We start from the raw sequence: 144,179 nt of genomic DNA, 5'->3' as shown, positions 1-144,179 counted from the left end.
CTGGTTTTGGTAATGCTCATCTTATAGAATTAGTTTGGAAGCTTTCCTTCTACTTCAACTTTTTGGAAGAGTTTGAATAAGATAGGTATTAAATCATCTTTGAATGTTTGGTAGAACTCTCCAATGAAACTCTCTGGTTCTGGACTTTAGTTTGTTGGGAGGTTTTTGATTATTGATTCAGTCTCCTTGCTAGAAATCTGTCTATTCATATTTTTCTATTTCTTCATGATTCAGTCTTTGAAGATTATTTCTAGGAATTTATCTGTTTTTTCCTTAGGGGTCAACTTGTTGGTTTATAATTATTCATAGTATTTTCTAATCCTTTGTATTTCTGTGGTATTGGAAATACTAGTCCTCTTCATTTCAGATCTTATTTGAGCCCTCTTTTTTTTTTGCCCCTTGGTTAGTCTTGCTGATGGTGTATCAACCCTTTTTTTTTTTTTTTTATCTTTTTAAAGAATCAGCTCTTAGTTTCATTGTTCTTTTCTATTGTCTTTTTGGTCTCTATTTCATTTATTTCCACTATGATCTTTATTACCTTTCTTCTACTAACTTTGGCTTTTGTCTGTTCTCTTTTCTTATTCCTTCACATGTAAACTTAAGATGGTCTATGTAAGTTTCTTCTTGTTTCTTGAAGTAGTCCTGTAATGCTTTAAACTTCTCTTTTAGACCCACTTTTTTTTTTCCATTTGTTTCTAGGTACTTTCTGAATTTTCTTTTGATTTCTTTAATGGCCAATTGTTTGTTCAGTAGAATGTTTTTTAATCTCCACATTTTTGTGTGTTTCTGTTTCCCGTTTTCTTGTAATTGATTTCTAATTTCATAACATTGTGGTTGGCAAAGGTGCTTGATATGATTTCAGTCTTCTTGAATTTATTGAGACTTGTTTTGTGGCCTAATATGTAATCTATTCTGGAGAATGGTACATGTGAACTTGAAAAGAATGTGTATCCTGCTGTGTTTGGAATTATGTTCTATATATATTTATTAAGTCCATCTGGTCTAATGTGTTGATTAAAGCTGATGTAACCTTTATTGATTTTCTGTCTTGATGATTTATCCAGTAATGTAAATGGGATATTAAAGTCCCTCAAATTATTGCATTGCTGTCAGTTTCTTCCTTTAGTTACTTTAATATTTGCTTTATATTTCTGGTGTTCCTGTCTTGGATGCATATATGTTTATAGATGTTATATCTTGCACAATTGACCTCTTTATCATCATGTAATGCCCTTCTTTGTCTTTTAGTAGACACTTTGTTTTAAAGTCTGTTTTGTCTGCTATGAGTATAGAATAGTTGTCTTTTCAATTCTATTTGCATGAAATTTCCTTCTCCATTCCTTCACTTACAGTCTGTGTGTGTTCTTCTGAAGTGAGTCACTTGTAGACAGCATGTAGATGTGTCATTTTTTTTTAAGATTTATTTATTTATTTTAGATAGAGAGAAAGCACAAGTGGGAGGAGCAGAGTGAGAGGGAGAGAGAATCTCAAGCAGACTCTATGCTGAGTGCAGAGCCCAATGTGGGGCTCGATATCACAACCATGATATCACAACCTGAGCCTAAAACCAAATTGATGTTTAACCGAATGAGCCACCCAGGTGCCCCAAGTGTTATGTTTTCTTTTAAACATTCATCCACTCTGTGTCTTTTGAATGGAGAATTTAGTCTATTTACATTTAAATTATTTATTGTTAGGCATGTACCCTTTGCCATTTTGTTGATTTTTTTTTTTTTTTTTTTCTGGCTGTTTTTGTAGTTCCTCTGTTTTTTTTCTTCTATTTCTCTCCCCCTTTGTGGTTTAATGGTTCTCTTTAGTGTTATGTTTAGATTTCTTTCTTATTTTCTTTTGTATACTAATTATAATTTTTTGCTTTGTGGTTACATTGGGGTTCATATATAACATCCTATGTATATAAAGGTGGGTTTTAAGTTAATAAGAACATAAATTTGAACACTTTCCAAAATTTTACATTTTTACCTCATCCACATTTTATATATATATATATATATATTTAAAGATTTTATTTATTTATTTGACAGAGAGAGACACAGTGAGAGAGGGAACACAAGCACGGGGAGTATGAGAGGGGGAAGCAGGCTTCCCGGGGAGCAGGGAGCCCAATGCAGGGCTCAGTCCCAGGACCCTGGGATCACGACCTGAGCCGAAGGCAGGCATTTAACAACTGAGCCACCCAGGCGCCCCAACATTTTATATTTTTGATGTCACAATTTACATCTTTTTATTTTATGTATTTTTTTAACTAACCCTTGCAGTTTTAGTTAATTTTACTACTTTTATCTTTTAACCATTATACTTGTTTTATAAATGATTGATGCTCTATCTTTACTATATATCTACCTCTTTCAGTAAGATTTGTGTTTTTATATGTTTTCTGGTTATTAATTAGTACCATTTCTTTTTTTTTAAGATCTTATTTATTTATTTGTCAGAGAGAGAGAGAAAGAGAGCACAAGCAGGCCGAGCTGTAGGCAGAGGAAGAGGAAGAAGCATGCTTCCCACTGAGCAAGGAGCCCAATTTGGGACTCGATCCCAGGACCCTAGGATCTTGACCTGAGCCAAAGGCAGACATTTAACTAACTGAGCCACACAGGTGTCCCATAATTAGTACCATTTCTTTTCACCTAAGAAGTCCCTTGAATACTTCTTTTAGGCTGGCTTAGTGTTGATGAACTTTTTAAGCTTTGCTTATCTGGAAAACTTTTAATATTCCCTTCAATTTTGAATGATATCATTGCCAGGCAGAGAAATCTTAGTTGGAAGGTTTTCTTTTCTTTTCATCACTTTGAATATATCATGCCACCCACTTCTGGCATGCAAAGTTTCTGCTTAAAATCTGCTGATAGCCTTATGGGTTTCCCTAGTTTGTAACAATATTTTTCTCTTGCTGAATTTAAGACTTTTTTATCTTTTTATTTTATCTTTATTTTTAACTTTTGCCATTTTAATTATAATGTGTCTGGGAGCAGATCTCTTTGTGTTCATCTTATGGAACTCTCTGGGCTTCTTGGACTTAGATATGTGTTTCCTTCCCTCAATTAAGGAAGTTTTCAGTCATTATTTCTTCAAATAAGTATTTTGGCTGTTTCTCTTTATTCTTCTGGAAGTCCTATATTGTGAACGTTATTCCATTTGATGTTGCCCCAAAGGTCCCTTAAGGTACTTTCCCTTTTTTTTTTTTTTAGATAGAGAGAGAGAGAGAAGGAAAGAGATGGTGGGGGGGGGGGCAGAGAGAGGGAGAGAGAGAGAGAGGGAATCTTAGGCAGGCTTCACGCCCAGCACAGACCCTGACTCGGGGTTGGATCTCACAACCTTGGGATCATGACTTGAGCCAAAATCAAGAGTCAGACACTTAACTGACTGAGCCACCAGGAGCCCCAAGGTACCTTCACTTTTTAATTTTTTTTTCTTTTTGAGGCTTTTGGCGAGCTCCATTGTTTTGTCTTCCACCTTGCTGTTGTCCTGCTTCATTCAGTCTGTTGTTGAACCCCTTTAGTATATTTTTTCAGTGCATTTATTGTATACTTCAGTTCTCTAACTTCTGTTTGGTAATATCTTTTCTCTCTCCATTAAAGTTTTCATTATGTTCATCCATTTGTCTCCTGAGTTCAGTGAATAGATTTATGACCACTACTTTTAACTCTTTACCAGGAGTTAAATCTAAATCCTTTATCAGGATTACTATTTCTGCTCATTAAGGTTTTTTCCTGAAGTTGGGTCTTTTTTGTTTGTTTGTTTTGTTTGGAGCATATTTCCTTTGTTTCTTCATTTTGCCTAACTCTTTGTGTTTGTTTCTTTGTATTAGGAATCAGCTACTTCTCTCAGTCTTGAAGTAGTGGCCTTGTGTGAGAGAAACCTTTTGTAGCTAGGAAATACTATTCCCCCCCTCCTTGTCACCAGAGCCAGATGCTCAAAGGGTATCCCCTGTGTGAGTTCTACCTGCCTACTATGATGGGGCCACATCTGTGGTGCAAAGGTTGATGGAGCTCTCACTTGGACCAGCTGTAACATGTGGGTGGGTGGGGCTCTTGTTCAGTCTGGCTGTGACCCTCAGCTATGGTGCAGGAATGGGTGGGGCACTCAGTTGAGCATGCTTTCTGGTGCTAACAAGTTAGAGGGGGTGTTCCAAAATGGCACCAGCCAGATTAGCAAGTCTAAGGTTAGAAAAGGGTCTTATGTACTGTTCCTTCCAGTGTCTCTATACCTGGAGAGAGTCACAGCAGGTTCCTGCCTCTGTGGAAGACACTTTAGGGATACTTTTTTTTTTTTTTAAAGATTTTTTATTTATTTATTTGAGAGAGAGAGAATGAGAGAGAGCAAGCACATGAGAAGGGGGAGGGTCAGAGGGAGAAGCAGACTCCCTGCCGAGCAGGGAGCCCGATGAGGGACTCGATCCCGGGACTCCAGGATCATGACCTGAGCCGAAGGCAGTCGCTTAACCAACTGAGCCACCCAGGCGCCCCTGTGGAAGACACTTTAAAACTGGGTCTCCTTCATATATGGTTTAGGCACTTTTCAAAATGATATTTTTTCACTGTGTACAAGAGCAAGTGAGTCTTTGCATGAGCATTTTAAGCGCAGATTTTTCATTCTCTACAGTGCAGTGGTTTCTGGATGTAATTTCCATTGGTTTCAAAGCCAGCTGTTTTAGAGCTTGTGTTTCCTATACAGGGTCTAGGAGTCAGGGTACTGGATATGAAGCAGACTCTTCCCTTCTCAGGGAAAAGTTCTGTATGTTTGGGATTCCCTCCCAGTTGTGCATTGTCATGTCTCAGGTAGGGTTTTATTTTTGGTGAGAGTGTGTCTTTGCCTCTCCTACCCATTCTGATGCTTTTCTTTTATCTGTTGTGGAGGCTTTGTTCATTCAGTGTTCAGGTCTTTTTCAGGTCTTTTTTCAGAGGAAATTATTCCACATGTAGTTGTAAATTTATGTGTTCATGGGAGAAAGTGAGTTCAGAATCTTCCTATGCCTCCATGTTGAACATATTTCTGCCTTAAGCTTTTCTTTTTCTTTTTTTTAATCTGTCCCATATCAATTTAATTATTTGAACATCTAATGAGCCTAGATGGGAAGGAAAGGGGAAGAAAATTTTTTCTGACCCTTCAAATGATATTCTGAACTCAAAATTTATTGAAATATAACTTATGCAGAATATACCAATTTGAGTAAATTCCAGATGAAATACTATTTTGTTACTACATATATTATTAGCATATTTAAAAAAGTATTCTATTACACTTACTAAACATAAGTATTTCATTAAATTTTATTTTAAAATGGGCAACTGAAGTAGCAAATGAGTTTTTCCTCTGACATAGAGACAATAGTAATATAAAATTTACATTGATGGCCTTAAAACATGTTTGACAGTTAAGCATTTGGGTCTACAAGTATTATATGTGTGTATATTATTGTTTTCTGTAGTCTATATGTTTCCATAGTGAAATGGGTACAAAAATAAGGGAAATTAATTTTGAAAAGTAAAGAAGTCTTATTTGGTTAAACAATAATTTGTTGTTCTGAATTGAATCTGCATATTAACAGCTTTCATTATTATTGACATTCAGGCCATATGTACTATTCATTTCCAATTGCCTACAGACTTTTCTTAATCTAAAGAAAGTGCAAAACTAGTTTTGAAATTATGTATGCATCTAATTGCCTTGAAAACTATACAGGATTCTTTAGAATATAAGACGTGAATCATTAAAGGGTTTATTTTGCATCTTATGCATTCAAAAGGCTTGAAATTCATTTTCTAATGTTGCAAAATATACTAATATCTCATTAGAACTGCCATTCTTGATGAATGATTTTTCACTCACAACACTTTACTTGCACATGAGGTATAGAATACAGGAGGTGAGGCAAATTCCCCTTGGGTAAAACTTTTATCACATTAGGGAAGAAGACAGCATTTATATTTAAAAAACTAAATCAGAAGACTATATATACTTTAATAGATGGTATGTTAACTTAGCACCTTTTCTGGTATCAAATTTTACCTGAATTTTCTCCATATTGCTGTAAGCCTGGAAAAAAAAAAAAAAAAACTTACAAACTTGTACACAATAATTAACTTCTAAAATTCATACTAGTATATTGCATCATGAGCTAGAAGTCAGGATCATTTGTTATTATAATCTTGGAAGGACCAAATGGAGTATAAGGTACATAATATATGCCAAATAATTTTTGTTGTTGAAAGGGTGAATGCAAGCCATAAAAAACCCCCAAACTTCCTATATTAGTCATAGAATTAGTGGTTATTTGGAATATATGTAAAGAGTTTGTGACCCTAAATTCAAATTATTCCATTTAAGTTTTATCTTGGAAAATTCCAAACTAAGTGAAAATCAGAAATGGTTCTATCACTGGCTTCTTTAAGTAAATTCTATTTGGGATTGTTGAAATTTTACTTTATATATCTTTCTGTGTTTATAACGACAGTATCATTGTTCTATTTAATATACAAATAGTTTCTTTTTTTCATTTGTGGTTAAGTTAGAAAATAAGCAGAAACGGGGGCGCCTGGGTGGCTCAGTCGTTAAGCGGCTGCCTTCGGCTCAGGTCATGATCCCAGGGTCCTGGGATCGAGCCCCGCATCGGGCTCCCTGCTCAGCGGGAAGCCTGCTTCTCCCTCTCCCACTCCCCCTGCTTGTGTTCCTGCTCTCGCTGTCTCTGTCTCTGTCAAATAAATAAATAAAATCTTTAAAAAAGAAAATAAACAGAAACTAAATGATATGTTAATGTGCTTAAAATTAAAAAAAAATTTCAAATTCAGGCTTAGAAATTTAAGTTTGAAATACCAATATAGACAGAGTATAAGACTATCAGGATGGATATAGTCTTTCCAACTCTCCTTTAAAATTGCAATGCAAAAATAGGAAAAGATGACAATTGGAAATATGAGAGAAAATTAATATTGATGTCCAGCCCATGTAAGAAGGGTTTTTTATTTTCTGCAAACCCTGTGGAGTTGAGCTAAAAATTTCAGTCAATGGTAAGATGCTGGGTCTAATATCGGGGAGAGTCTTCATGCTTTTTTCTTCCCTGGGGCCTAAATGTGAGAAGATAGAGCATTGAACTAAACAGCTATAGTGATACATTGGATTGGGAAAGGATGGCCTTGCAAGAATGACATTTGCATGATGTAATGAAAGCCAATCAAGTTAATAACTTAGGTTTGGGCACAGACAGGAAGAATCGTGGGCATGGGGCAAGAATTTGAGGCAAATTCTTTGCACTCTTGTTCCCATTGCTGTTTTTCATTAACTTTCAGTCTGTACAAAAGAGAAAGGAATTTGGTACACAGAGTATGGGAAAAGAATATTGTTCACCTCACACACAAAGAATAGTTGGCAGAGTTTAATTTTAGGTATATATGTGCTCCTTAAAGGATAAATAATGAGAAAGAAAATAAAGTTGGCTTCATGGAAATACACTGCAGTCTGATAAAGAGGAAACTCTATCTTGAAAGTGAAAGGAAAGGTATACCTTTTAAAAATGATTTATTGTAGTAATATTTTAGCAATCTGTTTGGTATTTTAATAATATTCAATAAGGCTCAATGAAATAGTAGCACAGAGACATAAGAAAAGAACATATTTGCAATAAATAATAATAATAATAAAAGACTACAGATCTTGTAAGTACAGAAACTAGTTGAATCACAGACCTGTACCTCTGAAACAAATAATACATTATATGTTAAAAAAAAAAAAAGAAGATAGCAGTGCTCATCATGATAAGTATACTCTTTAATCCCCATCACCTATTTCACCCATCCCGCCCCCCAAAAATCCCATTACTTTAAAACAAGTATAACATTAACCAATATTTATTTACAATGTATTCTATTAGGCATGCTTAGGGCAAGGCCCAAGTCTTTGGGTTAACTTGTATATTCTCAGTACTTAGTATCTAGCATAACTTGCACATAATATGAGCTAAATAAATATATCTTTAGAAATAATAATTAAGGTCAGGTGAAGTTTTAATTTAAAGAAGTATTTAGATGACAGGACAATGGTTGACTTCAAGAACTGGATTATATAAGATTGTCAGATTAAATCCATTCATGCTTGGAGATAATAGTTTAGGAAACAAATTTCAGCAAATAGCCCCAGGTGACCACAGGAAAAAGGGCTCCCAGTTTTTACTCTGTGAGAAATTGTTCAGGGGATTGTCCATGGGCTTTGAATAACCAAATGAAGAAAATAATTGCAATGAGATACTGTTTTCAGAATAAGTGATATTAATTTGCTCACTTACTTAAAATGATGATGATGCCAAGATTGTTACATTTGGGGGAACATAGTAAGAAAGGAAGTTTTTCAACAAAAGAAAGAAAAAAATTTTAGATAATAACACCATAACGAACAAGGACTTCTGTTTTCTTTTGTTTTGTTTTTCCTTAAAATTAAAAACACAAAACTTGCATGCTCATAGAATATTTATCTAGTAATTTGGGGCTCAAGAGTTTTAACTCTCTGTAACTTGTCTTCTACTTATAGTCTTATTTTTCCTTTATTTGTTTATTTTTTGAAAGGACATGGCTTTCTATATAAGAATGATATCTGCCACCACCAAGTTATAAGGTCTTTGAATTGAGGTATTGCCTCATTTCTCTCTGTTAGGTTTTCAGGTAAATTTTAAAAGTACTATAGTCCTTGTTAAAACTCAGTATTATTTCAGAAGTCCTTTTCCTACCACTTCTCTTGACCTGTGTTTTGCATGTTACATTCCTATGACACTCCAGGCAAAAAAAAAAAAAAAAAAAAAAATCTTACTAACAGATTTGAATTTTTTATTGTATTTTTTCTGTCTCTGAAATTCATATAAAATTTGGTACATAATTTAAGAACAAAGTGAAGAACAATTCTTTCACATTTTACATTTTACTTCTTGCCAGTTTAGAAGGCATCTACTCCATGTCCAGCTATACCCATAAATAGATCATATGAAACAAGATAGATCAAACTTAAAAAACACAGTATAGAGTATTATAAAATACAGTAAAGCATAAGTAGTGGTTTGAAAAAAGTTTTATTTTTATATCTTGCTGTTATGCCACATAGTGTAATAGTAACTTCATAAAATTATTTTTTCCTTTTTTTATTTTATAACTTTATTGATATATAATTCACATGTCATATATTTCACCCTTTTAAAAGTATACATGCTGATTTTTTTGGTATAATGACAGATATGGGCAATCATCACCACGGTCAATTATAGAACATTTTCATCACCTCAAAAAAGCCCTGTATCTTTTAGTTTTCATGTCTAGTCCCTCACCCTCCCCAACCTTAAGTGACCACTAATCTGTTTCTATAGATTTGCCTATTCTGAATATTTCATATGAATGAAACTGTATAGTGTGTGATCTTTTGTGAGTGGCTTATTTCACTTAGCATGATGTTTGCAAGGTTCACGCATGAGGTAGCATGCTCAGTACTTCATTCCTTTTTATGGCTGAATAATATTTCATCCTATGGATACGTGACAATTGGTCTATCTGTTTATCCATTGATGGACATTTGGGCTGTTTCCACTATTTGGCTATTATGCATAGTGTTGCAATGAACATGTGAGTACAAGTACTTGTTTGCGCATATGCTTTCAATGTTTTGGGAATATACTTAAGAATGAAATTGCAGGGTCATATAGTAATTCTACGTTTAACTTTATGGGGAATCCCCCAACTGTTTTCGATAGCAGCTGAGCCATTTTACGTTCCAACTAACAATGTGCAAGGATTCCAACTTTTCTACATCCTCACCAATACTTGTTACTTTCTGTTGTTTTGCTTTGTTTTTCAGTTCTAGCCAACCTACTCATTGTGAACTGGTACTTCATTATGGTCTTGATTTGAATTTTCTAATGTGACTAATGATACTGAGGATCTTTTCATGTACTTGTTGGCCATTTGTATGTCTTCTCTGGAGAAATGTCTATTTTAAGTCCTTTGCCCATTCTTAATTGGGTATTTGTCTTTTTGTTTTTGAGTTATAAGAATTCTTTATATATTGTGAATACTAGACACTTATCAGATATATGTTTTGCAAATATTTTCTTCTCTTATGTAGGCTGTCTTTTCATTTTCTTGATTATGTCTTTAAACTTTCTAATAACCCTCTGAGTTAGGATTATACATATATTTGATGAGTGAACCCACTGAGTTTAGAGAGTTAAAATTATTCCCTAAAGATCTCTAACTAGAAAGTAATATGCTCAAAATTACAACCAAAATTTATTTAATTGCAAAGTGCATTAGTTTTCCTCTTAGATAAGCAAATGCAATAAATTTATTTTAGGCTATATTTTTCAGGATGTGCCAATTTCATAAGAATATTATATATATAACATACATATATTTGTTGCATGTCTAGTAGAGCCTGAAATGAAATAATTGATGCATAATATAATTCAATGTTTTTTACTTTTACTTAAATACTATATGAATTAAAATGAAGTAAATAAAATGGATGTTATTTAAATGAGAGATAAAAATTAAAGCATTTCTGAGAAGTGATAATTGCCAAGACTTCAAACTTTTTGATGCTATTAATTGGATTGCTGATTTTTCCATTAAAAATGATGGGAAATGCATATAATTATTATTAGTTTAGTAGTATTTCTTATATTGCTATTGCCTTATCTCATTAACCGAATGAACTCTATTAACCTAGCATATTTCATTCATCTACTGTTATAAAATAATTTACGGTTCTAAAAAATCTCATTGTTGATAGTCTTTAAAAGTATTGACTTCTAAATGGACACAAATGATGATAGCTAAGTTATTTATTTTTGAGTAAATGTTTTGGAACATTGATTGATGCAGTCCATAGTTAAATATTATTAAAAAATCAGCTGTTCAGAATAAACCATCCAATGTTATCACTTAAAAAGTAATTATTATATATCTGTATCTTAGATTTATTCTTTCCTTTACTAATTTCTTCAAATATATCTACATATTTATTTATTTATAAACATATATATATATATATATATATATGAATTACACTAAATTGATATAGAATATGCTCTTTGAGAGCATAACAAAGAGGAACCAGATCCAGATTTTAGAAAAGTGGGGTAAAGTGATTATTGAGTTGAGTTCTAAAGAATGGGTATATAGTATATTTGTTAAGAAAATAGTTATAGAAAGAGATCATTCCAGACAGAGGGAGCACATATATAAAGGAGATGATGTGTGAGCCAGAGGGAGGGAAGGAAAGTGAGGGTAGGGAAATACAGAGAAAGTGGGGCAGCTTCCCTGTGAGGCTGGAAAAGTAGATACTTCACAGATCAGAAGGGTTTTTAGGTCATGTAAACGGTTTTATTCTTTAATCAATGGGAAGTTCTTGAGGAGCATGTTATGGTTAGAGTAAATATTGACAAGATTCAGCTAGCTATAGTTTAAAGATTTTTTTTTTAAAGATTTTATTTATTTATTTGACAGAGAGAGAGAGACAGCGAGAGAGGGAACACAAGCAGGGGGAGTAGGAAAGGGAGAAGCAGGCTTCCTGGCCGAGCTGGGACCCCGATGTGGGACTCGATCCCGGGACTCCAGGATCATGACCTGAGCCGAAGGCAGTCGCCCAACTAACTGAGCCACCCAAGCGCCCCTAAAGATTTTTTATTTATTTATTTGACAGAGAGAGACACAGCAAGAGAGGGGACACAAGCAGGGGGAGTGGGAGAGGGAGAAGCAGGCTTCCCACGGAGCAGGGAGCCCGATGCGGGGCTCGATCCCAGGACTGTGTGACCATGACCTGAGCCAAAGGCAAACGCTTAATGACTGAGCCACCCAGGCGCCCCTCAGCTAGCTATAGTTTAAAGAATGGTTTATAAGGCAGCTACAATGACAGAGGGTGACAATTAGGGGGCTGATACAGTAAACAAGCTAAAGATGAAGGTGCTATTGATAAAGCTAAAGGGAGTAGAGATGGAGTAATGTGGGTAGATTTAAGAAATATTTAGGATATAAAAAAACTTGGTAATTAATTATGTATTTATACAAAAATAAGTACTTTGGAAAGTACTTTACAAGCTACCATAAGAAGTACAAAGAAGAAAACAGTACATGAGATTTGTTCTTAAAACAATGTGATAAATTTTGGATCATAAGACATTCACTTAAATATCAGTGTAATTATACGAAAAGCTGGTGGGGACATGAAAAAGTGCTTAACAACATCAGTCATTTACTTCTGATCTTGAGACACTTGGGTTCTGAAAGAAGAAATGTTCTACTTTTAATATGGCTCCAAAGGGAGGAATTATCACTGCGGGAAATATCCCGCTTAAGACACAGAGAGAGGGAACATTGGAAGAAGTATTTGAGGATTTAGTGTAGGTTCTTAATTATGGAATAAGCTTCTAGATTTTGCAGTGAAATACAGATGAAATGAAGAAAGACCATCAGAAGTAGAAAACAGTACTAAAATGAGAGTGTAGGATATGATTCATAATCTGAATGCTGTCCACATCTGATGTTAACAAGGAAACCAGCAACGTGGATTAAGTTCCATTAGTCACTTTGGTAAGGGTGTTCAAGGCCTTGAGCCCAACAGATCTCAGGGCACAGCTGTGTCTTGTAAGTAGGCCCAGATGTTTTGGTTTAAGTGCAGTTGATTTATTACTTTTGTTTAGTTGGTGTTAGGAGGGGAAGTGAAGTTCAGCAGTAACATGAACCACAGAGCAAGCAAGTTGGAGCCAAATGACCTGACAGTAGGATATTTTCAGTGATCTGAAGCACTTCCTTGCTGTGTATTATGTGGGAATGACCATTGATTGTGTCCCTCTGTTGTGTGACAGGAGCCTTGCCCATCTCCTTTCATTTTCACCTCTTCTTATTTCCAATGTAGAGAGTTTCTTGAGAATATTCCAGTAATTTTGGTTTATAAATTATGCCTTTGTGTTTCTCAAGCAATAACCCTATCAGGAGACTAACTCAGAGATTCCTTTAGGTTATTTCTTAAAGCAAAGACTGAGTTTTGTTGCTTTGTGACATTGTTCCATGTTGGACCATTAAATGGTGGCTTTTTCTTCCTTCTGGAACCAACTTTCTCAATCCAACTATTTAATATAATGCCACATTTTTCCCAAATGAAAAATAGAATTACTGAAATCATTCTTCTTTATAATCTGATTTTTGATAATTGAAATATGAAATAAAATCTATTAGTCATTTGTCAAAGGTAGAAATATTTTCATTGATTTTTTTTTGTGAGTTTAAAATATTTATATATTTAAAAAATATGTTAAGAGTAGAATGCAGAATTTATAAGACATGATACTTAATGTACGTTTTGTGCTTAAAATAGAATGCTTTTACTTCCCAATGCTATTATGGACATTTCAATGGGAAATTCTGTTGTGGGATTGTAGGAGGAATTATTACAAATACAACCTGGTGTCATTTGGAATAGTCTAGTTGGGTATTGGTTGATATTTTTCATTCAAATTTTCCTAAATGGTGTTTTAATGATTTTTCTCCTATGCCTCACCTCCCTGCTCCAGAATCTGCAAACACATCCAAAGGAAGTAAGGGTAAAGAAATGAAGAGGAAGATGGGCACCTGAGTGGCTCAGTCGTTAAGCATCTGCCTTCAGCTCAGGTCATGATCCCAGAGCCCCGGAATCGAGTCCCACATCAGGCTCCCTGCTCAGCAGGAAGCCTGCTTCTCCCTCTCCCACTCCCCCTGCTTGTGTTCCCTCTCTCGCTGTGTCTCTCTCTGTCAAATAAATAAATAAAATCTTAAAAAAAAAAAAAAGAAATGAAGAGGAAGATAGCAAACATATCGATAAGACAGAAGAACATAATGCATGCTGTAAGATAGCAAGTTCAAACAGATGTGATAAATTCATTCCATTTCCAGTGAAGATACTAAGAATGAGCTTCCACAAAATGTGCCACTTTGGCATATAGATTACTTTGAGCTGAAATTAATCAAGGCCCAAAAGACTCAGGAAGAGGTTTTTTTTTTTTTTTTTACCTCCCCCTTAACTACCTAAAAGAATTTAGATAACCTGGTCCAGAAGAGAACTATAACTACAAAGAATATGGTCTAGGTGTGGTGAGCTTGGGAGAAGGCCTTGAGATCAAATTCCTCTCAGTGTCTCATTGTCTTTGTATGACATGGAAAACATTTGTTTACCAAACATTTGCTCTTCCCATCTTTTTGTAAATTGTCTTCCTCCCCTTTGAAGTCTCACCCTTCCCCCCTCCCTTCTCCATAGCTAAGGATGGTATATAATCCTCAATTGCTTGACTGCCTGTGGGTCTCATATTCCTTTGGGGCTCCCATACATATATGATTATTATTTTTTTCTCCTGGTAAGCTGTCTTATATCAGTTTACCAGCCAATCTAGAGGGTACAGGAAAAGCTTTTCTTCCTCAACACTCAGCAGGCAAAAAACACCAAAGTGATGAAGGATAATTGGAAGAAAGGCAGGCAGGAACAAGGGGCCCCCCTGCCCTATGAGGGAAGCCACCCTTAAAAGGATTTTACACCACCCTGGAAGGAGCCCTCATCCCTTTCCCACATGATAGCTAGATTACAAAAACCTGATTGGATGACAGGTGCAGGGAGGGTTATTCAGATTAAAACAGACCTTCCAACAAGACCATAAAAACTCCAAGACTTAGAAACTCCAGTGGCAACCCTCTCAGGTCCCCTCCCACTTCAGGAGCTTTCTACTATCACTCAATAAACTTTGCTTTGCTATCCACCACTCTTCATCTGGTCTACCTCTTCATTATTCAAATTGGTGTGACCAAGAACCATGGGTGCTTAGGGAGAAGATATTCCGTAACATAAGGGCATCTTTAACTGGGTCATTCCAGTGCTTATAGAACCTAATTATGTTTGTATTCCACAAAACTTTCCAATATCTTACAGAATCCAATTTATAGTATGGCATGTTTAGGAAGAAGGACATATTTTCCATGCTGGAACTTTGCCTTCACTCGAGATTAGAGTCAACCTGTGTGGCCCTCCGTACAGTGATGCGAGATGATGCAGTGAGTGACTATTGGTTAATCTGGGGGCACTGACTTGTTTCTTAATTTGGTTCCTCATGTGGCCTTCTGAAATGTAGCTCCGTTTTTACTCACATCCTGCAGGTATTGTCCAAACAAAATATGTGTACTTTGATATCCCCTCATTTTAACCATAAGTTTCTTGCTTTTTGTGTCCTTCTGATGAATATCAGGTCACAACAAATTCCATGAGAGAGATAGGGAAATGTCTCCAGTCTTCTTGTGTCTATACACATAATACCACCGTTCTACTCTACAACTACAAACAATGACAGTCAGAGTCTTTTTATTAAACTTGGCTGACTTCCTGTACTTCACTCAGTGTCTGAGGCATGGGCTCTGTCCACTGTAGTTCCTTAAAAGTAAAAGTGGAATAAGCCTTCTCCGTAGGACCTATTTCCAGGAAGTAGGAGGAGGGTGCCATTAGCTTCATGCTTTAAGACAAAAACAAGAGGTGATAATGGGGTGGGTGGGGTTGGAGAAAAGAATGCTTCAGTTAATGTATCACCATATTATTGTATAAGGTCTTTATTTTTCTTCTGTATAAACTACATATGTAAATGCATAATTTCACAGCCTATTTTCTGAAAATGATTGATGTAGTAACTAGAAGTATTAATGAAATTCACCAGCACATTTTGAACAACATTTTGGAGCTAAGGGCAGCAGGATTTCACTTTCTTGGATAAACTCTTCAACGGCATTATGCTAATTCCTCTTGGCAAAAGACTTATTCTTGATTGGAAAAGAATATCCCAAGGGAAACAAGAATTTATGTGCCTATAGGTACCCAGCAGGAAATTACATGGAAGCAATTTGAGGGCTGGTCAGCATCTCAGAACACAGATTGGGCTGGAGAGTAGGATCAGAGAATAGAATGGTCACGATCTCTCTCCTCAGACTTCCCAGAGGACTTCAAGCCAAAGAAGACACTCCAGGGCCCCTCCGTGTTGAGAGCACAATTTTGTGTTACATCTGCTTAAGATGTTCAGTGATTTTAGCTCTCAGCATATGAATGCATGCCTGTGTTAAACTTCAGAATTTGTAGTGCTATCTATTTTCTTTCTTTTATTCTAGTTAGCATTTTATGCCCTAGTTTATTCTCTTCTTATTTGAATTCATTTAAATTTTTTTGCATGTTTATCTTTTCTCTTAATCTTTTAGTCCTTTTGTTTTTTACACTCTCACAGTTAATTGTTCTTAGTTGATTTATCTTTTCTTAACTCTTTTATAAGACTTTTATCTTATGTTTACTTTGTTCTTATATTACTTATTTACCTAGTTTCTTCTTATCATCTTTAGGCTTTGTTTTAATTATTTCCTTTTTATGTTATCTATTTTTCATTGTGGTTTTTAATTTTTTATTGTCTTTTCTCATTCTTATCTTTATTTTAGTTTATCTTAGTAAAACAAGCAGAAAGCACTAAAACATGAGGAGAGAAGTGAGCAGAGCCTCTCTCTGCTGTAAGCAAGGGAGATTTTTCTCTTTTCCCTTGTCTGTCTGGTTGTTCCTGTCTCTTCCAGGGAATGAGCATCTATCCGGAAACCTCCTATCTTGAAACCCTCATTTTAGAAAGTATTGGACAGTGGTGAAGGTCACAGTCTTGGGAATAAACAAAATTTGATTCACATTAGAACTGTGCTCCTGAGAATGTTACCTAGCATCTAGCATTTGAAACTTTCTGTGTTATATTGATAACAGTGACTTGAAATGATGTGTAGATTAATTCATGTGAAATATATTTACTAATTTCTAGTTTCCCTACTCCACTAATAAAAGAATTAGGAGATGATTAACACTTAATTGTGTTCCTAGAAGGGCAGCAATCACTGTTTCTACATTACCTTCTAAAAACCCAAATCTACTCTATTAGTCCTCTGATATTAATCTCTGTGTGTCATTTCTGTGCCAAATAGACTATCATGGTAGTTTCATTTGTTCATTAACCTTATTTTTCTTTTCTGATTCTTGTATCTTTTTCCTCACTTTGCCAAAAGAGAGACTTGTTCTTTAAACAAGGTCTGAGACTTTGAAATTCTGTTAAGATAGCCTAAAATAGCCAAACTGCTCCCATTAGGCTGATCATATTTGACTATCAAATAATCTGCTCCATAAACAAGGCACATTCTTCTATGAATCATGATCAGGTTTCTCACACAAGGCAGAATTCAGGATTTTAGATGTCACAATCAAATCTAACTCTTGTCTCCTTGTTCTTAGTCTCAGATATCGAATAGAATTTCTAACAGTCAGGTGACATACTTCCCACTAACTGCCCTCCAGGAGTTTGTCATTCTTCACAAGATTTTTAAACATTTATTTTAATATATTTTCCTCTTTGTCCTTTGACCTCCCAATATTTAAAGCAATTCAAAATAATCATTTCTGCATCAGTAGCACTATTTGTCACATCAACTCTTGTCATTTACAACCTACTATACATGACAACTTTTCAGGGATAGATGCTAGCACATTTTTGAGACCTTAGATTTAATTTTTTTTCTTTTGGAAAACAGTGTTCTGTAAGTATAATAGGAAAACATAGTTTTCCATTTTAATGAACTGAATTTTGGATAGAGATAGTACTAAAATGTTCTTTTCAATGACAGGAAATATACCTCTAGTTACCATCATGATGAATTAACTTTCTTGGATTATTTGTATATAAACATATTCCTTGTACTTAATATGTTCTTTTCAATTGGTTAAATGAAATAAGAATGAAATACAAAAAATAGCAAAAGCATTTCCAGACACAATTCTGCTTAATGAAGTTGAGCACTATAATTGCCCCAAATTTGAGCAACTTTAAATCTTTTTATTTATTTGGATCCTTTTGGAACTTTTTGGATATTTTACTGCAAGTTTGAAACCAAGATGGAATCAACCAAATGATTTTTTTTTGTTCAGTCTTGACTTATCTTAAGCTTTGTAGCCAGTGGATAAATAATACTTGGAAAAACCTCAATTGTAATGATACTTTACAGCAACTACTAACATTGTTTTTTAATATGGGAGCTTACAGTTGACTAAAAGTAAGATTAATTTAGCCTACTTTCAATTTTGCAAACATGACAAAAACAGATCAAATTCATTAGCATTTCAAAATCACTTACAGCATTATTTATATGTAGTAATTCAGACTTCAGTAATACCTGCATTTGAGAATGCAACTTGATTAAAAGATTGCTTTTATATCCACATTTAATTCCATATCAAAATTTGAAATGAGAAGGCACCATTCAGTAATACACAACGAATGAACATTAAGCTTTATTTGTTCATAAAATAATTTCTCTTTAGTATTTGCTTTGGGCTTCTTAGAAGGCTCATGTTGATTGTGTTGAAAATATTAATTTACAAATAATATCATGTCATTGTCTTTAGGCAGATCCTGACCATGGGACTAGTCAACAAAATTATTTCAATTTAAATGACAAAACTTTTTGGCTGCAATTTCAGAAATTTTGAGACACATAAATAAGGCAGCTGATTATTGTCTTCTTTTAAAAAAACACTTTACCTATTCTTGCCTTTTTGTGTAATATGTACAAAATTTTAATTTAATTATTATTTTTTAACACAACCATTTTATTTATTATATGTGTATAAACATAAAACTAGAGTGACTTTTTATGGTCAAGACTTCATGGTGCAACTCTAAAAGCCAAACCAATTTATATGTTAAATGCTAATGAACTTAGAAATGAAAAAATAGAAATAAGATAATTTATTTCACATGATTGAAAAAGTCATTTTCTTGTAAATAAATTGCTGCCAACTAGATGCTGAAATTACATGCCAGTAGCAAATCATGAAAGGGGCCATTGAAATGTCCAAAATATGCTTATACAGTTTTGAGATTATCATTCAGAAAAACCCACCAAATATGAAAATTTATATAAATTACCTATAGCTCCTAAGAAACAGCCATTGAATCTCAGACGTGTTTACTCTTTTTTTTTTAATTTTAATTTCAGTGTAGTTAATATACAGTGTTATATTAACCACAGGTGTACAATATAGTGATTTCAACAAGTCTGTACAGTACTCAGTGCTCATCATGATCAGTATAGTCTTTAATACCCACCATCTATTTCACCCATCCCCCCACCCGCCTCCCCTCTGGTAACCATCGGTTTGTGTTCTATAGTTAAGAGTCTGTTTTTTGCTTTGTCTCTCTTTTTTGGCTTTGTTTGTTTCCTTTCTAAAATTCCCCATATGAGTGAAATCACGTGGTATTTGTCTTTCTCTGACTGACTTATCTCACTTAGCGTAATACTCTCTTGATCCATCCACGTTGTTGCAAATGGTAAGATTATATTCTTTTTTTATGGCTGAGTAATATTCCAGTGTGTGTGTGTGTGTGTGTGTGTGTGTGTGTGTGTATGTGTGTGTGTGTGTGTTTATACCACCTCTTTTTTTAATCTATTCGTCTATCTGTGGACACTTGGGCTGCTTCCATAATTTGGCTGTTGTAAATAATGCTGCAATAAACATAGGAGTGCATATGCCTTTTCAAATTAGTGTCTTCGTATTCTTTGGATAAATACCTAGTAGGGGAATCCTGGATCATATGGTAGTTCTATTTTTAATTTTTTAAACTATTTTATTTTTATTTATTTGAGAGAGAGAGAGAGAGAGAGCAAGCATGAACCGTGGGAAGGGGCAGAAAGAGAGGAGAAGCAGACTCCCTGCTGAGCAGGGAACCCCACATGGGACTTGATCCCAGGACCCTGAGATCATGACCTGAGCCAAAGGCAAACACTAACTGACTGAGCCACCCAGGCGCCCCTATTTTTAATTTTTTGAGGAACCTCCTTATTGTTTTCCTCAGCGGCTACACCAGTTTGCATTCCCACCAATAGTGCAAGAGGTTCCTTTTTCTCCACATCCTTGCCAATACTTTTTGTTTCTTGTGGTTTAGATTTTAGCCATTCTTTTGTTGTTGTTGTTGTTAAGAGTAGAACTTCACTTTTTGTTTTATAATTTTTAAGTCCAGTAGAGTTAACATAAGTGTTATGTTAGTTTCAGGTGTACACTATAGTGATTCAACAATTCTATACATCACCCAGTGCTTATCACAACAAGTGCACTCCTTAATCCCCATCACCTAATTCACCCATTACCCCCCACCTCCCTCTGGTAACCATTAGTTTGTTCTTTTTTTTTTTTCTTTTTCCTTTTCTTTTTTTTTTTTATTATGTTATGTTAATCACCATACATTACATCATTAGTTTTTGATGTAGTGTTCCATGATTCATTGTTTGCGTATAACACCCAGGGCTCCATTCAGTTTGTTCTTAATAATTAAGGGTCTGTTCCTTGGTTTGTCTCTCTCTCTCTTGCTCTCTCTCTTTTTTTTTCCTTTGCCTGTTTGTTTTATTTCTTAAATTCCACATAAGAGTGAAATCATATGGTATTTGTCTTTCTCTAACTGACTTATTTCATTTAGGCTTTTACTCTCTAGCTCCATCCATGCTGTTGCAAATGGCAAGATTTCATTAATTTTTACCACTGAATAATATTCCATTGTATACATATAGTACATCTTTTTTATCCATTCATCTATCTCTGGACGCCTGGGTTGCTTCCATAATTTGGCTATTGTAAATAATGCTGTGATAAACAGGGGTGAGTGTATCCCTTTGAATTAGTGTCTTTGTATGTTAGGGGTGAATACCAGTAGCGCAATTACTGGATCATAGGGTAGTTCCATTTTTAATTTTTTTAAGGAAACTCCATACTGTTTACCACAGTGGCTGTATCAGTTTGCATTTCCACCAACGGTGCAAGAGGGTTCCTTTTTCTCCACATTTTTGCCAACAGTTATTTCTTGTGTTTTTGATTTTAGCCATTCTGACAGGTATGAGGTGATATCTCATGGAGGTTTTGATTTACATTTCCCTGATGATGACTGATGTTGAGCATCTTTTCATGTGTCTGTTAGCCATCTGGGTGTCTTCTTTGGAGAAATGTCTATTCATATCTTCTGCCCATTTTTAAATTGGATTTTTTTTTTGGTTGTTAAGTATTATAAGATCTTTATATAATTTGGATACCAACCCTTTATCAGATATGTCATCTGCAAATATCTTTTCCCATTCGGTAGATTTTCCTTTGGTTTTGTTGACTGTTTCCTTTGCTGTTGCAGAAGCTTTTTATTTCGATGTAGTCCCAATAGTTTATTTTTGCTTTTGTTTCCCTTGCCAAAGGAGACCTATCTAGAAAACTGCTGCTATCGCTGATGTCAAGAGAAATTACTGCCTGTGCTCTCTTCTAGGATTTTTATGGTGGATCTCACATTTAGTTCCTTACTCCATTTTGAGTTTATTTTTTGCATAGTGTAAGAAAGTGATCCAGTTTCTTTTGCATGCAGCTGTCCATTTTTCCCACCGTTTGTTGAACAGATTGTCTCTTTCTCATTCCATATTCTTGCCTCCTTTGTCGAAGATTAATTGACTATATAATTGTGGGGTTATTTCTGGGCTGTATAGTCTGTTCTTTTGATCTATAGTGTATTTTTGTGCCAGTACCCTGCTGTTTTGACTACTACAGCTTTATAGTGTACCTTGAAATCTGAGATTGTGATACCTCTAGTTTTGTCCTTCATTTTCAAGATCGCTTGGGCTCTTTTGTGGTTCCATGCAAATTTTAGGATTCAGTTCTGTGAAAACGCTGTCAGTATTTTCATAGGGATTGCATTAAATGTGCAGATTGCTTTGGGCACTATAAGCATTTTAACAATATTTGTTCTTCTGATCCCTGAACATGGAATATCTTTCCATTTGTTTGTGTCATCTTCACTTTCTTTCATCAGTGTTTTACACATTTCAGAGTACAGGTCTTTCACCTCCTTTAATTTTAATTATTTTTATATTTTTATTTTTATTTTAACTTTTTTTTAAGATTTAATTTATTTATTTGTCACAGAGAAAGAGAGAGAGAGCACAAGTAAGTGGAGTGTCAGGCAGAGGGAAAAACAGGCTCCACGCTGAGCAAGGAGCCCTATGAGGACTTGATCCCAGGATCTCAGGGATCATGACTGGAGTCAAAGGCAGACACTTGACTGACTGAGCCACCCAGGTATCCCTTTATTTTAACTTTTGATGAGGTCTCAATTATTTCCTCCTCTTGTATTTTTGGAAAGCTTGTGTAAGGTTGTTCACACTGTTACTAAAAAGAAAAAAAAAAATACTGTACTGCATCATTGTGAAGATTGTTGATTTTCTCCTCCCCCACCATAATTTCCTTGCATTTTGCATCAAGTAACATATGTCCCATTTTCCTTCAGTCCTGAGGCTTTTTTCTCTTCTATTTCTTTTTTCTTCTACTAACCCTTCTGACATTAGAAGCATAGAGTTTCTTATTTTGTTCTTGCTATTATTGTTGTTGTTATGGGGTCTGGTTCTATCAGATAAGACTAAATTTGCCTGTGAATGAATAGAAATTATTGTTTTAAACCAGTAAGTGATTTTATTACTTTCACTTTTATAAGGCTAAAGGTATTCAGACTGGGTATGGAATAGCAGCACTAAATTATTGGGAATGAGGACTTTTTTTTTTTTTTTTAATCTTTCCACTTAGCTGTTTGAACACATGGCTTTGACCTCATGTTTATTGTTTTATGGTGACTGTTTGGTTGTTTTAAGTATGGCATCAAATCTAAATTCTAGGTAAAACATAAGTTGAAGAAGACAATTTTATACCACATTAATTTCTTTGTTTAAAGAGCTTTATAAGTAATTTCTGTTTATATCTAATTGGCCCAAACTTCTTAAAACTTTTTAAAATGACCATTTCTAAGTATAATAGAATAAGGAAGTACAATTTCTTAAATCAGCACATTGATACCTGAAATAGAATCAGGTTTCTGTTAAGAAGGAAGGAGAAAAATGACTTTAGCATAGGCCACAGCGGGGCATTTTTTAGTCATTTGGCTCTTCTACATGCGTGATTTTCCTTGAAGTGCTTTAATAACCCTCTCCCCCAGAAATGAACAAATTTTGTTTCTTTTTGTTATTCCAAGATTAAATGGGCTACTCATTTGCATAAAACCTCTGCAAATATGTTCACCCTCGTTTGTTAAAAAACCAAAACAAAACACTAACATAAAAACAAAAACAATATAAAACATTATATTTGTAAGTTTTCACAATGAAACCACTCTTTAAAGAAAGTAAAAATAACTAATATGTAGTGGTCACAATATAATCTTCACTATACTTTCCTAAGAAGCAGATGTTTTCTAAAATTTTAACCCCCTTAGAGATTAAAAAGCATTTTAATTTAATACAGTAAAGAATTTATATATGCCTAAAACTGAAGACCAAACATACAAAAAGTAACCTCTAAAAAATAACACAAAATTCTATTGCTGAGAATCATGCTTCAAACCCAAATTAAACACAAAAGCCAGTACTTAAATTAGTAGTGTTCTAACATAGTGATATTTTAATTTTGTTAACACTTTGATAAAAAGAATATAAATTTTAAAATTTTCTAAATGTTCATTTCCTATGTTTCGAAAGAATAAATTTACACAAGCCAACCATATAATTAAGGTAACTACTATTCTTTAGAACAACCAAGAAACAAAAGCTATGAATAGTTGTTCAGAAAGTAAAAATATAGGGGTGCCTGGGTGGCTCAGTCGGTTAGGTGGCTGCCTCTGGCTCACGTCATGATTCCAGGGTCCTGGGATTGAGCCCCACTTTGGGCTTCCTGCTCAGCAGGGAGTCTGCTTCTCTCTGTCTCTCTGCCTGGCGCTCATCTATTTGTGCTTTCTCGCTATCTCTCTGTCAAATAAATAAATAAAATCTTTAAAAAAAAAACTGCTCTCATTTCAAATAAAAGAAGAAAAGAAAGAAAGTAGAAACATAAAAAACAAACTGCACATCCATAACAATATTTTAAAATGCAAATTATGTCTTTGGAATCATTAATAAAAGATATTTTAAATACCCCCTAGGTTTTAAAAAATCTCTTCAAGGAACTTCTGCTTTGATATCACATCATTTTTGAGTAAACATCACTATCCTGGGAGTTGTGGACACATTTTATTGGTAAAACAAAATATTTTTTCCACATTAACAACAGATATGTATTTGCCAACAATCTTTCTATTTCCTTTGCTGTATTCCTCATGTCATCTCCTCTGTGGCCAAGTAGAGTACTACATAGGAGATAAAACCTCTCTTGATTTCTGCATCAATTTACTCCAAATTTTAGAGAAATGACACATAATAGTTCAAAGTTACATTTTGTTAGAAGTTCCCTCTTGTAGTCATTTTGGGATTCAAGAGTGTTCCATTTTTGTGTCTCCAATATCCTCAGTGCCTTGGAGTGCTCTGAATATATCCAGCAAAAGAGAAAAGAGAAAGCATGGAGGATCCACAGCTATATATGATGAAATATTACTCAGCCATCAAAAAGATTAAAAACTTGCCATTTGCCAAGACATGGATGGAGCTAGAGAGTATTATGCTAAGCGAAATAAGTCAGTCAGAGAAAGACAAATATCATATGATTTCACTCATATGTGAAATATAAGAAAGAAAACAGATAAGCATATGGGAAGGGGAAAAAGGAGAGAGGGAAACAAGCCATAAGAGACCCCTAACAACAGAGAACACACTGAGGGTTATTGGAGGGAGGGAGGTGGGGGATGGGTTATATGGATGGTGGGTATTAAGAAGGACACTTGTTATGATGAGCACTGGGTGTTGTATATAAGTGATGAATCACTGAATTCTACTCCAGAAACCAATATTGCACTGTATGTTAACTACCTAAAATTTCAATTAAAAAATAACCTAATTAAGGAGTGATGTAGATCGCTTCCATTTCCATGTTGTAACCTGACACCGAATGGGAGAATAGATTTGGAAGTCAGCCATGTGTCCAAGGATTTTCTGGAGAAGAAACACTGCTTGTTATGATATCAAATGATTGTGAAGTGGCCTGGGGTGATAGCTCTGATGGTGGCCAGCAACAATAGTCAACTGTTGCAATCACAGTATCTGCTTCCTCAATCTTAAATGCCCTACTCATTTTTAAAAGTTTCTTTTTACGTAAATAAACGAATAAATGAGAAGGTTATATAATGTGACTTACATCAATATTGTGTCATAGAAACAACCTTGTTTCATAGTTTAAGCATGGATTTGGAGGGATTAGGTTTCTCGTAATTTTATAGCAAACGAGAGGAGCACAAAATATCAAATCTAGGTCCTATAATAAATACTGACTACTATATTTTATATTTGCAAAACTGACTAAAAAAGTGATATTTTCAAACACATGAAGACTATGAAATACTCCTTATCTTATCTTTAAGCTATTTATAAAAGTTTTCTTTTAAAGATTTTATTTATTTATTTGTCAGAGAGAAAGAGAGCGAGCTGCCGGTACAGGGAGAAGCAGGCTCTCACTGAGCAGGGAGCCCGACGCAGGGTTCGATCCCAGGCCACTGGGATCATGACCTCAGCTGAAGGCAGATGCTTAACTGACTGATCCACCCAGGCGTCCCATTATTTTTAAGCTATTTAAAGTAAAATATTTTAAGTTATTTTTACCAAATTTGATTTCTAGTTTAGATTATAATAAAATCACTTTTGTTAAACTATTCTGTTCCTGTTTTTTGTCACAGATTATTCTAAGAAATTGTCTTATTACATAATTGCTTTCTGATGATCACCCCTTAAAGACAACTAATGCACCAAAGTTGAGATCTTTTTAGGATTTCAAAGCCTTGAGTGAGATCATTATTCCAGGAGTTTGTTCCCAGTTTCATGGTGTTTAACCAGGGGAAATCAGAAAGGCAACATCTAGGGCTGAAAGTGCACCAAAAACCAAAAAAACAATTTGAAAAAAGCATCCAACCAAATGGGCCACACCGAAGGGAAATCCCAGGTATGACTGGATGGAATCACAAGATGAAAGAATCTGGGTTACTAGAGAAAGAAACTAGATTCCATAAAATGCTAGAATATAAAGACAGACATCATTTTATGAGTAAATTGAGGTGTCCCATATGAGAGAAAGGATGCAGTTGTGAGTCACAGGTCAGCTTGGAAAATTATTGAAATATATGTAAAAAATATTTTTGAGGATTATGACAAAACTACTATTTGAAAAGCAACTTTTAAATGAGTATTTTCTTTTAACTGAGTCCAGAAAATCACAAATTGCTTCTAAAATTGGTTCATCGAAGTGGAAGTCAAGGTGACAGACCACTCCTTTGACAATCCACAGTACTTTCTCTTCTGAAATATGTAAAACTTAAAATTTGAAAAAAAAAAACAGAAGTTTTAGTAGAGTTAAGTAGTGTCACCAAGGACATTTAAAGATGAGGAAATGGCTAAATTATTCCACCAGAATGGAATAAATTACTGTGCAACAATGGTTACAATAAATTCATTCTTTAGTAAATTGAAGAAGATTGATTATAACTAATAAGTTATCCTTTTCTTCAGGCATTAGATTTTTATCACCATAAAATACCATGACAATAAAATTTTATTTACTCATGCTTTTTTTTGTTTCATTAATTAAAATGTTAATTTTTAAGAAGAAAATATGAGATAAAATGAAAAGGAAATAGAAAATCCAGACCAGAGAATGGTGAACCACATTTATGTCCCTGAGGAAGGATATCATGATATATTTAAGTTGAGGCTTAAATTGGCCCAATTAAGCAGACAAGTCTTTAGGAATTAAAAATATATATCCCTTATTTCAAACTGTCTGAAATAAAGAGACGTTTGTTCTTTGGGTAGAGGGAGGAGTTTTCCCAACACAACATTTTAAAATAAATATATCCCTTGATTAAATGTATGTGTACTGTGCAGTGTGCAATGTCCTCAACATTTTTAAAGAAAAAAAATATAAGAACCAGAAGTAGAAATTTAATTCCACCAATGTATTATTGTGGCAATTGTGAGATGTAAGGGTGGGTGGAGAGTATATGAGAAGTTGAAGGACTATGCTTCCTAGGTTTTTCATTTATGAAACATCTCATAAAATTTAAATCATTTTTGTAAGTGTCTAAATAACAGTAATTATCTAAATTGTTATTCCTAAGTATAAAGATTATAAATAGACTACATTTTAAAATGCTATTGTACCATTTTAAATGGTTATGGGCTATAATGTTTATGGATTTATTAATAGGGCTCTAATTTGAATATGTGCCAAATAATTATTTGTTCTAGATGTACAATTTGTTTTATTTGGTACAAAGTAGATCTAGAAAGAATTAGACTTGGTAAATGCTATCAGTATTTGACCTTCTTTTTTTTTTAAATTTTTTTTTAAAGATTTTATTTATTTATTTGAGAGAGAGAATGAGATAGAGCATGAGAGGGGGGAGGGGCAGAGGGAGAAGCAGACTCCCCGCTGAGCAGGGAGCCCAGTATGGGACTCGATCCCAGGACTCCAGGATCATGACCTGAGCCGAAGGCAGTCGCTTAACCAACTGAGCCACCCAGACGCCCAGTATTTGACCTTCTTATGATGAGTCAAAATAATGTCATATTAAATAGCTATGTAGTCTGTTATATAAGAAATACAAAGTATACAGAATTCCAAAAGTCTCAGGAATCTGTGAAAGTAGATGAACATACCTTACTGGTTTTCAGCATTCAAGTTCTAACATCCAACAAAACACTTAAAATTCGTAAGTGGTATTGTGCATGCTTGTCAGGAATTCTGCTTTCCTTTTTCCACGGATGAAGTAGCTTTTCTAAGCACATCATAAATTACAGCCAATGGACTCTTTTTAAATATCTCTTAGACCCACTACAGTATTTAAAATGCTTAGGGGCGCCTGGGTGGCTCAGTCAGTTAAGTGTTTGCCTTCAGCTCGGGTCATGATCCCAGAGTTCTGGGATGGAGTCCGGCTTCGGGCTCCCTGCTCAGCGGGGAGTCTGCTTTTTCCCCCTCTCTCTCTCCCTCTGCCCCTCCTCCCTGCTCATGTTCTCTTTCTCTCTCAAATAAATAAATAAATAAAATCTTAAAAAAGTAAATAAAATGTTTAATAGTACTTCTCTTATTCCAACACATTTTTCTCTTTATTTGTCTTAAATGACAACTCTATCTCCTTATTCTCCTTATTTCCCTTAAACTACTTTTTCTTTACTATTGTCTGTCTGTCTTCTTTTGCCTACTCCTCTCTCCTCCCCCAGATGCATTCCAAATTTCTGTTTTTGGCCTTGTTCCTTCTTTTTCACAAATTATTCATAGTGGCTCTTCAGGTGACCCTTCTTACATATTATAAAGATCCTTCCACGCCCTACAGGTCCCTAAAATGATCTGGCACTTGCCTTCCCCTCTGGTCTCATTCCTACTTCTATGCTTTCCTTCACTCCTTATGAATGCTCAGGCTGCTATGGCTTCCTTCTCTTCCTTGAACGTGCTAATATTATTCCTATTTTAAAATCTTTGAATTAGTGTCCCCTGTCCAGATTTCACTGCCTCCAGAAATTGCTAGAACCATAGTATTTCAATTATCAAAGCTTTTTAATATAATAATTAAATATGTAATAGGACCAGTCTCTTATGATTACTCTTCTTTTCCACAGAATCTGGGCTAATGTCATTATTTATTTACCATAAGGGTATAGAGTCAGCTTGTCTAGTCACAAGCAATAACACTTAGGAAAAATTTTATCAATTATTTTCATTAGGTTCATGTAAACGTTATGGATTAATAGAGTAATCCAGAAGGAAGTGACATCTTTATGATGTTGAGAGATCTTTCTATTGGTTCAGGTTGCTTGGCACCTGTGTGTGTATGAGTGTGTATCTTCCTCAGTGGTATTTTAACATTTTCTCTCTATATATCTCATATATTTCTAAAGCAATTTCTAGTTTATTTATATTTTCTTGTTATGGTGGTTATTGCTGTTGTAATTTTTTTGTTATATAATTTGATTGGCTTTATGAAAAATATTGGTTCTTGTTTGCATGGAATTCTTTTAAAGTTGTGCTGCTCTCTAAAATAGCACTCTTACCAATGAGCTTAGTTGGTCTAACTTATTTTGGTATTTTTTCCCATGATGTTGTTTGGCTAGTTCCGGTACTCACTTTCCTTTCAGAGTTTTTCAGCTCTCCAGTTTGCATTTGGCTCTAACATGTAATGTATCATAATAAACTAAATGAAAATGTTTAGCATACATATCTAAGCAAAGTTAAGCTTTCCTACTATGTGTCTACTTTAAATTGTCTGTGGTCCCCTCACCACAGCAAACCCTTTCTGAATTCCAGGTCTTGTCCACAAATGTGCTTCTCCTTTTTTAGTCACTCTGTCTCTGTTAATAATGCACAGTACACCTGCTCAGCCCAGCTTGATAACTCTGATCTACATCCTAACTATCCCTGTAGGTTGGCCACAAATTCTATTGATTCAGTCTGTAAAGTATCTCCAAATTCTATCTTTTCTCGTATAAACCACTGCCTCTCAGAATAAAGACTTCATTTTCTTATTCTTTAACTATTTGGTTACCTAACTGATACTCCCCATCATGTCCCCAGAGTTTTCTTCCTCAAATGTTTCTCCCAACTATCAGCAGAAGCTCTTTCTAACATACAAGTTAATCATATAAATCCCTCTCTACATTTCTTCAATTACTCTCTGTCAATTCCAGATAGAAAAAAATCCAGTCCTACTAGAATGGTATAATGTTCTTCATGCCCAAATATGTATTTACCTATATTTATAGTTTCAACAGATGCCATCCCTTGCATAGCTCCTGCTTGCAATATGTATTCACTCTTCCATCCCCATTCAGTATTACCGTTCCACACTTTTAAGCCTTTGCATATATTCTCTTGGCTAGGATATTGGAATGTGAAATGACCTTAAAGATTGAAGACCCTGGATTTAATTCCTAATTTTTAACTTGTACAAATTTTAGTAATATAAGGATAATAGCACCTTTCTTTCAGCCTTATCATATATGAAATTGCAATTAAAGATCACCGTGTATTTACTAGCTCATAATAGTAGTTTTTATGTCTGTATTTTTCTTCCTTTTTTTTATATGATAAACCCCAGTTTTCTTTGTAGAATGAAGTAAATATTGTCTATTAAATGAAGAAACTTTTCGTTCTCCCACCTACAACCCACTCCTTTGACACAGTTATTCCATACTAAGTGCTTCTATATCATTTGGTCAGATCATACAGCATCTATTTCTCAGAGTTATAATTATTTTATTACGTATTTGTCTCTCTCTAGGTTGTGACTTCTCTAAATAACATGATTTTTTAAAATTTGTTTTCTTTCTTTATCATTTATTATAATGTCTGACAATTTAAAAAGGCACTCAACTGTATGATTTTTTTTTCCTGAAAAAAATCACATATTAAGAAAACTAAGTATGTATTTTTATTTGCTCTATAATCTTCAAGTTATCGGCAAATTGAGATTACTGTTAGTGGTGTTTACTTACATATTTAAATGGCTTTTGCTTGCTGACATTTGATAAATCATTTATTGACAATTATTCAAAAATAAAGAAACTGTTGAATAATTCATTTTGCCCTATTCACCTCTCAAAAGCTAATTACCTAATTTCCATGACCTTTGTGTGTTTTTCTATTTGATTTCATAATCAATTCAACAAATGCTTAGTGAGTGGCCACTATGTGTGAGGTAGTGTGGTTATTTAGTTTAAATTAATTTTTTAGCTTACATTAATTGTATCTTCAACCTTCGATATGATGGCAGCAAAAAAGGAAGTCCTTGTGCCATGTTATTACACAGGTTCAATCCAACACATATTTAGTAAGCACCCACAGTCTGGCAGCAAATATGCCAAATGATGGAAATAAAATAGTTGAAAGTAACTTTTTCTTTGCCCTTGCAAAAATTATAGTGTTTTATGGAACCTGCTTTTTAAAATTTACTTAAGTATTTTTAAAAATATTCAGTTATAAGTCATGCCTTGTTATTTCACCTAATTTTTAATGCTAAACCTTAGTTCACTTTAAAATTATTTTATAATTATAATAGTTTGTGAATTATTTCAAAAGAATAAAAAAGAATAATAACTAGAATTTACTTAGCACTTACCACATGCCAACTATACTCTATGCATTTTGATGCATTATCACATTTAAGTCTCAAAACAACTCTTATTAGATAATACTGCTATTGACTCTCCTCATTTTCATGACAAGAATAACTTGTGCTTAAAGAAGTTTGGTAACTTGCCCAACATTTTAAAGATGTATTTGGGAGAATAAGGACTCAAACTAGTTCTGTGTGATCCCAGAGCCTGGGTATCACCACACTGAACAGCCTCAAGGAAACATCTTGTGTTAATTATTTGTTACATAATAATGCTGGGTAACAACCACAAAACTTCAGTGGCAAAAAATGATCAACATTTACTTTTGTTCACCAGTCTGTGGATCAGCTGACAGGTTCTGCTGATCTGAGTTGATCTCCACAGGGCTTCCTCATGCACCTTAGCTTGCTAGCTGGCTGCCAGTGTGCTTATTTGCATGTTGGGAGCCTCCGTTGGGACAACTGGCTTGGATCAGCTCTCATCTATGTGTGTCACTTGCCAAGGAATGAGGGCAAGCACATCAACATGGGGAAATCAGAAGACAAAGAAAGAGAGTGGACACATGCAATGGTTCTTGTAGCCTTTGCTTGGAATTGGCATGGCTTCTCTTCTACCACATTACTTTGGCAAAATCAAGTGTCAAGTCCAGATGGGATTCAAAGGTCAGGAAAGTAAACTCTACCACATTATAGGAAGAGCTGCAAAGTTACACTGCAAAGGGCATGAGAATAAGGAAGGATCAAGCATTGGAGTTATTTTATAATCAATTACCACAGTCCACCTTCCAACCAGAATATTCACATCCCTCCCATCTGTAAAATACACTGAACCCCTCAAAAGCACCAACTTCTCATTGTACCACATCATCACATTCAAAGTTCATAGAGATCTCATGATCTACATTAGGTCTGGAGGTTAATGCTTGGATGCAGCTCCTCTTAATCTGAAGAGCTGTGAACTAAAGAGACAAATTTTCTTCTCCTTTGAACTCCCAGCGTATAATAATGACACACAGTCAGATTACCTGTTAGAAAACACACAGATCCTCACATTTGAAAAGAAGGGGGCACCTGGGTGGCTCAGTCTATTAAGTGTCCAACTCTTGATTTCGACTCAGGTCATGTGAGATCCAGCCCTGCGTCAGGCTCCACACATGCTCTTGCTTGGAGGGGAGTCTGCCTCTCTCTCTCTACCTCTCCCTCTGCCCCTCCCCCCGCTTGCATGCATGCATCTCTCTCTTTCTCAAAAAAGAGCATGGAATGTATGTCCTTTGTGCTACTTTTACTTTCCTAGCCCGATGATTACTCTTTAAAGATGGGATCACGGTGATTTTTTTGTATTTTGAACAATCTCAGTCCTTTTTAGACTAGAATACTGGAACTTTTGCCAAATGCGATACTCTATCTAACAGAATTCACCAAAAGTAAAATACAGCACTCTTACCAAGGCAGGTCTTTCTACTTCTGCTGGTCAATCCATGAGTAGAAATGCAATGGACATGTCAGCCTTCTATGAGGCAAAAAATCTCGAGAATCCTTTATCCATTTGAAAATGTCCACTAGGCAATGTGTTAATTATCTCAGAGGCCTTTCAAAGGGAATCACAACCAAACGCTTGATCTGGTCTTTACCCTGAAGCCATTGTATATTTTGACAATCTTTTCATGATTTAAGACCCTGGATATGCTAAGTAGTTTTCTAACCTAGCATGTTCTGGTCCCTTTTAAAATTCTGCTTGTCAACATTAGGACAGGTGTTTTTTTTTTAGCTCATATTTCTTGTAGTAACTCATGTACAAGAAGAACCAATGTCCCTTTCATCATTCTGACTGGAAATCTCACAACTCAAGGGGTGGGTTTGACTAAGTTTAATGTAGCAATTCTTTCTTTTTTTTTTAATTTTATTTTTTAAATTTTTAAAAAAGTTTTTATTTAAATTCCAGTTAGGTAACATACAGTATAATATTAGTTTTAGGTGTACAATATAGTTAGTCAAAACTTCCATACATACCTAGTGCTCATCTCAACAAGTACACTCCCTAATCCCCATCACCTATATTACAATTATTTCTTGTGTTGCCTCTAAATTATTAATCATGTTAATGTATGTCTTTCCCACTCTCAGCTTATTAGAAAATGCTCCTATGTCTTCTTTTAGTATTTTTATGGTCTTATTTTTGGCACTAAAATATTTGACCAGTTTGGTACATTTTTTATTGGATGATATGATATATGGAGCCATCTTTTTTTTTTTTTTAAGATTTTATTTATTTATTTGATGGAGACAGAGATAGTGAGAGCAGGAACACAAGCAAGGGGAGTGGGAGAGGGAGAAGCAGGCTTCCCCCTGAGCAGGGAACCCGATGTGGGACTCGATCCCAGGACCCTGGGATCATGACCTGAGTCGAAGGCAGGTGCTTAACGGCAGAGCCATGCAGGTGCCCTGGAACCATCTTTTTATTTTATTATTTTTCATGGCTATGGTTGTTAGAACACTGTTTTGTGAATAGTCTCATTTATTTTCTCCCTGATTTGAGATAGCTCCATAACAGCAACTAAGAGCTCATACCAAGTCAGTTTATTTCTGGACTTTCTCTTAAATTCTATTCATTGTCTTTCTGTGCATGTTTTGTAGTATATTGCTTTAATGCTGACATTTTATGATATGTTTTCTATCTGTCAGAGCTAGTGTCTATTCTTTGCATTCCTTCATTAGAGTTTTCTCTTTTATACTTGCTTGCTCATTTTTCCATGTGAATTTTGTAAAAACTCCCCTAATTTTATTACTTACTTAATTAATTAATTATTATTTTTAAAAACTTCCCTAATTAAAAAAAATGTTATTTCATTAATTAATTCACTTGGAGAGAATTGAAATCATTTTAATATTTAAGAATGTGATGTAATTTTGTATTGTGAGAGCATTATTTGTTTCCTTTAATAGTTTCTTAAATTTTTCTTCATATAGATTTGAGTTATATCCTACTTAATATAACTCATAGTAATATTTAATTTTCATTGTTATTGTAAATAGTTTCCTTTACCTAGTTAGAATTTTAAATTGTAATTGATTGACTAAGGCACACTGGCTATTTTTGTTTATAAATGTGCTTGCTTGAAACATTACTGATTGTCATATTTAGGATTGATGTCAATTGATGCTCTTGCATTTTATTGATATACAGTCATTGAATTTGCAGGCATAGATCATTTATTTTCCCTGTTTCTTCTACTCTTTGTACTTCATCAAATTTACTTATATTTTTCATTGTTTTGATTGGGACTCAAGTATAAGACTTAACCTATTAAGAGGGAAATTGAGGTGATAGATCTGTTTTACCATCTTAAGAAAATATTCTTGTTTTCATTTTTCTTGAATTTTTATTTTCAAAAAATGTTCAGTTAGTCAAATAGTTTTTATTATCTATGAAGAAATTCTATGATGTTTTTCTTGGAGTACTGATTTGATAAATTATATCTATCAATTTAACAATATTGAAACATCCTTGAGTTCCTGGAATAAACCCTACTAGGTTATGTTGCATTTATATATATTTAAAGATTTTATTTATTTATTTGACACAAAGAGAGAGAGAGCACACAAGCAGGGGGAGTGGCAGGCAGAGGGAGAGGGAGAAGCAAGCTCCCCACTGAGCAGGGAACCTGATGTGGGACTCCATCCCAGGACCCTGGGATCATGACCTGAGCCAAAGGCAGACGCTTAACCGACTGAGCCACCTAGGTGCCCACATTTATATTTTTTAAATATGTTGCTAAAATCAGTTTATATTTTATTTTAGATCAACATTCATAAGTAATATTTTTGTGATTATATTTTCTGTAAAATTACTGTTATATGTTAGTATTAATATGTACTCAATTCATAATATGAATCTGGAAGCTTTTCTTTTTGTGTACCCTAGAAATAGTTTCATAGCATTTCAATTACCTGTGTTTTAGAGATTTACTAAAATTACCCCAGAAAAATCTCTGATCCCCTAAGGCTTGATTCAGTTTAGTTCATTTAGTTTTTGTTATTATTACATTGTTTTGGGGGCAACATTCTCCATGGAAATTATTTTATGGACTTTATTTTCTTTTCAGGCCAGTTTGGGAAATCATATTTTCCTAGCAATTATGTATCTTAAGCCGGTTTTCAAATTTATTTGTATATTTTAAAGCAAATCTATTTCATTTGATTCTTACAATTTCTTGTTTCTATGACCATTTACTGTTATTTCTTTTTTTTAAGACTTATCATTTATTCTCCATTGTTACATTATTAACTTATCCATTAGTCTTTTTTCTTGACAATATTCTTGCAAGCACTGAATGAAATGATAATGATCAAAAATGTCCTTGGTTTGGTATAATACTGCTTAAAGAGAACTATAAAATATGGCATATGCTATCAGCAGATTTTTTAAAAATTTGTTTCTTGAGGATAATCAGTTCTTTTTCAAAAATAGAAAATATTTTAAAGATTCTAAAACAATTTTAGATTTACAGTAAAATTGTGAATATAGTACGGAGTTGTCATACACACTACATCCAGTCTCCTGTATTATTAACATCTTACATCAGTACGGTACATTTGATACAATCAGTGAGACATCACTGATTCATTATTTTTAACTAAAATCCATGCATTATTCAGATTTCTTTCATTTTCTTCTCTTATTTTTTTTTCCTTTTAAGTTTTTATTTAAATTCCAGTTAGTTAACATAACAGTGTAATCTTAGTTTCAGGTGTACAATATGTGATTCACCACTTCCATACAACACCTGGTGCTCATCGCAAGTACACTCCTAAACCCCATCACTTATTTCACCCATCGCCTCACTCACCTCCCCTCTGGTAAGAGTCTGTTTCTTGGTTTGCCTCCATCCCTCCTTCTCTCTCTCTTTTTAATTTAAATTCAATTTAGTTAACATATAGTGTAATATTGGTTTCAGGGGTAGAATTTAGTGATTCTCACTTACGTTTAACACCCAGTGCTCCTCCCAACAAGTGCTCTCTTTAATGCCCATCTCCCATTTAGCCCCTTCCCCTCCAGCAACCCTCAATTTGTTCTCTATGTTTAGGAGTCTTAAGATTTGCCTCCCTTTCTGCTTTTGTCTTATTTTATTTTTCCTTCCCTTTACCTCAGTTCATCTAATTTGCTTCTTAAATTCCACATATGGGTGAAATCATATGATACTGGTCTTTCTCTGACTGACGTATTTCCCTTAGCATAATACACTCTAGTTCCATCCACATTGCTGTAAATCATGTGATTTCATTCTTTTTGATTGCCAAGTAGTACTCCATTGTGTATATAAACCACATCTTTATCCATTCATCAGTCAATGGATACTTGGGACTTGGTCTGTTTGAATAATTTGGTTATTTCTTGTTTTATATGTTCCCACTTCTTTCCTTTTTTTTTACCTGATTAAATGAGTTAAGAGTTTTTCTGGTTGGTTGATATTTGTTAAAGAACAAACTTTGACATTTGAACATTAGTTAAAATATTCTGTGTTCCAACTCATTGATTTACATTTGGTATGTTTCTATGAATGTCTATAATGATTATTTCTATGTTATACTGTATAAAGATATGCATAACAGTTTTCAGTGAAGTCATAGTTGTTAACATCATGAAGCACTCTTTTCTTACATAGTGGACATTAGCCTGAATTCTACCTTATTTGATATTAAGGTCCCAATCCTGCATCATACACATTTGCTCAGTATATTATTTTTAGCATTATGAATAATTTTTTTTATGTGTCTCTTCTATGAGGCATAGGTTTGTGTTTGCTTAGATCCAAAGTAAAGCTGGTTTTTTTTTTTTTTTTTTAAGATTTTATGTATTTATATGCCAGTGAGAGAGACAGCACAAGCAGGGGGAGCTGCAAGCAGAGGGAGAAGCAGGCTCCCCGCTGAGCAAGGAGCCAATGTAGGACCCTGGGATCATGACCTGAGCTGAAGGCAGATGCTTAACCTACTGAGCCACCCAGGTGTCCCTATTTTTTTTTTTTTTTAAAGATTTTATTTATTTGACAGAGACACACAGAGAGAGGGAACACAAGCAGGGGGAGTGGGAGAGGGAGAAGCCGGCTTCCCCCCGAGCAGGGAGCTCGATGTGGGGCTCGATCCCAGGACCCTGGGACCATGACCTGAGCTGAAGGCAGACGCTTAACGACTGAGCCACCCAGGCGCCCCCCTATTTTTTTTTTAAATGGTTCATTTTAGGGGCACATGTGTGGCTCGGTTGGCTAAGCATCTGACTCTTGGTTTTGGCTCAGGTCATGAAAAAGGGGTCATGGGATCAAGCCCTCCTTCCAGCTCCATGCTCAGTGGGAAGCTTGCCTGAGATTCTCTCCCTCTCCCTCTGACCCTCCCCCTACTCACATGTTCATGCTCTCTCACTCTCCCTCAAATAAATAAATAAATAAAATCTTTTTTTTAATAAATAAAATCTTTAAACAATAAAAAAAAGGTGAGTTCACTCTATTAACCTTAATTGATATTGCATTATTGTTATGACGTTTTGTCATAATTTGGTTGTATTTTCTGTTAACATGTTTTAAGTCTTTCACTATACAATCTGTTTTCTTTGTTTTTATATGTAGTTCTGATATTTGGGTATTTGTATTTTTATTCTGCTAGTAATTATTATTATTGAAGCTTTATATATATTGTTTTAGACATTTTCTATTAGTTTCTTATTAATAAATGAAAAAATTAGCAAGTCTTCATCTTCCTTCTCCATCTTCTCCATTTTCACTTGATAATTTTTCTTACTATACCTTTGTATAGCTTCTAATAAAAAATGGGTATTCTGTATATGTGTTTGGCCTTGCCTTCCATACTTCACTGAACCAAAATGTTTAATACAAGCTTCTGCTCCCACTCTTACTGAAGTTACTTAATTTTTGCATTATTATATGTAGCACGATTACTAAAAACAATAAGTATAATTTTTCTTTCTAGGGACAGCCCCTTCCTTTCAGAAAGGATACCTTTGCTGGTCTTGTCTAGTATCTCAGGTTCTTCCCTGCCTGCCTCTCTGCATCTAGTGAATTAAATCTGTTTGTCTGATTCCATTAAGTGGAATATGTGTGTGGTGATTTCAGAATAAGGAATGGAAAATGATTCTTTCCAGAGGTCTCCAATATTTCTGGGAAGTAGGCAAGGGGAGTTCTTTCATCCTATTTTTACAATGAAGGATCAGAAAACAATATCTGGTTGGTCAGGATTTTACAGCCATCACACTGAAGAGTTAAGACTAGAAATGCTTTTTCTGTACAGCCAAAGAAGTTGTCCCGAAAAGTATTTCAGTTAAATAAGATTACCTTTCAGCTATGCCTTTATAAGCTCATTTTTTTATTATTAATAACAAAATGAGTATTTGCAATAGCAAATAATTATCAATAATGTGATGTCTAGCTATGTTGTGATCTAACTCTCTAATACTGACTGGTTTTCTTGATTGCATTGTCTAAAACTTGTGTACATCTCCAGTTTTTCCCTTCCTTCAGTAGTTCAAAGAAAACCAAAGCTCTCCTTAGTCACATTGCACATATATTCAATCGATGACATCTTAAACACATGTTTGTAATAATGAGTTAATAGTATACCACAAAGTACCTGGAATATGAAATCTTCTTCCCCATTTTGAGCCACTATGATTATCTTCCAGATGTTTGCTGAAAGAGATGTAACAAAAAAGGAAAGGGGCATGTTCAGAACTGTGGTGTAGTTTTTTTTTTTTTTTTGTATAGTGATGCTTTAAATAGTTCTAGATGTAATGATAACCTTCTGATGGGGTTAGCAAAATAAATCTCAAATAGAAGACACATAGGGAATGCAGAATTCAAGCAGGCAGGACATCTAAAAAGAAAAAAGTTTCTGTGCTTTGAGAAACTCATATTTCAACTTCACAGTTGATAAGTGTTAATCTGTTCAGAGGAATGACTCCAGAGCCAAACAGGTCAGAGATGGGCACATTCTATGCTTATGTGCCATATGTCTTCTCCATGTGTTTCTGTTTTGACATATTAGAAAAAAATGAAAAATATAAACACTTAACTTTCTCAAAATTTTTTCTCTTAGAATGAAATCACACATATGAGATTTTTCTGAAGACTGGAATAGAACCATTGACATTTGACTCTGAATCACTGAACTGACTGCATTAAGGCACCTGAGAATTCACACAATGAATTCCTGGAATGAAATTAACAAGGGATTGAATTTGAGTAGCATTATGTATTTTTTTAAAAAATCAAAGAAATGGTGTTCTTTTGACGGAGGCTGATTAATAACTTTGTGGGTTCATATTTTCACATAAATTATTTAATTTGTGTCTAAAATTCCTATATTGTCCATTATCCTAAGTTGCAGATCACTGACTTAAAATTAGAATGTGACATTTTAAATAACGTCCCAAAAATGTTAGAGTAAGTAAACTAATATGTCTTTATTAGTCCTTGAGAATCAATTTCAAAAGCCTTTAGATTCTGATGAAAATTATGCAAATTCCAGCATACTATCATCCTTATAGTTTATGTTAATTTGACATTAATGTTAGCTGCCTATCTCACTAACAATAATCCATCTGAACTAGCAGGCTGGAATACCAATTACCGAAATGAGTGGAGCTCATCCTTGAAGTTTCTTTTCTCTGTTGCAAGTAGACATATGTCAGCACACAGGGAATAGCACAGATGTATCAAAGTCTTTCAAGTAACCAGGCATCTTTGTGTAATGGAGCAGGCTGTGGTTGACATACTAAATCTTAAAAAGAAAAAGAAGTCACTTTGTATTGAGAACAAAAAGAGCTGAAAAAGAGAAAAATTGATGTGAAGATATTCTTATATATTTAGAATCATTATTAGAGAATGTTGACCAAATAGATTTCACAGTTGATTAGTGTGCATTTTATTGAATTTGTGAAGAATTCAAGATACTAATTGATTTTTTTTAAATTAGTTTTATTTTTTCTCCCTCTTGATTCTGGGTGCTGAGGATAAATTACTTCAATATGACTTATAATGAAAGTAAAAGTTTCAAGAAAGGGAAAACGGCTTTTGCCATTCAAAATACATTGTTATTTGTCTTCAAAGGAAGAGTTAGCTGGAATCTATGAATTTTTGTGCATCTCTTTCTTATAGTAATGGTATTTTTTTTTTTTAATGCTAGACCTAAGTTGAATGGGAACTCCTTGAATAATTCCCCCAACTTTTCTTCATGTATTGTGGGAAATACAAATACAAATGATTCAAAGACTATGTGCCAAGTGTCAAATCTCTCAGTAATTATTGTGCTACTTATTTTATGATAGTTATGATAGCTAAAAGGTTACTTACACATATTATCCATTATGTAGTTACACATTGCACTGAATCATTAGATAAGCTTTTATGTGTGTGTATATGTACATTTTCCTTGTTTTTTCCAAATAGATTATAGAGTTCTTAAGATTTAAAACAAGGTTTAATTCTTTTTATACCTTTCACAGTGCTTAAGGAAATAAAAATTCAAGTATTTTCTATACTAATTGTATCACAATTATATAAGTTGATGGGGAATAATTAAATACCCCCCAAAGTACAGTAACATGTTATTGACAATTATCACAAATGTATATGGGGAATAGATGATGAAAGAAAGAGAAGAAAGAGTAAAATTACAATTTAGAGTAGATAGCTCAAGTGTTCGGACTAGAAAATTGATCTTGATATGATAGAAGTTTAAAGAATAGCTACCAGTTGAAACAGATCTATCAAAATGGTAAAAAGAATCTTAGAGTAAGGAATAAACTTGCCACCTCAGATATTTTATTCTCCACTGATTGAGTTTTATGAAGATGCACAGTGATTGCACAAGAATGGGGATAATCTAAAATTTATTTTGTGAAACATTTTGACTAGATTGGAGACAATCATAGTGAACATGCACATACATTTTACCTAGTTAAGCAACTATTTACAATTGTCAAATTGGTTATTTATTTATTTATTGCTGAAGCATTTCAACATAATTAGAGAAAACATAATTTATCCTTAAATATTTCAGTATGCATTACTAAAATTAAGGATATTTTCCTCTGTAACAATGCCATTTGCACAGTAACAAAATTAATAATAATTTTCTATATCATCTAATAGTCTACCTATATCCAAATTTCATAATGGAGATTTTAGCGCTATTGCATTTTGATGTGCAGTATGGAAATGTCTGTTCAATCATTTTTTTCCCATTTATGAGGAGAGCAAGCATGTGTTTCTGATGGATAGTGTTTTCTTAAAGAACTCTATTTTCTGTATTACAACTTGAAAGTTACCAAGAGGGTAAATCTTAAATTTTCTCACCACAAAAAAGAGATGGTAATTGTGTGACATGATGGAGGTGTTGGAGGTGTTAGGTAATACTATGGCGGTAATTATATTGCTATATATATAATATTGTGTGTGTATATATATATTATATACATATGAAAGTGTCAAATCAACAGATTGTACACCTTAAACTTACATCATGTTATATGTCAATTGTATCTCAATAAAGCTGGGGGGAAAGAAAGCTCACTTGGCAGAGAGGGTTGAAAGGCCTTCAGATGAAGCCAGTGATGAGTGCATTCATTCAGTCAGAAAGTGATGTCAGAAATCAGGCTGTAGCTTCTGCTGCCCAGTTCTGGGACTTTCAACGTGGTCAGGTGCTGATATTTACTTCCCTTATAAATTTGCAAGGTGGCAAAAAATTGAGTTTCTTTTCCAGAGGGTAAGTCCAAGCTACCTCTCCATAAGATAATGGGAGATGAGAGACTTGGTACAACTTACCCTTACTGGGCTTCTGCCTGTAAGCTTCCTCGATATATCTGCTTTGACCATGCATCTTCTGTCTTTTAATATTTACATGACTCGAGAGTTTAATATCAATAAGAGTAGAAACAGGAAGGGGAATTGTAAAGAATAACACACCACTTGTTATTTAAGGTATTTCCAGGGGTATATAATAGCAATTGTAGGAGTGGGAAAGCTATCGCTATTCCTATGGTCTTTGAGAATAAAACAGATTTGTGTATTTTCCGATTTTAAAATTGCTTTCAAATGACAGTACAAGAAAAACAGACAAGTACTAAGATCATTTCCAGATATACTAGAGATATTCAAAGTGGCATTGAAGTATTATTTAACATTAAAAAATTACAAAAGGAACATGTAGGTGTTAATGCTAATTATTGTTAAGATAATTGCTCTTCATGTTTCCCTTGGAAAACAAAAAAGCTAAAAGAGAACTATTTGTCTTGTTCTCCCTGAGTAAATGTAAATATCTTAAAGAGATGCTCAGATACAAATCTTTTTTTTTTTTTTTTTTTTTTTTAAGATATTATTGATTCATTTGACAGAGAGAGAGAGAGCACACACAAGCACGGGGAGCTGCAGGCAGAGGGAGAAGCAGACTCCCCGCCAAGCAGGGAGCCCGATGTGGGACTCCATCCCAGGACCCTGGGATCATGACCTGAGCCAAAGGCAGATGCTTAACTGATTGAGTCACCCAGGCTTTTTTTTTAATTTTAAAACCTCCCACTTTTTTTAAAATTTTATTTATTTATTCATTTGACAGAGAGAGAGAGATCAGATACAAATCTAATGAACACATCCTTTGCTCTTTGTATAAGCTAATGACATACTCCAATTTCCAGAAAAGGATGGGGAAAGGAAAGGATATGAACATCAATCTTCTATATAACATTATTTAAATGGTATCCCTTCAAGGAGAGGAAGAAGAAAAAGTTGGAAACTGTCCCAAGATATTTTGGTTGTCCCATCTGAGTTATTCTAAGATTACATTTGCCCCTTCCTGTCTGTGGTATAATGACACATACATTAGGGGAGCATGACAGTATATATAAATCATCCATATATAATCAATCCCAGAATTACAATGCAACTTTTTTTCTATATTGTTCTAATTTTTACCCTCTGGTTATTTAGTTCTCACCACCTCCCCTCACACATACTGTTCTTTCTTCTCTGTTCATTATGCACCAAGAATGATCCCAGAACAGAGCCTAGTATTGTAAGACCTTCTTGAATAATTCTCACATCCATCCAGTCCAGCAGCCCAAGGTTTAAGGCTGCACACTGCTTTTCTGGATTCATGAGCTACAGTCTGTGAATGTATGTATCATTTTTTCTCCCCCATACTTTTGTATTCTCCTCTGTGAGTTTTATAAAAGTGTGTGCAATCTGATAAATATGGGGGTGTTTACACCCTTCAGTCCTGATATAAAATTTGGGTATTTAGTATGTATAATATATTTTTATCCATCCAATATATTTTTGATATATACTTATACCCTATTTAGTTCCAGGAATAAATGGAAAGAGTTTTTAAAGAATCAGAATGACAAAACAAGATAAAACAAGTTAAAAATAAAAAAAAAAAAAAACAATTCAATGAGTTTTATACTCATGATTGGGTACTTTTTTTTTTTTAAGTAGGCTCCATGCCCAGTGTAGAGCAATGGGGGCTTGAACTAAAGACCCTGAGATCAAAACCTTAGCCGAGATAAAGATTCAGATGCTTAACTGTGATTAAGCACCCTGGGATTTTTGTATTTCTATAAGTGCTATGATTTAATAAGTTTTATATGTATATAAAATAAGGGAGAAAAGTAAGCTAATTAAATTTAACAAAAACTGGAAGTATATGTGATTTGGGGAGGAGAAATTGCACATGAAAATATATTCAGTAGGTCTCCCTGTGTTGCAGATGGCATATTCCTATATAGTGGATATTACTATAAATATTTATTGCCTTGACATGGTGGGTGTTGTTGTGTAATTGCCCAGAAGATCTCTTCAGGACTATGGTAAGCAGAATTCTAAGATTGCCTCACGATCTCCATCCCTTGGTATTATGTCCATTGATATGGTCATGAATATATTATATTAGATGGAAAAGAGATTTTGTAGGTGTAATCAACATTACTAATCAGTTGACTTGATACATGGAGATTATCTGGATGGGCCTAACCTAATTATATGAGCCCTTTGAAAGCAGGTATTTTTCCCTGGCTGACTGCAGAAGCCAGAGTCAGAGGGGTTCTCTGTGGGAAGGATTTGATGCAACAATATTGGCTTGAAAATGGATACAGCCAAGAGGCAAAGGATGTGAACAGGTTCTGGGAATGGAGCATGAGCCCTAGAAAACAAGGAAACAAGGATCTTAGTCCTATATCCACAAAGAACTGAATTCTTCCAACAACCTGAAAGTGCTTGCAAGTGGATTCTTCTCTAGAGCCTCCAAATAAAAACCCATTTGACCTTAATTTCAGCTTTTTGAGATTCTGAGCAGAGAATCTGGCTGAGCCTGCCTTCACTTCTGACATACAGAATTGTGAGATAATAAATAGGTTGTTTTAAGCCACTAAGTTTGTGGTGATTTGTTAGATAACAAAAGAAAAATATAAGGACCAGCACAGTCAATTGTTCAGCTTTTGGTTACTGATGGCTCAAAGATGATAGACTGAATGTTTACGTTCCTCTAAAATTCTTATGTTGAAATGGACTTTGGGAAGTAATAGGATTAGATGAGGACATGAGAATAGAGCCCTTGTAAATGGGATTAATACACTTATAAGAGTCATGAGAGAGCATACTTTTCCTCTCTGCTCTAGAAGTCAGCAGTCTGCAACCCATAAGAGGGTCCTCACCATGATATCAGACTTCCAGCCTCCAGAACTGGAGCAATAAATTTCTGTTCTTTATAAGCTACCCAGTCTATAAAACTTTGTTATAGCAGCCCAAACTGACTAAGACATACTGCATAGAAATTACCTTTGTCAGCAGGGGCTGACTTGACCATGGTATGCCCCTCCTTGGGGGGTTACCCACATCCAGTGTTTGGTTGACGTAGGGTACAAAGGTGCAGCCCTTGTATCATGTTAGTCAACTCTGAAGGACCATCCTGGCTTCAAAGCTTCCTATGAGATTTGACTAAGATGTCTATGGCACTGCATCACAGATCAAATTCTATTTCTGCCAAATCCTTCCTTTCTTCCCCATTTAGAGTTGCTTGTGAGGCCACTTCTCAATCATTTCCTCCACCCAGATAGTCTGGTCAGACTCTGTTTCCAAGGAACACAGTCTAAGACATCTCATGTTAGGTAGAGAGAAAAATGAAGATTATATTTTTTCAACCTATTTTATTTTATGTCAGGTGTATGATAGAGATCATACACACACACATGCCCAAACACATATACACTTTTTCTAAATTCTGAAAGCAAGTCATGTTTCTAAGTATGGTGAGTGTTTCAGAGAAAGCTAAATATTCTCTGTAGCATTTCACACCTTCCTTCTTTTGGAAATAGAACCCCTGTGTGTTAGCAGAGTACATGGCCATCCAGATATAGTTTACATTTCCCTGCCTCCCATGCAGCTGGATGCAGTCATGTGGGTAATTTGTCGACAAAGGAATATGAGCAGAAGTGATGTATGTTATTAACATGCCACATGCCTGAAAGGAAATTGCTTATTCTCCATTTACTTTCTTTGCCCCTTCTATGGTGCAAATGGTGATGGATGGAAAAACTCGGAAGTTATGCATAAAGGGTAGCTGTGCCAATCTGGACCACTCATATTGAGACTGATACTTGAGAAAATAATAAGTTTTCATTATATTAAAGCCACTTTATTTTGGGGTCTCTTGATAGCAAGATTCCCCGAACTTTTTGCAAAGCTATAGAATTATTTGTAGAAAATATTTGTGTCCCTTCTGCTTTATTTATAGGGGTCTTAATGAATAGAATTCTTCCAAGTATGTCATTTGAATGGACATAATTCCTACTACACTGAAGAAGTACTCTGAAAGTAAGACCCTGGAATTTACCAAGTCAATATTTTCTACTTATCTATAAAAATTTCAGTATTTCTCTGTAAATTAAACATGTGCAAGAAATAAGAGATCTGCTAGTGTAAATATATTGCAACACACAATGAGGCATGTCTACAGGATGATGGCACCTTCTTGTTATCCTAATGTGAGTGTAACTTAGACTTCTTTCCATTCCCACGTGTTATGTTAAGACTATAATTGTGGAGGCAAGGCCTGCCTTGAAATGTTTGTGGAGAGAGGAGATTTCATTGGAAGGTGGAGCCTGGTAATAATGGTAGGTTTGACCTAACCATCAAGAAAGGGTGTCAGAAGCTTTGAGTGATAATTAGCAGTTTCATGCAATTCTGAAACATTTTGTAAACCGCATATTTACTATATTTTTGCTTTTTTTCCCCTGTAGTAGAATCATTTGTGGTTTGATTTGATGTTGTTTTTGAATTCCATTTGTGTGTTTGTGTGTATGTGTGTGTGTGAGAATGTGTTTATAGTGAGGATCAGGAAAATTGATAATCCTGTTTTACTCCACAACTAGAACTTATACTATAGGAGTTCCCAGAAAAGGAACAAAGTCAGCATCATTACAAAGGAAGATAGTGAATCAATGGAAATCCTAAACAAATGAAAAGTTTAAAATTAGCAGTTAATTTAAAATTTGATCATATAGCCAGCCTAGGAAGGTATAATGATTCTGGGGATATAGATGGTAGTTCACTTCCTTTATATCTAGGTAGTATTAAATATGACTTTACTGCAGATTTTTCTGGTTATTACTTGTTCCAAGTGATCCTTTGGGAATTCAGTAGTAAATAAAAGATTGGGTTATAGTTTTTCTTAGTGTGATAATGATAGTCTCATCTCATTTGAAGCGTCCAGAAGAGATTCTCATATTGTAAGAAAACCATCTTGGCTCCCCAAGTGGGTCGAGTGGAGAATGTGAGAAGAGAGAGCAAAGATAACATTCATCACCAAACCAATCCTAGGTAACAAAACTGGACAAGAGCCTAAATGATCATCAAATTCATTTAATATATAATATGTATTTAATACCTAATATTAATATTAAATATTGAATATCTAATTTACTTAATATCCCACTTTTTTCCTTTCTTTTCCTCTTGAAAAAAGTAAGACCCTAAGTACAATATGATGAAAGAGCAGCATTTTATTTCATTCTTGCCTCGATTGCTGAGAAGAATTGTTCCCATTTATTGAGAGACTTCTACAGGTTTTGTTTCAGATGAGATCATTTGTTTCAGATTGAAATGATTTGATGGCTGATTAAAACTTTAGCATAGAGAAATTGCTGAAGTTTACACAACTGAAATGTGCCAGAGATGAGTTTTAAATCCAGATCTGCCAGACTCTATTGCTTTTCCTTTTATTTGTTTCCACAATATATTGCCTCATAAATATTTGCTGTTTGGGTAATTGATTAATTATAGCCAGTATTATATGACACATGAAGACTGAATTGGACGAAGTATTCCATCCTGCTCTCTGGGAAAATTCCATTATGCTCTTTAAATTTGAGCTTTATGTTAGGTAGTGTTTCTTAGATATTAAAATAGCGACTTTGAAGGTTATCTATTACAATAAATCACAGCAAACTGATTAAAAATTAGCAACGTATATGATAGGACAAGAGTCTCCATCCCTGCACCCGCTCTGACAAAGTCATTTAGTTATAAAAGAATTAATTATGGAAGTTGTTCATGAAAAGTCAGTTTCATCCAAAATAAAATATGGGAAAATGATTGAAACAGTTCTATGTGGTTATAAATATTCTCACTCAGCTCTAATCCATAATTATTAAAAAAAAACTCAAAAGGCTTTAATTTTTAAAAAGAAAGCTGAGAATTCCAGCTCTCCTGCTAGCAGAGTGGTACCTGGTTGATAAGTAAGCTGAGATTTTCAGTATCTAAAATTTCACATCTCACATTACACTCCTCCCTGCCTTTACATCAAGTTCAGACAACTTTTATTTTTAAAATATCCTCTACTTTTCCCCTCCTACAGCTATTCTCACATTTCAGCCCACTCCTTATCTCACTCTCTCTGCTTTATGAAAGTGTATTTCTTTTCATTGTGTTTTTCCACTGTTAGAAGTGAGCATTCTCACTTCATTAACTCATTTTCACTGCTACTACATTTACATGTTTGCCCTTGATAACTACTTTTTCCATAAGCCTTCTCTCAAACATCTGAGTTATTGTGACATTTTGGACGAATCCCAAACATTAGGAAACTGTAAGTTTCAAAGACACCCTAAATTGACTTAATATTAAACTTCATTTGTAAAATGGATATGATAATATGATCTTAATAACAATGTTTAGTGAGTCAGTAATTATAAACTGTGTGATCACTGTTTATTAGACTCATCGTAATTTGCTTATGTAAAATGGAGGTTAAATCATTAACCTTGGTGCTTACCTCAAGATTGTAAATGGACTTGCTTAGGTTGTGAAGAGAATCAAATGAGATAATGTAGATGAAAGTTATTTTTAAATTGTATGGTTTTGTGTGTACAGTACTTAGAATATAATCAAGTTTTCTGAATGATAAATGGCCCTCTAAATAACACAGAGTGCGAAGGAGAAAGCTAATGCCAATCCCAGGATAGCTGCAAATTTGCTTCTTTGTTCTGAGTATTCTGCCCTTTTTTCTTTTTTCTTTTTCTTCTCTTTTCCTTTCTTTTTTTTAACCTCCAAAGACTTCCTTTCCCATTCAGTCTCATGGAACTCTCTTACTCCATTTCCCAGTATGATCTTACTACTTTGTAGGTGGTCAAAAGATCCCTGCCTTGGGGCACCTGGGTAGTGCAGTCTGTTAAGTGTCCAACTCTTGGTTTTGGCTTAAGTTGTGATCTCAGGGTGTTGAGATCCAGCCCTGCATAGGGCTCTGCACTCAGTGAGGAGTCTGCTTATAACTCTCTCTCCCTCTCCTTCTGCCCCTTCTCAAATAAATAAATAAATCTTAAAAAAAAACAAACAAACAAAAAACACAAAGAAACAAAAGATTCCTGCCTTAGTGAACTAGTTCTATCTTCTTTCCTGCAGTTTACCTGGACTTTAATATATATAAATAAATGTATTCATATCTAACTGTAAGGTTATGAATGTTCATCATTTACATTTTACTAATTAACTAATGACCTAATCATGATTTTATATTGTGATCTTTTAAGTTTACTTTTTGATCACAAAATATTTTTGTTTGCTGATCTTTAAGTCAGATAACATTCAGAAGGTGCTTTGCCTAGACCCATTAAATCATACCAGTTTGTTATGTTTTTTACTCAAACCCAGCTTTCTCATGAGTGTCCAACTTATGATAGAGCACCAATGTAATTTTTTTGAATGGGGATATACCTATTTTTAAAAATGTAACAACATGTATTTTATAAGAGATATATTCTAAGGTGAGAATGTGTAAAAGCTCATACATAAAAAAAACATTAAAAAAATTCATCTTAACTATATGAATTGGCATTTTGGTAACAAATTTTAACATTTTTATGAGACTGTCACTTAAGTCTCTTTACTTCTTTCCTTGAAATTGAAATTAGGATGGTGACATATCAATTTAAACTTCATGTAAATGTTTGTATTTTATTTTGTACTATCTTGTTTTGGAATTAAATTCACCTAATGTTTGCACAGTATGTTTTAACTGGCTTTGGACAGTACTGCAGATAGCTGAATTGTTTTCCTTCTCTGACTTTGAGTTGGTCTCTGATCTTGAGTTGGGTCACGGTACTCTAATTCGGCTAAGGGTAACTTCACATTCTACCAACTAAGCTGAATAGTCTTTAGCTTAGTATAAATAGGTTACACGAACTAACATCACAGTTCTTTTAGGAGTTCATATGATTTATTCATGCAATTAAGATTTCTATAACCTTTTATTTATAAAGGATTGTACTAGATAATGATAAAAAAATAGGCTGTGTAATATTTATCTCTCTCTCTCATATTTATTGTAGTGCCTGACATTCAATAAATGCTGAAGTGGTTGAAATACATTTAAATATATGAAACATCAAGTAAATAAAATATTAATTATTAAAATGTACTTCAACTTCTCATAATATTTTGAGCATGTAGACTAGAAGAAATTTGTATAAAACAATTGCAATGCAGGGAGATCACTGTAATAAGTGAATATGTAAATGGTAATAAGGGTGCTGACTAAATCAAGGTAACAATTTGGAATTGAGGAATGGATCCTAATATGAATTTCAGTTGCAGATAAAAGAGGCCCAAATTTATCAGTGTTTTACATGAGAAAGATTTTTATTTCTGATTCATATACTAAAAGTCTGGAAACAGCCTAGGGATAGTATGTTGGTTGTGTCTTCCTCAGAGCCCCAGGCTCATTCCAACTCTTCATTGCAAGGCACAGTACTTGCCTTCATCCTGGATAATTGATAGAATACCAGTCATCTTATTCTTATTAGGGACATCATACTGATGTTCCAGCCATCAAAAAGGTGTAAGGGTCAGGAAAAGAGGAGCAAGGGGCATGCATCAATCATTTTTAAAGAAAGGTTACCTGAAGCTTCTGTGTGGTACTTTTACTTACATTTCATTGCTCCAAACTTCATCTACTAGCTACATAATTTCAAAGATGTCTGGTAGGAAATACAATATCTATGCTGAGCAAGCATGTGTCTTCCTGCTTAAAAAAAAAAAAAAGAAGTCACAGTTTTACTAAAAGATGTAACTTCTGACCTGAATTTTGGTAGTATGAGCTTGAGAAGTCCCTTGTTGGGATGGTACATGTTACAATAGAGATAGAATATGGCATTCACAGAGGTAGAGAGGTCAGATGAAGCATGCTGTGCCACATCACATTAACTTCCATACTATTGATTTGGACTTTTATCTTAGTTAAATTTTGGAATTACAGATGGATTTTGAAACGGAGTTACATCATCAGGTTGTTTTTTTTTTTTTTTTTTTTTTAAAGATTTTATTTATTTATTTGAGACAGAGAGAATGAGAGAGAGAGAGAGCACATGAGAGGGGGGAGGGTCAGAGGGAGAAGCAGGGTCCCTGCCGAGCAGGGAGCCCGATGCGGGACTCGATCCAGGGACTCCAGGATCATGACCTGAGCCGAAGGCAGTCGCTTAACCAGCTGAGCCACCCAGGCGCCCCATCAGGTTGTTAAGAGACAAGTATTAGACACAGAATGGTGTGTTGGGATGAAGAAACTGTCACTCTGATACTATAGTATAATTCAGTTTTAAAAAATATTGCCTCCTTAGAGGTCCCATCTTGAAATAGAGTGACACTGTGGGTTAGTGCTTGAATATGTGAATTTGGAGGAATGGGGGACACAAACATTTTATGTACTTTTCTGTATTTTTGTTATAATTTAATACAGTTAACTCTATTAAATGGATAATCATTTCTCAGACCTGTAGAAAGAAAGATATAATCTTTAGAGTAAATACAGACACACATGCACAGCACCAAATCCTAGGTAGAATGAAGTGTAAAAATCGTGAAGCAAGCACATTCTACCACTGAATTTTTTTAACATTAAGGATAAAGAGAAAATTTAAAAAAATTATATAAAAACAAAGATCTTTAACCCATAGTTTTCCTTTAGATTTCTCTGTGGCATTTTATGCAAGGCAGCAATGATGCAGTGTCTTCATGGTGCGGTAGGAAATAACTGTCAACGTAGAATTCTATACCCAAACTATCATTCAACAGTGAGAGTGAAAGAAAGGTATTTTTAAACATAAGGGTTTACCATAAATAGTCTATCAATCACTTTGTAAGAACTATTCATATATTTACTCCAGCATGAGCAAATACATACTCAGAAGGCAATAGTGGCACTTAAGAAGTAATAGTGAATAATGGACTTATTATAAACATTAGTAATTATAAATAGCTGATATTTTAACTTTTTAAAATTTAATAACAAGCTCAAAAATTCCAGAAGACAGCAACATGATAAGTAATGGTGTAGAAGGTGAAATTAGATGAAAGTAAAAATATGCTAAGTTTTTTTGTTTTTTGTTTTTGTTTTTGTTTGTTTATTTGCTCTTGTTTGGGAGGGAGATATTATTAATGATTAATATTAAACTTTGTCAGAAAAATATACAGATTAGTAACTAAGAATATAAATGGAATGTAAAGCTTTAAAAATGGTGAAATAAAAATGGAACAAAGAAAAAAAATATTGCCAGTGATACTTAGGAGAACAAAATCTGAAAACCATGAAGATATGTTTATAAGGTCAAATAGAAAGGATTTGATGAGAGATTGGATGTGGGACTGAAAAGGGAGAAATGTCAAACATGAGTTAGGATTTTCTAACTTCAGTACTCAGTTGAAAAAGCTGATATCAGAAAGGAAGTACAATATGAAAAGTAGGTTTCATGCAATAAATATAACAATTTTGGACTTTTTTAAGTATGAAATTGTCAGTTTAAGAGAAATAAACTGATGATAATAATTAGGTAAATATGAAGAGTTAAAATAGTCCAATAATATATTTCATTTATATTTAGAAAATTAGATAAAATTCCTCTTCTGTGTGACAAGTGTAAACGTTTTATGGAAATAAGCGGTATATGGAGTATGAGGTATATGATAATATTTAAAATGAAATAACATGTATTCTAAATAAATTAAGATGTATTTTATTTAACATTATTTAATATCTTAAATAGTAAAAGGAGAAAGATCATAATTATGGTATTACATAACTGTAATGGTGAATATACTCATTTACCTGAAACATAGCAATTACAAACACTGGAGTAGGTTAAGACTGGATCCCTCAGGGCACTAATGTTTAAGAAAAGGAACATTGAAACCCTCTCTGTGAACCATTACTTCTTAATTATGTACTTTTCTCAAGATCAAATATATAAACTGAAGAGAACCTTGTAAATGGAGTTGAGGGAAAATGCTGGGAAATATAGTACCCTATGAATGAGCTTATAAACAAGAAATAAAAAGACCAAACATAAACTATCAAATAAAAGTTAATGCAAATATTATTTTAATCAAGATGTAGTAAATCATATGAACAAATTCTAGAACAGATGTTATTTAAACCACTACTTTAAGAAACTGTTTAATTAGAAGGAGATAATATGGGTTCCTGTGAACATATAAACTGTAGCAATATTCCCATGATATTAGTTTGTTTTTTATTAAACTTAATAAAATGTGAGATATAATGAGTAAGGGGGAAACCTTGTAACATCTATTAAAATTGGAAGTTTCATAGACTAGAAACTTTTAAGTTTTCCAAGATGAAGCAGATGGACTGGGGAGAGGGGCTATAGGGACAGAATTCAGTACATGTGTGGGGGATTTCACACTTGCCATCCACTGTGAACTTTTCAGTTAACTACCTTCATCAACTTTGTGGCAATTTCTTTTGATTTTCAATGTTTCATGTGTTCTCCTTTTGAAAACTGTTGGCATTTGCTGGTGTGTAGTGGTGCCTTTTCTGTCTCCTTTGATAATAACTTGGAAAAGTGTGTTAATTTTAGTGGCCTTGGCAAGTGCAGGTTCTAGGGAGCTAATTTATGGGGCAAATAATAGTTGTAACATTGGTGAAAGGTATACTGGAACAGCTTACATACATCAGTATATCATTTTCTATTCTTAAAAAAAAAAAAAGGAACAACCTGATAAAACAAAAAAACCTACCCATACACAAAACTTGTCATCTTATTTCCTATTGATGAATTAGGATTCATCCCAATATTTGCTAAGCCTCTTCTAGCTTTTACAAAAATTAGTGTTGTTATAAAAACTAATAATATTTTTTAATCTATGCATTAAAGATTTCATAGATTTTTACCATAAAGACTTTATGTCTATTTATCTTTTGGAGTAATTGATAATATTTTCAAGATTTTCTCCACAGCATTAGCTCAATCTTCTACTCTTCTTTTTTTAAAGATTTTTATTTATTTATTTATTTGACAGAGAGAGACTGTGAGAGAGGGAACACAAGCAGGGGGAGTGGGAGAGGGAGAAGCAGGCTTCCCGCGGAGCAAGGAGCCCGATGCGGGGCTTGATCCCAGGACCCTGGGACCATGACCTGAGCTGAAGGCAGACGCTTAACCGACTGAGCCACCCAGGCGCCCCTACTCTTCTTTTTTTAATTTTTATTTATTTTTTTATTTTAGAGAGAGAGAGAGAGCACGCATGCCTGTGGATGCAAGTGGGAGGAGGGGCAGAGGAAGAGGGAGAGGGAGAGAGAGAATCTCAAGCAAACTCCCCACTGAGCACAAAGCCCAACGCAGGGCTCAATCTCATGACCCTGAGATCATGACCTGAGCCAAAATCTTGAGTCGGTCACTTAACCAACTGAGCCACCCAGGCACCTTCTAATCCTCTTTATTTTGTTAATTCACACATTTTTAGTAAGACATCCATTTTATTCAGATATTCAGTTTAATTTATTCTATTTCTCCATCTGAGTTCAACAGATGCTTAGGAGATTATATTATTTCCTTCCTGGGGTTTTGAAAAAAAATGCTTAAATTATTTATAAAATATCAAAAATACTCAGTTTTGTTGATTTTTTTTCCTATGATTTGAAAAGCTTACATCCTAGGTTTAATATATTACTAATGACATACACACACACACACACACACACACACACACAAAGAGTAAAATTATAGCCATGGATTTATCCCTGGGCAAAATATTATTTAATGATTATTTAGATCTAATTCTTAATTATGCAATTTCCTAGCTTTAATTTTTTTTTGTTTTGGTACCATGTGTTCCCCATTCTTAAAATCTTTAGTTTGGATTATTCTCCCCATTCAGCTTGGTTACTTTTACAAGTAATTGTTTTCAAAGGACTATATGATCAGTATATATTATCAGAGTTTTAAGTCTGAAAATGACCATCTAATTGAACAGTAGTTGGGCTGATGAAAGATTTCTAGGACTATGTCCTTTTCTATTTCCTTTTTTTTTTTTTTAAAGATCTTATTTATTTATTTGACAGAGAGAGACAGCAAGAAAGTGGACACAAGAAGGGGGAGTAGGAGAGGGAGAAGCAGGCTTCCCACCCAGCAGAGAGCCCAATGCAGGGCTGAATCCCAGGACCCTGGGACCATGACCTGAGCCAAAGGCAGATGCCCAAGGATTGAGCCACCCAAGCGCCCCTGTCCTTTTCTATTTCAGACATATACATATGTCTTTTAGAACTTAGTTGCATAGATAAGTGTAATTTTTATTCCATTTTCTGGTAAAAATGATCTGTTAGAAGCTTGTAGAATTTTAAAATTTAACTTTGAAATAAAACTTTTGATCTGAGTTTATTTTGGTGTGAATTTTCACCCATAAATTCTTTCTGAAACTCACTGGTCCCATTTTAATATGCATATTCAAGTCTCTTCCTTAATTGAGTGAAAGTTTCTACCGTTATTTCTTGGATTATTTTTTCTGCCCCCATCAGCATTGTGGTGTTATTCTGGAGTTCTGATTTTATTTACACTAAATTGCCTAGAAGTGTTCTGACTTTCATCATTTTTTTTCATAGTACCTATCCTTTTTCAATGTCTTCTTTGGAATTCTTTGACTTATTTTTCCCAAATAAGCTATTTAAATGTTTATTTCAGTGTCTTTAATATTTGGAGTATTTATTCTAAACTAGATATAAAATAAATAGTCCAATAGTCCAAAATAAGTCCAAATAAGTCCAAAATAAGGACTAAATTTTTGAGCATTTTCATATCTTTTGTAACTATTTTTCCTAAGTGCTCATTATGTTATCTTCCCAGCTCCATCAAGGTAAAATGTTGAGCGAGCTGTAGTTGCCTTCATTCATAGGATTACAGGGAATGGTAAGGGGGAGTGTGTGAGAGAAGACATCTCTTTTTTCTTTCCTTTTAAGCTGCCCTAAGAAAATTCTTCACATTAGGCTAGGGCATATTCTCACCATGCTTGTATCTACAACCTTTACTGCTGGAAGTCTTCATTGTACCAAATGTATGGATTGGATTATTCTCAAATGTACAATGATATTACAAATTTTTTTTTCTAATTAGATTTCTGGGTGACTTTAGCAAGAAATGAAGTGTTCAAGTATGTTTTTAGGGTTTTTGTTTCCAGACAAAAGAAAATGTTGCAGTATTAATTCTACCTAAGGTATTTTATGTACTTTTTTCCCATGTAATAACTGGAATACCCTGCTCTGGGCAAGCTCTTCCTGTATCCCTTTTGTTTGGGATATCCTATGAAGATGAGATGAATGCCTACTCAAAATTTGGTTTGAATGGTGAGACTGATGACAACACACACACTAAGAAGACATAATAAGGTTTATCACTTACACAGTGGTGCTTCTCTGGGTATGTAGGGAAGGCCTCCAAGCTGGTCTGAAAATGGTTTGAAAGAGCAAGAAAAAGAAAGTAGATTGCAGTTTCTATTACAGTTAAAGTGTGGGACTGGTTTGAGAATTTTCACACTTCATGAATTTAAAGGAGGCAGAGACTTCTGTGCTTTGCATCTTCTACCAGTGCCAAAGTAGGGTGCACCTAGTTTTTCTTGCCCTGATGTGAAGCAAAAGCAAAGACGGAGGGAGGCCCTTTAAAAACTATCAGGAAATATCAAGATATTAGGTCAGGTGACTTATTTCACCCTTCTCGTGACTGTTTCTATTATCCTTTAACAGTGCATCTTTCACAAAATACTGTTACTATTTGCCCCTAACTCTGTATATTCTAGGATCCTTGAAAGAAGAGGCTCTGCCTTGTTTACTCTTATAAACCTAGGGCCTATCACAGTCCTCCAAAACTGACCTTACTGGAAAAAAAATATGAAACATTAAGTATACATTTAATACTTTGGCTGAATTACCTTTTGCTAAAACAATAGTTGGCCAATACATGAGAATTTTACTGTACTCCTTATTTAAATTCTAATTAATTGATTTATCTTAATATTCTTAGACACTTTATGAATTGACAATGAAATAATGTTTTGGGGAGCATTATGTAGTTGGGTCAAACTGACTTTCCAGGAAGGCAGATTTTGTGAGGTTTTTATAGGTGTTATTAAACAAGTGGCTTTTTTTCCCCCTCCCTCCCTTCCTTTCTTCCTTCCTTTTTTCCTTTACTAAGACATTTATTTATTTGTTGTAGGCATTTTGAGAGTGATATTTTGATAATACAGTACATAGTAATAATAATAATAACATATTATTATTATAATTTACATAATAATTTCTTGTACCCCCCAAATTCCATCCATTATGTGTTATAGCAAACTAAATAGAGAGACAGTATGTGATAACAATAACAATACAAAGTCTTACGGTCAGACAGCCTTGGGGTTAAATACTGGCTATACCACACATAGCCACATGTATCTGGGTAAGTAGGCCATGTTGTAATCTGTCACACCAAATAACACTGTCTTATATTATACATAAAACAACAAATATTGTGCATGGCAAGGCATTTAGCAAAATGCAGTAAGTTTTGAAAAGAAGTATAAATTTAAGGTATATAAATTTAGATGTATAGCTATTATCTTATTTCCTTGGTATTTTTTTATTCTTAGTATTTTTGAAATGAAAGAGGCTCTGGGTATCATCTACAAATCCAAGTCTTTTCTTTAAGCTCCTAGAAAATACACATTTCTGTGCCCTGTGGTCAAGTGATTTCTATAATGATAATAAGGGATAAGGCCAAGAATCTGTATTTTTGTGAAGCTTTTCAAGCAATGCTGAAGCAGAGCTGGATTTTGGGAACCACTGATCTGTACCATATGTTCATTTTATATCTAAGGACCCATGGACCAGGAAAGCTATTTTCTTAGTGTTATAGAGCTAATTTGTGACTGAGCTCATCATTGCCAGTTCAGGTCTTTGTTCATGGTGACACTTCTATACATAGCACTTAGGCATAAGAGCCAGGATGCTTCATGAATTTAATGAAGTATGCCTGTAGATAAGCCTTTCCTAAGAAAGCCATGACCACTCTGTGGAAGCTGGGTATTGATCATACATAGCCAAGGATGAGTCCTTGTTGCAAGAATGATGTGTTTGGGGTCTGGGTATCAGAGCCCTGTGGCCATTAAGGCTTTTACCTATTTTTCAGACTAGCCAGTTTTTGAAAAAAAATGATATTTAGGGAAAGGAAATGGATTGTTGTCTAGGATTCATCATTTAGAAATATAACTGCCACATGCTTAATCTTAAAGTCAAGATCATACTGAGAAAAGCAAATTGAATGTAGATCTTTGAAATATAGAGCAGTTATTGATTGTTAGTATTTTATTTTGGAGACATCTTGATGCATTTTTTGATGAGTGCAAAATAGTATCACTATTTTTTAAGCTTTATAATTTAATGGATGATCATCTTAGTCGAATCTTCACTCTTAGAATTGACCTTACTCTTTTAAGATCGCTGAGTGCTTTGGCTGAAAATTACTACTACACATTAGGAATCTTATTTTCTCGCACCTTCCCTTGATGTTAGAGCCCACAGTTCTTAGAGGCTTCTCAATACTGATTTTGCTGAACAATGACAGATCTCTCACTTAAAACTGAAGCAAAACTCCAATGGAAAAATTAAGGAATTAGAAGCCTAGAAATATGATGACTAAGACATGAAATGGTGTAGATTTAATTTTCCTATCAGTGCTTTCACCAGAACGTTATATAGTAGTTTTCTTAAGATACAGAGATAATGTTGGCAGTTAAAATTGCTGTTTCAAATTTGAAATAAGCATACCATTTTCAGAACAAAAATGGGACAACTAAATCTATACCATAGAATGAAATAAGTGTTCACTGAAGTCAAAGATATTTTTAATCCAATTTGGGTGGTGACCTTTTGATAGAATAGCACATAACATACATATTATCTCCAGAAAGTAAGACACAGTTTCCACAAATTCTAGGGTAACTCATGTTCCTTTATTTTATTTATTTATTTATTTATTTTAAAGATTTTATTTATTTATTTGAGAGAGAGAATGAGAGACAGAGAGCATGAGAGGGAGGGGGGTCAGAGGGAGAAGCAGACTCCCTGCTGAGCAGGGAGCCCGATGCGGGACTCGATCCCGGGACTCCAGGATCATGACCTGAGCCGAAGGCAGTCGCTTAACCAACTGAACCACCCAGGCGCCCCTGTTCCTTTATAAACCTTTGGAGGAGAAACCTTCATGGCAGATTATTTATTTATTATTAATATAATATATATAAATATGTTAAATATTTAATAGCCTGTCCACCATTCAGTACAAAACTGTGAAGACTACCGTTTGTACTGAAGGCTTCCATTTTTTTTTCTTATTATTTTCATATTAAGTAGTAGGACATTTTTTTTTTAACTTTGAGATTTTTATAGAAGCTATGTAAATGGTCCTATGTTAATAGATATTGTTAATACTTAACGGCTACATAATGCTTTTATCTGCAGATAAGGGATCTTTGAGTGTTACAATCTCCATTTATATAGAAACAAAAGAGAATTCTGAGACAAAAAAAAAGTGTAGTTACTACAAAGCTTTCTGAGCATGTTAACTAGCAATATACTAGAATTGGAATGGTTGGAATGAAAATTGTCTACTTTTGTCAAGAGCCTGTTTTTATATGCAGCATTGCCCAATCTGATCCTAGGAGAATGTGAAGCTTGTCATGCTGTGCCTTGTTGGTGTTCCTTTTATTTTAGTTTGATTTCATTCTTCTCTTTTACTTCTCCTTTTTCAGGCACACTGTATCTGCAGTCATTTTAATTATTTTTTCTTAAGTAGCCCCCCTAACCCATTATTAGAGTATTAGAGCCCACTTTCCAAAAAGGGTAGGTGAGAAATATTTTTATCTATTATTTACTGACCAAACAAACAAACAAAAATCCACATATTTTACTTGTAGCATGGTCCTATGGATGTTAATGGTTATATCTCAGGTTTAAACAGTTTCAAGTATTGAAACAATTTCAAGCACAGAAACTGGATACTTTTGAACAGAAACCTCTTTCCTTCATCTCTGAATTATCTTTATCTTTCTGTTGAGAGCAACATTGATAAAAAGACTGTCCTTAGAAGTCAATCCAGAGACTATATTTTCTTTATTTCTCTCCATTACATTGAAATAGTTGCCCTGTTATGTGTACTGTTGCCTATATTATTATTTTTTTAGGTACAGTGTGATTTAAGACAAAAGATAGATGGGAAGACAGTTTCTTGAGTTACTATTTTTATTGTGTCCTCACTGTTGTAGGAGACTTACAAAATGGAGAGTTATTTTCACTTCTGCAATCTTTACAGTTCTGATTTGGGGCTCACTTTCTTTGGCAGCCTTTATCCCTTCCTATCAGGTAGCAGGGGGAAAATGACATTTTCAAAGACACTTCAGCAGCACTCTATCCTACCAAGACTATGTTGGGTTTAGAAGATAAAGTCACTAGAGGGAAAAGGCAAAAAGGGTTGTTAAGGAGGGAGGTATAGAGGCCTAATTGAAGATGACGGGGAGAGCTTCCTGAGACTGGGAAGTCAAAGGGTCTTAAGATTATTTTCCTTGTTTGTGTCCTTGTGTGTTTAAGAGTAACAAACTGGTGTCCAGCTTCTCCTGATGTGGTTACATGTTGTAGAATGTCTGCCTGTGAGAGCCAGAGAAGTAAGTGAGAAAATCCATGGTGGAATCTCCCCTTGGGCCCCAGAGGGAAAAGGACTCTACTAAACTACATACTACGAAGGAGAAGGGGCAACAGAATGGCAGCCATAATGCAGCAGGTTTTGGGTCTACCTCTAGATTTTGGCAATACATAAACCCTCCAAATTTCTGTCTGACCCTAGGAGGGGGAAGGAGACCCTAAACACAAAAGAAATGGAACTTTCACCACTAGCAAATTGTGGCCAAACTGAAAACTTGAATCAGGAAAAAGAATAGGCAGTTTATTTTTGCACAAGAGTTGTTTGGGGAAAAATTGTAATTATTAAAAACACAGGCATTTTAAAATTAAGGTATATTATAAACTCAAACTTACAGCTCTGAGAAAGAATGGCTTATCGAAATTATTTATTTAATTGTAAACATATAATTTATTTCAGCATAGTTGTTTGCTCTTAATTTACCTTTCATATTCTGGAGATTAATCATTTGTTACAACAAATTTATTTTTAAGATATGCAACTGAGATATTCTTTTGAGTTAAGCAATAACAAGAACTCCATCTACATAAAAATTGTTTTTTGTTTTTGTTTTTGTTTTTAAGTAGGCTCCACACCCAACATGGGGCTTGACCTCACAACTCTGATACCAAAAGTTGCTAGGTGTCCCCATCTGCATAAAAATCAATAGCATTTTTGGACTTCTGTAATAAGAATATTTACAGTAACCAGGGGCGCCTGGGTGGCTCAGTCGTTAAGCGTCTGCCTTCGGCTCAGGTCATGATCCCAGGGTCCTGGGATCGAGCCCCGCATCGGGCTCCCTGCTCAGCAGGAAGCCTGCTTCTCCCTCTCCCACTCCCCCTGCTTGTGATCCTGCTCTCACTGTGTCTCTCTCTGTCAAATAAATAAATAAAATCTTTAAAAAAAAAAAAGAATATTTACAGTAACCAAACCCATGATGTTCTTAGTTTTGCTGGAGAAAATCCAGGTTTCCAAAACAAATGATAAATAAATTATTTATTTGTTATTACTAATTTTTTGCTAATACCTGAAAACTTTTGAATGAAATAGAAGTATCATTTTATTTTATATTTAGAAATAAATTGAAAATGTTATATACCATATATGTGTATATGTATAAATGGTACTTTAACTTAATCCACACAATCTGAAAATCAGAGTCATTTTAACCTTGAGAACACATTTATTTTTTATTTATTTTATTTTATTTTATTATGTTATGTTAAGCACCATACATTATATCATTAGTTTTTGATGTAGTGTTCCATGATTCATTATTTCCATATAACACACACTGCTCCATTCAGTACGTGCCCTCTTTAATACTCATCACCAGGCTAACCCATCCCCCCCCAACCCCCTCCCCTCTAGAACCCTCAGTTTGTTTCTCAGAGTTCATAGTCTCTCATGGTTCATCTCCCCCTCCGATTCCCCCCCCCTTCATTTTTCCCTTCCTACTATCTTTTTTTTTAAACATATAATGTATTATTTGTTTCACAGGTACAGGTCTGTGATTCAACAGTCTTACACAATTCACAGCACTCACCATAGCACATACTATCCCCAATGTCTAGCACATGGGCCCCACCCTGGGCTTGATCTCAAACCCGGAGATCATGACCTGAGTAGAAATCAAGAGTCAGATGCTTAACCATCTGAGCCACCCATGTGCCCCTGATAGATATCTTCTAAGGTAAACTAATAAATAATTATATTTTCATATTAAATTTAGCTTTTTCTCCCCATCTTTTTTCTTCCCCATTTAAATGTGTTCTCAAATTTCTGGAATTTGAGAAACAGAGGAAGAGAGAGTTCAAATAACTGGCCAAAGATCACACAACTGGTAAAGGGTAGATCGGGAATTCAAACTCAGGCAACCTTTTTCAGAGCATATACTCCTGAGCACCATGCCACAGGGCCCTGCTAACTTAGAAATTGCTTACCTTTAATCAGGGCTCATTATGTACCCAGCATTTTGCTGTGCCATTTAAATCATCACACCATTTACTACTTAAACTGCAGCTATGGGATGAAACCATTATTATTCATATTTCAGATATTAGACAGATTTAAAGATAGTAAGTAATTTGTCTAAGTAAATAGGAAAATAAATGTGGATGAGGAATGTGAACTCAATTCTTTCTCAGAATCTGAAGGGCTTAACGTGTCTGCCAAAGTGTTATCCCACAGAAATGTGCACATAATATTTTAATCACTGTTTTATTGCCAAAGACTTTGAGTAATAATTTCTGTACTTCTAACTCATTTTAATGGCCTGAATGATTGAATATATGTTTTGTAACTAGTGAAAAATAACATCCTTAACATTAAGAATCTTTAAATATGTGATGAGTCTTTAAAATGTTTGTATTAATTGACCTAGTTGTTTTGAATTGGAAACCTGAATCTAATCACATAAGTGCTTTTATATATAAAGGCTATTCATTGAATAAATACATAGCAGTAAAAGCAAAAATTAATAACAACTTAAATACTAAGCAATAGAGAGAGTTGAGTAAACGGTAGTATTTATTCTTGGTAGAAAATCATGCATTCATTAAAATATTTCCTAAGAGTAGGCAGTAACATAGGAAACACTTATGGAAATATATTCAAAATAAAAATTTGGATATAAACTTGTTCATATGGTAATGGTAAAATTATATTTAGTGATTTGCTCTCTCTTTTTTTACTCTTGTGATTTTTTTTCTTTTCAAGCATTTTTGTGGGAAATAGAAAAAGATCTGAGGAAACGAGATCTTATGGTCATAGCATAAGTTAGAATGAAGTTATTCCTTTCATAGTGCTTAAGAAATGATCTGCAATTAGAATAATGTACTTTGTCTGGCTTATATGGTGTTTAAAGACTAATTTCCAAGGATATACCATTAAAGGTCATTTAGTAAAGGTGGTCACAGGGGAATCAGCAGAAAGCAGTGCTGTTATTTAGGTTAGAAAGGGATTGGCTAAAAACAGGATGAATAAAGTATTTAACTACAAACATCAGTGCTGAAGTTCATTTTTTTCTGCTGGTGTAGAAAAAGCAGAATAAACCTACTTTGATTGCTTTAATTTGATTAATTTGAACATTCCCACTGATACACGAGGCCCCAATCCATTTGCTTTTGGATTTGGTATGTTAGCTTCCCATGGAGAGTATGATACCAGGCTATAAACTAAGAATGTGTGAGAGCATGTAAGGCAAGCCAAGCCCAGATGTCATTCTAATGGATAAATGGAATCTGGACCATAGGTGTAAGTTTCCAGATCTAGGACTGGTTATCTGCATACAGAGTTTTCAGTTTAACTTGCTTTCAGGACACACAATCCTGTTTGTAGTGTTTAGAATAAGCAATCAATCCTAGGTAGCCTGTATAAGAAGTGTGAAGGATTTAGGGGAACCTTCAAACATGGGAGATTAGAACCAGGTTGACCTGAGGCCAAATCCTGGGTACGCTATTTATTAGCTGTTTATGCTTGAGCAATGTACTAAACTACACTAAGTTCCAGTTGTCTCAATAAAATTGACTTAATCATAAAGCCTGGCTCATGAGGTTGCTAGAAGGATAAATTAGGGGTGGACTTTCTGCATAGTGTTCCACATGCAGTATATTATCACCATTGCCATTGGTAGGAGTAATGTTGCATCCCAAACACCATGAGCAATAGATGAGTGCTAAGCAATGACTCCACACATTTACTAGATATAGAGAAAAGTTTGGGTAATCTCCAGAGTAGGTAACTTCTGTTTTGAAAGACTGTAGCTGGGAGTAGGAAAACTAGAGTGCAGAATGAAGAATTAAGGGCATTCTGGAAGAATCAGAAAAAAATAGGGCTATATCATACCTCGAATCTTCTGTTAAAGTGACAGCTTACACCACATAGGGAAAAAAAAAAAAAGTAAAATATCAACTTGCAATTAAGATTCTCTACCTGGAAGGTGAATGATATGAGGAACTGTTGTAGGCTGTAACAAACACCAAGGAAACTTAGAGGAGAAATTTAATCAGAAGGAAATTATGGACTATAAAGTTCAGATTTGGAGATGAAGGAGAAGAAGCAAGTTGTAGTTTTATTTTTGAATGTAATAGAGAATAAATTGGAAATTAAAGAAAAGAAAGTATATCAGCAGTTGGAGATAAAAATTTAAGAAACAAAAGGAGTTGAAAAGATAACACCTATAAAAACACATACCAGAGGCCTCTGAATTGACTTCTTCTTTGATGTACTGTTAAGTTTCTGCTAATATACTTGTAGATATTTCCCATTTACAATTGCACCAAAAAAAATAAAATACCTAAGAATAAACTTAACCAAGGAAGTAAGGGACCTGTACTCTGAATACTATAAAACACTGATGAAAGAAATTGAAGATGACACAAATAGAAAGATATTCTATGCTCATGGACTGGGAGAACAAATATTATTAAAATGTCCATACTACCCAAAGCAGTCTACAGATTTAATGCAATCCCTATCAAAATACCAGCAGCATTTTTCCACAGAACTAGAACAAATAATCTTAAAATTTGTGTGGAACCACAAAAGACCTCAAACAGCCAAAGCAATCTTGAAAAAGAAGAACAAAACTGGAGGTATCACCATACCAGATTTTAAAATATACTATAAACCTGTAGTAATCAAAAGAGTATGGTACTGGCACAAGAATAGACACATAGTCAATGCAACAGAATAGAGAGCCCAGAAATAAACCCATACTTATATAGTCAATTAATCTTTAATAAAAGAGGCAAGAATATACAACGGAATAAGACAGTCTCTTCAACAAATGGTGTTGGGAAAACTGGAGAGCTACATGCAAAAGAATGAAACTGGACCACTTTCTTACACCATACACAAAAATAAACTCAAAATAGATTAAATACGTGAATGTGGGATCTGAAATGAGAGAAAAAGAAGACAAAAGAAGAAGAAAAAGAAGAAGAAGAAGGAGAAGAAGAAGAAGAAGAAGAAGAAGAAGAAGAAGAAGAAGAAGAAGAAGAAGGGGAAACCTATTTGACATCATCCCTAGAAACATTTTTCTAGATATGTCTCCTTTGGCAAGGGAAGCAAAAGCAAAATTAAACTATTGGAACTACACCAAAATAAAAAGCTTTTGCACAGTGAAGGAAACCATCAACAAAACAGATAACCTACTGAATGGGAAAACATACTTGCAAATGATATATCCAATAAAAGGTTACTATTCAAAATATATAAAGAACTTAAACACCTCAACACCAAAAGAACAAATAATCCAATTAAAAAATGGGCGGAGTACCTAAACAGACATTTTTTTTTTCCAAAGAAGATATACAGATGGCAACAGACACATGAAAAGATGCTCAACATCACTAATCATCAGGTAAATGAAAATCAAAACCACAGTGAGACATCATCTCAGAGGTGTCAGAATGGCTGAAATCAAAAACAGAAGAAAAAAGCGTTGTCAAGGATGTGGAGAAAAAGGAACCTCATGCACTGATGGTGGGAATGCAAACTGGTATAGCCACTGTGGAAAACAGGATGGAGGTTCCTCCAAAAATTAAAAATAGAATTACCATATGATCCAGTAATTCCACTATTGGACATTTATCAAAAGAATATGAAAACACTAATTCAAAAAGATATACGCACCCCCATGTTTATTGCAGCATTATTTGCAATAGCCAAATTATGGAAGCATTCCAAGTGTCCACCCATAGATGAATGGATAAAGAAGATGTAGGGTGTGTATACACACACGCATGCATATATACATAATGGAATATTACTCAGCCCTAAAAAATGAAATTTTTCCTTTTGCACCAACATGGATGGGATCTGGGGGTATAATGTTAAGTGAAATAAGTCAGTCAGAGAAAGACAAATTCCCTATGATTTAACTTGTATGTGGAATTTAAGAAACAAAACAAAGAAAAAAGAGACAAAACCCAGACTCTTAAATATAGAAAATAAATTGGTGGTTGTCAGCGTGGATGGTGGGTGGGGGATGAGTGAAATAGGTGAAAAGGATTAAGAGAACATTTATTGTGATGAGCACTGAGTAATGTATAGAATTGTTCATTGTATTATACACCTGAAACTAATGTAACATTGTATGTTAATTATACTTGAATAAAAACATGTAAAATGATAAGTAAAAGGTTTCCTCTTTTACACAAATGTTTTTTTCACCTAACTGAATTAAGCAAACATTAGTCAAAAATCGTTGAGAGTGGCTTATTTGAGAAATCAATGATTAATTTAAACAAATAGATTGTTTAAGTGGAAATTGAACTTTCATTGTATAAAACTTGGTGGGGGGAGGATTTTAATGGTTTCAATTGATTACTAGGCTCTCTAAACACTTGTAGGAAACTACTCTTCCCTCTCCTTTTTTGACCCAACAATGCTCCCAGCTCAGAAAGTGTTGGCTTTTTCTTTGCAACATTTTAGTGCATTCATGAGTCTCAGAAGGCTGAACTCTAGCCCATCAAATTATAAGTATTCTTTAGCCATTGCTAATCTATGCTTCATGTTACCTGTTAGACATAGGGCTTCCCAAAGAAGCTTGCAAAACTCTGAGCTACCACCTGAGAGGACAGTGCTTCCCTTTACCACCCACACTTCCACCCCAACCCCAAACACGTGTTCTTAGGTTGACTTTAGTGGTACAGGTGGGCATCCTTTCTTCATGCACGACAGTTGCGTCTGAGTTCTCCTTATATCATGTCTGCCCTATATCTTGCCTCCCTTTGACAGCATTTTATTTTTTTGTGGTATTAGGATGAATTATGGCTTCAGGTGATATCAGTCTGATTTATTATTATAAAATTGATTGTCAAAATTTTGCCTAATGATTTTACTAACTGTTGAAGATCATTACCTAGACCTATTATTTCTTTGTATTGTAAGAGCTTTAATAACAGTAACAAAGTTAGCCTACTTACTAGTACTGTTATGATGAAAGTTTTTTATTGGATCTTAAAGCAAATAAAAGAGATGGTCCTCAAGAGAAGTATACTATAATTCTGGTAGCCCAAAATATGTCATAATGAATTATTACTATCCCTGTTTCAATTATGATAAAGGTTTTTGGTAAACTTTTGACATTTTTGAAGGCCTGGGTCTCAATAACTTCATTACAGGGCAATTGGAATTATTAGTCCTCTGTAAGAGCTTTGTCTCTCACAGTATACAGTTTCAACCTCCAAATCCATATTGCCATTTTGCAGATTATTTTTAGAAGACATATTTTACTTCCCTTGAATACTCACAGGCAGACCTCTAACAGCACTACTAAGGGACCACATCCAGTTTTTCCCAAGGACCCATGGAAGGGTACTAATGTGATCAGATCATATCTTTGAATACTGCAGAAACTAAAGGGTGATTTCTCATACAAATACAACCTTAACAAAAGTGTGATTCTTGACATCATGTTTAAAAAAAAAACAAAAACAAATCTCCATATATATCCTTTGATAAATACAGACTAATACATATCTGCTGCAGAGATTTAATTTTGTAGTTTGCCATTTCAATATTTGTGTTATCCCACAATGGGAAAAAGGGGTTTAAGTTACCTTAGAATAAAATATAAAAATTGCCTCAGCAGTAAACATTGTCTGAAATCAAATGATCTTCTCTTGGTAGAATATGGACTATATCATCTTTAAAAATGTCACATTTAGAGGTCCCAGGAAGAAGAAGTATTTGGAATACTGCTTTCACATTGTCATGACTAAAAAGTTCAGGGCAGTTTTGCAAATATTTACTCAGTAACTTCTATGTGAAAAAAAAAAAGAAAAAAGGAAAAAGGAAAGTATGAATGACACAGATTGTGATTCTATTCGTAATAAATAAAACCACTTTGTGCCCTGTTACAAATTTAAACATCCACTAAGAACAAGCAGTAAAAGAAAAGCATAAAACTGTCTGAAGATAAGTGGTGGCATTGTTTAAAAAAGAGCACTGTAGCAACCTAGGAAGGTATCGATCATTTCTAACGGGTTGGAAGGAGAGGGACAATTGATTCTCAACTCTGATGAATTGTACACGACCAACTCTGGCCTGCAACCCCAGCATTACAAGATCTCATTGTTCAGTGGCATTTGAGTACCTATTTTTAGATCAATTATTGGTTCGTTAAAAACAAAACAAAACAAAACAAAAAACCTATAGCCTAGCCAAACAGAATACTTTTTTAGAACCTCTGCACTAAACTTTTAGACATATGTGAGAGCTACTTCATATTCTTCAATACACCAGTTTCCCCACAATGACATTAGTGAAGAAAGGAAGCAAATGCTTATTATTAACTATTCCTTAAATAGTTGTATTACATATAATTTCTTGTCTAGGAAGTGAAAATAAACAGTATCTCTGACCATCCCGTCCACCCCCATGTAATCATGATGAGGTCTTTAGCACATTTTTACTTCTGTCCTTCCTCAGCCCATTTTGGGTTTAGTTAAGATTATGTGGAATTTTACTTTCCAATTTAATTGACATTGCTGTGGATATTTGCCTTTTATATTTCAAAAAATAATTTTACAACAGCATTGAATTTCAGAACACAGTATCAAAACTCTGTTGCAACTAAGTTGTGTTTTATTTCTCGCCATTCTTTCCCGAATACCACGACTTCCCCTTTATATGTCCCTGCCTTAAAAAAGTATACACAGGCCGTTCCTTTTTCTAAAAGGAGAAAAATACTAATAACTTGAATTACTGAAAATACAGCGAGCTCCAACAATCCTACGCTTTCATTAGGGTTACTGGTTGAAAAGGTGATGCAAATCCACAGCTCACATAGTGTCACTGTGTTAGCAGTTAGAACTGGTAGTTTCAGTTCTGTGTCTAGAGCTGATGTGCTTAGGTCTTTTTCTCACCATTTGCCTAATTTAGGCCAACAATGGAAGGTATTGAGAAATAGTGCCAACTGCTAGACTTGTACTCACTTTTGATTTTGAGTTTGAATTTCCTCTCTGAAGAGTTGCAGCTTTCCACATGAAAAACAAACCTGTGAAAGGACTGGAGGATTAAACATCCATTCCCTTCCCTGCTTTGCAATGAATATAAACGGACTCTGTTTCGGTCTATGCACCTACTCATTTTCTACTTTAGAGCAGCTTTTATGCTGAGAAAATGTCTGAAGAACTTCTATCTCCGGGGAAGAAAAGTGTGTTATATGTCAAAGTTTCAATTGTCAAAAGACTATAATATTTTTAAAGGGTGGGAATCAAGGTCAAATCAAAAGGCTAAGTCTCTTTACTTCCCTGCATATATTGTTTCCATTCCCCTTCTCTCTATTATAATCAAGTCTATTTGTTAAAAGGTTATGCAAAATAAATTAGGCTTTTAGAGCACTGACAGCTCAGCCATAGAGAAATTCATTCCTCTATTTTTTTTGTACTTTATACGTGAACACCTGCTACACTTTTAATGAGCTTTAAATTATACTTTACACCCATGTAACAAGAATGGATATTGCTCTTTAGTTATAATCAAAGAAAATATCGGGATGACTTGTTGCTAAGAGCAACAGCTTGTCAAAAAATGATACTTCCTCCAGTAACAATATAGATAGATAGGTCCAGGCTGATAGATGGAAAATATGATTTACACTACATTGAGAGTTATCAATCTTTTAAATTTTCTTGTCTTCTGTGATTTAAGAGGAATTTGTCATTGCTCTGTGACTATGCCTAGATTATTTTCTTTTGTTCTTATCTTTGTTCTTTCAGTCTCTTTACTTCTTATAGGGCAAAAGGTAAAAATGAAAATTTTCCTTTATGCTTTTATTCTCTCTGACTCATTAAAATAGATAACTTCAAATAAGATTCCAAGAGCCGCTTGAAACACCAAAATATAATGATACATATTTATTTTTTGGATTTTATTTCCCCCTATAATTTGATTTACTTTAAAATATTTAACCCTACTGAAATGACCTTTAGTCATTGTCAGACTTCCTTCTTAAGCAGTTTAATAATGACAGAAGAGGAAGCATTTGAAAATAAACAATAGTAATTTGGCTATATACCATCTTCACATAAGAGGTCTTAGACTTCCTGGCCAACCAGATTTAGTTCTTTTCTACAATGGTGTCAATTTAATGTTATCTACAGAGAAGTGAGGTGGTTGAGTGGAAGAGAGGACTATTGTGGAAGTAGATAAGATATAATGTAGTGGAAGTAGAAAAGGGGCCATGACAGAGAGACATCCTGGCTGTGAAGGTTTGTATGCAATGTCCCAGTCAGGTGCTGAGAGAGGCAGGATAATGCAATGTAAGTGTGGCAGCTAGGGGGAGTCTGTACATGAATACCATGTATTCTGTGTTGAGATGAATGCTTACCTGTTCCTTGCCTTTATGTTAAATCATATGGTAAAGATGTGGGCATAACAGACTGTTTCCTCGCTGCTTACATTTAGATTTTTGTTTTGTAAGTTTTTTCCTCTATACTGAGAAGTAAGGCTGGCCTGAATGTGACCACTCTGTTATTTAAAATGCCTTTTTTATTTTTATTTATTTATTTTTAAAGATTTTACTTATTTATTTGCCAGAGAGAGAGAGAGAGGGAGGGAGCACAAGCAGGGGGAGTGGCAGGCAGAGGGAGAAGGAGAAGCAGGCTCCCAACTGAGCAGGGAGCCCGATGCGGAACTTGATCCCAGGGCCCTGGGAACATGACCTGAGCTGAAGGCAGACGCTTAACTGACTGAGTCACCCAGGCACCCCTAAAATGCCTTTTTTAATATGGAGTTGAAGTATAGTAAAAAAAAAAAAAAAGAAAGAAAGGAAAGATGTGGGGAAAACAACAGAATGGAATAGGAGAATAGTACAAAAGTTAGTGAGGACAGATGAAGAAAAGGAGAAACTAAAGAAACAAGATAGAAATATTTTAGCATATTTTCTCATTGTATAATCCCCTTAAGATTTGGAAACAATGCACTTCTTAATTGGAAAAATAGTCAACATAATAGATGCCTGTAAGTTCAGCTTTCAGGTTTTTTTTTTTTCATTTTTATAAAAATGCTTTTTAAGTTTTTGAACTAAAATGAATAAAAATTAGATAAATAACCTTTCTTTCTTCATGGGTTTCCTAAAATAATTTACCTTTGCCTGTATGAGCACGCATTACTGTACTCTTCTTTTCAAAAGGAGAAAGTTAAATGTCTCATTAAAAAGCGGAAGAAGAAGTGTACTTTTCCTCTTATCACCAGTAACAAAAAACTTCAAAAAATGTTTGGTTCCAAAGCTCCTCGATATGCAAACTATCTACTTATACTAATTATTCAAGCCTTGAGAGACTGAAAACTAAAGATAGAATTCTCGTGAGAAAAAACAAACTCTGTACATTACATATGAGCTTTCCTAAAATTCACTGCTTCCATTCAGAGTAGCTTCTGAAAGAATATCATGTCTGATATTTTAATTTAGCTAATAACAATGATAACTGTTTATAATAAAACTGTGACGATAATGGTATATTTACAGAGATATTTGTTCATTTAAATGGCCTAAATGATATCATTAAGTATGCAAAAAATGTCCTTCAAACCTCCTTGCTCATTTTCTGAAACGGACAGAATGGAATACAACATGCTAAAACTAGTATTTGATTTTTCATGTGATTTCGAAGAAGCACAGAAATAAAATGTGTTAAATCTGGTGAACATGCTCTGCTATGTTCTATAAGATAGTCTCCAGTTCAGGGAGGGTTTTTATTTTATTTTATTTTATTTTTATTTTTTATCTTACCTTGCTTTTTCCACTACATCTGTCTGCATGTTTACCAAATGGTATTCAGTTTCACCAAAATGCTAAAGCTGAAGTTCAAAAAGAACCCTGTATCAAGTGTCCACTTAGGTTTCGTTGTGTCTATAGACAACTTAAAATAACACATCATTTGATAACTTTAGATAAGGTTTAGAGACATTTGTCTTGACTTATATTACAGCATAGTAATGTTAGACTCATTCAGTTATTTAATTGAATCCTCACTATGTACAAACTAAAAAAATAACTTTTTAAAAAATTTTAAAGTGTAGGTTTTGGTAGTTATCAAGCAATTACACCTGGAAGACAACTATGTTTGATATAATTAGGATGATCTCCTTATATGAAATGCATGAGATCCTCATTTGTTCAAAAATTGTATTGAACACTGAACATTGGGTATGACCATGCATCTCTGTTACATGAGGGCCTTAGAAGTGAGGGTAAAGGTATATGGCGACTGGAAAGGAAGAGGCCATCCTTTGGGATTTTTGGAACTTCCTGTAAAAATTGTAGAATCACAGGATTAAGCAGACTTAGTAGATGTGAAAGATTCAAAATGAGGGAAGAGAATGGCCAGTTCTGACTACTCTACCTCAGCTGAGAGAAGACTGCCTTAACCTTGCCTGAGATAAACACGTATGTTGAATTAATAAATGAAGAATGAGAGATTAAAAAGAGCAAGTGCCCTTTATTCTATCTATTTTTTTCTGCTAATTCTAAACTGTACGGGCCTGTTTAAGCTATACTATAAAGTTTTCATGTTTCTCAGCTATTTTTGCAAGTGCTGATTATGTGCTAACTCCGGTCTTTCTCAATCACATAGACTAATTGCAGTCTCAATATTAGAGAAACAAACCTCCAACAACAGCTTCCCTCTTCTATCCCATCCTCTCATTCCCCATTCACACCTTGACTAGTAGCATACACAGTCTCATAAAATAATGATTTTGAAGCTTCAGGCCAGTATCCCTATAGTTATCTTATCCTATTAATAGGTACAAATGAAATTTTCCTAGGTGATGAGGCTGGATGGAGTTGCAGAACAAGAGGGATAGGACCACCCTGTATTGTTTTATGATGGATCACTTGGAATTCCACTCTTACACCTAATTGTAGTCTGGACTAATGAATCCGGAGTAGAGATCATTTTTGTTCAACAAATGGACCCTCTACAGAAATACCAGGGAAGGTACCCCCAAAATGAATATAGTGATTTGTAAGGCAAAATGAAAAAAGTGAAGAAAAATTGGAGACTTTTCTTGAAGTGTTCAACTTTTTGGATGTTTCTCCTTAACAGGAGGATATCCTGTTACTGACACAATTTTACTTATTCTTCAGTTACCTGAAACCTTTTCTTTTTTAAAGATTTATTTATTTATTTATTTGTTTGAAAGAGAGAGTAAATGAGAGAGAGAGAGAGAGAACCAGTGGTGGGAAGAGAAGAGGTTTAGGGAGAAGCAGACTCCATGCTGAGCAGGGAGCCCCACCTGGGGCTTGATCCCAGGACCCTGGGATCATGACCTGAGCCAAAGGCAGATGTTTAACCGACTGAGCCACCCAGGCACACATGCTTGTGTGGTTTTGAAAATTAAAGAGATCAGGTCAACAAATGGAATTACTATCCCTCTGTCAGCTTATCCCTGTGCCATGTGGTATTTTGGCATGTGAACAGATTCACATTATTTTCTTTTATCCCAGAGTTGTCACCTTGCTCTCACATTACTTTCTCATTTCTTAACATATTCGGCCACTAAATAGAGACTTCCATGTTCTTTGTGTTCAGAAGAAGAGGGAAAACTAGAGGTCTTTTCCTGAATTTTGGACTTTGAGGGTATAGAGCCTCTGGGAGAAACATAAAGTTCTCATCTCCTCAGAAATCAGATTCAGTGGGGCACCTGGGTGGCTCAGTCGTTAAGCGTCTGCCTTCAGCTCAGGTCGTGATCCCAGGGTCCTGGGATCGAGCCCCGCATTGGGCTCCCTGCTTGCTGGGAAGCCTGCTTCTCCCTCTCCCACTCCCCACTGCTTGTGTTCCCTCTCTCGCTGTGTCTCTCTCTGTCAAATAAATAAATAAAATCTTAAAAAAAAAAAAAAGAAATCAGATTCAGGAGCATGGGCAAGGTTTCTCACTTATAAGACCTCCTTATGTGGGGGATTTGAGAGTCAGAGAGGAAGAGGAAAGAGCTAAGATGCTGGGGGCAACCCAGTCTGGAGCCCTTGAACCCTGACTTCAGATGCATCATCATAGGAAAGAGAGAGGATTACAAAAATCCCACACAGATTTTAGGAAATCTAAATTCAGAAAGTCCTTTAACCCTTTTCTTGGTACGTTTCAAGGAAGACATGGTTGAGGATGTGTTTAGCTGACGGGCTTGAGGACCCCTGGGAGGTACTCTATTCCCTGTAAGACAGAGAGCAGCAGAACAATCCTAATGGCTCCCAGAACAGCCTGGAAGTGGTGAAGTGAAGCACTATAGATAGCTCCATGAATTTCTCATTCCTTCATCATTTTGGATGGAAAAGCAGTAGAATGATCATATGCTTCAAGAGGACAAAACAATTTGGCTTAATGAGCATCAACCTCAGAGGCAAAACAATGACTATTGTTAGGCAAAAATAACAACTGTGTGCCCACCTTAACAGATTGCAGATTGCCACCAGAAGCAAAAACATCTCATCAGACACCAAGGTGTACTGTTAATGACTCAGATGACAACTCCTAATCCCTTCAGGGAAATACTGGTCCTATTGGAATGGGGCAAACCTTAAACTGTCTGAAATTAATTTACCTTCACCTTGTGGAATAGATGCTCATACTAGAAAACCAGTTGGGATTATAGAACATATAAAGTTATCTTTTTTTGTACTCTTGAGTTTTGTGATTAAATTCAGACTCGGAATTTACAACTGTACGGAGTCAGCCACATGTTCCCCAAGATAACACAGAGGTGAGGTGAGTCCTTGGAGGAGTGGATATAACTGAGAAGCTGGGAGGCATAGGAGAAGTTGTGGCTGAACAGTTCATAGAGACTTTGCAATAGACCCTAACTGCTGATAGATCCTAACTTCCAATGTGTTCTAGAGAAAAAGAGAATATCTAAGGATCTGCTTTTAAACCTTTAAGATGGTGGGCGGTGGCAAGGGTAAATACTTATAAATAACACTATTTTCCTTTAAAAGGACACAGTTTTAATGTGTTATAGTTAAAGGGATCATATATGTAAAGTTCGTATATTAGTTGCCTGCTGTGATGCTTAATTTTATGTGTAAACTTAATTGGGCAAAGGGATACCCAGATAGCTGGTAAAACTTTATTTCTGGGTGTGTCTATGAGGGCATTTCTGCATGAGATTGGCATTTAATTTAGTAGGTTGACGAAAATCTGCCTTCACTAATGTGGGGGGACATCATCCAATCCTTACGGGCCCATGTAGAACAAAGAGTAAGGAAGGGTGAATTCCCTCTCTTTTGAGTGGGGACGTCCATCTTCTCTTGCCCTTGGACACTAAGCTCCTGGTTCTTGAGGTTTTGGACTCTGGGACTTACTCCAATGGCCCCCTGGTTCTCAGGTCTTTGGACTTCTAATTATTCCATTGGCTCCCCTGGTTCTCCAGCTTATAGAAGGTAGATTGTGGGACTTCTTGGCCTCCATATCTACATGAGCCTTTTCCTATAATAAATCATATATATATATATATATGAAGTACATACTGTTGGTTCTGTTTCTCTGGAGAATCCCCGACTATTGCACCTGCGTATAAGTGGGTATACACATTCTTTTAGTTTCCTTTGTATTTTCTTTTAGAGATGGAGCTAGAGTCAAGCAGTAAGGTTTGTGTTTTTGTTTTCTTTTGGTAGTGGGAAGGAAAATGAGAAAAGGCAATTGAGGGATCAATAAGTCAACCTAAGAATTTTAATTTTAAAATACCAACTTTAAAAAATAGCTAGAAAGCCAAAATCCATTAAAGAAAACTAACCAAATGTGTACAAAATGCACATATACTTTATTTTACATATTTCTATTTTTATGTAAGAGAATGTATTTTTCTAATCATTCTCATTTGCCTGATCATTGAGCTGTTCATTCATTTTAAACTGTTCTGCATTTCCCTCTGCAAGAAATTCTGAGTGGGTAATTTTGATTAGTAGCTCTTTCTGCATACACATCTTTTTGTTCTTATTTTCAACTGTTATAGTTTTACTTTTTATTTTAATATGGCTCCTCACTTTATGACTTGTGATTTAGACTAATATCTCTGATGTGAGTCATTAATGCAGAGATTTTTATCATTTTACATTGACAAAAGTATGAAAATACATTCATTTATTCCTTTAATAAGAAATGTCATACCATAGGGATTTAATAAGTAATTATACATGAGAAAATGAAGGTATGTCAAGGTCTTTGTTAAGTAAAAGCAACAAGTCATGTCATTTTTATCTTTGTGAAGAAATAGGTCTTCCTGGAGGCAATGGTTTAAGAAACATCTAGAAAAGAAGGTTTTAAGGAAAGTGATGGGTAAAACGAATAGTTTCTCGCATGCGGTATGGATCCACCATAGCACCCTGGTAATCTTACTGATCTCTGCATTGACCATGTAGTGATGACTCAACCACAGTCTGAACCACGTGTTGGTAGAATGTGCTGTGATACTCCCTGGAACATGGTAAAAGAGGAAGGCTTTTGAAGAGACAGGTTTTCATCTACTTCCTTAGTTCCACCAGGCCTAAAACTTTCTGTGTCACCCTCATTTGAGTATAGCTGCAGACTATAAAACTGCTTGACTGTGGTTTAGAGTTGGTTCCCTAAAGATAGAGCACCCCACACTCATGTTACCTATCATCTGGCTCCTTAAATTTGGTGTGGTGTTGTAAAACTAGGGCTGTAAGGTGCTGACATCACTGGCCATGGTTTTGTTGTCTGAAAGTAATAAACTTGTCGACTCCATTTGGGCTCACTGTCTCTGTTTCAGATGAATCTTGGTAAGAACTGCAGGCCACCCAGCAGCTGCCAACAGGCTATTGCTTAGGGATTCATTAACTGCTCAACTGGCATGGAGATTGTAATTAATTATATCCTACTATCCTGTGTAGATTATAGGATGCTTCACCATTGCTTGACTTATGCTACCTTTAGGTATTTTCATATATTTCCTTCTTTTTGTATATATTTTTTCCCTTTCTTCAAGCATATGATGTTTCATTTTACTGGATGGGTGGAGGCTTTTTGTTTCTCTCCTTTCCACGTATGTACATATATACACTCATGGATATTAACCAAAATGGTATATACAGTATAACCACAAATGTTAAAAAAAAAAAAATTCCCTGGAATAAAAGGAGAAACAAAAAATATTTTTGTTGTTGTTTATTTGGTAGTGGTGGTGGATGTTCTCTGCAATTTTTCCTCCATCCTCTTCTATTATTCTAAATATGTTTTACCCTTCAGTTTATAGTACAAAATGATCAGCTATTCTTTGCCTTCTCTTTCTAATACGTAAACTCATTCAATTCTGAAGCTAGTCGCTGCACATTTACTCTTGACCTCATCTTTGTTTTCTGCCTCTAAGTAAAATTTGACTTCTAAAGTCTTACATCATCTTTTATTTTTAATATTTCCTTTTCTCCTAGGCCTTTTTGTACATCATATAATCATCATCAGGGTCATTTATCATTAACAAATAAATTCAAAAGAAAAAAAAACACCTTAATCAAACTGGAAAATCACTGAGCTTGTATCCAATGCCTGTCTTTTCCTTAATTACCAAACTTCTTGAAGAGTAAGAAGTAGCCTATACTCATTGCTCCCACATATTTATTTCCCACTCATTTCTCAGCGCACTGGAATCTGGTATGTACTCCATGCACTCCATGGAAATAGTAAGGTCACAAATGACTAATCACAAATTTCTCAACTTTCTTAATACATGGTTTTGCATATACTGTATATAACACTAACAACACAGAATTATTCTAGATTTTTCTCTAATTAATGTCTACCGTTTCTAACTATGCTCTTTTAGGTTCTTCTCCTATGACTTTCTCTAAATACAGAACTTTTCAATTTCTTTACTTAAATTTCTTTTTTTTTACCATGTCTCTTCCTTGAAGGTCTCTAGTTTCCTACCTTTAATAATTACATTTATGTGTTTGATTATCAGATATGTATTTATGGCCCATATATTCCCCTAAGCTACATTTCTAGGTATAGATAGGGGATTTTTATGGATTTCTTAGTAGCCCCTTAAAATTAATATACCCCAAAACTGCTCAGTATCTTCAGTGATCATATGTTCCTGTTATGCATTCCTTATCTCCACAATAAATATTTCTATTTTTCCAATCCTTTTAGAACTATCATTCAAGCCTTTTCTACTCTCAGTGACCCAACTATTTTCCCCTATCCATTTGACAAGTCTTCTTTATTTTATTTTCCCAGTGTCCGTTGAAGCAATCTCATCTATTCATTCCTGTTATTGTCCTAATTTAGGCCCTCATTACAACTCTTAAAATAGAGCCTTTATCAACCAGCTTATGGCCAATATACCTTCCTCACATAAGTCTCATGCGCTTCTATGTCAGATATGCTTGTTTGTATGCACACAACCATCACTTTCCTCTCCACTGGGAAAGCCCCAGTATTGCTTTGGCATTCACCACCTTTTGTCCCTAGGAACAGTGAGTCTCTGTAGTCTGTTGGAGTTCATCACAGTCGGTATAAGTTGGTCATATTTGGTTTATTTCCCTTGGTGTGACTGTTTTTGTCATGGCCTGTGACTCATTCCAAGAAATTGCACATGATGGGAAATCTTCTGTAGACTTCTGGGAAAGGTTTTACTTATGGATTAAAAGAGATTCAAGGTTGGAAATGCTCCTGTTTTTAACAGGGTGTCGGTTTTCTGCATGTGAAGCTTAGAACTGTTGCAATTATCAACCATGAAAGTAGATGTCACCAGCACGTGGGGATGAAGAGGCAGATTGATGGAAAGTCTCTGGTCTTTAATGAAATGACTGAGTAATTGAATTTGCCAACCCTCTAACCACAGTATCTCTAGTAACTTCTAGCAAACCATGTACATTTAATGCCCTTTTAGCTTAGTAAGTTGGTTTACGTTTGGCTGTTATTTAGAGCCTAAAGTATATCTGTTGCAACTCAAGTCACTTCACTTTTTTGCTTTACTTGTTCTCTATTCCTTCCAGAATAAATTGGATCACACTTAGCATTGTATTTAAGGACCTGTATGAACTTGTGACAACATACTTCTTCAAAAATACTCTTCACAACTTTTATGTTCCATCCAAAATGATCCTTTAATTCATTGCTCTTAAACATGTTTTAGAATCTTTCTCTCCTTTGCCTTGCTAAATTTTACCTCCCACTTGTAAGAGCTTCCCTTACACTCAAACCTAATTTTTCTATTGAAATCATTATGATCATCTAAGGTTGAGTTCAAAAACACAGTATTCATGAAGTCACCCTATTTTACTGGTTGGAATTTGAAATCTCTTCATCTGTTGGGTATTTATGTCAGGTGAAATTTTATTCTAGTGCCTGTCACAATCTCTTCTATCACATAAGACATGGTGTATTATGTCCTTTTTTGTCCTTGTAGTTTCAATTATACTTAGCAATGTATCTACCTATACAAAGCTGTTAGTCCACAGTAGGCTCTGTACCTGAAACAGGGCAAATTAAAAAATAAAACAAAACCTGAAACCCTTCGCCCAGAGAAGAGGAAAGGACACTTGCTGAAATTTAATCCTACTTTGGGACACAGGGATTGTGATTTGGGGATTTATCTCAGAGAAATTTTATACTGTGTTCTAGAACACATTTACACATTGCAGCATTGTTTGTAATGTGAAAAAATTAAAATGACCTATGTGTCCTTCTATAAAATGAAAAAAAAATAAACTTTATTTAATTCATACAATTAAATGTTAAACAGCTACTAAAATAAATGAACTAAACCGGTATATGTCAACATGGTTAGATCTTAAAAACTTAATACTGGATAAGTAGAGAAAATTGTATAATATATAATATGATTCAGAAGTTTTAATATTAAGATAATAACTGATATCAGGAAGGAAACTTGGAACAAACATCTTGACTTCAAGGAAAGGACTTCACAACAATAAACTGAAAGATGTGAGTCTTTTTTTAGGACCGCAAAGTAAAAAGATACCTCTTATTAGTTAATATTTGTGAGATGTAATGTGCCCAAAACAGGAAAAATGTGCATTTCTTTCCCAACTCTCTTAGTGTGACTGAGATTATCTGCATTTCCACGCATCATGATTGTCTTCCCTGAGAAATAATTTTTTTCTCCCTATTCAGGACAATTGTCCTGCCTGTGTTCCAGGTATTATTCACCCCATTGTCTAGAGAACTTTACACCCACAGTTATTTATTTATTCTCCTCATTTTAACTTCCACTTAGTATACTTTCTTTGCTGTTTATAGTTTATAAACATGTTTCTCTTTCTCTTTCACTCTCTCTTCTTTTCTCTTTCCTTTTCACAAAGTTATTTTAAGGAAGTGCTATATATATATACATATGTATATATATATATATATATATAGTGTTCATTGTGTAAATTATTATTTACTTCCCTGTTCACAGCTGTATTCTATTTTCTAACACTCATCTGTATATTTTAGCATCACCCAAGAAATCCTATTCACCAAATCCAGTAAACACTCTTTGGTTATTATTTTTTCTTAATTCTAACTGACCACTCTCTTATAAACAAAATCCTGTTTTCATTTGCCTTTCCTTTTTAGATAAGCATTTTAGTTAAGAATAATTTTCCTTTTCTATCTATATCTATTATCTATCTATCTTCATATTATTTGCCAAACCAATTGAAAGTAAATTATAGATATCATGATATGTGACCCCTAAATAATTCAGCATACATTTTCAAAAACAGGGCTGCTCTTCTTCATAACCATAATAATATAATCAAACTCAATCAATTAAACTTCAATAAAATAATGTTACATGACATAATTTATATGATTCATATTCAGATTTTCACAATAATGTCCTTTATAACTCTTAGTTACGGTTGTTTTGTTAATCTAGGATAAACACAATTATGCATTACATTTAGTTGTCAAGTCCCCTTAGACTCCTTAATTTTTTTTTTAAGTAAGCTCTACGCCCAATATAGGGCTTTAATTCATGGCCCTGAGATCAAGAGTAGCATGCTCTACGGACTGAGCCAGCCAGGAACCCCTACACCCCTAATTTAAAATGTTCTTTGGGATGCATGGATAGCTTAGTTGGTTGAGCATCTGACTCTTGGTATTGGCTCAGGTCATGATTTCAGGATCCTGAGGCCGAGTGCTGTGTTGAGCCCTGTACTCAGTGAGGAATCTGCTTGAGATTCTCTCTCTCCCTTTCCCTCTGCTCCTCTCGCCTGTTCATACTCTTTCTCTAAAATAAATACATAAATCTTATAAATAAATAAATAAATAAATAAATAAATAAATAAATAAATAAAATGTTCCTCTCACTTTTGGGGGGGTATAATTATGGCAGTATAAATTTTTAAGGTCTAGACCAATTTTTTAAATTAGAAAAACTTTATTTTAGAATAATTTTAGATTTACAGAAAAGTGAAAATCATCCAGTTTGCTTATATCACTCCTTTTTTCTAGTTTTTAACACCTTACATTATCATTGTGCATTTTACAAAACTGAGGAATCAACATTGATGCATTATATTATCTAAAATCCTGCCTTATTTGAGTTTCTTTAATTTTCCAATTAATGTCTTCTTTCTGTTTTGGGAGCTCATTCAGGGTACTACATTGCATTTATCTGTCCTGTCTCTCAGATCTCCTCTGGTCTAGGTCAATTTCTGATTTTTTCTTGTTTTTCATTGTTTTGAGAGTCTTGAGGAGTACTGAGTAAATATCCTGTAGCATGTCCCCAATTTGGGTTGCCTTTTATTTGTATTTTCTTTTTAGATTAGGTAATGATTTCTCTGACATTGGCCATAGCAACATTTTTCTAGGTATGTCTCCTGAGGCAAGGGAAACAAAGGCAAAAATAAACTATTGGGACTATATCAAAATAAAAACTTCTGCACAACGAAGGAAATAGTCACCAAAACTAAAAGACAAAATGCTGAATGGGAGAATATATTTGCACATGACATACCCAGTAAAGAGTTAGTGTCCAAACTATATAAAAAAACTTAACACCTACACCAACTCAACACCAAAAAACACAAATAATCCAATTAAAAATGGGTAGAAGACATGAACAGACATTTTTCCAAAGAAGACATACAGATGGCCAACAGACACATGAAAAGATGCTCAACATCACTCATCATTATCAGGGAAATGGCAATCAAAACTACAATGAGCTATCACTTCACACCTGTCCAGAATGACTAAAATCAAAACCAGAAGAAACAAGTGTTGGCAAGGATGTGGGGAAAAAAGGAACCATCTTGCATTGGTGGGAATGCAAACTGGTGCAGCCACTGTGAAAAATCGTATAGAAATTCCTCAAAAAGTTAAAAATACAACTATCCTATGATCCAGTAATGCAGTACTGGGTATTGACTCAAAGAATACAAAAACACTAATTTGAAAGGATTTATGCACTCCTATATTTATTGCATCATTATTTATAATAGCCAAACTGTGGAAGCAGTCCATGTCCATAAGTAGATAAATAAAGAAGAGGTGGAATATATTTATATATATGGATATTATGGAATTTATATATATAGATATTATGGATTTATATATATGTATGGATATAATGGAATATTATTCAGCCACAAAAAGAATGAAATCTTGCTATTTGCAACAACATGGATGATCTAGAAAGTATAGTGCTTAGGGAAATAAGTCAGTCAGAGAAAGACAAATATCATATGATTTCACTCATATGTGGAATTTAAGAAACAAAACAAAGTAAAACAAACAAACAAAAAAACAGACTCTTAACTATAGAGAACAAATTGATGGTTATCAGAGGTGAGGTGGGTGGGGGCATGGGTGAAATAAATGATGGGAATTAAAGAGTACACCTACCAAAATGGGTACTGAGTAATGTATAGAATTGTTGAGCTACTATGTTGTACACATGAAACTAATATAACACTGTATGTTAACTATATTGGAATTAAAATTGAAAAATTTAATAAAATTTAAATAAATAAATAAACAAATAGGCTAAAGTAATGGGTTTTTTGAAAGAATACCACAGAGGTGAAGTGTCTTTCTCATTGTATCTATCACATGGTACCATGTAAATTCACTGATGAAGTTAACATTCACCATTTGGTTAAGGTGGTATTTGCCAGGTTCCTTCATTGTAACATTTCCTTTCTTACTCTATTTTTGGAAGCAATTCACTAAGTCTAGACCATAGTGATGTGGTTCTAGCTTTGGCCACTGGGAGGTCTTTCAGCATGCCCATAGTATTTCTGATAGTCATTCTTTTTGATTTACGCCTTGCCTTTTTCTCTAAATCTCTAAAGCATCTCAGGATAGAAATTCAGTACATTCAGACCCTTGACTTTCAGTATGTTATATAAACAGGAAGAATACTTTTCAATTCAATATTTAAATTTTTGTAAATCTACTTTCCATCATTTGATTATCTCCAACAAATTAATTTGACATATGAGGCATTATTAAAATATATTTACTATGGTGAACATTAGAACTCATAGAATATAAAAAATAAGCTATCAAGCCATCTGTTAGAGAAATCTTGATACTTGAAAGGACTTTCCTTTCGTTGACACTTGTACTTCTCTCCCACCTCTCATATGCTGTTCTATATATGACAGCTGTCATGGGTGATTAGATTTCTTACCTGCAAAATCTAAATTCTGCATGCTTAATGTATCATTTTATCTAAAATAATATATAGTCATGGAAAGGGTAACTATATTTATACATGGATATATTTGTATATTGGCAACTTTTATTCCACTATAGTGCAGAGGAAGCCTCAATATGTCAGTTGCATTTGACAGAGGACTTACTGATTACTTTAATTTTTCAAAAGGGGCATGAATATTTTTACACACTTTTGTCTAATTTTAAATTATCTACTCAGTGTTAAGAGGCATTTTTTTTAAAGGTTGATTTTCAAGAAAGAATTTGTTTAATAGCATGGCTATTGATTGAAATTTAGCAAAGGACACATTCACAAAAACAAGATCAAGTCTACCCCCATACTTTACCTGCTTTTGTGTATAGCATTCAACTATTACATGTGAAGAATAGAGATGTAAAGTGGTATAGTGGGACGGTATGAAGTTTACAGTTCTAGCTCTGCTACTTAATATTTCTCATCTGTATAAAATAGAGAAAACAGTAATCTCTTAACAAGATTATTCTAACAATCAAATAAATTTAAATTAATACTCAGTAGTTTTATTTAGTAGTCTGTGGAGTAGTGGTAAGTCATATAACTTTTTTTATAAAATACATGCACTTCTTTCCTCTAAAAATTAAACAAGTTATGGAAAATTTAATGAGTATTTTGTAACTATCCCGGATGACAAGTCAAACCATATGTGATCATTCATTGAACAACATCCTCCCAGACAAAAATGCCTTTTGCTTGGTGATTAGGCTCATCCTAGCCTTGAACCCATTTGTCTCTTGCCACCTCCTTGTCTCCCTTCTCAAAGGATTTAGAACTTGTCCTCTCGATGTTGTATTTAGGGAAAGAACCAGGGGAGGTTAAGGAGGAATACAAAATGCTACAGGAGGTTTACAACCATATTCATTTCCTAATTCTTCTACAGTAAATAACGTATTTCCAGCAGGGGAGATTGAAGCTTCTCGGAATACTGAGGCTCAGTTTATGCTGTTACTTTGTTACTTCTTTTCCCATTTAAGGCTTACCTTGAAATCCATTTTTCCTTTGATATTGCCTCTGGAAAATGATAGGGAGACAAATGGAGCTCATAATGAACTCATGTTCTGTAATCTCAAATCGTTACATGTCAACCCTTTTGTTTTTCCTATTGTTCCATGCTTGTAAGTTGCATCTTTGGAAGTGACATGAATTTCATCAGAATTAATGGAATATAAATATGTAAGAAGTTATCTCTCAATGAATTTGATCATCTCGGTGTCTTGAACGGATCAGTATTGTTTCCATGGGTGTATGAAATTACCAAGGACTATTTTAAACAGTGTGAAAATGCAAAACCATCGTAATAACACCCACTGTTGCCCACACACATTTGGTATATTATTTCCTGGACCTTATGAATATGTATACATTTTTTGCATATCATATGTCTATTCTACTTAAAATACTTTTCAGGTTATTGAAGAATTTCAAATATTATATAAAATGTCAATGGTTATGAAATTTACTACCAGGGAAATGATTTAGGCACTGTGGCAAATATGTACGTACCCAACCCCAAATAAAAGGAAATGTTCTTAGTTATTTGACTTGTAATAACTAAATACATAGTTACACTTAAAAAATGGATCCTGAGTATGATAAGGGTAATCTGTATAAGTAAAATATGCAATATCAACATGTTTCCTTTGCTTTATGATATACAAAATTGAATGATACTTTGCATGTTTTCTTATAAAACCTAAAATATCATTAAACACATAAAAAATTAGTTTAAAAAACCCAAAAAACAGAAATCAGTTCTACACTCAGTATATTAGAATGCAGTTCAAACAACCATAGGTTTTAAAAATAATAAATCAAAATATATACCATCCATTTTATTCATACTGTATATTAAGCATAAATTTCACATTTTACAGAAAAGATGACAATTGTTACACTGATTGTATATCCCAGATGTTTTATTTTATTTTTTTTAAACGATTTTATTTCTTTATTAGAGAGAGAGAGAGCGCATGAGCAGGGGGAGCAGCAGAGGGAGAGGGAGAAGCAGACTCCCCGCTGAGCAGGGAGCCCGATGCGGGGCTCGATCCCAGGACCCTGGGATCATGACCTGAGCCGAAGGCAGACACTTAACCGACTGAGCCACTCAGGTGCCCCTCCAAGATGTTTTAAAGACTGATACCCGTTTTAAATTATTTTCCTCAGTATACCAATAAAGAACATCAATAGTCATTATAAGCCTATAGATTTTGTGTCTGATTTTGCAAACTTGGTTTTTTAAAAATTGAAACTAAGGAAAGAAGAGATTCATACCTATTTACACCTTTCAGTATTATATACTTTAAATTTATACTAGTATGTGGTTACATAAGAAAGTTTTGTTATAATTTCTCCTTTAGATGACATTATTATTTTACTGGGAGACTAAGACTTAAATTCATAAAATAATCTGTAAATGTGATAAAGATTGGAGTCTAGAGTATGATTCATCAGCAGATAATCTAAGAAGTTTAGGGAGAAAGTGATCAATGTAGTCTTGTGCTTTGGGTGGGAAAATAAGACTGGCCAAGATTGAAAGGGTGTCATTATTAGGCAGCAAACCGAGATGAGATAAAATCAAGGAGATGCCCCACATTAAATATGGCCTGAAATAATAGATTGGGATAGTGACACATTTGAATATTAAACCTATCAACTTGAGCAAAAAGACTAAAGACTAATTAGATACAAAAATTAACCTCACATCTGACTTTTCTAAGAAGCTCAATTTATTTTAGGAATGAGGTCTAAAATGAGTTCCAACGTTTAAAAAGCTTTAAAGACCATATTAGTATAAACCTATAGAAAATATTTTCCCAGTTCTTATAACTTCTAATGTTTTTCTGTTTTTATTGCAAGCATTATAACTATTCTAAAACTGTTTCCAAAATACAGTTCTTGAAAAATAGACTTCTTATACCTGAGCTTTAAATTTATTGATTTATTTGTAAATCAAAGGAAAATGCTTTGAATACTTGTAAAGCAAATATTATCTTCTTCCACTATTGGAGATCGTAGAAGTTTATTTATTTCAGCAGTAAATTAGCAACTTTTGAGATCTCTGGAGTCTATGTATAGTAAAGCTACTTTAAATAATTTCTTTTTGAACAATTACCTGGTTTAAGTTGTACTCTCTATTGACTCCATAATAAATTGCTGATTCATGCTTATAGAATATTCACCACTTGTAACAAATGGTTAATTTCTAATGCCATAAATCAGTTGTTTATTTCTAAAACACTTAATGCCAAAATTACTTATTTTATAATAAAATTTATGGAAATTATGTAAAGTGATACAGTATAAGAAGAGCATACACTAGTTATTTTTATGAAAAATAAGTTATTTGTAAAGATTTGATGAAAGTAAGTCACGAAAAAATTGTTCTCTAATTTTTTTAAAAACAAAAAGGTATCAAAGTATGCTAATGTCTGTGGGGGCCAGGGGAAGGCCTCACCAATATGGGCCACTTTGGTATGAACATTACAATAAGTTACAAGCAGTCAAACCCCAGCAGATTTAAGAAAAGCTCTTTACATCCTCCTCAACTTCCTGCTTGTACCAGGAATAGAGCTATTAACAGAGATTGCTCTCCACCTAAGGAGCTTATCTGGATAACAGGACAACCTGTTTTCCAAATCATTTCCTCTTACCTTCCTGCTAATGGTCTTTCTTCCCTTTGTATTCTCAGATTTCTACCCCTTTCCTCCGCTCATATAAGCATTGTGTTACCTCACTGTCTTTGGAATTTCCATGTCTATGTGGATTCCCCATATGTATGTTATTAAGTTTGATTTTCTCCTGTTACTCTGTCTCATGTCTCATGAATTTTAGTCCAGCTAGAAGGATCTTGAAGCTCAGAGGAAATCTTTCCATCCCGACATATTGAAAATAATTCTGAAGAGAGTGTCTCTCCACTGTCTGGGTTTAAGTTCTCTCACTTTACTTGAAAGAAGCCATAATTGGAAAACATATTTTTGCGATACATGTCAGAAATAAAAAGAACTCCATACTTTAGATATTTATTTAAAGAAAAGACTGTAAGTCATATGGTGACAACTGGATAGCTCTTTGATAAAAGATAAATTAGGTTCTTTTTTCCTTCCCACTTCAGGATAAATTCCAAATTGATTAGAGAATAAAATGTAAAAAAAAAAAGGAACTATATATGTGCTTAAAATGATTGTTGTGAAGTTTTCAGTGGTTGGAAATTTGGAGAAAAACACGATAAGCTAAGCCCAAACTAAGCAAACTGAGAAATGATATTTCTAATATGACAAAGAATTCATATCCACATCTACCAAGAGCTCTCAAATTTCAAGAAACAAAAATCAATAACCTGTAGCATAACAAGTAAATGATGTAAACTAGAAAAAATGACCTTAAACATGTGAAAAGTTGTTCACCCTCACTTCTAATAAAAGAAAGATAAATCAACATTTTTATTTCATCAGATTGTCAAAATTCTAAGAGCATAACAAGATATTTTGTTAACAAAGTTGTAGAGAAATGGGTAGTCTAGGATATTCTGGTGAGGTTGGCAAAAAAAAAAAAAAAAGGCATTACAGGTCTGGAGGAATAGCTGGCAACATCAACAGAACTGCACATTCAACTAACCCTCTGATCCCACCTCTAGGAATCTATCACTAACGTGCATCAGCAAAAGTATGATATGACTTATATTCATTGTGGTATTCTTTTTAATAGCAAATAGTTGAAAGCAACTTATTGTTCTTCAATAGGGAACTGAATGATTAAATCTGTATACTGTGTATAATGCAAAGAGATACACTGTAGCCATAAGAAACAATGAATATAATCTTTATACAGTGATATAATGCGATTTCTATGATATATTTATGTGTGGAAAAGACACAACATGAGTAATGTATATATATTTTTTCAATTATCTATATGGGGAGGAAGAGTCAAATGGAGGAGACATGAGATATTTACCTAAATATCTTATTATATAATTTCTAATCTGCAACCTTTTAATATTCTTACAAAATCAAAAAAATAAAATAAAATTGAGTCAGAAAGTTAAAAGTTCCTAAATATAAAAACTAATGAAACTAACTATATGTCAAGGTTGATTTATAATATATTCTTCTGTTCAGGTTAGTTTAGAACATATTATATAGTTTTCTGTTCAAACTTAGAGAACTATATTTGAAGGAAAAATTGAAGTGCAAATAATTCTTAAAACTTCATTCAGTCTTATTGTTTTATAGCAATACTGGTGTTATTACATTGAAACTAATTTGTTTATAATTAGATAAAACAAGAGAGTAATAAAATTGACTTTATTTTGGAACCAAAATTTTCAGTGTAAGAGAAAATAAACATAAGTTTAAAATAAAGCAGGTCAGATAAAAATCCTGTGGTAGTAAATTTGAATTGGAAATACATTATGAATGCATAAATTTGTTTTGTTTCTTTTTTTAAGATTTTATTTACGTATTTATTTTAGAGAGAGAGAGAGAGAGAGTTTGAGTGGGGGTGGAGTGGGGAGAGGACCAGAGTTGGGGAGGGAGAGGGAGGAGGGGAAGGCATCTGTAGCAGACTTCGCACTAAGCATGGAACCCATCGCAGGGCTTGATCTCACAACCCTGAGATTGACCTGAGCCAAAACCAAGAGTTGGACACTTAACTGACTGAGCCACCCATGTGCCCCAAATTCGTTTTGTTTCTAAAATACATTTTTCCTTGCTCTGTCTCTTGAAAAGGCCAAGAAGCAACGGCAACTGAGTGGCATCCAGATTGTGACTTCTCTAAATATCTTCCACCAATAAAAAGAGTAGCAATAGCTACAGAAAGAAACATGGAATATTGGCTGAAACATCTTATTGTACCAAAAAACAAGGATGCCATCAAAGAAAAAAGTTACATCAAAAGAAAACAGAGGTAAAAATGAGATAATTTGAGCACTGTAAAGAAAACATTTTTTATGAAAAATGTTAAATATCTAGCAGTATATTTATATAAATCTTCAGTTCAACTAACCAAAAGAGGAACTTAAGGCGCTAGTCAACTGACCTTCAATCCAGGCCTCACCACCATTACCACCACCAAACCCAGACCATTACAGCCAGGCTATGCCCTGCATAGTGATGGTCAGGTACCTTACCAAAACAAGGGTCACTTCCAAAACAAATGTCTGGGAAACAGAGCTGGAGAAAGATGCAATTATCTTTTCTCTTTTCTTTCTGACTTAATTTATGTGGTTTACATGGGTCTTCCTACATTTCTACTATATGGTTTCCTTTATCAGTGCATTTGATTATTAACTCACTCATTTATTGCTTTAGTTACTTCTCTTTGCAAAGTCAACAACAGTTATATGTATGACCGATAATTTAATATTGAGGAAGTAACTATCAGTAACAATAGTTAAACATATACAGCATTTACTATGTGCACTAGTTCAAAGCCTATAACTTTAATTCTCAAAGAAAGTCTATAAGATAAATGTTAGTAAATGTTGTTGTGACTTCCATTTTCACATGAGAAAAATTAGGTTAGAAGACCTGGCCAGATTAGAATCAATGGCCAAGCTAGGAGATAAACCCAGACAGTGGGGTGAGGAGTCCATGTTCAGGACCAGTATTAATAGCATATTTTTGTAGTTTCCTGATTGCCCTCAGCATTCTTTTGGAAGATAATTATTTTAATCTTTCCCATATATGCTTCTATTTAGCTCAATGAATATTGAAAAAAATCCCTTTCATGTAACTGTTTATCTCATAAAAATCGAAAGACCGTGCATAAAAAGAATTAATGCACATTTATGCACACTTTGTAATCTTAAATTGTAATGGCTTGTTACTCTTAAAATCTACTGCTCTTTTTTAAGGGAACTTTTGATGGTGCTTATAAACTCTTTTTAGTCAATTTAAGATTACATGTGCTTAAAATGATGGTGGTCTCCCTATAAAGAGAAGTTTTCAGGTGATATTAATTAATGGATTCTTATTTTTTCCCCAGTTCTCCATTTTAAAGCAAAGCATTATTTTAATACATGCAGCTAGTAGATATTGCCTCCTTTATGATACAATTTAACAATATGTAACATTCACAAAATTTACAGAGCATAAGATTAGCTTTCTCTTGCTATCATTTGAAAGTTTTCTAATTTATTCTTTTTATTAAATCTTCAAAAAAGTTAAAAATTAAAAATGTGAAATTTGAAAATTAACTTGTACTAAAGACAACTTTAAATTCTTTGCAAAGGAGAGTGGAGTATTAGCACATACTTTGAAGTGAATTAAGCAGTCTTAAGCAAAACCATTACACAAATATTTATAGAACAATCTTAACAATTAGGTGAAGTTAAAGAGCACTGTAAACAATGCTGAGTAAATTTTTGTCATTGTGGTCCAATGTGTTATTTTAAACGAACTATCAGTGGAAAAAAATCTTTTGGAAAAATTGTCTTTTCTTTTTTAGTTCCTGTGGCAGAAAGCACTTTTAAGTAACTTCTACTTAAAATGGCATATTTGTGATAATTTATTTAAGTAAAAACATATGGAGTAATCAATTTTAGAATGTGTCTTACAGCAACGTATTTCCTTACAAAGATATTTCACAAGAGACTTTATATATATAATTTGATTTTATAGTAGGAAGGAGGTGACATATTTCTCTTTATATTTCTGAATCTATGTAATAATAATGAAATACACCTTGGATTTATGTTGTATTTTGACAAATGTAATTTATGCTAGCAAATATTATTTTCAATTTTATAAATTATAAGCAGGAAATGATATTATCTAAAAATGCTCATTTTCCATATTCAGTGGGTGCACACACATACACTCAGATAAACATGGGGCTACTTGAACACATAAATTTAATTACCTATCATTATTACTACAATAATCTATCTAACACTAAATTCCCATATGTCATGCATATTTACCCCAGAAGGAAAGTGTTGCTCTTTCTAATTTGTGACATTTTTAATATATCTGATTAAAACTTGCCTCCTTTGAATTATAAACAAGTTTTAATAATAACCTTATGATTAGTGAATGACTTTTCATAACTCTAAATGGGAATGAAAAAGGATGTAGATGTCAAGTACATTAGAATATGACCTCTAGCTAATTAAATTAAATTAAATTATCTAACATTTTTCAGCAAATTTACCAAGAACTTTCATATATTTTATTTGCTATGACAGTTAAAGAGGTCTTGTGAGATTACTGTTACTGTTCTCAACTCCATTTTACAGATGGGAAAATTGAATTTCAGAGAGTAAATGAGTCATCCAAGGTCATATAGTAATAACTGGGATTCATACTAAGTTCAGCTTCCATATCTAGTTTCTGTCTTGTCCTACCATAGTTATTCATTATAAGTAAATATTTTATTACTGGAAAATATAAGCTTAATCATTTGTAGATAGCACTATAAGTTTGACACCTCTCTGTCAAATTTAGATATGGTGCTTGTTGATAAGAAATTTCACTGTGTTGATGTAAAAGTTGGGTATTCATCCTTTCTGATGGCTGAGTAATATTCCATTGTATGTATGGACCATATCTTCTTTATCCATTCGTCTGTTGAAGGGCATCTCAGCTCTTTCCACAGTTTGGCTATTGCGGACATTGCTGCTGTGAACACTGGGGTGCATATGGCCCTTCTTTTCACAGAACATTAGGAGAAGGAAAGGAAAAATGAAGGGGGTGGGAATCAGGGAGAGATGAACCATGAGAGACTATGGACTCTGAGAAACAAACTGAGGGTTTTAGAGGGGAGGGGGGTGGGGGGATGGGTTAGCCCAATGATGGGTATTAAGGAGGGCACGTACTGCATGGAGCACTGGGTGTTATATGAAAACAATGAATCGTGGAACACTACATCAAAAACTAATGATGTATTGTATGGTGACTAACATAACATAATAAAATAAAATAAAAAAAAATATTTTATGAAACATTTTATGAAAATTATTACAATAAAAAGAAAGGCAGGGACGCCTGGGTGGCTCAGTCGTTAGGCGTCTGCCTTCGGCTCAGGTCATGATCCCAGGGTTCTGGGATCGAGCCCCACATCGGGCTCCCTGCTCTGCGGGAAGCCTGCTTCTCTCTCTCCCACTCCCCCTGCTTGTGTTCCCTCTCTCGCTGTGTCTCTCTCTGTCAAATAAATAAATAAAATCTTATAAAAAAAAAAAAAAAAAGAAAGGCATATATTTAACTCATTATAGTGAACACTGATATTTTTATTTATTCAATTATATTTTATTATTTCCATTATTGATGTAAAAATTACAAATAAGTCAAACGGTATAGAAAACATGCAAAAGCAAACAACATCATCCCATATATTCACTTTTGAATCATAGTTAGACTACTTCTCTATAGAAACAATGATTTTTAAATGTCTACATTTGGTCCTCTTGTGTGTTCTTTTTTGTTGTTGTTTGTTTTTATAATACTAAGTAATTGTTTTTGCTAGCATTTCTTGAAATATAAACATTAACCATTTTTTTGTTATTCCTTTCTATAATAAATGAAATTAAGAACACATAGAATTCACTTCATGTCACTTCTTTCTCTAATTTCAAGTCAATATATGATCATTTTAGTCACTTTTATAGTCAAAGAATACTCAGAAAATAAGTTCTTATTTCACTAATTCATGCTTTTATTTACTGTTATTATGAAAAATTTCACACATACAAAAAAACAAAGACCAGAGCATAATGACCATGCATATCTGTACTCATCATATAGGCTTAGCTAATAAAATATTTTTTCTATATATGCTATATCTATTTATATATTTTGGGCTGAATTATTTAAATTGTCAACATTATTTTTCACCTTTGTATATTTATCCATGTCTTTCTTAACATATTTCCTATGTAACCATAATGATGTTCACATTTAAGAAAATGACTTCTTATATCTGGTTCATATTTAAATGTGCTCAATTGCCATCAATTTTAGATGTCTTTTTAAGTCCATTATATAACATAAAAATTTTAACACTTTTCTTTCTTCCCCACTTTTCTAGCTTTCTCTCTCCCAACAAGCACCTTTTATACTTACGTTCACCATAATTAGTTTCTTGGTTTTTGTTTTTTGCTTTGTCTATGGTTTGCCTTTAAAAGTTAAAGCAAAATTATAGTAAAGAAACAGTGGATGTGGAGGAGTGAAGGCAGTTGCATTGGCTAAAGGAAGAGTTGAACAACCAAGCACAGAAAATGAAGCAAGTGCCTCAGCTGGACTTACAAGGAACTCTCGAGCTAGATTGACCCTTCAGAAGTACCTTTCAATCTGTAGAGGTGTTGGACCCTTTTATTCCCACTTGCATCAGTGATAGCACACTTGCCACATCATGGATGGGGTGCAAACTTGGGCCTTGGCAACTTCCTTAGGCTGTGGGAAATTTCTGGGAAGCAACTCATCTGAGAACTTTCAGAAGCTAACACTCTTGGAAGCTTAGGGGAATGCCTAGGTCCTCAAGAGGTGTCTGGGTGGCACATCACAGCATCTACTATGTCAGGAGCTGAGCTGAGCTGCCAGGTGTGGCCAAGTGCTACCAGGTGTCAGAGTGGCCAAGCCAAAATGAAAGTAACAGCCAAGTTTTAATGCCCTGCTTCCTACAATAACATAAGCAAGAGGCTAAACAGTCCCCCCATAGCACAACACTGGGTGAGAGTCAGGAGGATTGATGCAGACATGGAGATTGTGAAGGAAACTGGAACCAAAGGCTCCTCTGATTTTGGTGGGATGGAAGAGAAAGATGAGGGGAGAGGACTGAGAGCGGAGAAAAGTATCTTCAAGCCCCCACACCTCCACCCCCACAAGGTGGGTTTTGGCAGAGGCACCTGGGGAAGCTCTCAGCTGAGTTTCTCTCTGCCCCACCCCCATAAGAAGGCCTCTAAATGGAGGAATCAAAGATAGGACTGAAGATCGGAGTTAGAGCCTAGGCAGGGAGGGGGCCTGAGTCCTTGATTAGAACTCCCTCAGAGTAGCAATGCATTGGCTATGTCCCAAGTCTGGGTGGAGAGGGCAGTTGCTCCCTATGAGGCCTGCCAGGTGAAGCCTTTGTAATTGCCTAGGGTCAGGCCTGAAAAATCAACATAGCTGAGGCATCTATGAGTCAGTTATGAGTCAGCACTAATAGATTGAATGACCATTACAGTAAAGATGCTAAAGGATACTGATACTTTGGACAGGAAAATTGAATTACAACAATTAAGGATATTTCAATACTTCAGCACATACATACAAACCACCCACACTCACACCCACACATAGTTAAACAAGAATAAACATCTGAATTCTAACAAAATATTTCCCAAATATAGTTAAAGAATAGGATTTTTTTTTAAGGCCTAAATTAGTGGTCTGGAAGACAAATTAGAAGAAATACCTTAAAGTATATTTTGATAGTATAAAATGAGGGTAAAACATATGGCATGATACATATAGATTAGTTTTATTTTATTTGTTGTTGTTTAAAGATTTATTTATTTATTTTAGAGAAAGAGAGACAGAGAGAGCAGGAGTAGGGGCAGAGGGAGAGAGAATCTCAAGCAAACTATGCGCTGGTCACAAAGCCCGATGTGGGGTTTGATTCCATGATCCCAAGATCATGGCCTGAGCCGAATCAAGAGTCGGATGCTCAACCAACTGAACCACTTAGATGCCTCGCATATAGATTAATTTTAAAGATGAAAAGGACGGGGGGGAAAGATGGCGGAGGAGTAGGGGACCCTATTTCAACTGGTCCCCAGAATTGAGCTGGATATCTACCAGACCACTCTGAGCACCCACGAAACCAGCCTAAGATGTAAGAAGATCTGGATCTCTACAAACAGAATATTGCAGGCGGTTGGTTTCGAGGTACGAAGCGGGGAGCCGTGATTCCGCGGGCAGATATCGGAGGATAAACAACACTGGGAAGGTGCCTGTCCATGGGGATCCTACACTGCCGGTGAGCGACAGCCTCGCGTGCTGGGGACGGGGCACAGACTTGCAGACCGGTAGCGGCGGGGAAAGGACTTTAGGGCAGCCCCCGGGGTGGAAACCCAAGCGGCGGGGTCGCCCCCGAGAACTGGGAGCGGCTGGCAGTTTTAGAAGCACAAAGGGCAGAGACATGCTCCGGCCAACCTGGAGGCAGGACTGGGAGCACTGCGGAGGGGTGCACAACCCAGGCCGCTGCAGTTTATAGCAGCACAGACAGAAACGGAGGTGGTGTGGCCTGGAGAGCTCACTGAAGAACAGACTGTGGTCTCTCTGCTCTGAGGCAGAGGGTTGGAAACAGTCTCTTCTGCTCTGACTCGCGGAAGAGACATGGAAAGCCGCCAGGGAAAGCCACCAGAGAACAAAAGCCCCAAAAACTGATTTCCACTGAGCCCATCCCCCGCCACAGGGGGGCAGGGCAACACCACCCAAACAGGGTTGCCTGAGTAACAGCACGGCAGGCCCCTCTCACAGAAGACAGGCTGGGAAAACAAGAGGCCAGTAACCCTAAGGTCCCAAGAAAACAGGTGCATCTTGCTTGGGTTCTGGTCAATAATTTGGATTCTATGCATTCCCTCAAACACCCATCAACAGAATGACTAGGAGGAGGAGCCCCCAAAATAGAAAAGACTCAGAGATTATGACTTATGCTGTAAATTTACAAATGGATGCAGATATAACCAAGATGTCGGAGATGGAATTCAGGCTAGCAATTGTGAAAACAGTGGCTAGAATGGAGAAATCAATTAATGGCAACATAGAGTCTCTAAGGGCAGAAATGAAAGGTGAATTTGGAGAACTTAAAAATGCTATCAATGAGATCCAATCCAATCTAGATAATCTAACAGCTAGGGTAACTGAGGCAGAAGAGAGAATAAGCGACCTGGAAGACAATATAATAGATAAAAAGGGAAAAGAGGAGGCCAGGGAAAAACAACTCAGAATCCATGAAAATAGAATCAGAGAAATAAGTGACACCATGAAGCGTTCCAATGTCAGAATAATTGGAATCCTGGAGGGAGTGGAGAGAGAGAGGGGACTAGAAGATGTGTTTGAGCAAATCGTAGCTCAGAACTTCCCTAATCTGGGGAATGAAACAAACATTCGCCATCCTAGAGGCAGAGAGGACCCCTACTAAGATCAAGGAAAACAGGCCAACACCCTGGCATGTAATAGTAGAACTTGCAAATCTTAGAACCAAGGAAACCATCTTAAAGGCAGTTAGGGGGAAGAGATTCCTTACGTACAGAGGGAGGAACATCAGAATAACATCAGACCTATCCACAGAGACCTGGCAAGCCAGAAAGGCCTGGCAAGACATATTCAGGGTACTAAATGAGAAGAACATGCAGCCAAGAATACTTTATCTGGCAAGGCTTTCATTTAGAATGGATGGAGAGATGCAGAGCTTCCACGACCGGCAGAAACTGAAAGAATATGTGACCACTAAGCCGGCCCTGCAAGAAATATTAAGGGGGGTTTTATAAAAGGAGAAAGACCCCAAGAGTGATATACAACAGAAATTTACAGGGACAATCTATAAAAACAACATCTTCACAGGCAACATGATGACAATTAATTCATATCTTTCAATAATCACTCTCAATGTGAATGGCCTAAACGCTCCCATAAAACGGCACAGGGTTGCAGATTGGATAAAAAGACAGGACCCATGCATATGCTGTCTACAAGAGACTCATTTTGAACCTAAAGATACATCCAGACTGAAAGTGAAGGGATGGAGATCCATATTCCATGCCAGCGGACCTCAAAAGAAAGCTGGGGTAGCAATTCTTATATCAGACAAATTAGATTTTAAACTAAAGTCTGTAATAAGAGACACAGAAGGACACTATATCATTCTTAAAGCGTCTATCCAACAAGAAGATCTAACAATTGTAAATACCTATGCCCCCAACATAGAGCAGCCATCTACATAAGCCAACTGTTAACCAAAATAGAGTCATATTGATAACAATATGTTAATTGTAGAAGACCTCAATACTCCACTCTCAGCAATGGACAGATCATCTAAGCAGAAAATCAACAAGCAAACAAGAGCTTTGAATGATACACTGGACCAGATGGACCTCATAGATATTTACAGAACATTCCACCCTAAAACAACAGAATACTCATTCTTCTCGAGCGCACATGGAACTTTCTCCAGAATAGACCACATACTGGGTCACAAATCAGGTCTCAACCGATACCAGAAGATTGAGATTATTCCCTGCATATTCTCAGACCACAATGCTCTAAAACTGGAACTCAATCACAAGAAAAAATTTGGCAGAAATTCAAACACTTGGAAGCTAAAGACCACTCTGCTCAAGAATGTTTGGGTCAACCAGGAAATCAAAGAAGAACTTAAACAATTCATGGAAATCAATGAGAATGAAAACACATTGGTCCAAAACCTATGGGATACTGCAAAGGCGGTCCTAAGGGGGAAATACATGGCCATCCAAGCCTCACTCAAAAAAATAGAAAAATCCCGAATTCACCAACTAACTCTACACCTTAAAGAACTAGAGAAAAAGCAACAAACGATGCCTAAGCCATGCATTAGAAGAGAAATAATTAAAATTAGAGCAGAAAACAATGAGTTAGAAAACAGAAACACAGTAGATCAGATCAACGAACCTAGAAGTTTGTTCTTTGAAAGAATTAATAAGATCGATAAACCACTGGCCAGACTTATACAAAAGAAAAGAGAAAGGACCCAAATTAATAAAATTATGAATGAAAGGGGAGAGATCACGACTAACACCAAAGAAATAGAAACAATTATTAGAAATAATTATCAACAACTATATGCCAATAAACTGAGCAATCTGGATGAAATGGAGGCCTTCCTGGAAACCTATAAACTGCCAAGACTGAAACAGGAAGAAACTGACAACCTGAATAGGCCAATAACCACTAATGAGATTGAAGCAGTGATCAAAAACCTCCCAAGAAACAAGAGTCCAGGGCATGATGGATTCCCTAGGGAATTCTACCAAATAGTCAAAGAAGAAATAATACCTATTCTCCTGAAGCTGTTTCATAAAATAGAAACAGAAGGAAAGCTTCCAGATTCATTCTATGAGGCCAGCATTACCTTAATTCCCAAACCAGACAAAGACCCCATCAAAAAGGAGAATTTCAGACCGATATCCCTGATGAATATGGATTCCAAAATCCTCAACAAAATCCTAGCTAATAGGATCCAACAATACATTAAAAGGATCATCCACCACGACCAAGTGGGATTTATCCCCAGGATGCAAGGGCGGTTCAACATTCGCAAATCAATCAATGTGATAGAACACATTAATAAGAGGAGGGAGAAGAACCATATGGTCCTCTCAATTGATGCAGAAAAAGCATTTGACAAAATACAACATCCTTTCCTGATTAAAACTCTTCAGAGTATAGGGATAGAGGGAACATTCCTCAAGTTCATAAAATCCATCTATGAAAAACCCACAGCGAATATCATCCTCAACGGGGAAAAGCTGAGAGCCTTTCCCTTAAGATCAGGAACACGTCAAGGATGCCCACTCTCGCCACTATTGTTCAACATAGTACTAGAAGTCTTAGCAACAACAGACAACAAAAAGAAATAAAAGGTATTCAAATTGGCAAAGAAGAAGTCAAACTCTCTCTTTTCGCAGACGACATGATACTTTATGTGGAAAACCCAAAAGACTCCACCCCCAAATTACTAGAGCTCATCCAGCAATTCAGTAATGTGGCGGGATACAAAATCAATGCACAGAAATCAGTTGCTTTCTTATACACTAACAATGCAACTGTAGAAAGAGAAATTAGAGAAATGATTCCATCTACAATAGCACCAAAAACCATAAGATACCTTGGAATAAACCTAACCAAAGAGGTAAAGGATCTATACTCTAGGAACTACAGAACACTCATGAAAGAAATTGAAGAAGACACAAAAAGATGGAAAAATATTCCATGCTCATGGATCGGAAGAATAAACATTGTTAAAATGTCTATGCTACCCAGAGCAATCTATATCTTCAATGCCATCCCGATCAAAATTCTAATGACATTTTTCAAAGTGCTGGAACAAACAATCCTAAAATTTGTATGGAATCAGAAAAGACCCCGAATCGCCAAAGATATGTTGAAAAAGAAAAACAAAGCTGGGGGCATCACGTTGCCCGATTTCAAGCTATATTACAAAGCTGTGATCACCAAGACAGCATGGTACTGGCACAAAAACAGACATATAGACCAGTGGAACAGAATAGAGAACCCAGATATGGACCCTCAACTCTATGGTCAAACAATCTTTGACAAAGCAGGAAAAAACATGCAATGGAAAAAAGACAGTCTCTTCAATAAATGGTGCTGGGAAAATTGGACAGCCACATGCAGAAGAATGAAACTCGACCATTCTCTAACACCATTCACAAAGATAAACTCAAAGTGGATGAAAGACCTCAGTGTGAGATAGGAATCCATCAAAATCCCAGAGGAGAACATAGGCAGTAACCTCTTTGACATGGCCCACAGCAACTTCTTTCAAGACACATCTCCAAAAGCTAGTGAAACAAAAGCAAAAATGAACTCTTTGGACTTCATCAAGATAAAAAGCTTCTGCACAGCAAAGGAAACAGTCAACAAAACAAAGAGGCAACCCACAGAATGGGAGAAGATATTTGCAAATGACACTACAGATAAAGGGCTGGTATCCAAGATCTATAAAGAACTTCTCAAACTCAACACCCAAAAAACAAATAATCAAGTCAAAAAGTGGACAGAAAATATGAAAAGACACTTCCCTGAAGAAGACATACAAATGGCTAACAGACACATGAAAAATTGTTCATCATCATTAGCCATCAAGGAAATCCAAATGAAAACCACATTGAGATACCACCTTACACCAGTTAGAATGGCAAAAATGGACAGGGAGAGAAACAACAAATGTTGGAGAGGTTGTGGAGAAAGGGGAACCCTCTTACACTGTTGGTGGGAATGCAAGTTGGTACAGCCACTTTGGAAAAGTGTGGAGGTTCCTCAAAAATTTAAAAATAGAGCTACCCTATGACCCAGCAATTGCACTACTGGGTATTTACCCCAAAGACACAGACGTAGTGAAAAGAAGAGCCATATGCACCCCAATGTTCATAGCAGCAATGTCCGCAATAGCCAAACTGTGGAAAGAGCCGAGATGCCCTTCAACAGACGGATGGATAAAGAAGATGTGGTCCATATATACAATGGAATATTACTCAGCCATCAGAAAGAATGAATATCCAACTTTTACATCAACATGGATGGGACTGGAGGAGATTATGCTAAGTGAAATAAGTCAATCAGAGAAAGTCAATTATCATATGGTTTCACTTATTTGTGGAACATAAGGAGTAGCATGGAGGACATTAGGAGAAGGAAGGGAAAAATGGGGGGGGGGAATTGGAGGGAGAGATGAACCATGAGAGACTATGGACTCTGAGAAACAAACAGGGTTTTAGAGGGGAGGGGGGAGGGGGGATTGGTCAGCCCAGTGATGGGTATTAAGGAGGGCACGTACTGCATGGAGCACTGGGTGTTATATGAAAACAATGGATCGTGGATCACCACATCAAAAAGCAATGATGTACTGTATGGTGACTAACATAACATAATAAAATTAAAAAAAGAAAAATAGAACCTAAGGCCAGCTGTCACCATGCCATGGACAGATGCCACCAGAAGACTTTTCATAGACTAAACTGAATTACCTGGACTAGTCTTATGCAGGTAGAGAGTATGCCTCAAAGGACATCATTTTCCCCAAACTCAGAGAACCCAGTGAGATTAAAAGTAGCAGAATTCACTTATTCAAGCTTTCTACCTGCAGATTGCCCCCAGTCATGGGACCAAACATGAGTCTTAGGGGAACATAGTCTGAGGGGAAAATAAGGGATCATCTTTTCCTACACTATCAGAGAACAATTATGAACAAAGGTTTTTATGATTTTTGGACAGTGATCCCTTCCATTGCAGTGAAAATTTGCAAAAAAAAAAAAAAAAAAGAAAGAAAGAAAGAAAGAAAGAAAGAAAGAAAGAAAGAAGAAAGAAAGAAAGAAAGAAAGGATGAAAGAAAGGATGAAAGAAAGAAAGAGCATTTGATAAGGAAGATTCAGAAGATTAATGCTTTCTCTGAGAAAAACTGGAAGAGCCAGACTAAAAACCATCAATTTGAAGACTTTGGGGAATCACTGAGACATCTTGGTAGCACAAGGTTGAGAGAAGAGTGGATGATTGCCAAGGCTGACAGGGCAGCGTTGACTCTCAAAGTCATTTCTGAGACTCTTCATTGATGACCTGAATGTCCTCCCAGGGGCATCTTCCACTGGCGTCCCTGGGAACACAAACAAAACTTGAGCTCCTGCTGTATGCTCACTGATTCTCAGGGCCACCCTGCGACATGGAAGTTACTGTCCCCATGTTACAGAAGAGGGAAAGGGAGGTTTGCAGAGATTATGATACTTACTGAAGGCCACACAGCTTTGGAGTCCTGGAACCTGAATTCAAACCCAGTTCTCTCCAACTTTAAAGCCTGGGCTCGCTCTACTACAACACAGACCTTCTACTGACGTGGGAATGTTCTGTGATCCAAATATCCCCACTGACTGTTCTAGGCCAAGACTGTTCTCTGGAGGCAGGGGGAGATATGTCTGGATAGGACTGTGTGGGGTGACAACAGGACAACAGCATTACTTCTGCTCTGGGACAGTGGCTTCAGCTCAAGGGCAAGAAGTCAGAAGTCTTAGGCATGAACAATGGATAATCTCAGTGACTGAGAGAGGTCCACCCACCAATGAGAGAGGAGATCATGCTTTAGGTCATGAAGGGAATGTGACTTCTTGCTATGACACTGGGAGGACACCTTAGGCTGTTGGGCCAGGAATAACTCAATGTGTCAGCTTTATGACACAGAGAGGGATTTACTCTTGTCCCTTGCTGTGTTCCCAAAGCCCAACTCTATGGGGGTGACACAATGGGTAGTCAAGAAATTTTTAATCATCAAATGAAGAATAAATGAATGAATTAATGAATGAGGAGTCTAAGGGCAGTGGAAAATTTAGATTTAATGTAACATAAAAAATTCTTAATGAAATTAGTTACCCAGAGGCACACACATAAGGAAATGAAGAAAAGTTCATTTCTCATTATTCCTTCTGTGGAAAGTTCTGGTGTGTGTTTGAAAGAACTCCTAATGCCTGCCAAATAACTAATGACGGCCACTGTGAGGTCTTCAACCCAGGGAGGGCCAGCACATGGCTTTAGTGAGCACCCAAAGATGGAAGCACATAGTTGAGGGAGAGGATTCAGAGTTTAACTGAATTTCTCTGCATTTCAGAGGAATAAGAAGCTAGGCTAGGGAAAGAGAGAGGCAGCACGGGGTCTGAATAGAGGTAGCTGGGGCATAGAAATACAGAAGGGGGATTATTAAGTGATTTCCCTATGAGATATATCGTATAAAACCCATCTATTTTCCTCAAAAAAAAAAAAAAGATGAAAAGGACATACGATATAAGCAATGAATAGATAAATAAAAATATACCTGAGTATTTAGACTGAAAGAGCTCACCAAAATCCAGGGAGTATTTAGTGGAATGCAGCTGGTTCCAGGCATTTATTTGCATTTGTGTGTTAAAACATATGTCTTATATACTGGCATATGATTATAAGAGCATGGTGTAATATGTATGATTATATACTGGCTATAAACAGCCTATTAAATTATCAATATAGCAAGAGGTAGGGGTGAATGATATGGGTGAGAATGAGAAGGAGAAGTGAAAGAGACAATGAAATCAGAGGTAAGATGGAGCTGCCACTAAATAATCATGATTAAATGCTTCATACATTAGAAATAGCATCAGTCTTAATTGTTTACACAATGTTTTAAATTAACCAGACGTAAAAACGTTCTAATCAAAGGCTCAAATTATGGAGCCAACCTATCTATATTAAAATCTCAGATCCAGTACTTACTAAGGTATATAACTTTAGACAAATTACATAAACCCCTATGTTCATTGATTTCCTTATTTGTAAAATATGATATAGGACCAGCTTCAGAGGACTGTACTGAGATTCACTACATGAAAAGATCATAGAACAATACCTGGTAAATAGTAGGTTTTCAATAAATGAAGATTGCTCTTATTATCATTGCTGTTGTGTTTACATATCCAGTGTCATGATTCTTGTGTAGGAGAATGTTCATAGTATGAAAGCCATTTTGTTTTGCTCTATTTCACTTTGTTTCAAAATAGTGCCTTGACTTTATTACACAAAGTGTAAGTTGTTTTGTTTTATAGTTTATAATTTCCTTATTTTTATAGTTCTGAAAAAAGAAGAAAATGCTTTCTTTCTATATCATAACAAACTATATCTTGCTTATTCAGTTTATATATAATATATTTTTTATTCAGTTTATATAGGATAAAGACAAAAATAAAATAATATATATGATAAAGACAACCACATTATGCCACATACATAGCATTTGTCCAAATACTCCACTTATTCTTCTATCACAATAGAAACTGTCTCTATTTTTGACTTTGGTTAAGCATTTAATTTTACACTGGATGACTTATTCTCAAACTCATATAAAGTTATTACTCAGACAATTAACCCTTGTTTTTTTGCATTGTCTAGCTTTCCTTCTCTATTATTTCACTGAGGTTGTAAATATTCTGTTGTTTTCACCATTAAACAAAATGCAAAACAAAACAAAATCCTTTTTCTTGACCTAGCTACCTTCACATTTCTTTATCTTAATAATGGACTCTGAGAAACAAACGGAGGGTTCTAGAGGGGAGGGGAGTGGAGGGATGGGTTAGCCTGGTGATGGGTATTAAAAAGGGCACGTACTGCATGGAGCACTGGGTGTTATACGCAAACAATGAATCATGGAACACTACATCAAAAACTAATGATGTACTGTATGGTGATTAACATAATAAAATAAAAAAAAAATAATGTAACTCTGTGAAAGAACAGTCTGTATTTGTTAACTTCAATTCTTGTCTTATAATTTCCTGTTAAATTTTTGCAAAACTACTCCAATTGAACAGCTCTAGCCAAAGATTCCTCTATACCAACATGCATTCCTATGCAATATAACTTGAGTATTCCCAACATCCATCCATTTCCCAGCTCCTTGTGACTGATGTGCTTCCTAAAGCATCTGCTTTTGGCTTTGGGACTATGTAATAGGGGAAGACTGGGAAGACAATGAGTAAACTGTTGGTGGAGACTGAAGGAGCTGTGAGGAAACTGACATATAAAAAATATAAAGTGGACAACATATTTATAAATATAGAAATTACTAGCTTTCACTGATCTTGCTGCTTCTTTCAATTTCAGTTCATCTTAGACCCTAGCCCTCAAGAAGCTGCAGGATGGCTGTATCTGTTCTAGTACTTTTCTGCAGTGTTCTGTTTCCTCAAGAGCAGATTTCAGGATCTTGCTTCTGGGTAGCTCCTCATCTCTGGCAGTTGTGTTTTCTTTCAAATAGGCTAGGTAGAATGTCTACATTCGTATCTATTCACCACCTTTTCCAGAAGAGAAGCTGAGCTTTGGAAAACTACATACCATTCATGTTTGCTCAATATTTTCTTTGCAGGAGGGACAATAATGGTACGAGGGGTTGTACAGTAAAATGAAAAAAAGACTTGAGTGAGCATATTAGTAGTGAGCTTGGGACAGTTGAGTCACTGGAGAAAGAACCAAGGAAAAGCAAATGAAGCTATGAAGTAACATCTGAAATAACCATATCACATTAAATCTACCAGTAATTTTATACCTTATAATGACATGCAATATTAGTATTTTGGAATCCTTAAAACTGGTGACTGGCCTTGAAAGATGGCCAGAGATTTCTGAGTAAATGTAGAGAAGACAAGCAGAATCTTAGATCCTTGATGGTAAGTTCCTTGAGGGCAGACAGTATCTTATTTATCTCTGTGTTCCCAACACCAATCAAACTTCTTGCATATGGTTATGGATAAATGCATGTTAAAAGTCATCAATCTTTATGTAAAAATAAACAGGAAAGCAGGAATTCTTAGATATATTTTATAAATAGTAAAAAATGTAGTTTGGTTGGAGTCTAAGTGATATGAAGGTCAAGGGACCAAGCTTGAAAGGGAGTAAAACCCTTGTTACTGTGTTAATATCTTCTCACTGCATAACATCAGTAGAAGACAAGCATTATGTCAGAGTCTTTCAGAGATAATTTTCTCGACATAGAGATGTCAGCTTTGTAATAGAGAGTGTGCATATTTAGGGAATTGATAGACTTTTAAGCATGTCCTAGTTCATACCATACCACGTAGGCAATTTTATTTTGAGACTATGAATAAGGCCATATTTTCCTGTACAAATAATTTGAAGGTAGTTTACTTGAGGAACATTTTGTTTTAATTTATTTTAGTAGTCTTAAATACATTCATGAAAAGGAAACGGGAAATTTATTTTCTGGGATCCTTGCTAATCAATATTACAAACTATTTTGTGTATATATGAACAGGTGATTTGATTTAACTAACATGTCTACCAACATGTAATATAGTTTCCCGTTCTGGTTAGGAACAAATTACTTAAACTGAGATGTTGCCTTTGGAAAGAGCCATTGTCTATTGATCAAAAGAAAGCTCCTTTTTCATTGTGGGATGCTGGCACGCTGAGGAAGAAGGGAATTTTGGAACTACTTGGCACAGCTGCATAAGGCATTAATAGCAGCAGCAATAGACTAGGGTGGCAGGTGCAACTGGCTAGAAATTGGGAAAGACATGCTGTGCTGTTTGCAGAAAAAGATTCAGTCCTTACCCTTACCCATTGTGGAGACAAACTAGATCTGCTGCAAATTAATAGGCAAAGGCTAGAAATTGGATATAGTTCAGAAAAGGTTGGAGAGACAGTGAATTCAAAAATCAAAGCAAGGAACAGGAAGTTACTGGGAAACTGAGCTGAATTTCTATAGGCTTTGAGGGAAGAAATGGGTGTTTGTCCTTTGCAGTGTTAAATCTCCTGTAAGAAAGTTTCAGCTGTTTAAAGATTATTAAATGGCTATTAAGAAAGATGTATTTGCTTTTCTTATGTACTTGACATCTAACTATAAACCTGGGTTGAGAACATAGTTAAAAAGAGGTACATTTAATCTCTGAAATATTCTAAATAGAATATTAGAGCTCTTGGTAAGGAAAGAAAGGAAGAAAAGGAAGGGAGGAGGGAAGGAAGGAAGGAAGGAAGGAAGGAAGGAAGGAAGGAAGGAAGGAAGGAAGGGTAGGAGGGAGGGAGGAAGGATGGGAGGGAGGAAGGAAGGATGGGACAAATATTTTTTCTTTAGAAGCTTAGGCCAGTGTATTCTTCTCTGCTGGTGGCAAGTAATAATAATACTGAGTTGACTCCTAAATTCCCCAGTTTTTATTCTCTTCAAGTAAAGCAATTATTTTTATGTAAATATATGTTTGTGTATGAGAGTAAAAGGGAAAATGATTACTGTTTTTCAAACAGCATTTATTGTTAAGAATGAAAATGAGAACTGAAAAGAACTTTAACTTAATATTTTATTTCAGCATTTGAAGTCAATACTATTACACAAGACTGATTTATATAGATTTGTATTTGGAGGTATTTCACTAAGTTTTATTTGCATTGTGATAACTGTTTAAATTTATTAGAAACTCTTTTATGTACTGGAATAGTTTAAGAAGCATATTGATTATCTATTCCTGGCAGTTAAATATCTGTAAAAGGTCTTGACTATAGAGTCATCTGAAATTAACACTTAATGTGTGATATATTATTGGAAAACTTTTAATATATTACACATTTTATGTGTAGTATTTATTGCTCTTTCCTCCCCCACCCCCAACTAGTTATGCTCTCCTTCTCCCTATGTCTTCTTAGAGAATCACATATTGCCTTTTCAAAGCCTGTGCTCTGTTGGTCAAACTGTATACCTTGGAATTCCTAAGAATAAATGTATTAGTTTCATTTACACTAAAGACTGTTTTGGAGGCACAATAAACAAGACTGTATCAGTAAATGTTTAGAATCTATGTTTAAAATAGTGTAACTTGAAGGTAAACCTGAGTCACTGAATTTATATCCTTTTAAAATAGAAATTCAGCAATATTTTCACGGGTAAACAATGTCACTTCTTTTTCTTTATCATCTAAAGATAGGAGTGACTGGTAAGAGATAAAACTAATCCCCAAATTTATTTATTTTCTGTAGTTTGGGTGGGGTGGTTGGTTGGTTGCTATTTTCACATTCATGTTGAAGTGATAGTGTAGTTGTTTTCTCTTTGGATAATTTTCTTTATTAGGGAAAGCCTAACTTTAACTTCTGAGGTAAAGAAAAATATTTGAAGAAACCCACATTATTTCTCAAAGTGCTAAGCTTAGTTCTTTATTCAAAAGCCCTCTGTTAGAAGAAGCAGTTGAGGACTGTCTCTTCAAAGGCTTTATACAGCAACCCGGATTGCAACCTGGTGGCCAGCTAGAGGAAAAAAAGGCAGTGTAGGGGCTGAGGGCAGGCATCCCAAGGTGAGGCACTTTGGCATGATGATTATTGTGAGCTGAAGACAGTGAAGACCCTATGGAACTCAAGAAAAACTTCTGACCATCCCTTAACTACATAGAAGAGTCTGGGGTCTTTCCCAGAAAAGGGTTATTAAAAGAGATAAATTTTATCTGAGTAACCCAACTGTATGGCAGGGCAAACATCTAATTGTCAAACATTCTTTCCTCTTCTTATCATCCAGTGAAGTGCATTCTTTTCCTCTGAAGTCCCAGACCCCCACCCTCTTCTCCTTAGTTCCGAACGACATGGATACCTCATTTTGCCTGACTGCCTTTGGAATTCCCATGTCTGTATGGATTCCCCATGCGTATGTTATTAAATTTGATTTTCTCCTGTTACTCTGTCTCATGTCAGTTTGATTCTTCATCCAGCTAGAAGAATCTTGAAGGGTATAAAACATTCTTGCTCCCCGACAGCAGCGTTTGGTAGCGTGCTCAATGCCGGCTTTAGTGGCAACAGTTTCATCTCTGCCTCCAGAAGACTGTGTCTGCTGTGTCCTTCTCCAAACTCTATGAAGGTATTCAAGAAACTGAAACTTTCTTACAGCAAACTGAGGTGGATAACTCCAGGTAATCAAGCTGGAAGAATCCTTAAGGGTTCATTAAAGCACAGTCGTGTAAAATACTGTCTAGCCACTGGTTACTGGGAAACCATAAAAGGAGAAAATCAGATGCACAGCAAACACATAAAGTAGGTAATTTAGACTTTGGGCAAGAAATTCTAGTTGATGATCAATTACATTTCATTCAAAACTGTTTGAATTTGTTTAAATTTTTATCTCACACCCACCTCTAGTACTACTGCCTGATTTAAACTGTATTTTACACAGTGAACACTGAAGAGAATTTTATTTGAAACAAGCATGTTGAGTAAATTTCCCAGGGAATATGTCTGTGGTGATAATGAGTGCTTGAAATTAGTCTTTTCTACCTACCATTACCTGAGAATAATAGAGTACCAATAATAAAGTTAATCTTTTTAAATTTGTCACCTGGTGTTGTCAAAGCAAACAATATTGAAATACTGCTTAATACTTATCCTAATCACTGTTTACCTTAAACTGTCAAACAAGATTAGCTCCATTTCAACATCATTTTCTAGTATATTGTATTGTTTAATGTTCACATTTAAACATTTTGTTTACTTTCTATACCCAGTGTTTCAGCTCTTTCCCTTTCAGTACCTTAATTAGAAATTTGAGTGTTGTCCTTGATTTTTTCTTCTCTCTCATTCTCAGTTCCCAATCACTGATTTAAATTTATCTATTTTACTCCACCTTTTTAGTACTACTGGGGATAATTCTAGCATAAATTCCCTTCAAGTCTAATTTATATTAATGCCAAAGTCATCTAATTCATTTTTTTTGTGTGTTTTTCATTTTATATTCTTCAAATATAGCTATCACACCTATGCTACAGCAATGAATGGATTTTAAAAAAATCTGTTCAAGTGCTATTTGTTTAGTCATTTTGTAATTCAAGACAGAATTATTTACCTGTTATTTTATAGTTTCTGGAAATATAATTCATTTATCTAGAGTAGTTCAACAAACAAATCAGATTTGATTAAGGTTGTTTACAATATAAAATTCCATTGCATCAAATTGGTTCATATCTTTCTCTTTTTGATTTGGTCTTTGAAATCTCCAACTTGTTTACCACTGCTGCTCCCATCACACATATAACCACCACCTTATACCAGGAAACACATGCACCAGAATTACTGAATTGCTTTATGTCTCTGAGCACATCTTGTTATTTTTACTCACCACATTTCTGTTCTTGCTGTTTCTTCAGTCTGTCATTCTATCTCTCTTCCTTGCTTGAATAATCCTTCTTGACTTTTAAGGTTCAAATAGATAGTCTCTGATCCAGAAAGCCCTCCTTAACCATTTGAAAGTATTTATCATTAAGAATGAGATTAAAACTAAAAATCTATTTTCAATGTTCAAATAATCATTAGGACATTCTCTGTCACTGCATTTGCCATAAGGCATTATAAGTACAGTCCTCATGTCTGATTCCCACTAACTGAAAGCATTTTGAAGATAAAGACCATTATTATTCATCTTGTTTTCCCTGGCACTGGCACTGTGTTTAACACATGGTTAGGATTGAATAAATTTTCCCCATTAATGGATATATGGAGAAAAAAATGACAAAGCATATTCCTGCATTTTCAAGGTGACTTTTAATTGATTAATTTGGGGATAATGTTACCTGATTAAATAATAAGGTCACATAGTTTTCTCTCTCTCAATTTCTCTCTCTAATATATATGTGTGTGTGTGTATACATATATCTGTATATATGTGTATATGATATAATATACATCTGATGTTATATATTATATATTTATATATAATCATATATATGATTTACATAATGAACAAAACATAAATTAATTTCTGCAGTATTACCTTATTCCTAATACTGGGTGATAAGATATTTCACACATTTTGAAGGCAATTCTTGATAGATGTGTTTCTTTTTCAAAAAATGTTGGTTGATCAATCATCATTATTTATTAAACAGTTAAAATACAACATAGGATATTTTATTTTATTTATCTGATTTTATTTTATTATGTTAATCACCATACATTACATCATTAGTTTTTGATGTAGTGTTCCATGATTCATTGTTTGCCTATAACACCCAGTGCTCCATTCAGTAAGTGCCCTCTTTAATACCCATCACCGGGCTAACCCATCCCTCCACCCCCTCCCCTCTAGAACCCTAAGTTTGTTTCTCAGAGTCCATAGTCTCTCATGGTTCCTCTCCCCCTCCAATTTCCCCCCCTTCATTTTACCCTTCCTACTATCTTCTTCTTTTTTTTAACTTATGATGTATTATTTGTTTCAGAGTTACAGGTCTGTGATTCAACAGTCTTACACAATTCACAGCGCTCACCATAGCACACACCCTCCCCAATGTCTATCACCCAGGCACTCCATCCCTCCCACCCCCCACCACTCTAGCAACCCTCAGTTTGTTTCCTGAGATTAAGAATTCCTCATATCAGTGAGATCATATGATACATGTCTTTCTCTGGTTGACTTATTTCGCTCAGCATAATACCCTACAGTTCCATCCACACCGTTGTAAATGGCAAGATTTCATTCCTTTTGATGGCTGCATAATATTCCATTGTATATATATACCACTCCTTCTTTACCCATTCATCTGTCGATGGACATTTTGGCTCTTTCCATAGTTTGGCTATTGTGGACATTGCTGCTATAAACATTGGGGTGCACAGACCTCTTTGGATCACTAAATTTGTATCTCTGGGGTAAATACTCAGTAGTGCAATTGCTGGATCATATGGTAGCTCTATTTTAAACTTTTTGAGGAATCTCTGTACTGTTTTCCAGAGTGGCTTCACCAGCTTGCATTCCCACCAACAGTGTATGAGGGTTCCCCTTTCTCCACATCCCTGCCAACATCTGTCATTTCCTGACTTGTTAATTGTAGCCATTCTGACTGGTGTGAGGTAGTATCTCATTGAGGTTTTGATTTGGATTAACTGAGAGCTTTCCCCCTTAGGTCAGGAACATGGCAAGGATGTCCACCATCACCACTGCTATTCAACATAGTATTAGAAGTCCTAACCGCAGTAATCAGACAACAAAAAGAAATAAAAGGCAACTGAATCGGCAAAGAAGTCAAACTCTCCGTCTTTGCAGATGATATGATACTTTATGTGGAAAACCCAAAAGACTCCACCCCACAACTGCTAGAACTCATACAGGAATTCAGTAAAGTGACAGGGTATAAAATCAATGCACAGAAATCAGTGGCATTCTTATACACTAACAACAAGACAGAAGAAAGAGAAATGAAGGAGTTGATCCCATTTACAATTGAACCCAAAACCATAAGATACCTAGGAATAAATCTAACCAAAGAGGCAAAGAATCTGTACTCAGAAAACTATAAAATACTCATGAAAGAAATTGAGGAAGATGCAAAGAAATGGAAAAACGTTCCATGCTCATGGATTAGAAGAACAAATATTGTGAAGATGTCAATGCTACCTAGAGCAATCTACACATATAAAGCAATCCTTATCAAAATACCATCAACTTTTTCCAAAGAAATGGAACAAATAATCTTAAAATATGTATGGACCCAGAAAAGACCCTGAATAGCCAGAGGAATGTTGAAAAAGAAAAGCAAAGCTGGCGGCATCACAATTCTGGACTTCAAGCTCTATTCCAAAGCTGTCATCATCAAGACAGGATGGTACTGGCACAAAACAGGCACATAGATCAATGGAACAGAATAGAGAGCCCAGAAATGGACCCTCAACTCTATGGTCAACTCATCTTCGACAAAGCAGGAAAGAATGTCCAATGGAAAAAAGACAGTCTCTTCAACAAATGGTGTTGGGAAAATTGGACAGTCACATGCAGAAGAATGCAACTGAACCGTTTCCTTACACCACACACAAAAATAGACTCAAAATGGTTGAAAGACCTAAATGTGAGACAGGAGTCCATCAACATCCTAAAGGAGAACACAGGCAGCAACCTCTTCGACCTCCGCCGCAGCAACTTCTTCCTAGAAACATCGCCAAAGGCAAGGGAAGCAAGGCAAAAATGAACTATTGGGACCTCATCAAGATAAAAAGCTTTTGCACAGCAAAAGAAACAGTCAACAAAACCAAAAGACAACCGACAGAATGGGAGAAGATATTTGCAAATTACATATCAGATAAAGGGCTAGTATCCAAAATCTATAAAGAACTTCTTAAACTCAACACCCAAAGAACAAATGATCCAATCAAGAAATGGGCAGAAGACATGAACAGACATTTTTCCAAAGAAGACATCCAAATGGTCAACAGACACTTGAAAAAGTGCTCAACCTCGCTCGGCATCAGGGAAATCCAACATAGGATATTTTAAAAGGGTAGGTATGAGGAGGAGGATTTCCCAAGTAAATTAATCTTAAAATTGGAATTCTTTCAGTCTTGAATGGGTTACACTTCTCCCCTGCTCCCATTTACTAATTACTAATAAAATACATGATTTCTGATTTGTTAAATTCTTTTTGTCAGGCTTTCACCTTCACCCACCCCTGGTCAGTCCTTTGTTTGCTCTCAGAAATTAATGTGTCTTTCAGGTCACCATAAAGAGTTCCACTTTTTGAAAAATAAAAGGTTTTTACATATAGCACTCTGATACTTACATAAATACTCATGATTTTTATATTATCATGAATTTTTTTTTCTGGTGTTCCATCAAAAGTGAAGTTTTTCTAAATCTTTTCACATCCTACCAGTATAAAATTCAAGTTTATTTAGAGTTATGGACATGATTTGGTTTGCTTTTCAGTTCTGCCATATTAGTTCGTATTTTAATTTTTAGTTGTGCTGTTTTTTGAAAGTGGTGATTGTTTTGTTAAACCTTTAGTTTACTTTGAAAAATCAGGTTATTACACATTATTCAGTTTTGTTGCCTCATTTTAGTGGTGTGTCATTATGCTCTCCTGAACCATTATTTATTTCATCACTTTTTACCTCATAATTTGTGTGGGATTAAATAAATCTTTTTTTGTTTGTTTGTTTCCCATGTTTAAATGAGATACATATTTTCAGGCTGATAGGAGGAGTAGGTAGTAATATCCTCACCTCATGCGCTCCAAAGTGTCCCTTCTCTGATTTCTTTCTTTCTTGTTTTCCGTGTGTACAATGTAATGATTTCATACTGTGTATATTGGAAAAAGATCACCACAATAAGTCCATTTAATATCCATCACCATGCATAGTTACAAACTTTTTTCCTTGTGATGAGAACTTTCAAGATTTACTCTCCTAGCCCCTTTCAATTACACAGCAGTCTTAACTATAATCACCATGCTGTACATTACATTCCCATGATTTATTTATTTTATAACTGGAAATTTATACACTTTACCCCTTTCACCCATCTGCCACCCCTTGCATACCTTTGGCAACCACCACTTTATTCTCTATATTTATGAGCTCAGTTTTTTTCTTTGTTTTATGTTTATTTTTGTTTGTTTGTTTGTTTTAGATTCCACATATAAGTGAGATCATATGTTATTTTTTTAAGTTTTTATTTAAATTCCAGTTATTTAACATACAGTGTAATAGAAGTTTCAAGTGTACAATATAGTGATTCAACACTTCCATACAACACCCAGAGCTCACCACAAGTGCCCTTCTTAATCCCCATCAACTATTTCACCCATCCTCTCCACCGACCTCCCTTCTGGTAACCATCAGTTTGTTCTCTATAGTTAAGAGTCTGTTTCCTAGTTTACCTCCCTCTTTTTTTTCCCCTTTGTTTGTTTTGTTTCTTAAATTCCACATATGAGTGAAATCATATGATTTTTGTCTTTCTCTGACTGACTTATTTTACTTAGTGTAACACTCTCTAGCTCCATCCATGTCACTGCATATGGCAAGATTTCATTCTTTTTTATGGCTGAGTAGTATTCCATGATATATATATTACCTCGTCTCTATCCATTCATTAGTTGAAGGACACCACTTGGGCTGTTTCCATAATTGGGCTCTTGTAGATAATACTGCTATAAATATCAGGGTATATATATCACTTTGAATTACTGTTTTTGTGTTCTTTGGGCAAATATCTAGTAATGCAATTGCTGAATCATAGAATAGTTCTATTTTTAATTTTCTGAGGAAACTCCACACTGTTTTCCAGAGTTATATGGTATTTATCTTCACTTCTGCTTTAAATGTGGAATATGTCTTTACTGAGCAGCCACTTTCCTCTCTCTGTCAGAATTCTCTGCCTTTCACCCTATGCTCTAGTTGTATAGCTCTCCAGGATTTGTCTTTCAAGATGGCATTCTCAATGTTACGCACTTTTGCTAGTAAAATACTTTCTGAAATTGTCTCCTTGTGGACTTTATTATCTGTAAAGTGGTTTGTTGCACTTGATTATGAAGTTGTTATATTATTCTGGATATATTTCCTTCTATTCTTAGAAGGGGCTGTTAGTAAGAAGTTGTCTACTGACTCAGGCTGAGGGTGGGTGAAAGTCCAGGAGGAAGCAGAGCAACTAACCAAAGTTTGATACCAAATATTTAGTTCCAACTGATTAGTGGAGATAATACAGTTCAGCTAATCATTTACACTGCCCCAAATGGAAATTTGGAGGTTCTGTATCTGGCCAGTTGTGGTAAACAAGGGGGACATCCATGAGTCTGATCTAACTCATACAGGGGAGGCTTTTTTTTTTTTTTTTTTTTTTTTGCAGAAAGCTGTTTCTAGAACACAAAATGGTGAGGGGATTTCTTTAACCATAGTTGTTTACCAGGATTACAAAGCTACTGCAAATTTCAGCACTGTGGTCAATGTGCATGAGTATCATAGTTCTGTTCTATAGTTTTGTAAACCTAAATATCTGGTATGACACATTAGTCTTCCTTAATTTGTTTTCAAAATTGTCCTAGATATTATTGATCTTTTTACCAATTCAAGAATAACTTGACAATGAATATAAAAATTCATTTTTATAAAACTGTAATTGTATTATATTTATAGATCAATGTAAAAATAAATGATATTTTTATGACATTTAATTTTCTTCTTGTATATACCTTCACCTGCTTAATTTTTTTTCTTAAGTAAGAAGTAATTTGCTAAATACATTTGTTAGCTCACATTGTCTGTCTAGATTTTTTAAATGTTCTGTATATGTACCAATGTCCTCTGCAAAAATTAGTTTTTTCTTTCTTTCCATTTTTAGAGTTCTTAATTCTTCTAGTGCTGGTTTGTACTTCCAGCATACATCACTGAATATAACCAGTGATAGAAGACAACTTGTCTAGTCCTTGAATTTGAGGACATAGTTTAAATTTTCACTGGCATCCACTAAATGGATATTTCACAGAATTCATTTATAAAATAATGCTTTGCCTTAATAAAATACAACATTACTTACTTCTTTGCACCTCACAAATTTTAGCAAATAGAAGGCAATTTTTTTTAAGTAGAGAAAAAATACATAGCCTGTACCTACTGAAATTAATGGTGTTTATGTAGCATCACTTTTCACTTAAGGAACAAATGGATTTATCAAGTGCATTTTAAATCTGTTCTGATCTCAAGGCCAGAACGTTATGCTACTTGTGTTGCAACTTTAAAGGCATAAAATTAAGTTTGTAAGGACCATAGTTCTAATCAAATATGTCATCCCTGAATTCCTTTGATAGCACACATGGTGGTAAGCACAACACCCTGGCATTATAAAATAGACATTCTTAATGAATCTAATATCAGGAGTAAAAGGAAATTACTGATGTACTTTATACTCTGGGGAACCAAAAACAAAACAAACAGAATAAAATAAACACACATACACAAAGCAAACCAAATTCTGAGTGGAGACTTAGTAAAGTCCTGATAAGCTTCAAGTGCTGCCTAAACTGAAAAAGGAAAAAAAAAAAAAAAGAGCATGTTTTGTGGGAAAATAAAGCATAATTTTGACAATTTCAGCTTCTGAGGATGTCAGAAATACACAGCATGTAAATTCTTGCAGAATGTAATACCTAACTCTGAAGGAAATTCAAATAAACAGAAAAAATACACAGGGCAGGAACACTGGGAATCAAAAAAATAAAAAAAGAGTATATATATATATATATATACATATATATATATATATCAATAAATCCATGTATCAGTGGATTTATTCTACTGCAACAGGTTCAGAGGAAAGGATAAGATCAACAATACAGTCTACCACAATTAGGTACATACTATTTTGACTTCTTAGGTAAGAGACAAGAAGATGAGAGTATTCCCAATTTGTTTTTTTATGCAAGGTAGGACATAAGATTTGACTGTATTCAGTAGGAGTAGTGAAGTCAATTATTTGATGAAAATGGTGTAAGCTTCAAATATATGCTGAGTGGAATGAGGATGTGCACACAAAGAATGATTCCCAAGCAATTTTGAGGAGCTGGTAGGGGTCGAATCACACATTTAGTAGTACCATCAAGTCAACACGGTTTGGGCCATGGCTGTAAGAGTGGTTGCTGAAGGAGAATACAGGTAATGATGATTGGATTTGAGGACAAAAGATTTCAAAATTAAGGTGTTGAAAGTAGTGTCTACATCGTAAAATTGTTTGATGATAGTATTTTAATGAGTAAATAGGTTATGACCCAAGTATAAATGTTGTTCCATCATATCAGTGGATGAAAGAAAACTTGAGAACTTTGAAATAATGGGTGAATTTTAATGCAATTGCCTTTTGTATAGGTGGAAAATAGTTGAATATTTTCTACTTCATATGGTTCAACCTACTAGTTAGCTTTTACCAGACAGTGGAAAATAATGGCTTGGAGCTAGGAGAATGCATTATGCTTTTACCTCGACTCTTCCTTTCTGATCATGTGAAGTTTGTGTGAAGTGGTGGAGAGTGAGAAATTTCCACGAAAGACAATTGGGGAAAGAAAGATCCTTTGGAGAATTAAAGACCTCAAATAAGGAAGCTGCCAGATTCATCTCTGGGCAGGGACAGTCAGTTTCATAAGTGGCTTTTAATTTTCCATCTAATAAAATCTAAAGTTCTTGGTCTGACATGTAACTATATTCAAAAGGTGATATGTCCATAATTTGCATATCAGGTCTCATCATATTGCTTTAGGCGATTTGAAAACTGCACTGTTAGGTCTTGGGAGTGGGAATCTTTTATTGATTGTCCCTTTACCTACTCTAGGACTCACATTACACATTTGTTACATGTTTATTGAAAGAATCAATTACTGCATGAATATTTAATAATAAATAAATAAATCCATGAGCATAACTCACTAATAGTGAGCATATTTAACAACATAAAATAACATAACTATTTGAGGGAATTACCCCAGAAGAGGTACTTTTACTGTAGTTCCTTTGAGGGATTGGTTTGAGAATTATTTGAAAGAAACACATCTATACGGCTATCAAAGTGGGAGAATAGGCCTTGAGAAGAAACTCTTAGTTTCTGTTGTTTTATTTTCCACTTGAAATGGTATAAAATACAGATTCTATCTGGTGCACTCTGAAAATTGTATCTCATACTAATTACTATTTGGAATGAACATTCTTAATACTTCTTACCAAATATTTTTAGGTGAGGAAAAGTAATTTCCTTCTACCCTTCAAAATAGTGGGGTCCAGAAAGACAGATTGACAGGAGAAATACACACACAAGTTTATTAACATGTATACCTCATGCATAAATGGGAGACACCTAGGGGAAATTAGTAACTCAAAGTGATGGCTTAGAACTCTAGTTTATATAGCATCTTCAACAAAAAAGCAATGCATTTTCAGAGAAATGACATGACAAAGGAAAGTAGTCTTAGGTTTCCAAGGGCAGGAAACTGTGGGAAGATAAATATGTGGGGAGAAACTAATGGTAGATAAAAGCTAGCTAGTAAAGTTTGTAATTTAGATTCCTTTGGTGTCTTCTCCAGACTGATGGTGTCTATAGTTGACTCCAGTGATTAACTTTTGTCTTTCCTGGTGGAGAGGGGAGGCAGGGCACCTTCGTAAATTTATGTCCTGCTTTTAGGCAAATACAGGAGAAAAGGAGCTTTTCTTTTATCTGCTTCTTTTCAGTCGCCTTCAGCCCAAAATAACCCTTATGCCAAAGTGGTATATTTTGGGGTGGCATATTCTACTACCTTTCTTGCTGGAACATGAATTTTATGAAAAAAAAAGAAAAGAAAAGAAAACACTTAAAGTACTATGCTGTTTTAAACACCCCAGAATGCCTTACCTCCTAAGATTTAAAAGCACTCCACTATGATGTATTCTTTTTTTTTATATTTGAAAATTGACTCTAATATTAGTGCAATAATTAGAAAAATATCATTTAAGAAACTATAAACATAAATTCTTCTGAATCTTTTAATGTAAAATGAAATATTAATGAGTTCAAACCAAAAAGATATCTAATTGAAATATTTTTAACATTCTGTGATTTTCAATACATACCAATTCATTCAAAGGCATTATGTATCTACATGTATAAAGCATTTTTAATAAATCAAAAGTTATTTTAGTTTTTTAATTGAGCATTTATAAAGTAGACTTTGATGCTTCATGTGATATAATCCCAAATACAAAGCAATTGCATGGCTTATACATATATTTGAATGCTAATTTCTTATTTCTAATGCTTTTAGCTGGTTTAAAGTTTTGCAGTATCTTTTATCTTGTTAGTATGTTTGATTGATATCTTTAAAACTTCAAAGATGATATTTTGTTGATATTTGTAGAGCATCTCAAATTGTAGTGTGATATTTAATGATGGATTTAGACTGATTCTTGACATATTTATGACTCCAATCAGCTTAAATTTTATCTGCTTTTTTGGAATAAAGCCATTTAGCTACAAAAGATTCAAGCAGTTTGAAGATTATCAAACAGTATGTGTTCTTTTAGTAATATAGCTTAAAGTGTTCCTATTGTGGTAGAAAAAAATCCTTGAGATGTAGCAAGCCATCAAACAAAATACATGAAGTGCCTCAAAGGCCTTATGATTCATTTATTTTGTTGCATTGGTTTGTATTCTTTTTTATGTTTTTATTATACTCCTTAGCATAAGGTTAATTTTAGGAAGGAAAAGATTAAAAATTATTTTGAATCATGATCTTATCAGTTTCATGATTTCTGAACATTATTTAAAACTGATTTGCTGTATTATTCTCAAGATTTAGATGCTGAATAAGGCATCTAAAGAATAGAAGTAAGAGATTCAGATATTTGAGATGAACTTTTTCATACAAGCCACTGTGAAAACAACCTGTATTTATACAGGCAAATCATATTCTTTAAAAAACTTGTAATAAAATTTAAGAAAATTATGTCCTTTTTTATACTGAAAGTTTTAACACTTTCTAAAAATTAGAACTCTATGTCATGAAGGAGAGAAATGAATATCAAAGGTGAGATTGTGCATGCATAGGTTTTTTTCTGGTGGAACTTGATTCACATTATTTGAAACTCATTGTAGAGAGTGAATATAAAAAAGACAGCAACATGAAAAGAAAGCTTTGTAAATTCAAGTTTGAGAAAATAAAAATTTGTAAAATTGTAATGTACAAAATTAATTCTCTCTCTTAACCCATACACTTTTTGTGGCTTTTTTTTTTTTTTTTAAAGAATTTGCAAGTTCATGAGTTAGGACTCTTCACATTATGCTTCAGGGACACAACAAAGGCTTGCTTTTTTATCCTGCCACATGTCCTTTAAAGGCAGGCAGGAGGTGCTGCTCCAATCCATCCGCAACATGGGAAAGTGAGTGTGGTAAAGCATATACTGTGTTTTCAAAATGTCAACCTAGAAGTGACTTGGAGTTCTATGCCATTTCTATATAGGGCACATTCATTAGTGGATCCAAACCTGGAATATTTTAAAAGTTCAGGTTATTTTATATTAATAAAAATTTAAGCAAATTAGGAAAAGTCATGTGGCTAAAACATCAAGGATACAGAGTAGCTTCTATACAAAATAAAGATGGATTCTCCTTATTCTTAGAAATGTGGGGAGGTCATTATTGAAAATCATTAAATCTTGAACCAAATATGGAAGAACCATCAAATTCTAGACTAGTCCTTCTTTCAGCTAGAAAATGCAATATTTGGAAGTAGCTAAAACGAACTCTATAAAATAGCTATTCTTTAAGAAGGATTCCATTTCATAATATTTATGTAGCAGATTCTGTCAAAACTCTGCCCATATGCCCTCAAAATCATTCACCCTACTGGTGCATGCCGGCCTGGCTTCTAATGGCCAGCTCCTGTCCTTCGTCAGAAGAATCAACTTCACCTGACTGATTGTCTGGAAATTAACATAACCTTCGAGGCATTCCTTAACCAATGACTAATGGTTATAGAAGTATAAGTATCCCAATGCTCTTACTCACATTTCATTGTCCAGTATGAGTGAGTCACATGGACACATTCAACTTCAAATGCAATGAATAGGCAATGACATGGCAGAACAAATGTTAAATACTTGTGAAAGAACATGCATCTATGATAAAATATGAAACTGTAGAAATATATGAAAGAATAAATGTAGTGATATAAGTGATCCTTGAAGAAGGTTAAAACAAGAAGATAAACAGGATAGAAAAACAGGTAGTTCACATACCATAAAAATAGCTTCAAAAAATGGAAAACTTTATATTTAAAAATTTTTTTAGATTTATTTATTTATTTATTTGGGAGAGAGAGAGAGCTAGAGAGAGCACAAGAGGAATGAAGGGGAGAGAGAGAAGCAGACTCCCTGCTGAGCAGGGAACCCAATGTGGGACTTGATCCAGGGACTCCGAGATCATGACCTGAGCCAAAGGCAGGCGCTTAACCAACTGAACCACCCAGGCACCCAAAATGGAAAACTTTAAAATAATAAAATTCTGTCTTAAACACACAGTTTGGATTGAGCTTCTAGTTTTTGATCATTGGGCTTTACTCTATTAATAAATTGTCATGTGAAAATAGTTTCAGCAAAGTTAAACATTGATACACAACTAAGATATCATTTGGACATATGCTCTCTTTTGCTCAGAAAGAGAAGGGGAATTTTGGTTTCTAGGCTTGATATTTAAAGGGTGTAGGTCATGGAATCTGTTGTTCTTTAATGCAGACTGTTGGAGTCCGCAAAATAGCATTGTCTCTGAGAGACAATGACAGATGCTTGCTGCCTCTTGCATCTCCAACATTCTCTGATTCATCGGTGCCTGTTCAGAGGGTAGCATCATCCAGTCAAGACACAATGAAGCCAGATGTATTTTGACTTCTAAATAGACTGCATAATTAGGTCTGGCATGAATTATTGCAAGAACTATCCTCTCCCACATCAATAAAGAAAACAATCCCAATATTTTAGTGAACCTCATTCTTACATTTCCAATATTTTTAGCATTAATAGAAAAATGCATTGAATTAATTTTAAACATGTTTAGTTGTTGTCTTTTTAACACTTAATTTAAGAAAATTAAGTTTAAGTAACACTTATCTTTTATGCAGGTAAAAGAAAATTTCTCCAATGAATACATAAAAATAATTTTGCATACTTTAAACTAGAGATTTATAAAGATTTTATCTTTATTTTAGTCTTCCTTATAAAAACACGGTTGAAAAAAAAATTTTCAACATAAAGTTGTTTTCTTAAATTAGAGTTTCTGACTGAAAACTATAAAAGAATGCAGAGCTGAAACATATTTGAATGTTTGAAATTTGTTTTTAAATAAGTCCTGAATATATTTAGAGATCTCAAAATATTTCATCATGAGTATTACTTTTGTCTAAAAACACCAACTAAGGTTTCTCTCTTTTAAAATATATATATGGTTTGGAAATATCCTCATAGGCTTGGCAGGGGTAAATTATGTTATTTTCCCAAAAAGTAAACTTTTCTTGGATGTCACTGCATAAAATTTTGAGCACAGTTGTTCATGCTGGGTTTTCTAAGCTGAAAGATGTCACTGCCGGGTCTTAAACACATGGGGCGGAGTGCCAGTGAGAACAACTTGCCCAGTATCTGTCAAGCCAGGCCGAGCATGGGGCAGTGCCCAGAATCCATGAAGAATACTCTGAAGGTCAGGACATCAGCTAACTGAAAAGAGCTCAAAATGAACTTTAAAAGAGTATAAAGTGCCTTTATGGCTTTTAACATGCAGAAAAGGAATCGGGATTTCTTGGCTATCACAAATTAAAATGAATATCGATGGCTTGGTTAGAAGTCATACCCTTTAGATAGTATTATGGCTCAATAATTAAAGAGGTGATATGATCAATTGCTCCTTCAAAATGACTGGAAAATTCTTCGGGTATTTAAAACCTAGAAAAATATTTTTAGTTAAAAATGCACACAGTTGGGGCGCCTGGGTGGCTCAGTCCGTTAAGCGACTGCTTTCGGCTCAGGTCATGATCCCAGTGTCCTGAGATCGAGCCCCACATCAGGCTGCCTGCTCGGCGGGAAGCCTGCTTCTCCCTCTCCCACTTGTGTTCCCTCTCTCGCTGTCTCTCTCTCTTTCTGTCAATTAAATAAATAAATAAAATCTTTAAAAAATGCACACAGTGAATGAATCTTAGCATATTGAATACCTGAGAGATTATGTATCTAGCATTACAATCAATAGACAACAGGTACACCGATTCAAAATAAGATTTTGTCGCTGTATAGAAAAAGGAAACTTAATTTCCAGTCTCTAGAAGTGGCAAAGATGTAGTCATCACTACCTTTTTTCCTGCAACATAACAAGGAATAGATGACAGATATTTTTAAGCTGCATATTTAAAGTGAAAGTAATTGACATGATCAAAGTGTTTCATTTTGTGTAGGTGTTTCTCAACTGGATACTAGCAAAGAAGACAAGGAAACAGCTAACAGAAAAAATATACAGGGTAAAGTGAGGGGAAAGTAGGTAAGGAAATCTCAAATAAATATATCAACTGAAACCAACTGAAAAGATATCTCTATATGACACACATTGTGATTTTTTTCTGATTCTTAATTTTCAATTGTTTTAAGTAATAACTTCTTTATAATAGATCAAGGACTTAGAACCATTTTTATGATATTTCCCCTTTTACATATCCTCTAACTACTATTACATTTTTAATGCCAATGTAGCATTTGATTTATTCTCATTTCCCGTGGGGACCAAGTTGCAATAAAATGTTGTCCATTGGGTTTGCTAACATGTTTGACCTAGAGCATAAACCATCTATATTACACATTTGAAGAAATATACTGGATAGCAATAAAATCAAAATGACAAAATTGAGAGACTGTGTCCTTTAAAAAAGGGCATATGTGTTTTATATTTCTTTCTTATTTGAATTTCTGTTATTAAAAGGTAACTTCATCATGAAAGAAATGGAAATTGTTAAAAAATATGTGGTTGAAAAAAAGTGTTAAGTGATGATTTTAGCTAAATACATTAAAAATGTTAGCAGATGCACAACGACTTTATTTTTTTTACTAAGAAAAGGTATGCTCATGTCTAGAGAAAGTATGAAACTATAACTCTATTCTTGGAGCGGTCTTTAGGTAATTTCTCTGTAAGCTTCTTGTTAATTAATAATGGCTTCTAATAAATCAGATTTTGTCATATTAGTCAGTAAACAAGATATTATTTTTATTAAGTGACTAAGTGACTTGCATTTTGTAAATGTGGAGGGCAACTGGCTTCAAATTTTATTTTTTATTTTTTAAAGATTTTATTTATTTAACAGAGAGAGAGAGGAGAGAGGGAGAGAGTACAAGCAGGGTAAGCAGCAGGCAGAGAGGGAGATGCAGGGAGCCTGATGTGGGGCTCGACCCCAGGACTCTGAGATCATGACTTGAGCTGAAGGCAGATGCTTAACTGACTCAGCCACCCAGTGCCCCTTTATTTAATTTGTTTTTTTATTTTTTTTTATTTTTTTAAAGGTTTTATTTGTTTATTTGACAGAGAGAGAGAGAAAGACTTCAAATTTTAGACTAAATTTGATTATTAAAATTATAATGAAAATTTTAAACAATATGTCAGTAGGATTTGTTCTAATAAAAGATTTCTGTGGGAAAGAACTGTGCCTGAATCAAATGTTGCTGCAAGAGGCTTTTTTTCCATAAACATATTTAAATGGCTTTAAAGTCACATTTATTCATGTCTCATGAGTATTATTTTTAATTTTAAAGGAACAATGTCTGTATTTAGAATTTCAATGGAACAAGATTGATACACTAAAAAGACAACACCACTTTTGTAAGACTCAGTCAAGCAGAAATAATATAATTGTACTAATTTCTAGATTAAATTAGCTTAAGTTTTTAAAATACTTATATTAACTATCCTAATTAATTTGACCATGTTCTCTTTTGGTAAATTTATAAGATTTTAAAACTCCAAATAACCCAAATAACATTTAATTAATAATAATTAATTAATTATTAACTAAACAATAGTCACATCATTATCAAGTCATTTATCTTTCATTTTGGAAAATATCTACCAAATTCCTATTCTCAAAGATAAGAGTTTTATTTTCTTACTATTTCTTACTATTGAACCTTTTTTCCTATTAAAACATATGGTTCATAAAAAACTTCAAGTGAGAGGAAGTAATCATTAACAAAAATGTGTGTAATTAAAGCAAAGTACAAGTCAACATAAGGCTCAATACATCAGTTTTCAGTATAGTATAAAATTCTAATATGGTATTGTACTAACCATTTAACTCTAGTATAGAGTTTAAAGGACAAAGGGATTAAAATTAGCTATAGCTTCCATATGAATATAAAATGATTTTTTTTATATTGTAACAGCTGTCATTTGGCAAGATAAAATATCACCAAATAAGAAGAGTAAAAGCCTACTTTAAGGGTATAAAAGACATGTGTATTACTCTATGTAGTGGAATGCGAATATAAAAGAACATAGATTTAAGAAGTGGAGCACCATGACCATTATCATAAGCCTGTTCTGAAAAACAGATATGAATTACAAGGGTAGGTAGAAGATATCTGTGCATTTAAGAGATCACCGCTAAAATGAAGCTGGGTGCTGACTTCAATCTAATGGTAATTTGTATTAGAAAAAAATGTTCATTTATAAATATTCTTTTCAAGCTCTAAAATCTGTTTTTTATGCTGTTGCTACTACATAAATTAAGTATGATTTTATTTTCATTTTTAATAACAACCTATAGTCTCAGAAAGTACTTATGTGAAAACCATCCCTACATGTTTGGGAGACAAATGGTCTCAAAAAGATGAAATATTTGGATTAATCAACTCCTTATTTCACTTAATATTTGTATGGTAACTTTCATTAATTAGGCTATTTCAAAAACATCCTTATTATAATATTTTGTCTTTATAAGAAATATTTTGTCTTTGTAATATAAATATATTTGGCAAGTATAATATATAAAAATAATATATAATATAATGTATAAATACAATGTATACAGATATATAATATATAGTATAATATATAAATATAATATATACAATATGTTATATATATTTTGTCTTTGTAAAGAAATGATAACTGCTGACTGAAATTTTCATGTTAACAGGCCTGTCTCAAACTATCTGTATAGGACATGTATGAACACACATGTAGATATATTGCTTCAGTCTGTGGCATTGCAGTATATCACTGAGAATTTGTCCCTTAAATTTATGGTTTTTAAATTTAGTATTTGTAGAACAAAATTATACATAAAATAGAAAACAAAATTCTAAGGAAGATAAAGTTTTGTTTGAAAATTAGTTTGTCGGGGTACAGTCAGCTAAGCATCTGACTCTTGATTTCAGCTCAGTCAGCTAAGCATCTGACTCTTGATTTCAGCGTAGGTCCTGATCCCAGGGCCATGAGATTGAGCCCTACACCTGGCTCGTGCTCAGCAGGGAGTCTGAGATTCTCTCTCCCTCTCCCTCTGCCCCTATCCTCCAATCCCTCTCTCTCTCTCTAAAAAATAGTAAATCTTAAAAAAAAAAAAAGAAAATTAGTTTTAAGTAAAGCTGTAAAATATGTGCAAATCTGACTTCCCTTTTAAATAATAAATGTATATAAATATAATAATAATAGTTGTCTCATGTTCAGCATATAGTATGTTTATATGAAAGCAATCACATACATTTAAACATGAGAAGTCTTTGTTCTTCAGCAGTTGTTGCATAAAAGAGCACCATGTCTGAAATAAGACTCATTTCTTTCAAAGTACCTATTTTCTAATAGTGTGTTACTACTAAGACTTAGGGTTTGCATGTGAGTATGCTTGGAAAAAAATATAATAATTCACAGAGTGGGCACAAATGATTAATGCCCTTTATTTCCACCCTTTGGTGTATTTATTAATTCCAACCCTCCATTATGAGCACTTATTATACACAGTTTTTCTTTGGTTAAAGCATTCTGTATATGTGTTGAAGATCAGAGATGAACAAATCTCCATCAAAACACTCCGAGGCCAACTAGGAGACTAATACTCACATGGCTAAGGAGGGAAACACACGAGATAACACGTAACCCCAGGGATAGAGGTGCTGATTATAGATGAATGTACATTTGTTGTGAAATCACAGCAAAGAAGCAGCAACTTTATCAGCACCGTCTGTTACTGCTTCTGTCTACGGTTCTTAGAGCCATGAAAACGTTGGAGTAGTCTCTTCACTCATAACCACTCACTTTTCAGCTGGTTCATTTCTCTCTGTTGCTTAACAGCAATTCATATTTATATCAATTAAAGGATAAAATATAAGTTTGTACTCAAAGGCTCAAGGTATTATATGTACAAAAAATACCAAGTCTATCCCAGTTTTGCCTGATAAGTTCATCACAGCAAGTATGTGTATGTACCAATTTTTTTTTTTTTAAGAGAAGAGATGAAAATAAAAGCAAATGATCAAAGAGAGCAACCAGCAGGATTCTTGAAGTGCCTCTTATCTTTCTATTAAAATGCAAGACGTGTCCAAAAGCTACTCTTAGTAGTGATTTATGTTCAATAATACTTATCTTGTCAGATTTAAAATTACATTGTTTTTTTTATATTATATTATAATTATAAATGTAAAGCTTTTTAGGGTAAAAATAATAAAAGAGTTTATATTGATGTCTTAAAATTGTGAAATATAGGTCTATGTTTTCGTTGTTTGTTTTTCAGAGATTTTATTTATTTATTTGACAGAGAGAGAGAGAGAGAGCATAAGCAGGAGAGAGGGAGAAGGAGAAACTGATTCCCCACTGAGCAGGGAGTCCAATGCGGGGCTCTCTCCCAGGACCCTGGGATCATGACCCGAGCGGAAGGTAGGTGCTTAACCGGCTGAGCCACCCAGGTGCCCCTATAGGTCTATGTTTTGAATAAAATGTTTAAATATGTTTTTTTAGCTACACAAAATATGTTTTAAATCTTTAAAACACACTTTAAGTGTGCATGGTTTAGGAAAGGCTTAGATTTAGGAGTTTATAAAATAGAAAAATATGATAAATCATTAGGTTACTTAATTTAATTAAATATTAATTAACTTTCTGAAATGCAAAATAAGTATTATAAACATGTTGAAGATAGTGAATTAGAAGGGGATTAATAACAGGGCTTTTAACAATTGACATTTTCCTCTCATCTTTATTGCATAAAGTGACAAGGATGATACCTTTGACTTACATAGTTGGATGAGGAGTGCTCCCTTACTTAGATGCATTACTAGAGAGAAGCAAGTTTGGGAGTGTGGAATCATGAGTTCAGTTTGGTCATGCAGAGCATGAAGGGTTTTGAAGTTCTCAAGAACGATGTCAAGCAGGCAGTTATTTTTGGACAGTGTTCTGAATCTGAGAAGAAACATTTCCTACCTTTCTGATGGTGAATTTTATGGGTCAATTTGGCACCCATATACATCTCCTTAAACCGTACTTAATCCCCAATGAAGACAATAGCAAACTCATACTTTTGCCTAACATAATACAACTATCCTGCGTACAACTGAAAATGCGCTAACCCTTCCCCAGAAGAGGATGCAAAGTCCTTGGGTGATGTTTACTCTTCTTGATATCCTGTAACTTAAATATTGTGATGTAAAGTTCAAAGGCTTTAAATATTATGATATAAAGTCAACATATCTTATGTATCATGTTGGTAGAATTATGACCATGTTACTGTCCTTGTTTGGGGATTAAATATAGGTTAAGGAGCTGTGTATGGGCACCAAGTTGACAAAGGGGTGGGCTTGTGATAATGAATTTTGTGTGTCCATTTGGCCAGGGTGTGGTACCTGATATTTGCTCAGGTGTTGCTCTAGATGTTCTATGAAGGTATTTTTTAGATGAGATTAGCATTCAAATCAGTAGACTTTGAATAAAGAAGATTGGATAGGCCTCACCCGATCTGTCAAAGGCCTTAAGAGGACAAAACTGATTCTTCCAAGGAAGAGAGAATTCTGTCAGCAAACTGCCTTTGGACTTGAGCTACATCATCAACTCTTCCCTAGGTCTCCAGCCTTCCAGTGTACCCTGAAAATTATAGATTTTCTAGCCTCTACAATTCTGTAAGCCAATTCCTTAACGTAAATACTTCCCCTCTCCTCTCTTCCTTATATTTTGTGTTTCTATGTGTGTGTGTATTCTACATCCTATTTCGTCTTTATCTCTAGAGAACCCTAATCCAATCCTTTTCTCATTGATATGCAATGCCACTTCCACCAAAAATCATGTAGTATATGTGCTTGGAGGAGTATGAACTCTGAGTTCTAGTTCATCCAGCCAGTTTTAACTACTATGGCTTGATAATAAACCTCCTTTTCTTTTTCCCCCCAAAGTGCCATGGCTATTTTTGACTTTTACGGTTCCATTAGGATTATAGTATCAGCTTGTCAAGTTATGCTAAAATTCCTGGTGAGATTTTCATTAGAATGCCAATGGATTTTTTTTACTTGGAGAGAAAACTCTCCCATTTCTTCCATCTGTTAGCTTTTTCTCATCGCATGTCTCCTAAATATGGTTTGTAAGCATTGACTGTGTGCTCATCCTCAGGGTAGTTTTCATGACAGCCCCATGTGTCTTGGGCTTGGGAAATATCTATAAAGGGAGGTTTTATGTTTTTCCCAGGATGGGACCCACAGTACTCTCAGTTTTCAAAATCGTAGGTTTTCATACAAATTTCTCAACTTATTCAAAAAATGTTACAGTGGTTTGAATTTAATACCCACATCTGCCTAAGGTTCCTGACTTCTTACGGGTCTTTCTTATTTTAGACTAACCCCTTACAGAAATGCAAGAGTTCTTGGAAGTTTCCTAAACTGGTGACCAGAATTATTTGATTCCTTTTTACACATACTCTGTGACTTCTGATTTTTTTGTAGGTGGCTCAGCTTCAAGTTCCTTTTTATTTGGCTTCTGATTCTTAGAATCCTTGGTCTATGTCTATATCAAAAACATAGCTTCTTGACATTACCCGCTTCCCATAGTTCCCAAATACATTTATGCTTCAGCTCCTGCATACTAGATTTCTTTATATTTTCTTTGATTTCACTGATCATAATTACTAAAGATACACTTACCTTTTTTAGTTTTGATTTCCCAAAATCAAGTCAGTTACTAGATTAATTATCAATTCCAAGGCTTTTGGAGCAGTGACTTGTCAGTGAAATGATCATGTAGACTACATAAAATGTCTGCAGTCTGGTAAAGGAATGCTGTGTTTTATCCTTGACCTCCATTTTTCTCATTTTTGAAACAAATAATGAAATAATAAGTTATGAAGATTGTTTTAGATGCCATTTGTGACACCTTACAACTATTTATAACATATGCTTAATAAATGGGAAGCATTATAGTATCTTACTTACTTAATTCAACTATGTATGCATGGAAGAGGGGAGAGAGAACAAATAAAAGTTTTAAAAATATTAAGAGTACAGGTAGAAGCACTTGGGTGGCTCAGTTAAGCAGCTGCCCGCAGGGAGGGTCATGATCTCAGGGTCCTGGGATGGAGCCCTGCATCTGGCTCCCTGCTCAGTGGGAAGCCTGCTTCTCCCTTTCCCTCTGCCCCTCCCCCCTCACTCATTCTCTCTCTCCCTCTTTCTCTCTCTCTCAAATGAATAAATAAAATCTTTAAAAAAAAAAAAGAGTACAGGTAGTTTTGCTGATATTTCAGTTATGGTGCTCATTCCCAAAATTTAGTTAAGATGAGACCCATGAATCAATTAAGCTCTACTAAAGCAAACACACGGACACAGACACATGTATACACACACACCTACAGAGAAAGAGAGAGAGAGACAGAGAATGTCATCTAAAAGCAATTCACAAGTTTTCTTTTTTTCCCTCATACTTAACTGAGAAAACTGATTTGTTATAATGCCAGAAAAACAAAACAAAACAAAACAAAAACAAAAAAAACCCAAATACTGCTGTGTCAGGTGTAATTTTAAACATGTCTGATTTTCTCTTTTATCTTAATCCTCATGGAATAGGTTATTCCATTTTTCAAAAACTCAAAACTGAGGTTTATAGTTTTACCTATAAACATCAGTTCCTTCTGAAAAATTGAATACTGATAAGTTTCATTACAAATAGATACCAAGATGATTAGATTAGATATGTCCAAAATTTGGACTGTTGTGAAAGTGAACTGTGCTTTGTTTTCTTGCTGTGTCTGTTATTAAAATAAGTTTTTCTCATGTCCATAAATTACCAAGATGAGGTAATCCATGAATCCAAGCATTTCTTTCCTCCTTCCCTCCCCTCTCTCTTGCTCTCTCTGGATCTTTCTCTCACTTTATTTTGAATATCAGGTAATATTATATGCATGTATATTTGTATATCTCTCTCTATATATGTTTACACTCATATTTATATGTTTATATATGTTTACACTCTATTCAACTTATACTTTTTTTTTTAATTTCAATTGTCTAACTTGCTGAGTTTAAATCTTCATCTTTTTTTGTCCGTTAAACAAAAACCTTATAAAACTACTGAATACAATTTCAGCTATATCATATAGTTTGGAAATTTTGTGATTTTATGATTTTTGTTTTGCTAATAGTTAATAAAATTCATTTCTTATATTACTCACAAATTGTGCTTTAAACAATATTTCCACTTGGTTTTGCTGTTGTCATTGTTGTTACTTTCTCTTAGTTATTTTGAATAATGATTTCTTTTTATATTTTTATCAAGGAATCTGTTTCTTTTTACAATTTCACCTTGAAAAATAACTGTCTTGTGTCTCTGTGCCACCTTTTTAAAAACTAGCTTTTGAAGTGTTCCATGAGTTGATAAAATAATAAGATATATTCTCTCTTGGTAATGGTCAGTTTTCAATATACAGTAATACAATCAATCTTATGAATAATATCTTATTATCAACTTTTCTATGTTCCTATAAGTTCATAGATCTAGGGTGGTTGCTAGAAATGGATGTTACTGGTAACTCTTCTATTCCTACTGAATTAAAATCCATAGATATGAATATGCTTTGTTTGTTCATATGTTTTGTTTTTTAGATTCCACATAAGTATAAATATACATTATTCATCCTTCTTTGTCTAACTTATTTTATTTAGTATAGGACCCTCTAAGTCCATCCAAATTGTCACAAATGGCAAGATTTCATTTTTTCTTATGGCTGAGTAATATTCGTGTGTGTGTGTGTGTGTCTGCGTGTGTATCTCTGTGTGTATGCATTCTCTATATATACTATATTCTTTCTATATATACCACATCTATTGGTGGACTCTTAAGTTTTTTCCACATCTTGGCTATTATAATTAATGCTGCAATGAATGTAAGGGTGTGTATAATCTTTGAATTACTGTTTTCATTTTCTTTGGATAAATACCTAGAAGTAGAATTGCTGGATCATGTGGTAGTTCTATTTTTAACTTTTTGAGGAACTTCCATGCTGTTTTCCATAGTGACTGTAGCATTTTGATTCCCGTCAACAGTGCATGATGTCTATTGGCCATCTGTGTATCTTCTTTGGGGAAGTATCTATTCAGGTTCTCTGCCATTTTTCATTTCATTATTTTTTTTTTTTAAGATTTTATTTATTTGACAGAGAGAGACACAGCAAGAGAGGGAACACAAGCAGGGGGAGTGGGAGAGGGAGAAGCAGGCTTCCCGCCGAGCAGTGAGCCCGATGCGGGGCTCGATCCCAGGACCCTGGGATCATGACCTGAGCCGAAGGCAGACGCTTAACGACTGAGCCACCCAGGCGCCCCTCATTTCATTATTTTTTGATGTTGAGTTCTATGAGTTTTTAAAATACATTTTGGATGTTATCCCCTTATTGTTTATATCATTCATAACTATCTTCTTCCATTCTGTGGGTTGCCTTTTCCTTTTGTTGGTGGTTTCCTTTACTGTACAAAAGCTTTTAGTTTGAGGTATTCCCATTTTTTACTTTTGCCTTTATTGTCCTTGCCTGAGGAGACAGAAACAAAAAAATATTGCTAAAACCAAAGTCCAAGAATTACTGCCTATGTTTTCTTCTAGGAGTTTTATGGTTTCTGTTCTTACATTTAAGCCTAATTTCATTTTGAGTTTATTTTTTTTATATGGTGTAAGAAAGTGGTCTAGTTTCATTTTTTTTTATGTAGCTATTCAATTTTCCCAACACCATTTATTGAAGAGACTGCCTTTTTTCCCCATTGTATAGTCTTGCCTCCTTTGTCAAAGATTAATTCACCATATAAATGCAGGTTTGTTTCTGGACTCTCTACTCTGTTCCATTGATTATGTGTCTGCTTTTGTGCTAGTATGAAACTATTTTGATTACTGTAGCTTTGTAGTATAGTTTGAAATCAGGAAGTGTGATACCTCAAGCTTTGTTCTTCTTTCTCAAGATTGCTTTTGCTTTTTGGGGTCTTTTGTGGTTCCATACAAATTTTAGGATTATTTGTCTTAGTTTCTTGTATTTGGTATTTTGATAGGGATTGCATTAAATCTGTAGATTGCTTTGGGTAGTATGGACATTTAACAATATTATTTTTTTCCAATCCCTGAGCATGGCTTATATTTCCATTTATTTGTGTTGTCTTCAGTTCCATTCATCATCAATGCCTTCAGAATACATGCCTTTTACCTCCTTGGTTAAATTTACTCCTAGGTATTTTATTCTTCTTGTTGCAAGTCTAAGTGGGATTGTTTACCTAATTTCTTTTTCTGATAGTTCATTATTAGTGTACGGAAATGCAATAGAATTATGCATATTAATTTTATATCTTGCAACCTTACTGAATTCATTTACTGAAAATTGTGGTTCTTTATATCCCTTTCATATTTAACAATCAATCTGTTATTTAAACCCTAATACTTAGGGCGCCTGGGTGGCTCAGTCATTAGGCTCTGCCTTCGGCTCAGGTCATGATCCCAGGGTCCTGGGATTGAGCCCCACATCGGGCTTCCTACTTGGCCGGAAGCCTGCTTCTCCCTCTCCCACTCCCCCTGCTTGTGTTCTTTCTCTCACTGTGTCTCTCTGTCAAATAAATAAATAAAATCTTTAAAAAATATAAAATAAAATAAAATAAAATAAAATAAACCCTAATACTTAAATAAGGCCAAGGCAGTTGTAGTAGGTGAATTAGTTGTATTTCCTTTAATCTCCACAATAATCTTACTGTAATATTGTTATTAAGAATTACGGGGCTGAGTGCGCCTGGGTGGCTCAGTTGGTTAAGCGACTGCCTTCGGCTCAGGTCATGATCCTGGAGTCCCTGGATCGAGTCCCGCATCAGGCTCCCTGCTCGGCAGGGAGTCTGCTTCTCCCTCTGACCCTCCCGACCCTCCCCCCTCTCATGTGCTCTCTCTCAGTCTCTCTCTCTCAAATAAATAAATAAAAATCTTAAAAAAAAAAAAAAAAGAATTACGGGGCTGAAGTAATTTATATGTGGTCATAACTTCAGTAAATTGAAGGTTTGGTTGAATTTCAGGTCATCCAGCTCCTGGGCCTTGATCTTAACCACCGTGCATAAGGTCCCATGTGAACAGAGGCATATTAACCATGTCTCTAATAAAATTACACAGAGAGCTATGAATTTGTTAAGGTGTTCTTGATTTTAAAATGGATACAGAGGCTTGTGACTACAAAATCTTCATTGTTAAGTGTGCTTAATTAAAATAACATAATCTCCTTTGCTCCATTTTATGCATTTCACATTATAGAGGGTATTTATAACACAATTTCTGCTATTATGCCATTTGCTTTTGACTGATCTATATTTGCTCAAGTTTCATTTGAGGATTTTGATTTCACGCTCTCTCCCTTATAAAAAGAATATTCCAGATTGGCTTCCAAAAAAAAAAAATGCATACTTTTGTGTATTTACATCTAGGGATTAGATTAGTGGAGAAAATTGAAGTATCTTAATTTGATTTGTGTGAAATTTTCCACAGCTTTGCCTTCAAGATTCAGATACAATTTGAACATGTCCTCTTGTATCCAAGAGATGATTGCTCAGTAACTTCTTTTAACAGTACTCTTGAAATTTTACTTCTTTTTATTTTTTGGACTTCCATGAGTATTTTAACAGGAAAATGAAAGAGAATAAATCAGAAACACAAAGACTGTCCTTTTAAATCATCAGGAAACTAATAGAGAGTTAAAGATTTAATTTTGTTTGTTATTTTTAGCATGGGAAGTACAACAGATATTTAGCATTGGGGAATATTTTACTAAGTAATAAATTTCTATCTCAAAAGAGGTTTAATTTTGACTATAAGGGGAGAAGGAATAGCTACTTCCAGTTCATGGATAACATAGTAACCATATATGAATCGGGGAGTGAAGCAATAAGTTTGATCTTTAAATTATAGTATAAGAGGAAGCAGATTTCATTTCTGGGATATAACATTATTTTCACCAATCCAGAAAAGTTACCCAAATTAACTGCCAAGGTTCTCTCTTTGTATGTATAACCCCTTAGCTGATTAGGAAGATTCATTGTATTGTTAAAGTCTTTTAAATATAGATGTTTGCCTATTGGGAGCTCGTTCCTTTTTCATAAAAGTTTAGATAATGAAAATCAATTCTTCATGTATTAATTTTAACCTACACTATAGAAGTTCAGGCATAACATTTTCTGTTTTCTGACAGATTTAAATGAGCTGGTTCCATTTTGGATATGTAGCTTTCAACTTATATAATGCATCAACACAGAGTTGGATTTGAAATTTGAAATCAGAATTTTAAACAATTGACTCAGATCAACTGAAAACCAAGAGCCAATTATTCCACATCTATCTAGCTCTTATTGACAGAATTCTTCCTTTTCAGTGTTTAAAGCCATGTACTTCAGCCTCAGCCATCTGTTACCAAGAAGACCAGCATAAATACCATTCTATAACTTAGCTTTTAAAAAAGCTACTAAAATAATATACCGTTAGCCTTTATTTTTTTCAAAAAAAAAAACACCCTGTTATTCCATTAGAAATACATTTCTATCATGTTACTTCGTTTTATTCATGAGGTAAGAATTCAGTTCTGTCATTTAATAGACACACAAAAAATAATTTTATTACATAACGACATCTCACCATTTCTTCAATTTTAATTTTAACTATCTTCCACACTTCCGTGAATTCTCAGACCACTCAATGAGACCAAAAAAAAAAAAAAATTGTCCTAACTTTATAGTTGGTGTTATTTTATACATAAAAGAACATGTTTTCTTTAGGACAGCTGCAAACTAATATTAACCTGCCATTTGGAAGCATGGTGAGCTCTCTGAGTAACAATAAATGTAACAAGTTAGATTGGGTCCTAATCTTTTCACTCTGATGAAGTGAGGATCTATTAAAAATAATGATACTATGATAACACTAATTTGGCTGGTACTGCTGTCCCAAATCAGAGCTGTAGCTGGAGGCAGCTGGAGGTATTTTATTGAAAGCCAAAGTAAATTGGGGCAGTTCCCTTAGCAGTATAAATTAGTCAGAACCTTGGAGACATAGGTATATTTTCGGAGTGAAGTACTGAACTATTTTTCTAAGAATTATGTCACCTTAATTCAGTAATTTGGTATGCCTCGGGGTTTGCATGTATTTTAGAGATACTGTAATGAAGCGTGTGAGTATTCATTTAAAGACAGAAGTCCCCCAAGAATAAAAGGCATGCCTAATTCACTGGAAATGCTATCATTCTCAGAATGTTTCCAGGAGTAATGCAAACTTGTACTGGCTAGGTTAGATAAGTTATTAGGAGCATATGGGGATGAAATGGCTAAAATGTGGTAAAGAGATCACTGAAAATTAGGTCATCCTCAAATGAATTAATAAAAGCTCAGAGTTTACAAACTGAAGGACTATGGAGTGGGTTGCCTCCTTATCCTTTTTCCTTCTGGCCTCTGGCTTGGATGGACCTACCTTCACCATTTCAGTGGTTTCAAACCCTATATGTTTTTAGTAATCCAACATAAGTACCATGCAATAAAAATGGAATTTTACACATTGGGGTAATTTTCTTTGTCCCATACAGTGGTTTGAGAATTCACAGAAATGCTGTATATTACACAATTTAAACTGAAGAAACAGAGAGATATTGGTATGGAATACAAACTTTTTTTTTTTTTTTGTAACTACATTTTAGTGGAAAACAATGCCAAATAGGTTTTAAAAACTCTATGAATTGCTTGTTTAAGCTACTTTGGTTCATTCTAGGATATGCTTCCTTTTATCCTACACATGACCCTTATACCATTCCAAGTTTTACTATAATTGTATATAACTTTGTATTTTTTTTCTCCTTATTAGAATTTAAACTAACAAATAAAGGTGTGATATAGCCAAGGAGCACAGGTTTTGGAATTAGACGGCTCTATATTGAAACCTTAGTTTTTCTTTTATTGTGGTATAGACCTGAATATTTTTCTCAAGCTTTGTGAGCTTTATTTTTCTACTTTCAGATATGAACATTACATATATTATTATTATATACTTTTTAAATTAAGTCTGGAAAATAAAATTTCCTCTTCTAATTCTGGGTAACAGCATATTTAATGAGAAAAAAAAAACACATGGTTTTGTCTCATTCTCATTATTTGTATTTATATTAAATACACATATGTCCATACATTATAAACAATGTACACACTTTTCTCATCACTCTACTAAATATGTTTTTATTAGAATTTTAAACTGTGTATTATCAAATGGATGTTAAATTGTGCTTTTGAAGCTCTGTTCAAAATGATCCACTTTCTATGGTTTAGATAATAAAGATAATGAAAAACATCATTTTGGGAACAAAATCAGTGGCCAGGTGTGTCATATTTACACAAAGAATACGGTCAACATCAAGGACTTGCATCAATGTCAAAGTGATCCCTGATAGTCTGATGTTTATGCTGGAAAGAAATGTACAATGCTGCTGGTAGAAAAACCAGACTATGTCCATACAATATAAGCATTTAAGTAGTTGAAGCTCAAGAATACAAGACTAGTATTTTGATTTCCACTTAAGTAACACGATAGTTGATTAATATATTTTCACTAAGGGCGCCTGGGTGGCTCAGATGGTTAAGCGTCTGCCTTCGGCTCAGGTCATGATCCCAGGGTCCTGGGATCGAGCCCCGCATCGGGCTCCCTGCTTGGCAAGGAACCTGCTTCTCCCTCTCTCTCTACTGTTCCCTCTCGCTCTATCAAATAAATAAATAAAATCTTTAAAAAAAATATATATATATATATTTTCACTAATGTCATTGCAGTTTGTGTTATGTAAACACAGCATATGTTAGGCTGGGGGGGGACATCAGAGGGTTATACTGGAAGCCTTTTTCATCCATTTAATATGTTAGTTAGTTGTAGAATATTTTTTCCTATGAGAATATACTATTAAACACTACGAGACTGAGGTCAGGGGACATTTACATTTCTTAGGACCCTCTCCAAATAATACAGTAGCCATGAATAAATTAATTAAGGTAGAGAGATGTTATTACGTTGACCTCAAGTGACTAAATCACAGTAATGGTTTTATTGTGGAAGGCAAATAGTAATCTGTGTTCGTTGGGATACAGTGATCCATCAAAATCTTAATAGATCCATGTGAAGAGGAATATCTCAAATGTTTGAGTACAGGTCTGTTTATCTAAATTGTTTAGCACATATTTCTATAACCTAAAATTATATTTTAGAAACTAAAGTTTAGCCAGATAGTTATTCTTAGAAACCAAATGTTCTACAGTGATTCTTTTTAGAATATAAAGACGCATGCATTTGTCAATATGATAGAATATGATATTAGTTCAACATCATCTTTTATCATTATTATTATAATTTCTTAACCTACCAGAAATTTTTCTTGCTCTGTGTTAGAAGGACAACATTTGTGATATGCTGATGTTATCGTCCTTCAATGGTGGGAACAAAAACATGAAAATGAAAATACGTCTTTCAAAAGAAAATTACTTTCCAGCCGAATGATACAAAATATTAGTAAATAATTCTTAAAAACCATTTCATTAAAAAAAATCATGTATACAAGTATTTAAAGGCAAATAAAGGGGTGACTGGGTGGTTCAGTCAGTTTAACATCTGACTCTTGATTTTGGCTCAGGTCATGAATCTGGGGTTGTGGGATCCAGCAGGGAGTTAGGCCCCATACTCAGCATGGAGTGTCCTTGTCCCTCTCCCTCTGCTCCTCCCTCCACCCTCCCCACTCGCTCTTGCACACACACTCCCTTTCTCTCAAATAAATAAATAAAATCTTTTAAGAAAATTAAGACAAATAAAGATTAGATTTTTAAATGTAACACCATGTTTTCAAAGGAGGAAAATAATGTATTCACTTTTTTTTTTTTTTTAGTTCATGTATGTGTACGTATGAGAGTGGAATTTAACCAACTCATTTAGGAAATGATCTTTGGGCAAGTGAAGAGCATTTTAGTTACTTTCAACTACATATGTAATTACATGAAAATTATATAGAATTTCTTTGGAAAAATCCAATTTGGAATATTTTTTGTTTCTGTGAATAGTTTCATAGACTGAACTATTAAAAAATCAGTATCACTAAATGCAGATATTTCAAAGGCACCATATTAAAACAAGCTCACTATATTCTATCAGTATGCTTTTATCTTTATTTTTTTAAGATCTATTTATTTATTTGAGAGAGAGAGAGAGAGCAAGTAGGGGAGGGGCAAAGGGAGAGAATTTTCAAGCAGACTCCCTTCTGAGCGTAGAACCAACCTGAGCAGAAACCAAGAGCCGGCCCACTTAACTAACTGAACCATCCAGGTGCCCCTATCAGTACGCTTTTAAACATGAATTTAATTCTGATTGCTTCAACGGTTCTGAATCATATCCTGTGTATGTTAGGAGATTACTATATATAAAGTAAACGAAAATAAAACTCTACCTGTGCCTATGATTGCTCATTTTAGCACATTTAAAAAAATTACTGTAATACTTTGATAAACATAACCAAGATGTCCTTCAGTTGGCTAATGGATAAAGAAACTGTGATGCATCCATACAATGCAATATTCTTCAATTACAAAAATAAATGCACAACCATGACAAAAACAAGGTGGAGGGACCTTAGATCATATTGCCAAGTGAAATAAACCTGTCTGAAAAAACTACATGATGTATATTTCTAATTATCTGACATTCTGGAGAAGGCAAAACGACACCAATTTTAAAAGGATTGGCGGATGCCATGAGTTGTGGGGAAGGGTTGAATGGGTGAAGCACACAAGATTTGCTTAGGGCACTGAAACTATTCTGTACAATACTGCAATGATGGATACATGACATCATGCATTTGTCAAAATTCAAAGCACTTTATAACACAAAGTAAGAACCTTAATATTTGCAAATTTTTAAAATATCACTTAGGAGGTCAAAGGATCCCAGGATGGAATGCAGAATGTGATAATACAATCTAACTTTATGAAACAACCTCATCAAGGGGTGAGGGATAAACTAATGACCTACCTAACTTTGGAAATGAAGTCTGTATGACTAAAGGCAAAGGAACTGTACATAAGCACTGTACTCTAGTTGACAGAGTTTCCTCCTATAAAGGTATAGGTTAACAGTGATGATACTACTTTATATGTATAGTAACAATTAAGTAAATGGAAAGTGGATGGGATGAGTCAGGTTTCCCACTGTTTGAGAAGGAATGTACAAATAAACAAGGAGAGGAAACTAGAATGATCCACTTGGTAATAATGGACTAGAGTTGGAGGCATCAAGAACTCTTGTTTAGGTCAATATAGATCAGATGGTTAGATATAAAAATATTTATGCATATGTGTACATATATGAGTTAGTATGCATACATATATTTCCTTACTTTGAGCTGAGAGAACCTAGAAACAATGGCACTCCAATAGTGATAAGCACATTAAGCACAAAGAACTAGATTTCTAGTACCATTCTCCAATATCAGAGAACAGGGCTTCTCAGAGAAATAGCTGATTCTAGGATTGGATGCAAAATGAACCTGGAGCATATTATAGTGCTAACACACACACACACACACACACGCACACGCCCGCATGCGCACACACACAATGGATACTGTCAAAGGGACATAGTAGTCAAATGAAAAAATTCCCAATAGCCAAAGCTGCAAAAAAATTGAGCAACGAATTAAATAAAGAAATAATTGCATTATAACACAAAGTATAAAATAAATATCGATGAGTTCATACTGACCTAAATGAGTTTTTAATAAATAAATGAGGTAGAATGGACAAATGTCCCATGCAGAATAATTCTAAATCATTTACACAAACATTAAGGGATTAGGGCATAATTTCCTCCTCCTTAAATGTGAGCTGCACATATGAGTTTCCTTGCAAAGAATACACTGTAGAATGGGGTAAATAGAGTAACTTTACAGTGGAGTAACCTGAAAAACATTACCTCAGCCAGATGACCATGGTCAACATCAATAATGTAATTCATATTGATAGTATGTACTGTTGATAGTAGGTAATGATACTTACCGTAAGTTTGCACTGTATCTCTGTCATCTACAAAAAAAACCCCAAAACCGATATTTAAACATGAGGAAAAGAAAAAGATCAGACAAATCACAGTTGAGGGGCATTCTAAAAAAACCCTGACTAGTACTGCTCAAAACTGGCAAGATCATCTGAGAAAACCTGAGAAATTCTCACAGCTAAAAGGAACCTAAGAAGATATGGGACTAAATGTCATGGGGATAGAATACTAGAACAGCAAAAAGAGATAGATAAAATGTAAGAAAATCCAAATAAACAATGGGCTTCAGTTAATGGTATAGTATCAATATTGATTCATTAACTATAATAAATGTGCTATATTATGCAAGATAGTAATAATAGGGGAAACTCGGTTTGGAGTATATGGGAACTCCATAACTGAAATCTTTCTGTAGATCTGAAACTGTTCTAAAATTTAAAATGTTTATTTATAAAAATCAAGCCTATCCTTTTTGCTTAATGCATGATAAAAATGAAGAGTCTGAACAAGTAAATGTCTGGATGCTTTCCTTAATAATATGATTTAATAAAAATTTAGAGTAGTATGCATCTGTTTCCATTTCTTACTTTCTTCTTTTTTTTTTTTATACAAATCTAAAATGTTGCCTGTTGACCTAATTACTACTAGAAATTGAGCCAGCTCTTCCTCAGTGTTAAGTTCATTTTCCTTCAAGGAAAGAAGCTTTTAAGAGAAGCTCATTAACAATTTCATTTCACTAAGTTTGTAGCTCATATGTAAGTTTCTCTTGCTTGCATATGCAAACTCATTAGAGTGATAAAAAAGAAGAGAATATCAGGATGTGTGCTGTTTATCATCTGTAATATGACAATAGCCCATCCACCTGAGGGGAGGCAGTGGCTAAAGGACAAACAAATGAATGTGAAACAGTGGGATTGAGTCATTATTTTAATAAATTTTATTAAGTACCTAAAAGATCTCCTCTAGGCATTCTGCTTTCTAGAAGAGTAACCTAGCTATAAATCTATGTTTCAAATATTTCCCATAAGAAAAGTATATGTATATTATGAATTGATTCAATACATTAATTGAATGCTTGATGTGTATCAGGTAATCCTAGCACTAGGGATGTATCAGGGAGCAGAACTGATGCAAATCACTGTCTTTGTGACTCATCTCACTGTGCATTCTTTACAATGGACTATTTTATATATGGATTTGAAGTCTAGAAGTTAGGGAAAACAATAGCATTTTAAGTTCTTATATACCTCCACTTCTAGATTTCTGTGAGTCCTACCAGTAAGGGAAATAGGTAATCAAAACTCCTTCCTCCAGAATGTAATGTGTTAAAATATTTAAACCAGTAAGGATTTAAACACAAGAAGAAGTAGCAATAGGTTTGTCCCATGGTCTCTAGAGACTCAAAACTTTTAAAAAGGAAAAGAATACTTTTACCTCCCCTTACCCCATCCCACTGGTTTTCTCTCCAAATTTTTCAACATTCTTTATTTTTCTTAAATTTTTTCAAGATTTATTAAATGTCAATATCAGGTAAGTTTTTGCAACAGAAACTAGGAATAAGAGACGAAATATAATGATACTATATGTGAGAAATTTTATGAACTAAATCAGATCTATTTTTATCCTATTGTAGATTTTAAAGATCTATCTACCTAGCTATCTATTTATTTATTTGAGAGAGAGGTCACGTGAGCAGGGGGGAGGGACAGAGAGAGAGGGAGAGAATCTCAAGCAGCCCGAGGT

This window comes from Phoca vitulina, unplaced genomic scaffold, assembly GCF_004348235.1.
Source record: "Phoca vitulina isolate PV1807 unplaced genomic scaffold, GSC_HSeal_1.0 scaffold14, whole genome shotgun sequence".
NCBI lineage: Eukaryota > Metazoa > Chordata > Mammalia > Carnivora > Phocidae > Phoca > Phoca vitulina.
This window is presented reverse-complemented; position numbering follows the sequence as displayed.